Source organism: Pelophylax lessonae (assembly GCF_965119305.1).
Source record: "Pelophylax lessonae genome assembly, chromosome: 10".
NCBI lineage: Eukaryota > Metazoa > Chordata > Amphibia > Anura > Ranidae > Pelophylax > Pelophylax lessonae.
Window position 1 is genome coordinate 173,471,241 of NC_138777.1, and position 143,359 is coordinate 173,614,599.

Below are 143,359 nucleotides of genomic sequence, written 5' to 3' on the forward strand. Positions count from 1 at the left end.
ATCCCGGGACATATAGAAAACAGATGAAGAAATCTAGTGCTCTCCGCTTACTAATGAGGGTATGCTTTATTAGAGAAAGACAGATCAACTCACATTTGTCGGGCACTCAGCTGTGCCTGCTGTATAATCGATGTCAGCGATCTGTTACCAGAGAGAGACTCTGCGTCGGCCACGCACGCTCCGCCCCCCTATACGCGTTACGTCGAGCGTAATGCTCCTTTGACTTCCTCGGTAGGGGTCAGCGTAATGCTCCTTTGACTTCCTCGGTAGGGGTCGCGTAATGCTCCTTTGACTTCCTCGGTAGGGGTCGTAATGCTCCTTTGACTTCCTCGGTAGGGGTCAAAGGAGCATTACGCTCGACGTAACGCGTATAGGGGGGCGGAGCGTGCGTGGCCGACGCAGAGTCTCTCTCTGGTAACAGATCGCTGACATCGATTATACAGCAGGCACAGCTGAGTGCCCGACAAATGTGAGTTGATCTGTCTTTCTCTAATAAAGCATACCCTCATTAGTAAGCGGAGAGCACTAGATTTCTTCATCTGTTTTCTATATGTCCCGGGATCCCTCGAGGTGCAATATAGTGTGGCTCTTTCCTGGAAGTCTGATCAATGATACATGTGATTGCTGGCCCGTTTGGGTCCTTCAGAAAGGTGAGAGGCTGATTCACCTGGTGGAGGGATTCACTATATTGGTGATTACAAGTTGTTTTCATCACTGGATTTTCTTCATCTGAACACGGGACACTCTTTATATCATTTTATTGGAAGCACACACATTGCTATGTGCCTTATGAACTGGATATGATTTATTGTCATCACTTTTTGATTTTATATTTCTGGCGCATCACATTTTTGTATGATTTATAGTTTATTGTGATTTGTGAAACACGATTGGTGCATGCTGCCGGACACCACTATTGATTTATAAGTTCACACACCTGATTTATGCACAGTGAATTGGTGTTGAGTTATTTTATCACATATAATAGGTTTGCGCTGATAGTTTTTTTGTATTTGAGATGCTGTACATGTGCAGTGAGTGCTGTGTAGGTCAGGGTTTCTCAACTCCGGTCCTCAGGGCACACTAACAGGCCAGGTTTGGAAGAAAACTGAAATACATCACAGGAGATATCATTTGCTGCTCAGTGATTGCAGTATTCTACGTAGTCTGTATCTCCCCAAGGTAATACTTAAAATGTGGCCTGTTAGTGTGCCCTGAGGGCCGGAGTTGATAAACACTGGTCTAGGTAACACTGAAGCCAAGCAGGGCTTCTGCAGTTAAATAGGCTAACAAGGATCGAGAAGGAGCCAATCGGTGTCCAGAAAGGAACACCTTGTAACGGCATCCAATGGCGATGAAGCTGGGAGGAGGGCTAAGAAAAAAACCCCTGGGCCGAGGGAGCACACCCTGTGGCCACAACAAGAGGGGTGACGTTGCGTCATCCGCCTAACGGCGCATGACATAGCCTTGGGCGGCATTGGAGGGGGCGGTTACCTGAGGCAGCTGCAAATTGCAAGCAGAGAACAGCCGCAAATGGCAACGAGGCCCCGATCCGCACACACTAAAGATGACAGACAGCGTACGGTCCAAAAAAGCAAGCCGCTGCAGCATCCACACAACCAGAGGACATGATGGCGGCCCACATGCGTCGGGTGGCACCATGAAGAGGGGGGACAGAAGCAAAAGGCCAGCCCCAATGTCCGTTACAGTGACAAACCTATGTATGTAAACAGTCTTTTTATGCAAGAGGGCACACGAAAAAAGGGGGCTAAATCCTAAAGGTACATACAAACCGGCCAATCTGGCCAGTGACATAATAAATGCATGTCACAATCCCATGGTGGCAATTGGTCCACATTCATGTCTAAACATTTTTACAAAACTGTATAGACACCTGGCAAAATCAAAGTAAATATGGAAGAAAAAAAAAACACCAGAAGAACCACAAGATCCATAAATTATCTTTCCCAGCCTCCTGATTGGAAGCCGTCCAAAAAAGGTCTAAAAGATATGGCCTCGTTGAGAATCGAATACGGGGAAAATGTCCTTCATGAATCTTGGCAACATGACGACCAAGCGGCAATTCGTCATGCTCGAATAATGTCGATATGCTCTCCTCCATAGCTCCAACTTAGTTTTACCGGCGTAGAATCCAGAGCATGCACAGGTGAGGAGGTGTCTTGCAATTGGCGTAGTGTTTGGGGGATATATTTTTCCCCATTAGGTAACTAGCTGTTTTTGGCTGTATTGATGTAACAACAGTAGTTACACCCTCTGCGCCTGAAAGTGCCTGGATATTTACAAGGTTCTTTACGGGCATTTCCCCTGTATGAGCTCTGTACCAGGCTATCCCCTATCGACTTGGGTGTTCTAAAAGTAAATCCATGTATGGGGGAAGGGAATGGGGAATGCCGCTCAGGTGTGTGTCCAAAAAGGTGCTGGCTGGATCCGCCGTCCAGGAAGATACAAGTAGAAATGTGAAGCCGCACTCAGATGATTGAAATCAAATAAAGTGTCTTTATTCTTCAAAAGTATCCAGGACAAACAGACAGTGTGAGGAACAGAATGTGTACCTTGGACACATTCTGTTCCTCACACTGTCTGTTTGTCCTGGATACTTTTGAAGAATAAAGACACTTTATTTGATTTCAATCATCTGAGTGCGGCTTCACATTTCTACTTGTTCTAAAAGTAAGGCCTGGTACTTCTGAGACACATGGTCCTATGTTCGGGGCAATGGTTAACAGATGCCAATATTTTTTGACAATGTTGGTGACCTGTCTGTGTTGTTTGGAATACCTAGTAATGAAGAGAGTGGGTTACGGTAGGGTTGTCACATGTCTTGTTCGAATAGAACAAAAGTTCTTGTCGTGTTTTTTTGGGTGGCTTTTCTATAAGCCTTTTTCAGACAGGAGGATAAATATCCATGTGCAAGAAGCCTCTCTAAAGGCCCGCACACACGTACCGATCGTCGGCATACAAACGTCGGCGGACGAAAGATCTGCCGATTGTACGCTTGTTAGTATGGTGCCTCCGACAGCTGTCTGCGCACATTCTGCGGACAAGAGTCTTTCTTGCAAGCATTTAAATTTTTGTATGCCGACACCAGAACGGACGATTGTTCGCCAGTCAGTACAGAATTCTGCCGACAGACTGCAGATTTGCAAGACTGGGCATGCTCAGAAAAGAAAAAACACAGGGAAAGTTAACCATTACATGACATCACTTCTGCAGTCGGCTGTAGTCGGCGGACAAAATTCTTGGGCAGTCTTTGCACTTTTCAACAGACACCGACATCCCGGGGAGAAAAGACGAACGTTTGTATGCCGACGATCGGTACGTGTGTACGGGCCTTTAGTTTGTCTGCTTCCTGTTTGAAGGAGCTATCGAGGGAGCAGTTATGTCTAAGTCTGAGATACTGGCTGAATGGTATCGATTGTACTAATGGTCTAGGATGAAAGCTGCTGGCCTGAGGGATTGAGTTCCCAGCTGTAGGCTTACTATACAAAGTACTGGTTAAATAACCATTATCCTCTTTGTGAATCTCGACATCAAGAAATGATATAGAATTCAGGTTGTAGTTCATAATGAACTTAAGATTAAGATTGTTAATGTCAAGTGCCCTTAGAAAATCCTGTAAAAGAGCAGGTGTGTCATCCCAGACTAGAAAGACATCGTCGATCTATCTTTACCAAAGAATCACATGGCCCATAAAATCAGCAAGTATGTCAGAGTCCAACAGCATATGCTCCCACTCCACCGGGTACAAGTTTGCATAGGAAGGGGCACAGCAAGTACCCATAGCTACCCCCTGCATCTAGAGGAAGTGGGAGCTGTTGAATGAAAAATAGATGCGATGGACAATAAAATGTAGAGACTCCAGGATAAATTCTTAAAACATAAAATCTTATGTCCATCGTGGAGACTCCCCTGAGTGAGGATTCGTCTAATGCATGATAAACCTCTATCGTGGGGAATCAAACTATATAGTGCTTCAATGTCGATGGCTACCAAATAAGCATTCTGAGGTATGTGTAGGTCTTCCAAAATCTGAAGAAGATGAATAGCGTCACTTTTGAAGGGATTTAGAGTGGCTGGCACAACAACAAATTTAACAATGGCATTGTTGAATTAAAGCTGGAAATGCTGAACAGTTAACTGGGGAAAGTAAAAAATACACGTGGAGGGATCCAAGCATTTTTTTCTGACACCCCACCCCCAATTCAGTTATGATGACATCTTTCAAGTTGTCGAACTCAAGAAGACTTTAGAAATGTGACAGCCAACTAAAAAAAATCTTAGAGGTCTCTACTGATCACAGAGTTTCTGGAAGCTGCTAACCAGCCATAATGACCCATAAGAGAGACACCAAAGCTTTTAAAGCTGGAAGGGATGGAATATATAGCATGAGCACTCATTGGCTTGAATGCACTCTTATAGAGTGTGTGTGTGTGTATGGGGCCCAACAGCAAAAGCAAAAAAAAAATAATTTGAGCAGTTCATTTAGCACAGATGTGCTGTAGATGCCTTCTTTAAAAAAAAATCAACAGAGGTACTGTATTTGTAATTATGGCCAACCATACAAAAGGTAAATTTTATTTCCTGCAACCACTGGTTGCAGGAAAGAAATTTGCTTGATTCACCCATCAACACAGATAGTGTTGATGCGCGAATCCCTCCTACTGGGCCATTGTATTCTTCCGGCGGGGACGGCTGAAGACAGTGATTATTGCTAGCGGCTATAGCAGCCGCTTGCGATAATTGCAAACAAATCCGGCAGGCTGGTTGTACCCAAGTTGATTGATCGATCACTTTCGTACATTCAGCCTGCCCATTAATGGTTCAAATCTAGCCTGCTTCCTGCTGAGATTTGAACCATGTATGGCCGGCCTGAGATGTGCTTATAAATAATAAAGAATTGTGATTTTTTTTTTTGTTTGACCCTAGATACTTTGGGATGGCCTTCTTTCCTGTAGCTTTCCGAGGTCCCACCTACCTTTCATGATTAGCGGACGACAATACCATGCACACATTTGAAATGATTTTAAAATTAGTTTTCTGAATCACAGAGACATTACACAGATGTAAGCAATATACTGTATACCAGGAAGCTGGGAGACCAATATTGACTTTTTTTTAGATTTTAATGATTTATTATTTATGTGGTTATTTTAGTATAGATCGCTGCCGTTTCTTCAACCGAAGGTGTGAATTGTTCACAAATCCATTGATCCTTTTAAACGCCTCCCCATTTTTGTTAAACTGTTGAAACTTCTGGATGTTGCAAGTTGTATATGTGTATTAAATAAAAAATATAAGTGTTGAGTTAAGATTGAGAGGTCTTGAGACTAGGACAGGGGTGCTTTACCTGTGGCCTGCAACCTCAAACCAGGAATGCACTGGGATGGCAAGCCCAGATCGCGATCAACGGGTTGCCTTCCCGCCATCCCAGAGCATCAGAGTGCATCAAGTTGGAGCCGGCAGGGAAGGAAGTAGGCTGCCACAGAGGGAGCAGGATTTGCATAAGCCGATGCATCCTCTGTAGTGCTGGATCCTATCCCAGGTAGAGTGATACCAAGTGCACTTTACCTGGGACCTTTCTAGCAGCCTAGAGAGTGATGCCAGCAGAAGCTAGAAGAGATAAAGAAGGTCAGTGTATTAAACAACACATACACTGTGCTTTTGAAATGGGCATTTTAGCAAATGGTTAACAACTATTAGGCTGCTTCCACGCTTATCTGCAGGTGCAGCAAAGTGCATCTACAGCTTTCCTGTGGGTAAGCTGCACTGGGCCAAAGAGTTGTATTATATCCTGAGGGTTTGGTGCACTGTCAGAAAGTGCGCCACACCCGCAAGATAGAATAGAAATCGCGCAGCAAAAGCCGGCCATAGAGATGGTTTGAATCTCGGCTGGTTCAGCGGGGAGCGGCTAAGATTCAAAACACGTATGGGCAGGCTGATTATCCCCAAATTGATCGATCAACTTGGGTACAACCAGCCTGTTGGATTTTTTATTCAATTATTTCCAGCAGCTAGCAATAATTACTGGATGGCTCCCCCTGCCAGGAGAACACAATAGCTCTGTTGGAGGGATTCCCCCACCAACACTGACTGAGTTGATGGGGTAATTTAATAATTTTCTTTCTTGCAACCTGGTTGCAAGAAAGAGAAAAAAAAATTGCATAATATATGGCCGGCTTAACCACCCCTGGACTAGGATATGTCTGAAATATGTCCATAGAACAGCTTTAACCACTTCAATACTGGGCACTTTCACCTCCTTCCTGCCCCTGCCAATTTTCAGCACTGTCGTACTTTTGAATGACAATTTCACTGATATGCCACACTGTACACATATGAATTTTTTATAATTTTGTTTTCACAGAAATAGAGATTTCTTTTGGTGGTATTTATTTATTTACCACTGTTTTTTCTATTTTTTGCTAAATAATAGAAAAATTACCAAAAATTATGAAAAAAAAAATGTTTTTCTTTGTTTCGGTTATAAAAATTTGCAAATTAATACTCTTTCTTTATAAATTTAGGCCAGAATGTATATTGCTGCATTTCTGAAAATAAGCCAAATCAGTGTATATAGTCTGTAGGAAAGTAATAGAGTCCACAAACTATGGTATATACTGTATATATCTGAAAATGTATCAATCCTGATGTACTAATGATCTCGTTTTTTGAGGCCTAAAAAGGTTAGGACAGTACAAATATCCCTCAAATTACCTATTTTTGGAAAGTGGATAGTCCACAAGTATTTAGCAAGAGGCATAGCGAGTTTTTTGAAGTTGTAATGTTTTTGTCATAATTTTCGGGAAAATTGGAAAATTAAAAAAAAATGTTGGAGGTTTAATTTCTGTCCACAGGAAGCTACAAAGTAACTCCCCTGTTAATTCTAAAAAAATAAAAAAAGAATCTGAATAATGTCAAAGAAAATTCAGTAATCAGCTGAATTCAAGAACCCAATTTCTCCAATACTTCTAAAACCAATTTTTCACAAATATTACACAACTTTGAAGAATCTACATTGCCAGTAAAAACACAGAGGAATATTAAAGTTTATGTAAAGCCAAAACTTTTTGTTTAGTTTTGGATAGAATGTGAATGGGTTGGAACCCCTGTCTGGTTTCCATTTCTGTATCCCCAGGGCTGAACCTGCAGCTCTCCTGAAAGGTAAGATGATGTCACCCATGCCTTCCAGAATTTGACAGAAGCCAGGAATAAGGTATGTCATTTTAAAATTTTTTTTTGCAAAAACGTAATTTTTCAATGTTTTTTCAAGCCAATTTTATTAGAGGCAGTCAGTAAAGCAGACCTTCTTTTTTCATGGAAGGTCTGCTTTAAAGTAGTTCAATGGATGTTACATGGATTTCCACAAGAACACGTATAAAACACACCATGCACATATACTGCACTGCACCTAAAATGTGCAGATGTCAACGGGGAGGGACTGATAGTAGTAATATACCTCCTTTAACAGGGAGAGTTTGGTAATTGCTATGTCCTCGTCTGCTCTGTCGGAACTGCGTTTCGCCTGTACAAGCCATTGTGAATGGAAAAAAAAAACAACTCTAAAGCATACCAAATGAAGGCCTTTTTTCCAAAAGCATGCTTTTTTTAACCTGCTTCTGTACCTGATACTCATTTTCTAACCCTTAACCGATAAGCTATAATGCATTCAATGACGTTTATTTTGACAAGCTGAGCTTTAGCTGAATTTAAATTCTGGGAATGTACGGTATTTCAATGACTTGCATGCTGTCATTTTGACTGAGCCTGCATTCTAGCTGCACAAAATGAAGCCACTAGATATACAGAATTTCCTTTCTTTGACTAGGTAGAACCAGTAAGGACACTTCAGGCAATGTTTCCTGTGAAATGTGTGTACGTTAGAGGAGAAGATTTCTCAATAAATGCCATTTTTACATGGCAGGCAGGTAAATTAATAGGCCTCCCGCTGGGTTTCTAAAACATCACACAGCCTTTGCTGACTCAGAACACCTACCTGTGGACAGCACTGTTTTAGTGTGCCGCCAGCTCCATGCTGATGCCATCCATTAGGCCAAAATAAGACTGTCCGTGTGTAGGCGGGTTAAGTTTGCACAGGGCCATTTGATGCTTTAAAAACCCCGTGGGTGGGGCTTTAATTCACAGGCTTGCCATTTCAGAGTGACATTTACCTAGAAGTCCTTTTTCCTTTTAAAGACTCTTATTTACATGACATTTTCTTTGTATTTTGTTAGCGAGAAAGTTATAAAATGTAGAAAGATACTGTATATGGTACTGTACAATAAAATCAAAAAATGATTTTTTTATAGATTATGCAAGCAAAACATAAGAAAATATGATGCTCAGCAAATTTTAATGGCACTCTGTTTAAAGTTCGGCTTCATATTGCATCATATATCTACATTGTCCATAGCATTTAATCAAATTCGTCTACATTGTTCATAACATTCAATTTTTTGCTTCTAATGTTTCTACATAGGTGACAGGGAAAGGTATAATGAACAGAAATTAGGAAGCCCAAAGTAGGTAGGGTGGTTAAAAACATTATGGACCCACCCACAATTATTCATTTTCAGGATTTTATATTACTAGAGCGCTACCCCCAAAGGAGCCGCTGGCAACTGGACTTATTTCCCCCTACACAGCACACACAGCACTCACAGCCAGGCACATAGCATTCTCAGCTCTCCTCCACAGGTTCAATAATCAGTCTAGGGGTTTTGTTTTTTGGTGTTTTTATTGGGGAACAGTGAATTTGGATAGGGAGGGTTGTGAGCATTGGCTACCCCAAACTGTAGAACTTGAGGACTGCTAAATTTCTGGCTGCTGTGTACAGGTTGCAAGCTGCATCACATACAACTTAGGCTGCAATGTACTTTACCCTGGTTAATAGTAGTAGTAGTGGTAATCGTACAACTCCTGGCTGTCTTGCACTGCTCCCTGCTGTACTAAGCTCAGTCTCTGAAATATGTCATGCTCCTGGTTGTCTTGCACAAAACCAGGCTACACCTGGTCCTGTCTTGCAGCGTGAAACCCCCCACAGTGCAGCGTGAACCCCCCCCCACAGTCACTTCTCCTTTAACTAGCTCGATCAAGTCCTCACTTAGTCCCAGAAAATGAAGGTCCCTCCCTCCAGATCTCTTGGTCCTTTGGTTCATATGATGACCCAATCTGTCTCTCTTTCTGGTAGGGTCCACAGCTAGTCTTGGCTCAGACCGTAAAGGCTGTACCAAGCTCCTGAGACCACTCCCCTCCTCCTCTCTGCCCCAGGGGCAGAGTCCCTTGTACAGTGTAACGCTCCTGCGTTTTTAGTATAGGCTGGATTTGCAGCTGCAAAATCTCCACTCAGTAGTCATGTAGAGATGTGTTGAATACCAGATCCTACTCTCCAGGACTCATCACCGTGGGCCTGTCAGCTTCAACATACAGATATATACACACTCAATGAGATGTTCCTGGAGTGATAGGATGTATATGATAGTATGAAGGTGATGTGCTGAAGGGACAGGTGTGAACAGTGACAAGGATGGTAATCACTTGATAGGTTTGTATAGGAGAGTTCAAGATGGTATTTAGGAATGCAGATAGGTTAGTATCGAGTATGCTAACAGGTGGTGAGGACAGCAGATGACAAATACAGGATAGACTAACCCAGTGCAAGGATAGATAGTAGTAGACAGGAGAGCTAGCAATCTATGCAGCAGTGCAGATGATAGATGGTAGTAGGCTCAAGAGCTAGCAATCTATGTAACAGTGCAGATGATAGGATAGTATGGATAGGTAGTAACAGTCCTTAATGTGCATAGGTAGATAGTGCAATAAGGTTATGGAGGGTTCCCCTGCGGGGTACTTATCACTTGTAATGTTAGTAGTTTAGAGAGGTCCAGTAGATAAGGAATGATCCGGTAGCGAGATACAGGGATCAGTAGCGAGGTTCCGGTCTGCTCCAGGTAAAGGGAATAGCTGGAGGTTCCGATCGAGAGACAGGCTTGAAAGCATGTGGATAACAAGGCAGGAAAGCAGGGTGAGATAGCCATAAGTAGAAGCAGTATTCCAAGAGTGATCGGGTAGCGAGATACAAGATCAGTGAGTGAAACAAGTCCAGGTAGCGAGATACATGAGCGAGTAACATCAGGTATGGCTGCTTCAGGCATGGCTTGATCGAACCAACCATGCGGTTGAACGAACAATGTGAGTGAGACCGCCGGCGGTTGAAATAGCCGCTCTGCGGTGCTCAGCAGTGACATCATCGTTCTTAAAGGTATATGCGTACCACCTGAAGAGAAAGGTGGGACGCATTACAGAGAAAGTGGTGATTAAGGGTACCGGAGGTACCAGAATCTTACAGTACCCCCCCCCTTAAGGCCGGCTCCGGAAGGCCTATAGGACAGGTTTCTCTGGGTGTTTCGAGTGAAAGTTCCGTATAAGTCTAGGCGCATGAATATCAGAGGTATCTAGCCAGGTGTCGTCTTGGGGTCCATAGTTCTTCCATCTTATGAGATACTGGAATCTTCCTCTATGGATGCGAGAATCCAAAATTTCCTTGATCTCATACTCTTCTCCGCCTTCAACTTGTATTGGAGGTGGAGGCAAGATGGTAGGCCTTATTCCTTGGTTAGGAACATGGGGCTTCAATAGCGACACATGGAAGATGGGATGGATCTTGAGATCTGCTGGTAGGGTGAGCTGTACTGCAGCTTTTCCGATAAGTTTTTTAATTGGGAAGGGTCCCAAAAATAAAGGTCCAAGCTTCTTGCTAGGGATTTTTAATCTTAAGTTCTTTGTCGATAGCCAAACAAGGTCCCCAATAGCATACTGAGGAGAAGGTCTTCTACGAAGGTCGTAGTACTTTTTTTGTTGACTGTGAGCGTGTGATATAGTGGTATTGAGTAAACCCAAAGAGTCTTTTATTTGGGTAAGGTAATCCGAGGCTACTGGGTTACTCGATGGCAGGATGCGTGGTGGAAGAAGAGTGGGATGAAACCCATAGTTCAAGTAGAACGGACTTTGCTTCGTAGTACTGTGGGTTGCGTTGTTGTAAGCAAATTCTGCTAGAGGAAGGAGATCCACCCAATCATCCTGCAAGTATGATGTGTAGCAACGTAGATATTGTCTAATGCACTGGTTGACTCTTTCAGTCTGTCCGTTGGTCTGAGGATGGTAGGGAGAAGTGAGCTTTCGCTCAATGCGTAAAATTTGACAAAGTGCTTGCCAAAATTTAGAGATGAATTGTGAACCACGGTCGGACAAAAGAGTTTTTGGAATTCCATGCAACTTAAACACATGTTTCATCAGTAGTTCTGCTGTTTGTTTAGATGAAGGTAGTCTACGGATAGCAATGAAATGTGCCATCTTTGTCAAGTGGTCCACTGACACTAGGATGGTATTAAATCCTTTAGAGGGTGGTAGTTCTACTATGAAATCTAAGGACACAACTTCCCATGGAACCTGGGGTATTGGTAGACTACAAAGTAGTCCAGATGGTTTTGTAGTGTCAATTTTGGACCTTGCACAGATGTCACATGAAGAAACAAATTTTTGTACAGACGTCTTCATATCAGGCCACCAAAACTGCCTGGTGAGCAATTTAAAGGTTTTCGTTATACCCATATGTCCTGCCATGGGCACATCATGCGATAACTCCAAGATCTTGGTGCGCATAGTAGGGGGTATGTAGAGTTTGTCATTGTAATAGAGGAAGCCTTCTGCATCTGTATTTAGTTGTGGTGGAGGTGAATCCATTCTTATACTGTGCAAAATCTCTTCCTTCAAGGAACGGACAACACCAATAATGCGTTCATAGGGTATTATGGGAATGGAAGGGATTTCGGCGCAGTTATCTTCGGTTAATCGTGATAGCGCATCCGCTTTTTTATTTTTGTCTGCAGGCGTGTAGGTCACTAGGAAATTAAATCTTAAAAAGAATAATGACCATCGTACCTGCCGGTGGGAGAGAGTCTTGTTAGTCTGGAGGTATTGAAGGTTTTTATGATCTGTATATATGAGTATTGGTAACTGGGTACCTTCGAGCAGATGTCGCCAATTCTCCAGTGCCAGTTTTATGGCAAGCAACTCCTTTTCACCCACTGGGTAATTCACATCTGGGCTGCTTAGTGATTTTGAAAAGAAAGCAACTGGGTGGAGTGATGAAGTGTTTGTTGGTCGTTGGGAGAGAACTGCTCCTACTGCCATATTTGACGCATCTACCTCTAGAATATATTGGAGGGATGGGTCTGGATGGCGTAGTATGGGAGCAGAAGTAAAGCTTGATTTTAACAAGCAGGATGCTTGATTTGCTTCTTCTGACCATTTGAATGTTTTTTTTATACTTGTCAGTTGTGTGAGAGGTCTCACAATAGCGGAAAAGTTCTTGATGAACTTCCTATAGAAGTTCGAGAATCCAAGGAATCGCTGTAGGGCCTTACGAGTTGTTGGTATAGGCCAGTCTAGAATACAGGATATCTTACTCATATCCATCTTAATTCCAGTTTTGGATATGAAGTATCCTAGAAATAATATTTCTTCTTTATGAAATAGACATTTTTTTAATTTCACATATAGTCTGTGTGAGAGCAGTCTGGACAACACAAGTCTTACATGTTTTATGTGTTCAGGCATAGATCGAGAATAAATAAGTATATCGTCTAGGTATACTACAACACAGACATCAAGTAAGTCTCTAAAGATATCGTTTATGAATCTTTGGAAAGCTGCGGGAGCATTACATAGCCCGAATGGCATCACAAGGTATTCGAATAGTCCGTATCTGGTTCTGAATGCTGTTTTCCACTCATCCCCGTCACGGATTCGGATTAGGTTGTATGCCCCTTTCAGGTCTAATTTGGTGAAATAGGTAGCCCCACGCACCTGTTCAATAAGTTCAGGGATGAGCGGCAAAGGATAGCGATCCTTTATCGTAATCGTGTTTAATTGCCTATAATCGATAATAGGCCTGAGACTGGAATCTTTATTGTGGACAAAGAAAAGTCCTGCAGCAGTGGAAGAAGTAGAGGGTCTAATGAACCCTTTTGTCAAATTCTCATCCAAGTATTCCTTGAGATGAGAAAGTTCATCCTGTGAAAGGGGATAAACATGACCGAAAGGCAATTTGCTGTTAGGGAGTAGAGCGATAGTGCAATCGTAATCCCTATGGGGAGGCAACACTTGAGCATTTTTCTCAAGGAACACTTCGGACAGATCCTGATAACATAGTGGTGCAATTTCATCTGACACCACAGACAGAATCTTCCCATAAGATGGGAGGTTACACGTATTCTCACAATAGTGAGAAGGGAAAACCAAAGTTCGTTTTTTCCAATCTATGATTGGTTGGTGTGTGTGTAACCAGGGAAGTCCCAAAATAATAGGAAAATGGGGTGAGGATAGTATGTCAAAGGTGATGGTCTCCACATGTGATTCGTTGGTAGTGGCAAGGAGTGCCTGTGTCTGGTTGGTGATTGGACCAGAAGACAGTGGAATACCAATAATGAAACTAACAGAAACAGGCTTAGATTTTGAAATAATAGGTATTTTATTTAAGGTAACAAAGCGTGTATCAATATAGTTTCCACAAGATCCAGTGTCGACCATAGCCTTGGTGGTGATCCTAGTTTGGTCCCACTGTAATATTAAATGAACAAAAAGATAGGGGTTAGAAAAGGAAGTCGTTAATCCTCCCAGCAAGACATGTGAACACTCATCCTCTTTTTTGCGGACAAGGGGACAGGTGCTTATCAAATGATCCGAGGATGCGCAGTACATGCAGAGATTTCTGGATGTTCTTCTAGCTCGTTCAGTAGTCGTTAAAGGTGGGCGTATGGTTCCTACATCCATGGGAGTAGGGTCAACGGCCGAAATCTGAGAAGGACTAGACAATGGCATTCCCATCTTTTCAGCCCTTCTTTCTCGCAGTCGTCTGTCGATGTTGATACTAAGTTGTATCAAGGCCTCCAAGATGCCAGGTAAATCCGTTCGGGCGAGCTCGTCTTTAACAGCTTCCGATAACCCGAGTCTGAATTGAGTTCGCAAAGATGTGTCATTCCACCCTGAATCAAGGGTCCATCTTTTGAACTCAGATACAAAGTCTTCTACAGGTCTCCTTCCTTGTTTTAAGGCCCTCAACTGAATATCAGCAGTACTCTGCCTATTGGGGTCATCGTATAAACTAGCGAGTTCCGCTAGGAATAAGGAATAGGTGTTGAGAATCTGATCATTATTCTCAAAGAGAGAGTCTGCCCAGGCCCGGGGATCACCCGTCAACTATGAAATAACGGTACAGACTTTTATTTGATCAGTGGGGTATGTACGAGGTTTTAACAAAAAAAGCAATTGACATGCGTTTTTGAATTCACGAAATTTTTTCCGATCACCTGTAAACACTAGAGGAGGGTTTATTTTAGGTTCAGGAGGCTGAACAGCAGTAAGCCGTGAGAGCTGGGTTACCTGCTGTGTCAGAGTCTGATTCTTTTCTTGTACGTCAGTCAGAGCAAGTATTAACGCTTTTACTTGTTGTGTTAATTGTGTAATTCTGCTGAATCCATTTTTAAGGTTCGTTCAATCTGTAACGCTCCTGCGTTTTTAGTATAGGCTGGATTTGCAGCTGCAAAATCTCCACTCAGTAGTCATGTAGAGATGTGTTGAATACCAGATCCTACTCTCCAGGACTCATCACCGTGGGCCTGTCAGCTTCAACATACAGATATATACACACTCAATGAGATGTTCCTGGAGTGATAGGATGTATATGATAGTATGAAGGTGATGTGCTGAAGGGACAGGTGTGAACAGTGACAAGGATGGTAATCACTTGATAGGTTTGTATAGGAGAGTTCAAGATGGTATTTAGGAATGCAGATAGGTTAGTATCGAGTATGCTAACAGGTGGTGAGGACAGCAGATGACAAATACAGGATAGACTAACCCAGTGCAAGGATAGATAGTAGTAGACAGGAGAGCTAGCAATCTATGCAGCAGTGCAGATGATAGATGGTAGTAGGCTCAATAGCTAGCAATCTATGTAACAGTGCAGATGATAGGATAGTATGGATAGGTAGTAACAGTCCTTAATGTGCATAGGTAGATAGTGCAATAAGGTTATGGAGGGTTCCCCTGCGGGGTACTTATCACTTGTAATGTTAGTAGTTTAGAGAGGTCCAGTAGATAAGGAATGATCCGGTAGCGAGATACAGGGATCAGTAGCGAGGTTCCGGTCTGCTCCAGGTAAAGGGAATAGCTGGAGGTTCCGATCGAGAGACAGGCTTGAAAGCATGTGGATAACAAGGCAGGAAAGCAGGGTGAGATAGCCATAAGTAGAAGCAGTATTCCAAGAGTGATCGGGTAGCGAGATACAAGATCAGTGAGTGAAACAAGTCCAGGTAGCGAGATACATGAGCGAGTAACATCAGGTATGGCTGCTTCAGGCATGGCTTGATCGAACCAACCATGCGGTTGAACGAACAATGTGAGTGAGACCACCGGCGGTTGAAATAGCCGCTCTGCGGCGCTCAGCAGTGACATCATCGTTCTTAAAGGTATATGCGTACCACCTGAAGAGAAAGGTGGGAAGCATTACAGAGAAAGTGGTGATTAAGGGTATCGGAGGTACCAGAATCTTACATACAGGGGCCTCCTCCAGATGGCTGGACCCTGGACTCTGCTCTAGGGTTGCCACTTTTTCTTCAAGCCAGACCCGAATACTTTAGTGGCGCAAAGCAAAATCTTTTTTTTTTTTTTTTTAGCATACACTATAGGGTTGTAACAGACCTGGGACACCTTTGGGCACTCCAAAGAGAATTTTAATGCAGCATGCATAGTGCCCCCACACCCTCCTGTCAGGCCCTGTTCCGAGCCACATTCCTGTCTGAAAATTGTGTCCAGGTTCAGGGCGGACTGAAACCGGACACGTGATTTAAAACCCTGACTGTCCGGGTGAATCCTGGACAGGTGGCAACCCTACTCTGCTCCCCCACTACCAGGCCTCAGAATATTTATGAACTCCATGACCACCTACTGGACCACCCTTTCCAGGGATTGACTAGGAACAGGGCCGGATTAAGAGCATCATGGGCTTGGTGCAGAGGATTTTGAAGGGCCTTAAGGGCCGTGCCTCGGCATGCACCCAGAGGAGGAAGGGTGCAGCCATGCATGCCTAATTCAACATGGGATGCTGTCTCTGAAGCCCATAAACACATCCATGCATCGGCAACTGTCCCTCCTTGTCCAGCCTTCGTGCTGTGTGGGGAGGTTCTGAGGGAGCTGCCTGGGGAAGCGAGCATAGAAGCCAGACTTCTGTGTTTACAAGTGGCAGAAGAGCGGTAACAGTGAATATGGCCAACCCGGGGCCTATATTAAGGTAGGGGCCTGGAGCTGCAGCTCCAATAGCCCCTACGTTAATCTGGCCCTGACTAGGAATCCTATATTTCCTGGAAACTTCCAGATGACAGGGGGAAGGGACACAACACCAGCCTATGAGGCACTGAAATGCCCAGAACAATCTACCTCTCTGCTCTTCTACTTACAGAGGAGCCAAAAAAATTAACCTATCAGCCTACCAAACTGGGGAGGGTACTACATCACACCAACAAGCCTTACAAAAACAAATATGTATTTTAATGCATGTTTGTACATGTGCATAGGTTAGCCATTGTTTTCAATGGTACTAGTTCATAACTTTGGGATGGGTTAATGTACATTACGCTTTTCGATGCATCAGTAAGGCCTGTTGATGACCATGAAAGGGCAGTAAAATGCATGATTGTTGATAACGCATGTAAAATCACATTAAAACCTAAATGGCCAAATTTATGGCTAGTGCAATATTTCAGCATACTGTTAGATTTCAGCAAAATATGTGACTAATTACTGCTTAATGGCAAACTATATTACATGATTATCTCAAGGGATTCTTAGGTCTGGAGCACCACTTGGTGTATGGTCAGAATAAACGTGCCTTTCCTTGAGTCTCTGTTCCTCTGCTCGCACCCTATTTCAATAATGTCCCCCCCCCCCTCCCCTACAGCTCTGCTTCTGCAGAGAACAGTTTCAGGCTGCTGGCTGCATCCCCGTCACACCAGCTCACTCCGCATACTTCTTCCCTCCCCCCTTCAAGGATCCCTGGGGAATATATGGTGTTCCAATATTAAATAGGAGGGGGGGGGGGGTATAGTTATACACTATATGCATATAATTACAAATATATAAAAGGTTTATGTAGAATTTTTTTTTTACATTCTTGGGAGGGGAAATAGGGGGGGGGGGGGGTTGTAACAAAGGCTCAGATCCATTTGGAGCACCAAATCACCACATTTGAAATAAAGGAGTAAGAGAGCTGTTTTGAGAAAAGCTTAGGTATTACTATACTCCTGAACTGGAAGTGTTGTGTCGGTGTACCATAATGGCTGTGCCAGTTTTAGATATAGCTGTAATAGCCCATTATATACGCCTCTCAACACTAAAAAAAAATGGTAATTTAAAAAGAATGGTATTTTTAAGCTAAAAAATAGGCATTTATTAGATAATAAGAAAACATATGTGGAAATAGTCTTTGCTTCAAAGAAACTAAAGAATGCACTACTTAATGTCAAGGTCCCCTAGTAAAGCTTCACGTGTGTATTCTGTTATTTCAGAGACTTGGTATATTCTTGTCTTTCGTTGTCTTGAAGCAGTGCTTCATATCCTTTCTTACTGCAACGCCACACAAAGGTATCTATAAACCTTCCCCGACTAGTCAGTCCACCTACTTTAACTAGAATATCTTGCCTTTTGAATCAAATCGCCCTCTGGTTTTCAATGTCCTGCAGACAAGCTGTTTATGATTCAGAGTACTAATTATTCCCTATAGCTTCCCTTTCCCTTTATGTTTCTGTGAAAGTCCAATAGGCTACTGAAGTATAACTTGCATGCACAGCAATCTTTAATAATATCTAGATCTACATAGCAACATCTGAGCTTTCCAAATACTGGTTATTTCATGCAGCACTGTTATTGACAAGCTTTTCCTTCCACTAGTAATTTTAGCCACCAATCCTTGACTCCCCCAGCTCATTCCCAATTTATGGACTCCTTCCTTCTTTCGGCTCATTGTCAGTACAATGCATGTAACTCATGCAGATCCTCCCTGGTATTGCTGCATTGTTCATGTCCTCCTGTGGGAGCTTCTCAAACCTTTTTTAGACCTATTATATATGGGTTGATTTAATTAAACTGGAGAGTATAAAATCTGATGCAGCTCTGCATAGAAACCAATCAGCTTCCAGGTTTTTGTTGTCAGCGCTTAATTGAACAAGCTGAAGTTGGAAGTTGATTGGCTACCATGCGGAGCTGCACTGGATTTTGCTCTCTCCAGTTTTAGTAAATCAACCCCATAGTGTTTCTCCAATTGTTTTCATGTTTATTATTTTTAGCAGCAAGTTGCTCACTAGTGATAATGTATTCTTTTTTTTTTCACCATCTTTAGTCGCTTGTCCTGATTGCTGAACTCTTCCATATCTGGCTCTCTCCCAGTCTCTCTCTCCTTCTGTGTTTTGTTGTTTATTTTATTACAGGTAATTATCCCTGATCTCAAAGAACCTACAATCTATAGTCCCTATCTCACATGCACGCACAGCTCCCTTAGCTTAAAGCATATCTAAAGCCATACCCTTTGATATGAAATATAAGCTCTGTTAGAATTTCCGATGGTTCCTGCTGAAGAACAAAATTTTCTTAGTGAGTGGCTAAGTCAGTCCCTTCCCAACCAACGTCCTTGAAATATTGAAGTAGTTGGGTGGAAAACTGTCAGCTGAGAAGTGTCTGCATCCAATCAGATGCAGCTGCTGTTCCCGTAGTATGATAGATTGCAGCTGCTTTTAGAGAACAATCAGACAGCTGAGGGATTTGTCCAGCCGCACTGTATATTGTGGATGGAGAAATCTGTTTGATTTCTTTCGTTCAGCCTGCAGGCTAAATAAAGAGAAAATCTAAAGCTGGCCATAGACGTATTTTTTTTTAAGTTCAGCCAGGAGGCCAAGCAAAAAAAAACAACAGATTACTCCATCGACAGAAATGGCTGCTGGACCCGCCAAATTTTGGTCAGTGCATGTCCAGCTTAGGTTGGTATGGTCAACCATAAACTGGTTATACACATACTGAAATTTGGCTGGTTCGGCAGGAACAATCCTGCTGGAAAACCAGCATATGATCAGTCGCTGCAGGCAACGGCTGCAATTCTGATCAGTGTATTCTAACGGGTCGGGGGGGAGTCCTCACTGTCAGAATACAATAGCGCATCGGAGGGGGGGGGGGGATCCCTGCATCCACCTCCCTTCTGTGGATGCAGGAATCTGTGAGGTTTTTTTTGTTCAGCCCGTGTAACCCCTGCTTTAGACAGTTGTCATGGGAACAAGTGTCTTCATTGGAAGATTTTCTTTCTATTCCTGTTCTGTTGGCAACTCGCATTTTTGCTCTTATCCCACTTTCATTCCTAATGGGGATAAAGATAGCAAAAAAAAATCTGTCCGGTTCTAAATCCAAATCTAAAAAAAAAAAAAGTTTCTGTCTTCAGTAATAATTGAAAGCTGCTCTCTGGGCACCAACTCCTGGCATCCCACTTCATCGTTATGTTGGCTTTAAAATACCTAATCTATAAACCCCTTTTACTCACCTGCATCCACAATCAACCGATGTTCTGGGTCCCAGGTCTTCTTTTGGGTGCAGAGTGTGTGAAGGGGTCATTTTTTAGGAGCACTTGTCACAGCCTGGGTGATGTGCTCCCTTCCCATTGGCTGTCCTTCAGCTGCGCCCTCCTGGGTTTTGGAAAACTGCAGCAGCATGATGACCGCAAAGGGACAAGTGATAGCAGACTTGAGTATCAGAGGTTTTAAAGATTAATTTAAAATAAAATCATTGTGAATTGATGGGAGGAGGTTTTCTGTTCTAAAAGAAAATCTTATGGTAAATCTTGTGGTGTTTTGGGAACTTCTGTCTAAGAGGGAAAATCCACTCACTTTGGGAGATTTCCTTTGCCTTCCTGTTGCATCTCTGGAGCAGGAAGTAAAGGGGAATTTCCCCAATTGTATACAGCAAAAAAGTGATTCAACTATAGATACATTAATTTTGACTATAGATACACTTTAAAGTGGAGTTCCAGTCCCCCAGATATCTTTTTTTTTTTAAATACTCTGTACTTGTTTAAACATATCTAGCAACATTTAGAGCATGTCCTATGTGTAGTTCCTGTAGTTTGTGTTAAAATATTTGAAGACTAACCAGATCTCGGAAGCAGGCAAGTTCCATGTTATCTGTGGGCTTCTGAAGCCCTCTTCTCTTGATTTCCGGTGTTCCGTGAGAAAACCATACCCTCGTCACTTCCGGTGCACCTACGGAGTGTATGGATTTCTCACAGTAGTGTGTGTAATGTTATACTTGCCGCAAATACATTAAAACAGCTCCTCTGCAACATCAGTCATCTCCGCTCCTACCCCTGTCACTTCCCTCATCTCGGCTAATAAATATAAAAGCGGATCACGGAGCCGACATCTCCGTCATTTACATTTGATACACCCGCCGCCGCTTTTATATTGATTAGCCGAGATCAGGGAAGTGTCAGGGATAGGAGAGGAGATGACCCATGTTGCAGCCGAACTGTTTTAACCACTTAAGCCCCGGAGGATTTTCCTGCTAAAAGACCAGGGGGTATTTTGCGATTCGGCACTGCGTGACTTTAACGGACAATTGCGTGGTCATGCGACGCTGTACCTAAACGAATTTGATGTCCTCTTTTTCCCACAAACAGAGCTTTCTTTTGGTGGTATTTGATCACCTGTGAGATTTTTTGATCACGCGCTATAAACAAAAAAAGAGCGACAATTTTGCAAAAATAGCAATATTTTTCACTTTTTTTATATGAAATTCCCCCCAAAAAAAATGTAAAAATCAAAATTTTTTAAAAATTTTGGCCAATTTGTTTTATCCTACCTATGTTTGGTAAAAAAAAATCGCAAAAAGCGTATTTTGATTGGTTTGCGCAAAAGTTATCGCGTTTACTAACAAAGGGAAAGATTTTTGTCATTTTTGTTGTTTTTTTTTTAACGCGTAATGGCGGCGATCTGCGATTTTTTTTGCGGTACTGCGACATTGCGGCGGACAGATCGGACCCTTGACTGACATTTTTGACACTTTTGGGGTTACCAGTGACATTTCTACAGTAATCAGTGCTATACATATGCACTGTTACTGTAAAAATACACTGGCAGTGAAGGGGTTAACTTTATTTGGGAGGGAGGGGCTGTGTGTGTCCCTAGGGGCGTGGTTTCTACTGTGATTAGCTGTGGCTCTAGCTGTAAGGACACTGATCAACGGATCTACATACTAGATCCGAGTGATCAGTGTCTTTACAGCGAGGAGAATGACAGGCAGCTTGTTTACACAAGCTGCCTGACATTCTCCCTCTCCCCCGACGATCGCCGAGTGGCCGGCGGACATCGGATCCGCTGGTCACATGCGCGGGGGGGTCCGTGACCGCGCAGGAGCGGGAGCGCGCCTCCGCGGGCGCGCGCTCGCTCCCCAGACCCTCCCAGGCTAGTGACGTTAATTAACGTCACTCTGCCTGGCAGGGGCTGACCGCCGCAGTAAATTTACTTGCGGCGGTCGGCAAGCGGTTAATGTAACCGCCGCAAGTATAACATTACACACAGTGCCGTGATAATTTCATTCCCTCTGAGCATGCGTACTTGTGAACTTCTCTGCTGTGCAATGACGTATCCGGGGCTCTGAGCATGCGTACTGCTACGCTGCTCAGCTGTTTCAGACAGAAAGTGACGAGGGTATGGAATTCTAACGAGGTATGGTTTTCTAACGTTACACCGGAATTCGATGCAGCTGGCTACCCAACATGCACCTCCCGATCTCGTACCTGCGCACTGAGCGGCTCTCTGTCTTCCCCACAGGTTGCCATACCAATGGCAGCGTCAGCAGAAGTTCCCGCCCCATTGCTATAGCATCCTGTCAATCATGACATCCCGATCCTCCCATTCGCGTCATTTTCGGTCTGGAAATAACACAAGATTTAATCACTAGGCGATTCACAAGGACTCATGGAATACATGACGCCATTATCTCAGGAGCCCTTGCAAATCGCCTAGTCATGTAATTGCCTAGACGGCTGCAGCTGGGAGTGCTGCAGAATAAAAGTTGAAAAAAGTATGTACAAATAAAAAATAATTGCCATTTATTACAGCTTTCAGGATGGGCATGAGAGTATTTGGACCTTCAAAAATCGGTTGGAACTCCACTTTAATATTGTAGCAGAACCTGTGTACAACCCTGTCATCAGCAGAACTATGCTTGTAAGAGGATAGTGGTGCTGACAAAGTGAGAATAGGACACATTTTATGATTTGCAGTTATCACATATTAATAGTGATGCAACAAGTATGTGTACAAATAATCTAGTATGCCCAGTAAGGATCTTGAATGCAGTAATATTGTTACCAAATACTTTTTGGAATTTGTTACATAAAAAATGTTATATATACCTATTAGGCAGTTTTAATAAAGTGTAGCGCTAACAGAAAATATGAAATATTGCTGGCAAAAATAACTAAGTCAGTGCCAAAATAGTACAATCATGAATGAAAAAACACTGTGAAAATGATCAAATTATTGTGCCAAAAAACATATGTGAACCAAAATAATAATCCATGCACTATACAAAATGAAGGAAAAATAATCAATCAGTGTCCAAAAAATTCATTAAGCATTTGTATATATACAGCATTTGTATATATACAACTACCTCTCTTTATGAGTTATATATCTCTTGATCACTTTTTTTAGTTTTATATGAAGATGAAGGGATTGAATACTTGTATATTTTAATGATATATTGCTCTTTTGTTTATTTTGTACTTCATTTTTTTGGTGTATTGGCCGGGATATAATCAATATCATTCCTGTGTCTCAATATCATTCCTGTGTCTCAAGCTTCATTAAGTTTGCAGCCACTTCCGTCCTTATGTGATATAGACAACAGTCCAACATGGTGTAGTACTTCCGCCCTTCCTGCTTAATTATACGGAACTAGTGCGGATCCGCCTATCGTTCCATTATGGGGGGATATATAGAGGCGTGGAGTCACGTCTGGCAACCACGCCCCTGACGACGTCAAACATATGACGAAACCGGTTGGGTGGGGTCAGACGTGATGTGACCACGCCCCCACTAGCCGGCTTCTAGTTGTTTGGTGCTTATGGAGACGCCGCAATACCTGGATCCTTGTACCTACTACTTTACATGCAATATGATGTCTTCTCAAATGTGAGTTTTATACCTTATGGTTTTAATACATTTCCTGTTTTTACGGAGTCACACTATGTCCCTATTATCGTTTTTTATATGTTAATTGAATACCGGACCTGAGCTGCTTGTCACTAGTGGAGTGACCCCTGGTGGATCTTTCTCATATTACTACCAAGCCTACAGTGGTCTATCCATTAGTTTGGGTGACCAACTCGCTCTGGTAAGCTGCTATTTTGCTTCCTTGGTGATCCTTCACAGGTGGTTTTCCTTTTCCTTATCCCTGGACTTACCTGCTGGGACTTGTGGTTCCTTGAAACTCCTTCAACACTTCATATATTACGCTTAATGCATTTTTTGGACACTGATTATTTTTCCTTCATTTTCTATAGTGCATGGATTATTATTTTGGTTCACATATGTTTTTTGGCACAATAATTTGATAATTTTCAGTGTTTTTCACAGTGTACATTCATGATTGTATTATTTTGGCACTGATTTAGTTATTTTTGCCAGCAATATTTCATATTTTCTGTTAGCGCTACACATATTGTTTTATTATTGTCTTGTGGATTTTTTATTAAGTTTTAATAAAGTGCAATAGGCTACTGAAGTATCTACTAAAAATCTGCCACTAAAACAAGATGAAAGTTATAGTACCTTAACTTCGTTCAGATTGTAGGGTTCAATATTGAGTTGGCCCACCCTTTGCAGCTATAACAGCTTCAACTCTTCTGGGAAGGCTGTCCACAAGGGTTAGAAGTGTGTCTATGGGAATATTTTACCATTCTTCCAGAAGCGCATTTGTGAGGTCAGGCCCTGATGTTGGGCGAGAAGGTCTGGCTCGCAGTCTTGGCTCAAATTTATCCCAAAGGTGTTCTATCGAGTTGAGGTCAGGACTCTATGCAGGCCAATCAAGTTCCTCCACCCTGCTTTGTGTATAGGTGCACAGTCATGTGGGAAGAGGAAGGGGCCATCCCCAAACAGTTGGGAGCATGACATTGTCCAACATTTCTTGGTATGCTGATGCCCTAAGGGTTCCCTTCACTGGAACTAAGGGGCCAAGCCCAAACCCTGAAAAACAACCCCACACCATAATCCCCCCTCCATCAAATGATTTGGGCCAGTGCACAAAACAAGTTCCTTAAAGACATGTGTTTGGGCTGGAGGAACTTGACTGGCATGCACAGAGTCCTGACCTCAACCTGATAGAACACCTTTGGGATGAATTAGAGCGGAGACTGCGAGCCAGGTCTTCTCGTTCACATCAGTGCCTGACCTCACAAATGCATTTCTGGAAGGATGCTCAAACATTCCCATAGACACACTCCTAAACCTTGTGGACAGCCTTCCCAGAAGAGTGAAAGTTGTTCTAGCTGCAAAACGGTGGGCCAACTCAATATTGAACCCTACGGACTAAGACTGGGATGCCAACAAAGTTAATGTGTGTGGAAAAGCAGACGGCCCAATACCTTTGACAATATGGTGTATCTATACCCCCTATGGATGGTCACAGGCATCGGCCTGGTGAGCCAGAAGGAAGGAGCTGAACCCAGAGGTCCAGGAGAGCTGACTAGAGGGATTGAGACACTGGAGAACCTGGAAAAACAGTATCGTGAGTACAGGGGATCATGTCTAAGGGCCTGACCAGGAAGGGGGCCACCCCAGAATAGGATAGTCAGAGGACGGGTGTCCGCTGGTGGAGTGAAAGGGGGTGCTAGGTGAGTACCCTGAAGATAGTGTGAAACCATATCTTTTGTTCAGAGACTCAGTATCTACAATTCATCTGGTGGCAAGGTGAAATTCGCAGCCTGGCTGCATCTTCAGATAGAAGTCCTCAGAATTGTGAATAGTTCAAGTTTCCGGAGTATCCCACTTTATCCCTTCTCCCATCCCTATTTATAATAAAACAACCAAAACCCCTAGAAAGGAAACCCCCCAATGGGGGGAGGGTTGGGTATTTTTAAGGTGCCAGTTAACTCAAAATCAAAACATATATCTTAAAATATACACATTTGTATTCAAAAAAGTTAAAATAGACAAACAAACAACATGAATAAAAAGATTCCTGTATATATAATTCAGAAATTCATATAAATATATTTGCGATATTGTTGCAGAGTAGCAATCCCGACATGTTTCACCAAACGGTTTCTTCAGGGGATATGTTTTAATGCTACTTCTAAAATAGCATATACAGTATATAGATATTAGATATTAATATAGGCAATAAGGAAAAATTATATAAATACAGCATATACAGATACATACAATATATATATATATATATATATATATATATACAGTGTATATATATATATATAAATATATAAAAATGTATATTCTAGTACAATCAACCTAACTACTCCTCCAGCGGTTGACATTAAGACCATCTGGTGTACATCTTAAACTTTAACTAACCATTTATTCATATTTAAAGTGACATAGTACCAATATATATTTCAGTCTGCGACATTCTACTATAGGGTAAGTACTTCTTACTGCATATATTCGATAATTGGTCTTCTATGCCAAAAGGCCCTTTAAAAAAGGGCTGAGATATATCCCGGGTAACTATAGGCCGGTCAGCCTAACATCAGTAGTCTGCAAGATTTTGGAGGGGATGTAATAGACTTTAGTAATGAGAACAGTATTATTAGTAGTAATCAGCATGGATTCATGAAAAATCGTTCTTGCCAGACCAATCTATTAACCTTCTACGATGATGTGAGTTGCCATCTAGACAAAGAAAAGGCTGTGGATGTGGTGTATCTGGACTTTGCAAAGGCATTTGACACCGTTCCCCACAAACGCTTACTGTACAAACTAAGGTACATAGGTATGGACCATAGGGTGAGTACCTGGATAGAGAACTGGCTCCAGGGGAGAGTCCAGAGGGTGGTGATAAATGTGGAGTACTCAGATTGGGCGGGTGTGGAAAGTGGGGTCCCCCAAGGTTCTGTCCTGGGTTCAATCCTGTTTAATTTATTCATAAATGATCTAGAGGAGGGGATATCTAGCACAATATCGGTATTTGCAGATGATACTAAACTAGGCTTGCCAAAATCTTCGATGCAGGACGTGGAAACCTTACAAGCGGACCTGAACAAAATAATGGGGTGGGCAACTACATGGCAGATGAGGTTTAATGTTGAAAAATTTAAAGTAATGCACCTGGGTGCCAGAAACCAGAAAGCAAGCTACTCACTAGGGGGGAACCTCTGGGTGAATCCAAGATGGAAAAGGACCTGGAGGTACTAGTGGACAACAGGCTTGGCAGTGGCATGCAATGCCAAGCCGCTGCAAGCAAAGCCAACAGAATACTGGGATGTATAAAAAAGGGGATTCACTCCAGAAATAAAGAGATTATTCTCCCACTCTACAAGACTCTGGTCTGGCCACATCTGGAGTATTTCGTCCAGTTCTGGGCACCGGTCCTCAGGAAGGATGTGCTGGAACTGAAGAGAATCCAGAGAAGGGCAACAAAAATAATTAGGGGAATGGAGGACATCAGCTATGAGGAAAGACTACAAGCATTGAACTTATTCTCTCTGGAGAAGAGACGATTGAGGGGGGATATGATATCAATGTACAAATACTGTACTGGTGATGACCCTAGCATAAGGAACAAACTTTTCAGAGAAAGGGAATACAATAAGACACGTGGCCACTCACTAAAACTAGAGGAAAAAAACAGTTTAACCTTAAAATACGTAAGGGGTTCTTTACTGTCAGAGCAGTAAGGATGTGGAATTCTCTTCCACAAGCAGTAGTATCAGCAGGGAGCATCAATAGCTTCAAAAAACTAGTAGATGGGCACCTGAAAGACCACAACATACAGGGGTATACAATGTATGGTTAGCAGCAAACACACACACAAATCATAGGTTGAACTGGATGGACTGATGTCTTTTTTCAACCTCACAAACTATGCAACTATGTAATATGGTATAACCGTTTCAAAAAAACGAACAAATATATCTTGGAAGTATTTGTGTTTTATGATATATATTATGCCCATTATATACTAGAACCCATTCTTTATTTTTAAAAAGGTCATACACTAAATTAATGATATACAATGAAATTACATTTGTGTGTGTGGATATATATATATATATATATATCTGTATATGCTGTATTTATATAATTTTTCCTTATTGCCTATATTAATATCTTGTATATGCTTTCTATTTTTAGAAGTAGCATTAAAACATATCCCCTGAAGAAACCATTTGGTGAAACATGTTGGGATTGCAAATCTGCGACAATATTGCAAATACATTTATATGAATTTCTGAATTATATATACAGGAATCTTTTTAATCATGTTGTTTTCTTGTCTATTTTAACTTTTTTGAATAAAAATGTGTATATTTTAAGATAAATGTTTTGATTTATGAGTTAACTGGCACCTTAAAAATCCCCAACCCTCCCCCCATCGGGGGGTTTCCTTTCTTGCTTACTTCACTTGGGATGTGGTGCCCTTGAGCCATTCTCCGGGCATTACTTTTTTCTTGCATAACCAAAACCCCTAGACTGTTCATTGACTGAGCCAGAAAGTAAAGTGTTAATTTCTGCATGCAGTTGCTAACGGTAACCCAGAGGGATTCAAAAAGGTGAAGGATTCAGCAGTCCTTAAGGGGGCAGTGCTACATATCTTTGCCCATATCTTGTCTCTATTTGCCCACAGTTTTATCTTTGTCCCACATTCTGTCTTTATTCTGCTCACAGTTATATCAGAATGGCTGATCCAGTCCCCATTCACACACTGTTATATCAGTGTCCCCTTTATTTTCTCCATATACCCACTGTTATATCAGTGCGGTGATCCTGTCTACAGTTCTACCCATTGTTACATCTGTCTCTATTTGCCCACCATTATATATGCATCATTGATCTGGTTTCTGTTTACCCTTCGTTATACAGTATCTGTGTCCCTGATCATGTTTCTGTATACCCACCATTACATCTGTGTCCCGTATCTTGTCTCTATTCACTCACTGTTATATCTGTGTCCTGGATCCTGTCTCTATATCCACATATCTGTGTCCCTAAACCTGTCTCTATTCTACCCACTGTAATATATTTGTCCCTGGTCCAGTCTCCATTCACCCACTGATAATTCTGTGTTCCTGGTCTTTTCTCCATTTACCCAGTGTTATATCTGTGCGCTTGATCCTGTTATATCTGACTCTGTCTACCCATCATTATATCTGTGTCCTTAACTAGGTCTCTATTTACCCTCTTTTATACAGTGTCTGTGTCCCTGATCCCGTTTCCACTATTATATTTTTGTCCCATATCTTGCCTCTATTTACCCACAGTTTTATCTGTGTCCCTGATCCTGTCTTCATTCTACTCACAGTTATGTCTGTGCCCCGTTTAATTTCTCCATTTACCCACTGTTATATCAGTGTAGCTGATCCTGTCTCCATTTTACCCATTGTTACATCTGTCTATATATGCCCACTATTATATTTGCATCCTTCATCGGGTCTCTAAATACCCTCTGTTATACAGTATTTGTGTCCCTGATCCTGTTTCAGTATACCCACTATTATACACATATCTGTCTTTATTTGTCCACTCTTATCCGGTTGCCGACCGCCGCACGACTATATACTGCGGCGGTCAGCCCCGGCCAGGCAGAGTGACGTATCGGTACGTCACTCGCCTGTCACTGACTTGCGAGCCTATCGCGGGCGGGCGTGCGCCCGCCGCGGCTCGTTCACAGGCAAGTCAGTGCGTGTGACCGGCGGACTCGATGTCCGCCAGTCACACTGCGATCGCTCCTGTGAAGGGAGAAAGACAGAGCAGCTTGTGTAAACAAGCTGCCTGTCAGTTCTCCCTGTGTAAAAGTGAAGATCTGTCCGTTCTACTATGTAGAACGGTTGATCTTTGCTTTTACACCAATAGGAATGTCCCTACACAGTTAGAATCACGCCCCTAGGACACACTTAACCCCTCCCTGTCCAATAAAGTTAACCCCTTCCCTGCCAGTGTCATTTTTGCAGTAACAGTGCATATGTATAGCACTGATTACTGCAGTAATGTCACTGGTAACCCCAAAAGTGTCAAAAATGTCAGTCAAGGGTCCGATCTGTCCGCCGCAATGTCGCAGTACCGAAAAAAAAATCGCAGATCGCCGCCATTACGCGTTGAAAAAAAAAAAAACCAAAAATGACAAAAATCTTTCCCTTTGTTAGTAAACGCGATAACTTTTGCGCAAACCAATCAAAATACGCTTTTTGCGATTTTTTTTACCAAACATAGGTAGCATAAAACAAATTGGCCGAAAAATGTTAAAAAAATTTTGATTTTTACTTTTTTTTTTGGGGAATTTCATATAAAAAAATGTGAAAAATATTGTTATTTTTGCAAAATTTACGCTCTTTTTTTGTTTATAGCGCGTGATCAAAAAATTGCACAGGTGATCAAATACCACCAAAAGAAAGCTCTGTTTGTGGGAAAAAAAGGACGTCAAATTCGTTTAGGTACAGCGTCGCACGACCGCGCAATTGTCCGTTAAAGTCACGCAGTAAAAAAGCGCAAAAAAAACCCTGGTCCTTTAGCAGCCAAATCCTCCGGGGCTTAAGTGGTTAAATCTGTGTGCCTGATCCAGTCCCCATTTACAACACTGTTATACAGAATCTGTGTCCCTGGTCCTTTCGTTATGTTTGCTTGGTTCTGTCTCCATTCTATCCATTGTTTTATCTGTGCCCCTGATCCTGCCTCTAGCTACCCACCATTATAGCTGTGTCCCTGATGCTGTGTTTATTTTTCCATGGTTTTATCTGTGTGTCTGATCATGTCTCCATTCTTACCCACTTGTTATATCTGTGTTCCTGATCCTGCCTCCGTTTACCCATTATTACATCTATGTCCCTGATGCATGAAATGTAAAGCATCAAATTTGCATCACAGTATACTGCACTGAAAATAAACATGTACTGCAACCTATGTGTGCTATTGCTGTGGTACCCAAATTTTTGTACTGCTCTCCTGGGTGTAGTGAAGAATAAGACCAGTGCCAGCATTTGCGCAGAGGCATGATTTCACTTCTGCATGCAATAGCTTTCTCTACAGGTCCCCCCTGCTCATCTGTCTATATGTACATTATAAGTGAAACCCAAAAATAATTATTACCCTATATACAAAAATAGCTGTTACATCACCCAAAGGGGTTGTTACTTTTAAATACTGAAGCTGACCATACACTATACAAATCGAATCCTATCATCTCCTTTAGATCTCATGCACTCTCAGCTGTCAAATTAATGTTTTACAGGCTTTGACTTTTTTTCTGCCTCGTTCAGGATACAACTAAATACTGTGCTATTTAGCACTTGCACAATGGCAAGAATAAATTCATATTTTGGACTTGAAATGAATGAATGCCTGAACTCATCTAAACACACCAGATAATTGGAGAATAAAGTGATTGTAAAGCCATTCTATTATGATCACAAACTCCCCTCTAGTAAATAACAATGTGTGCCTCACTGTATGTGTTTTATAAAATCAATGCTGATTTCTACCTTATTTTAGAGCGCCTCCTAGTGCTCACGTGACTGCTTGTTGCTCTCCTATCCCAGTCTGACAGCTACATTAGGAGAGGTTGAGACCTCCCGCTGATGTCTGCCGGGGGGAGGGGAGGGGAGGGTAAGAGAGCAGCGAGTAGTCACGTGAGCGCCCAGAGGCACTCTGAAATAAAGTGGAAATCTGCATATTTTTTATAAAACACATACAGTGGGGCACATGTCGTTATTTAACACAGGGGAATGTATGATCATAACACAGTTATAATAGTAGCAGGAAGGGGTGGGGAGCAGAGCGGCGCTGACACAGCTGACAGGCAGGGAGTGAGGGAGAGAGGAGGACAGAGGAGAGCTGCAGATGAGGGAGGCACATAAATTGACCACGGTGTCAAACAGTGGTAAGTTTACGGGGGGGGGGGACAAAAGCAGGCAGGATCAACCAGAAATGTTTGATTATAAAGGGGGCCAAATTACACAGCACTGTACTGTTATTCACATAAGGCACATGTAAAGACACATAAGGCACATGTGTCAAACACAAGGCCCACGGGCCAAATCCAGCCCTCCAGGCCATTTCATGTGGCCTTCGCACTTCTGCAGCTGCGGCGATCCTCTTGTCCCTGCCTCCACCTTGTTTTAGCAGTCGGCAGCAGAGAGGAGGACAGAACTCTGCGCCTCTCTGTGCAGCTGCAGCACCCCTTCGCCTCCGCCTCCTGCCATAGATGGATCGAACCTCAGTTGGTCCAGCAGGGAATTGCTGAGATTCAATCCATCAATGGGCAGGCTGACTGCACCCAAGTCAATCCACCCCCCGGAGCGATAACACAATAGCTCCGTAGGAGGGATTCCCCCATCTGTGTTGATGGGGAATCAAGCGATTTTCTTTCCTGCAACCATGGGTTCTGCAGAAAATTGCAAAATCTATGGCTGGCTTAAAGGATCAAGGCTGGCCTGTCAATGTTAGAGTCCAGATCAAGTCAGTCATGTCAATTTAAGTGCATTTGGTTAAACACTTTTTATATGATTTTTTATTTTTTAACAACCGCAGTGTCGTGATAACCTGCCTCTATTCTTTCTCCATGCCTACTGATTTACAATTCATATGCCAGCCTTTAACTCAGCATCACCCACACTCAAAATGTGTTTTTGACACTGTTGTCGCCCACACTAGCCCGCCTGTCTTTTTCTTCTTGCATCTTCCTTTCTGTTTATTCTGAGCTCTGTGGATGGCGATCTTTTCCATATAGATATGAGTTCAAAAACGTAAAGAAGAAGTTTGCAGGCGTTGTCCATATCAAAAAGTCAGATTCATATCGTAATTTTATTTTTCTTGTGTTAATTTGAAAGCATCCGCCACTTTGCTGTAGACAAAATTTAGAAATGTCCTAATTTCTAGTGTTTGAAATTGAATATGAATGTCGTGAATGCATCAGCTTGTCACTTTTAGGCCCAATTTACACCTATGGACCGTTCGTCCGTTTTTCCTCCATCCGTTGATGGATGAAAAATGGACATCAATGCATTCCTATGGATAAACAGCTGTAAATGGACGGTCATCCATTTATTTCTGTTTTCATCGACTTCTGTTAACATATATTTTTTTGAACAGATGAAAGGCCTATTTTTCATCCTTAAAAAAACAAAATGGATAAAAATCGAATAGAAAATGGATGACAATGAATGAAAATGGATAACAATGGATGAGAAAGGGATAGCAAAGGATGACAACGGATGAATACCAGATGTGAAACTGATGTTGACTGAAAAAAAACTGATGACAAAAAATCGTGACTGAACTGATGAAATGAACGGTATGTGTGAATGGGGCCTTATCTGTGTAAGAAGATAAATTACATATTTTTGTTTCCAGTCTTTAAGAAAGAAAAAACTTATTTTTGTATTTGATAGGTCTAAAAGATTACTTCTATTTGTTTAAAATATTTACACCGATCACCATAATCATATGCAGCACCTAAAAGTAACACTAACCAATATCCTTATCCTCAGTTGTGGGAACACTGGCGGCCACCAGAGTCCTAGCAACCAATGAAAGGATTGAGGGGGCGGGGCAGGGAACATGATGCATAAGGAAGCCAAATCCATTACTTATGAAAATGAAGAAAACTCCTTGTGCTATTAAAAAGTGAAAGAAAACTCAAGAAAAAAGAAACTCAAAACACAAATATAATAATTTAAAGCTGCTCTCACCCAACTGTGCAATCACTACACTGTGCTAAAATACTAAAACTGTTAATCGCTTTCCCAATTACAATAAATTACAATATAGTCTTGAAGTGACAGCCCCTCAATATATTAATCTAAACATAAATAAATACATCACATATCATAATATAAAGTGTACCTTCAAAAAAAAAAAAAAATATCCAGTGAAAAAAATGTGCAATCAAAACAAATCTATAAAAAAAAATTTAATATTGGAGTCCCATACACCATCCAATCTTCATGCAATCCTCAATCTACTTTAAATTCTTTCCAAAATAGAATATTTTTCAATATGAACAATCATCCGAAGGCCCTTCACTACACTCTATGGTATTCTTCTTGCCTGGTCTGAAGAACCCTACTACAGTGCTCAGCATAGATGAAATCAAACCCAACTGATTTATCAGAAAACCTATACGTTCTTTTCAGAATCAACATTTTCTAAGGGACACTATACTACAAAGTGTTCCCACAATTGCGGGCCAAGATTTGTTAATTTGCAAGCCTAAAAAAGTATCTTTCCTAACAAATTATTTCACGATAATGTTGCAAAAATGAATACACCTCAATGAATATCTTAGGAGCAAAGCTAAACTTTAGACAACAAAATCCTAACTAACCAGTTCTGGACCGGAAGGATTTGCCCCCTTAATGACCACAAATAGAGCTTTCTTTTGGTGGTATTTGATCACCTCTGCGATTTTTATTTTTTGCGCTAAAAACAGAAAAAGAGCAACAATTCTGGAAAAAAAAACAGTTTTTCACATTCTTCTATATAACATTCCCCAAAAAAAAAAAATCAAAATTTTCATCCTTTTAGGCCAATTTGTATGCTGCTACATATTGTTGGTAAAAAAAAATCGCAATAAGCATATTTTGATTGGTTTGTGCAAAACTTATCGCGTCTACAAGCTAGGGGAAAGATTTGTAATTTTTTACTAGTAATGGCGGTGATCTGCGGTTTTTAACGGGACTGTGACATTGCGGTGGACAGATTGGACCCCTAACTGACATTTTTTTCACTTATGGGGGTACCAGTGACATTACTACAGTAATCAATTCTAAAAATATGCACTGTTACTGTAATAATGACAGTGGCGGGGAAGGGGTTAACCTAGGGCTGATCAAAGAGGTAATTGTGAGCCTAGGGGAGTGTTTACTAACTGTATGGGGAATGGGCTTGTGAAATGACCATAGAGACCTGTGATCGTATATATAGAAGGATCATTCCAGAGACAGCTGACCGTCCTTCTCTCTCAGCGGGGAGCAATCGCGGGTGCCCAGCGGCAATCACCTACTGAAGACAACCCTTTCCTGCAGCCAAGAATGGAAATCAGGTTGACTACCTATGTGAGTTCACTCTGCCCTCAACTAACAAAAGATGGAGTTCCTGTGGTAGTGGATAGGATTGCAGTCTTCACCTCTATAACTGAGGAATGCTGGACAGTCGGCCCAGATCCCCAACAGCCTGACAAAGTGAGCCCTGCCACCCTGTCTTCTTTCCAGCGGCTGAAAGGACTCCCAGGAGAAGGGCCAGTCCACGCTTATCCCCAGCGGCGGATTTGTCCTACGAGAGAGGCAGAGGTTGGTTGGGTGAGTAGCGCTGTTTTCTGGACAATTTGTTTGGGGTACTGGGTGGGTGCAAACATTGGCAGGGCCCGGGGAACACAGCCTACCTTAGAGAGGTTGTAAAATCCCTCTCTCAGCCCCCTAGGCCCCTCATGTCTAAATCACCCTGTGTCTATTAGGGACACAGGGTGACCAAGAAGCCCAGTCTGGCCTGCCCAAACAAGACTTTCACAGACTGACTGGCTATGAGAGCTCCATGCGCCCTGTCGGGACAAACATACAAACTATGTGAACTTTGTCAAGGAAGCTGCCATGATTGATTGACTCTCTGGGACTTGTTACCCGACTAACACAGGCACAGACCGATTGGATGTCTGGTACCTCGTTAGTCTACCTTTGGGGGGGAAGATATGGGACGGTACTCACCGTCACTGGGAGTGAAAGACCGATACTTAATGGTTTGGATTGCTTCAAATGGGTTCTGTATTTACAATTATGATAATGTGTATTGAACTTCAATGTCAGAGGCAAGGCTCTCCCTATTGTCTGTGTATTGAGATGTGATGTGGATTCTGTTAAGCATGTCTGTCCCATTGTTAATGAACTCACATATTGTTTCTGTCCAGATGGCGAGATAATTAGTTCAGGTTAATTCTATTTCTGTACACAATTTCATCTGCATATGATAATGTAATCAGGCAACCCCTGACCTCTGTGTGCTAATCTGATCAGGAGGGGGATGTGCTCATGTGTGTATAAATTGAGTGTGAAACTGTTCAATAAAGGAGAAGATTCCAGTACAAGCTAAGTTGTCAGCTAGCTTTGTATGGGGGCAGCTGGAAAATCTGAAATCTATGTTCACAACTGGGAGGAAGCCGTATACTGACGGAAGTCCACAAGTACAGTGTGGGTTGCGGTCCTGTTACAAGGTGATCAAATACTACCAAAAGAAAGCTCTATTTGTGGGGAAAAAAATTGACTTAAATTTTATTTCGGTACAGTGTCGCACGATCACGCAATTTTCCGTTACTTAACGCAATGCAGAATGGCAAAAAATGACCTGGTCATTAAGGGGGCAAAGTGGTTAGACACAGCGGAAGTCAAATCACGGGAAGAGTGGGCTCGATCGCCGCCAGCCTCCCGCAATCTTCAGAGACACTGACAGAAGAGCCGTCTCTCTGCCTGTCTGACAGAAGTGTCTATGTAAACAAATCAGGCGGCTCTTCTGTCAGACAGGCAAAGAGAGATCGTGTGTCTCAGCTTAGCTGGAACACCAATCTCGCTTTGCCTGTCAGAGCCCCCCACCCCACAGTTAGCAAGCACAAGTAGTCATACATTTAACCCCTTGATCACCCCCCAGTATTAACCCCTTCCCTGCCAATGTCATTTATACAGTAACAGTGCATATTATTTAGCACTGATTACAGTAGTAATGTCACTGGTCCCCAAAAAATGTCAGTCAGGGGTCCGATCTGTCCGCTGCAATGTCGCAGTCCTGCTAAAAATCACTGATTGCCGCCATTACTATTAAAAAAATAAATAAATAAAAAGCCCAAAAATATATCCCGTAGCTTGTAAACGCTATAACTTTTGCACAAACCAATTAAAGGCTTTTTGGGATTTTTTTTACCAAAAATATGTAGCAGAATACAAATTGGCCTAAACTGTTAAAAGAAATTTGATTTTTTAATTTTTTTTTATTAGGAATGTTTTATAGCAGAAAGTAAAAAATTGTGTTTTTTTTCAACATTGTTGCTCTTTTTTTGTTTATAACTCAAAATCTAAAAATCGCAGAGGTGATCAACTACCACCAAAAAAAATTACATTTTTTTTTCATTCACTTACCTTGTTTTTAAAGAAAATCTACTTACCTTACTTCCTCTTCCTCCCTCTGCGGCCACGGTCCGTGCCGTCACTTCCTGCTTGCGTTGACTCCTGGGAGCTGAACGTCATCGCTCCCAGGAGTCAATGCGCCTGCACCGGCCCCGCTCGTCAGTTCCGGTGCAGGCGCGTCATTCCCCGCTAAACAGCTTCTGGGCATGCCCAGAAGCTGTGCAGGGATGACGCGCTTGCCCCTGAACTGACGAGCGGGGTCGGTGCAGGGAATTCTGGGCCCGAAGAGCACACCTTGGCTTCAGCTGCCCACACCTGAGATGGCAGCGCTGGACAAGAAATTTTCAAGGTAAGTATTTCTTCTAAAAGGTAAGTGCAACCTGGGACAGTTCTTTTTTTTTCATAAATTTGGGCCAAAATGTATACTGCTACATATCTTTGGTAACAATAACCCAAATAAGTGTATATTATTTGGTCTTTGTGAAGGTTATAGTGTCTCCAAGCTATGGTGCCAATCATTGAAAATTGATCACACCTGATGTACTGACGGCCTATCTCATTTCTTGAGGCCCTAAAATGTCAGAACAGTACAATTACCCCCAAATGACCCCTTTTTGGAAAGTAGACATTCCAGGGTATTTAGTAAGAGGCCTGGTGAGTTTTTTGAAGTTGTAATTTTTTTCCCACAATTCTTGGGAAAATGAAGAAATATATTTTTTTTACAAGTTATTTCTCACACACAGTATATGCATACTTGCAATTACACCCCAAAATACATTCTGCTACTCCTCCTGAGTATGGCGATACCACATGTGTGAGACTTTTTACACAGCCTGGCCACATACAGAGGCCCAACATCCAAGGAGCACCGTCAGGTGTTCTAGGAGCATAAATTACACCTATAATTTTCTAAAGACCTATTACAATTTTGAAGGCTCTGGAGCACCAGGACAATGGAATTACCCACAAAATGACTCCATTTTGGAAAGCAAACACCCCAATGTATATTCTATGAGGCATAATGAGTCTTTTGAACAGGTCATTTTTTTCCACAAGTTTTTGGAAAATGTGAAAAGAAAATGAAATTGTCAATTTATAGGCTATTTCTAACACATAGCAAAAATTTAATGTGAGACTTTTACACAGCCTGCCCACTTACAGAGGCCCAACATGCAATTAGCACCTTCAGGCATTCTAGGAGCATAAATTACACCTCTAATTTCATTACAACCAATCACACTGGAGCACCAGGACAATGGAAACGCCCATAAAATGACCCAATTTTGGAAAGCAAACACCCCAACACATAATCTAGGAGGCATGGGCTGCGGATAGGTACTCAGGTACTCTGATGGGCTGCAGACAGGTACTTGGGTACACTAATCGGCTTCAGAAAGGTACTCGGGTACTCTGATGGGCTGCAGAGAGGTACTTGGGTACTCTGATGGGCTGCAGAGAGGTACTTGGGTACTCTGATGGGCTAGAGACAGGTACTCAGGTAATCTGATGGGCTTCAGATAGGTACTCGGGCACTCTGGGCTGGAGACAGGTACTGGGGTACTCTAATGGTCTGCAGATGGGTACTCGGGTACTATGATGGTCTGCAGAGAGGTACTCTGATACTATGACGGGCTGGAGAGAGGTATTCGGGTACTTTGATGGGCTGGAGACAGGTACTCTGGTACTCTATTGGACTGTGGAGATAGGTTCTCTGGTACTCTGAAGGGCTGGAGACAGGTACTCGGGTACTCTGATGATAGGTACTCGGGTACTCTAACAGGTACTTGGGTACTCTGATGGGCTGGTGACAGATACTTGGGTACTCTGATGACATGAACTTGGGTACTTTGATGGGCTGCAGAGAGGTACTTGGGTACTCTGATGGGCTAGAGACAGGTACTCGGGTGATCTGATGGGCTGCAGATAGATACTCGGGCACTCTGGGCTGGAGACAGGTACTCGGGTACTCCGATGGGCTGGTGGCAGGTACTCGGGTACTCCAATGACAGGTACTTGGGTACTCTGATGACAGGTACTCTAATGACAGGTACTCGGGTACTCCGATGGCAGGTACTCTGATACTCCGATGACAGGTACTTGGGTACTCCGATGGGCTGGTGACAGGTACTCAGGTATTCTGAGTACCTGTCATCTGAGTACCGAGTACCTGTCATCGGAGTACCTGATGGGCTAGTGACAAGTCCTCTTTATTGGGGGGGGGGCAATCAGTGTGTTTTGGGGTGCACTGTAATCGGCAAACTAGCTGTTATCGCAATCTCCTCCTCACACAGGATCGGTGCGAGGAGGAGAACCCGGTAACAGCTAGTTACTGGGTTTGTTGACATTCTGTGACCAGCTGTGATTGGACACAGCCGCTCATGTGGTAAAGAGCCAATTTCATTGGCTCTTTACCCAGATTGGTGATGGACTGTGTCAGAGTGACACTCTCCATCCCCATTCACCACTCTGCGCGCCCCTGGGGACACACATGAGCGGCTTGCACAGGGACAGTGCATGTGCCGGCTGTGATTGGACACACCGGGTCACATGGTGAAAAAACATTTTTTTTTTTATTGGCTCTTTACACTGATTGGGGATGGGCTGTGTCCCGAGAGACGCCCCCGGCGGCACGGGAGAGCGGCGAGAACGGTTGGACTTCATACGACATCCACCCGGAGGGAGGAGACATTCCTGCGTCATTTTACAATGCGCCTGTAGGGAAGAGGTTAGACGGACACTTATTAATGTTTTGCATATACCTGCAAAAAGGACCAGCCTGAGGTGATCTAGCAAGTCTCAGTGTAAATCCGCTGCTAAAACACTGATTATTATCACGGTAATTTACAGACAGACACATACATGAAGATTGCTAGGATTGGGGAGCCAGAGGTGGTCAGATGACAGGCAGACGTGCAGTGTTTCCTGCAATCCATACTAACAAGAACAGACAGCTCCACCCCCATGTCCAGGCTCTGCTGTGAGGGGAGACTTACAACCCTTGCTTTAGGCTGCACTGAGCTGTGATTGGGCAGCGGCGGTGTTATAGGATCCCCACAGTGGCATGCTTCTGCAACCCTGGAAGCCAATCAGAATGGAGCGCTGGTGGTTACAGAAGCTCCGATCACACAATGGAGACTCGGAGTTCTAGATCAGCAGAGCAGTCCGCAGGAAGATGATAAGTGAGAGGAGAAGCAATCCATGGGAGGGGACACAATGCACAGCAATAAACAAAGCCATGTGCTCATCCGACTATTACACTTTATCAGCACATCTTCATCCGCACAATGAGAAGCACACAGCTTTGTTTTATGTTACTTTGTAGCCGGATTGTTTCCTGACACTTGAGCGCTGTGTGAGATCAGTCTGTACACGTGTCTTCTGATCCATGGAGGGGACCAACTGTGTGCCTGGAGTATAACACCCACCCCATGTGTACATCCAGGGATATGACCCCCCCCCTCCCCCCCCCCCATGTGTGCCTCCAGGGATATGACACCCACCCCATGTGTACACCCTGAGATATGACACCCACCCCATGTGTACCTCCAGGGATATGACACCCACCCAATGTGTACCTCCTGGGATATGACACCCATCCCATGTGTACCTCCAGGGATATGACACCCACCCCATGTGTACCTCCAGGGATATGACACCCACCCCATGTGTACCTCCAGGGATATGACACCCACCCCATGTGTACCTCCAGGGATATGACACCCACCCCATGTGTGCCTCCTGGGATATAACACCCACCCCATGTGTACACCCTGAGATATGACACCCACCCCATGTGTACCTCCAGGGATATGACACCCACCCCATGTGTACACCCTGAGATATGACACCCACCCCATGTGTACAACCAGGGATATGACACCCACCCCATGTGTACCTCCTGGGATATGACACCCACCCCATGTGTACCTCCAGGGATATGACACCCACCCCATGTGTACCTCCAGGGATATGACACCCACCCCATGTGTACCTCCAGGGATATTACACCCACCCCATGTGTACCTCCTGGGATATAACACCCATCCCATGTGTACCTCCAGGGATATGACACCCACCCCATGTGTACCTCCTGGGATATAACACCCACCCCATGTGTACCTCCTGGGATATAACACCCACCCCATGTGTACCTCCAGGGATATGACACCCACCCCATGTGTACCTCCTGGGATATAGCACCCATCCCATGTGTACCTCCATTGATATGACACCCACCCCATGTGTACCTCCAGGGATATGACACCCACCCCATGTGTACCTCCTGGGATATAACACCCACCCCATGTGTACCTCCTGGGATATGACACCCACCCCATGTGTACCTCCTGGGATATAACACCCACCCCATGTGTACCTCCTGGGATATAACACCCACCCCATGTGTACCTCCAGGGATATGACACCCACCCCATGTGTACCTCCTGGGATATAGCACCCATCCCATGTGTACCTCCATTGATATGACACCCACCCCATGTGTACCTCCAGGGATATGACACCCACCCCATGTGTACCTCCTGGGATATAACACCCACCCCATGTGTACCTCCTGGGATATAACACCCACCCCATGTGTGCCTCCAGGGATATGACACCCACCCCATGTGTACCTCCTGGGATATGACACCCACCCCATGTGTACCTCCTGGGATATAACACCCACCCCATGTGTACCTCCAGGGATATGACACCCACCCCATGTGTACCTCCAGGGATATGACACCCACCCCATGTGTACCTCCTGGGATATAACACCCACCCCATGTGTACCTCCAGGGATATGACACCCACTCCATGTGTACCTCCAGGGATATGACACCCACCCCATGTGTACCTCCTGGGATATAACACCCACCCCATGTGTGCCTCCAGGGATATGACACCCACCCTATGTGTACCTCCTGAGATATAACACCCACCCCATGTGTGCCTCCAGGGATATAACACCCACCCCATGTGTGCCTCCAGGGATATAACACCCACCCCATGTGTGCCTCCAGGGATATGACACCCATCCCATGTGTACCTCCTGGGATATAACACCCATCCCATGTGTACCTCCAGGGATATAACACCCACCCCATGTGTACCTCCAGGGATATGACACCCACCCCATGTGTGCCTCCAGGGATATGACACCCACCCCATGTGTACCTCCTGGGATATAACACCCACCCCATGTGTACACCCTGAGATATGACACCCACCCCATGTGTACCTCCTGGGATATAACACCCACCCCATGTGTACACCCTGAGATATGACACCCACCCCATGTGTGCCTGAGGGATATAACACCCACCCCATGTATACCTCCAGGGATATGACACCCATCCCATGTGTACCTCCTGGGATATGACACTCCGTGTATGCCTCATGTACCCTGCAGTCAGATTCTCCCCTAACATATCACAGCTCTAGTAGCCTACAAACTACAACCCCCCCCCCCCCCCCCCCCATAAAAAAAGAAAGATTCTTCATATCTCACCCTGCAGGCTGTTTAGGTGTCTGAATTTAGTCTGCAGCCACCCCCACCCCCCCACCAGCAGCAGCTCCAGTTTGTATTCTGCGGCCAGGAACCCTCATCATCATCACATAGACCTTCATGTAGTCCCCCCCCCCCCCCCCCCAATCATGTCTCTCTGTATTTAGTCTGCAGTCAAATCCCTCCATAGGATGTTATGTATCTCAATTACTCTGCAAGCTGAATCTTTTTATATCACGTGTGTAATATTATTATTATTCCATGGGTCTGTATGTAGTCTGCAGCCAAGTGTCCCCAACCTAAGAGTCTGCATCCATCCAACCCCCCCCCCCCCCACTGTCCCCAACCTAAGAGTCTGCATCCATCCAACCCCCCCCCCCCCCGTGTCCCCAACCTAAGAGTCTGCATCCATCCACCCCCCCCCCCCCCCAGTGTCCCCAACCTAAGAGTCTGCATCCATCCAACCCCCCCCCCCCCAGTGTCCCCAACCTAAGAGTCTGCATCCATCCACCCCCCCCAGTGTCCCCAACCTAAGAGTCTGCATCCATCCAACCCCCCCCCCCCCAGTGTCCCCAACCTAAGAGTCTGCATCCATCCAACCCCCCCCCCCCCAGTGTCCCCAACCTAAGAGTCTGCATCCATCCACCCCCCCCCCCACTGTCCCCAACCTAAGAGTCTGCATCCATCCAACCCCCCCCCCCCCCAGTGTCCCCAACCTAAGAGTCTGCATCCATCCACCCCCCCCCCCCACTGTCCCCAACCTAAGAGTCTGCATCCATCCAACCCCCCCCCCCAGTGTCCCCAACCTAAGAGTCTGCATCCATCCATCCACCCACCCCCCCCCCCCCCACTGTCCCCAACCTAAGAGTCTGCATCCATCCAACCCCCCCCCCCCCCCCCAGTGTCCCCAACCTAAGAGTCTGCATCCATCCAACCCCCCCCCCCCCCAGTGTCCCCAACCTAAGAGTCTGCATCCATCCAACCCCCCCCCCCCCCCCCCAGTGTCCCCAACCTAAGAGTCTGCATCCACCAACCCCCCCCCCCCCCCCAATCATTCCGTATGCTTTATTGAACTCTAACCCCATCTCACTTGGCTGTATTAGAGGTACAGCTGAAAGTCCTTCTAATCACATATGAATGCATAGGTAGAGCCCCCCTCCATTTAATGTATCTGTATTCACTATAAGGAGAAATGCCACCCCTCCCCCACACATTTTCTGTGGTTGGGTCCCTTATTATCATATGACCTCTGCAGATCATCACACACACACCCCGATCTCCTGCAGATGATCGCATAGGATGCCTTCCCTTGCTCTGCAGATGGGGGATCTCTGGGGGGGGGGGGTGTATGGACCATGAGGTGTGATGAGTGGACAGATGAGGAGTGATCAGCCTGCTTCCATCATGGGACATCATCTCCAGTCTTATTATAGAGTGATGATTGGTGGAGGAGCCCCCCCCCCAATCCATGACTCTGTGGGGGGTGGAGTGCCGCCATCACATCTCAGGACATCTGGCCTGCAGTGGCGGGAGGACACTCATCCTCCTTCCCATCAAATAGTTCCTGTGGCCCCCAATCAGGAGGACTCCTCCTGGTCCTATGGGGGAGGGGGGAGTGCCTATACCCGGCCATATAGACTGACCACCGGCCGGGAGCACCAGGACAAAGGGGGGGAGGGGAACTGATCCTGATACATTGTCCCAGCACTGATAGACAGTCCCGGCACAGGACTGAGGTGGGGGGACACTTTAACAATGGCCAAGGGTCTATTGGGATGGGTTGATGAGTGTATGGAGGTGTTGGAGAGCAGATCGGGTATAGAGGGGGTAGGTAGGTGTCCCTGGGGAGGGAGGAGTGGGGGAGGGGGTAGTGGAGGGGTATGAGAGGTCACATGGGGTGATGCCGGCAGCTGTACACTCCGGAGTCTAGGCGGCGGAGGGATGTGTCCGGGAAGTGAGGCGGCTGTGCCGGATCTATATTCCGGAGCAGGCAGCCTGTGTGTGGCTGGATCTCATTGTGATTGAAGTGCGCCGGTAACCGCTGGACTCCACGCTGATACTTTGTGTCCCCTGTGTGTGTGAGTGCGCCACCTTCACCGGAGATACCGGCCACCACCTCCTCCAGGTACAGCCATCCCTTCATTCCCTACACCCCTTCATTCCTTACAGCTCTTCATTCCCTACACTCCAATCCCTTCATTCCTTACAGCTCTTCATTCCCTACACTCACATCCCTTCATTACCTACACTCCAATCCCTTCATTCCTTACACCTCTTCATTCCCTACACTCCTATCCCGTCATTCCTTACATCCCTTCATTCCCTACACCCCTTCATTCCTTACAGCTCTTCATTCCCTACACTCACATCCCTTCATTCCTTACAGCTCTTCATTCCCTACACTCCTATTCCTTACAGCCCTTCATTCCCTACACTCCAATCCCTTCATTCCTTACAGCTCTTCATTCCCTACACTCACATCCCTTCATTCCTTACAGCTCTTCATTCCCTACACTCACATCCCTTCATTCCTTACAGCTCTTCATTCCCTACACTCCTATTCCTTACAGCCCTTCATTCCCTACACTCCCATCCCTTCATTACCTACACTCCAATCCCTTCATTCCTTACAGCTCTTCATTCCCTACACTCCTATCCCGTCATTCCTTACATCCCTTCATTCCTTACATCCCTTCATTCCTTACATCCCTTCATTCCTTACAGCTCTTCATTCCCTACACTCCCATCCCTTCATTCCCTACACTCCAATCCCTTCATTCCTTACAGCCCTTCATTCCTATCCCTTCATTCCTTACAGCTCTTCATTCCCTACACTCCTATCCCATCATTCCTTACAGCCCTTCATTCCCTGCACTCGCATCCCTTCATTCCCTGCACTCGCATCCCTTCATTCCCTACACTCGCATCCCTTCATTCCCTACACTCGCATCCCTTCATTCCCTACACTCGCATCCCTTCATTCCCTACACTCGCATCCCTTCATTCCCTACACTCGCATCCCTTCATTCCCTACACTCGCATCCCTTCATTCCCTACACTCGCATCCCTTCATTCCTTACAGCTCTTCATTCCCTACACCCCTTCATTCCTTACAGCTCTTCATTCCCTACACTCCTATCCCGTCATTCCTTACAGCCCTTCATTCCCTGCACTCCCACCCCTTCATTCCTTACACTCCCACCCCTTCATTCCTTACACTCCCACCCCTTCATTCCTTACACTCCCACCCCTTCATTCCCTACACTCCCACCCCTTCATTCCCTACACTCACATCCCTTCATTCCTTACAGCCCTCATTCCCAACACTCCTTACACTCCCATCCCTTCATTCCTTACAGCCCTTCATTCCCTACACTCCCATCCCTTCATTCCCTACACTCCCAAACCTTCATTCCTTACACCTCTTCATTCCCTACACTCCTTCCATCCCATAATTATCTAAACTCCTCCTATCCCATCATTCCCTACACTCCCAAACCTTCATTCCTTACACCCTTCATTCGCTATATTCCGATCTCGTCATTCCTTACACTCCTCCCATCCCGTCATTCCTTACACTCACACCCCTTCATTCATTACACCTCTTCATGTCCTACACTCCCATCCCTTCATTCCCCACACTCCCATCCCTTCATTCCTTACACTCCCATCACTTCATTCCTTTCACCCCTACACTCGCATCCCTCCATTCCCTCCATCCCTTTATTCCCTACGCTCACATCCCTTCCATTTGGTATGCTTGCATCCTATCATCCTTTACACTCACTGCCTCTTATTGTGCTCATTCAATCACACACATGCTACATGCTTTCCTTTCCTACGCTTTTGTCCTGTTGGGTTTTATTTTTTAATATTTTTTTATTTATTGTAATTGGACTTTTATCCTCAAACTTTGTCCTATTATTCCATCAGATCTTTTTATCCAAGTTGTTACCAGGCAGTCCTGTGCTCCTCCTATCACTTTAAATGGACCGCAGTGCCGCTCATCCAATTTATATGAAAAAAGAGGCATTGTGGGGTTTTTTTTTCCTTATTTAATTATGAAATCGTTGCTTCTACTGTTTTTTTATAATTTTTTTTTACATTGGCCTTTTGTCTCCGTGTGTGTTAGATTTCTTCTAGGAACTGCTGAAGGAGTCAGGAATGCCTCCAGTTGTGGAAAAATCTCTGAGCTCCTCCGCCAGCAATCCCCGCAAGAGGACCAAATCCGACAGCCACTCGGAGGAGGAATTCAGCGAGGATGAAGCACCGAGGGGTGAGCATTTAGGCGTCGCATGTTCAGGTTTGTTTGCAGATCTCTGGCATGCGGAGGGTTAACTGGCAAGCCGTTTAGCATTTTGCAAAAGTAGGAAAGTCTGCCAAGGTCACCGGTGTTCACATCGTTCGATCGTCTTTTTCATGATCTCCTGGAACCAGATTCAGCAGGGCTTTCAGAAGGTGTCTTGGCAAGGCTGCAGCCTCTTGCTTTCAGAAAATAAAGTGGATCTTTACTGCATCTGAGCACCACAAACCAAAAACACGATTGGAAGGGATTGTTAGCGATCACTGCGTAAAACACATTCAGTTTAAAATAGAAATGAAAGGTTAAACACTTTTTTTTTTTTTTTTTGTATAGATTTTAAACAATAATATAAAAAAAATATATATATATTATATATATATAATTTTTTTTTTTTTTTTTTTTATCACATTCCTTTTTGTTCTCAGCTGCATAAGAGCTAGGGGGTGGAGAAGCAGCAGGACACTGATCTTCCCAGTTATAGGCTTTGCAAGGGGAGGGCGTCAGGGCAAGTCTGATTATTGGGGGAGAGCAGGCTAAGTTCCCAGCATAGCTAGAGAACTGTGTGGTCAGTTTTTAACCACTTAACGACCGCCCAGATTTACTGCTGCAGGCAGCCGCTCCTGGGCAAAGCGACATAGGTCTACGTCGTTCGCTCTCAGGAGGCTAGGGGGCGAGCGTGCAGCGGCATGCTCCCGTCCCTGCTTGTGAGTGGGGAAGCCGATGCATGTGTCAGGCTGCTCCGATTGCTGCCTGACACACTCGATTGTTCCCCGCTGAGGGAGGACAGCCGACCGTCCTTCCTGAAATGATCATAGAGATCATGTGATCCTTCTATATAGATCACATGTCTCTATGGTCATTTCAGAAGCTACCCCCCCCCCCCCCCCACAGTTAGAATCACTCCCCTAGGCTCACATTTAACCCCTTGATCACCCATAGTGTTAACTCCTTCCCTGCTAGTGTCATTATTACAGTAACAGTGCATATTTTTAGCACTGATTACTGTAGTAATGTCACTGGTACCCCCAAAAGTGTCAAAAATGTGTCATTATACTAAAGCGCTGAGTGCTTCTTGAGCTTTTCGCCATCAGGCGTCAGTGCTGCAAGTTTGCAAGGCAGCAACTTAGTCGTCTATGCATACGTTCACAAAATTCTACAAGGTAGATTTGTTGGCATCTTCGGATGCTTCCTTTGGCCGCAAGGTTTTGTAGGCTGCTGTTTGAAGAGAATCTTTTTTGTTTCTCTTTGAGGGTGTATGTTTTTTCAAGGTGAGCTCCAGTTGTTCCTGGTTGAGCTCTGTTACCTTGTTGGCTGAGTTTAGCCTTTGGGGAAGTATGGCTTCTTTGCATTGTCTTCCCACCCCTCAAGAATATACTGCTTTGGGACATCCCAATGGTCTTTGAAGAGATGAAGCTGAGTCTGTCGATGAACGATAGAGAAAACTGGATTTCTCTTACGTCCTCCGACAGTCGCCGCCACTTCATATTCATCACTAATGGGGTTATTGACCTTTGCTCCGCAGGAGTAGCTAGGCAACAAAATAGTTAATATCAAAGCTTTTTAGCATATCCCACCCCTAGGGGGTGGTCCCCTCAGTCAATACTTCCCTGCTTCCTGCATTCCCAACTCAGTTTCTAATGCCTAGCTTAGGAGTAGGCTGGCTGTTCCTGTGCTGGGGCTCTCAGTCTCAGCTTCTTTTTTATCTTTTTGATTTTATTTGGAGTTTTTTTCTCTTTCTTTTACTTGGCTGTTAATTTCCAGCGTTAGTTAGCTTCTTCTGATGAAGATGATCGTGCGGAGCTGGGTCTCGGACTGGCCACCCTGGATCCCAGGGCTCAGGGCCAGGGGCTTCCCAGCCTGCCATCGAGCGTTCAGCACAGGTTTCCCTGGCACATTGAACGACCCATCCCTGTTCGCTGCAGGGATGGTATCTGTGAGGTGGCTACCTCACTGGACGCCATTGTAGTTTCGCACCGCAGTTCCACTGCGTCACGGCTGCGACACTCCCTGTCCTCAGTACAGCGGTTTGGTCGCTGGAGCAGGCTCCCCACGCCATCCGGACTGGTAAGTGAAACTCTATGTGGGGACCTGTCTATTGGGTGTCAGTCTGGGACTGTGTGACCCTGCATGTCTGTGTGGCTGCTGAGCTCCCTGTCAGTTCCTGTGTGTAATTACTGCCTGTGTGTGGGCTGCGAGGGGGGGGGCTCTCCTGCTCTGCTGAGTGCATACATGAAGCAGTCTGAGTTTGGACATGCTGTGCGGCGATCGCTGCGGCGACCCGCCATTTTTTTTGCGGCAGAAATGTGGTGGCCGGTCCTGTGTGGTAAGGCGTGGCGTTTTGGCGCCAACCGCCGCCGTTTTGGCGCCAACCGCCGCCATTTTGGCGGCGATCGATCAGGCCACATGTCGGCGCCATTTTCTATTTGCCTATGAAGTCCTCAGCCGAGCGGCCATGTTTGTGTAGCCTTACATAGGCTTTACAGGGGCGGTCATTCATTGCATCACTTCCTTTTGCTCTGGGACAGCGATCGGTGGCAGCAGCCTGTGTGGTCTCTCCAGGTTTTTACCTTTCCATTTTCCTGTATTCCTTGCCCAGTGTTCTTATCCCTGTGGGGGTCGGTGGGGTCGGTGTATTCAGTGGGTGCGGTGGGCTATGCTCGCAGCGATCTTAAAGGGGCAGTACTCCTTTTTTCCTAATACTACTGGGGCATGGATTCTCAGGATTGCAAGTTTCCTCCCGCCTTGGTGGGGGGCCAAGGGGCTGCTGCTTCCCCCGAGGGGGCTGATCTGGCTACTATTGTGGCAAATTTGGCTGCTCAGGTGCAGATGCTGGTGGCTGATCGATCCACAAAACGGCCCAGAGTGTCTATTTCCTCTGATTCAGAGGGCGATGGGGCTGCTATGGCTGGAGTGCCCTTCTCAGGGTCTCACTCATCTCTAGACCTTGTGGGGTCTGAGGGGGAGGCTGAGGTGAAAGGGGTTGATAATTCTCCCCCTGGCTCGTCTGAAGAGCTTGCACTCATGGATGAGTTGGCTGCTTCTATCAAGCAAACGCTGCATTTGCAGGATGAACCATGTTCTCCTGTTTTGATGTCCTCTTATGGGACGCAAAGGAAACGCAACACATCGCAGGTTTTTCCTTGCTCTACGGAATTTCAGCGCGCGGTTGATGAGCAATGGCGCAATTTAAAAAAGCCTTTTGCTGTGCCGAGTAGGTTCAAGCTGCGTTATCCATTTACACCCGCCACTGATGAGCGCTGGTGTGTGCCGCCTCAGGTGGATCATGCAGTGGCGATTTTAAATAAATCCACTGCGATCCCTGCTGAGGATACCGCGGTGTTCCAGGACCCTACGGACAGGAGATTGGAGTCTCTGGCCCGTCATTCTTATATGGTTGCTGGCTCTATGCTGAAGCCTATTTTTGCTTCCATTATGGCAGCCCAGGCTATTGCGGATTGGACGCAGGTGCTCAGGCGCACCCTGGTGGCTGACTCTGCCCCGCCGACAACTTTGGCTATGGTGGATCAGATTCATCAGGGTGTCATGTATTTGCGTGATGCAGACTTGGATTTGGTCCCTTTGGCTGCGCGTCTTTCAAGTGTGGCGGTATTGAACCGTCGCCTGATATGGCTGAAATGTTGGTCTGTTGACCAATCTTCTCGCAAGACTTTGGCTAACTTGCCCTACGCGGGATCTCGCCTTTTTGGCGAATCTTTGGACACTCTGATAAAGGGTATTTCTGGGGGTAAGAGCACTCTCTTGCCCCAAACTCACAAGAATAAGTTTGTTTGTGGTAAGAAGAATGCCTGGTTTAGACCCTCTCAGGGGTCCTTTCGTGCCTTTCGGTCGCACTATAAGGGCAAGCCCTTCAAGGGCCAAGGCTCCCAGAAGAAGCCGTGGACGGGTAAGCAGAAGTCCGGCCAGTCCGGGTCCGCTGCCCATAACAATACGGCCTGAAGGGACGCCCTCACCCAGTTCTGGGGTGGGCGGACGTTTGCTCGGTTTTCTTCAACCCTGGCTGGACCGCATTCGGGACAGGTGGGTTCAGGAAATCGTTCGATCTGGTTACAAGATCGAGTTTCTCTCTCGGCCGGCGGGCAGATTTTTCCCCTCAAACCTTCAGCTGACTCCGGAGCGCTTGCGGGATCTGCACCTGGCGGTGCGGGACCTGCGGGCCCAGGGAGTGGTGGTTCCGGTGCCTCATCGGGACAGATTTCGGGGGTTCTATTCCAATCTGTTCACTGTGCCCAGAAAGGAGGGCAAGGTACGTCCGATTCTGGACTTGAAAGCTCTGAACCACTTTGTGCGGGTTCGCAAATTTCGCATGGAATCCCTGCGCTCGGTGGTGGCTGCCCTGGTTCCGGGGGAATTCATGGCCTCCATCGATTTGAAGGATGCGTATCTTCACATTTCAATTTTCGAGGGTCACCAGAGGTACCTTCGATTCGCCATTGCGGAGGATCACTACCAATTTGTGGCGTTACCCTTCGGTCTCGCTTCGGCTCCGCGGGTTTTCACCAAGGTGCTTGCGCCGGTCCTGGCTTTACTGAGAGCCCAGGGCATCTCTGTCTTGGGGTATCTGGACGATTACTTGATTCGGTCTGCGACCAGTCAGGGCCTGGTGAACGACCTGTCCATCACGATGCAGACTCTGCAGGAGTTCGGTTGGACGATAAATTTCCCAAAGTCAACGTTGTGTCCGTCCGTTCGTCTTCCCTACCTGGGGATGATACTGGACTCTGTTCAAGCGAAGGTCTTCCTGCCGGAAGACAAGCTCCGGACACTTCAGGACGAGGTCAGGTCCCTCAGGGACAATCAGTGCTCGTCCCTCCGGACGTGTATGAGGTGTCTGGGATTGATGGTCTCGGCTTTCGAGGCGATTCCCTTCGCCCAGTTTCACACACGGGATCTTCAGGCGGAGGTCCTGGCCAAGTGGGACGGGCGTCCGCAATCTCTGGATCTGCGGATTTCGTTGAGCCACCTCACCCGAAGGGGTCTTTTGTGGTGGCTCCAGTCCCCGGCGGTGTCGGGGGGCAAGTCTTTTCGTCCTTTGTCGTGGACGGTGATCACCACCGATGCCAGCCTGTCGGGCTGGGGTGGTGTCCTGGGCGTTCTGTCCGCCCAGGGAACTTGGTCGGGGGAGGAATCTTCCCTTCCGATCAACATTCTGGAATTGCGAGCAATACATCTCTGCCTTCTGCGTTGGACGGACAGGCTTCAAGGCTGTCCGGTTCGGGTGCAGACGGACAATGCCACAGCGGTGGCCTACATCAACCACCAAGGGGGCACCAAGAGTGCCCGAGCGGCTCGGGAAGTAGCCGACATTCTGTCTTGGGCCGAGACGCACGTCCCGGCGATAACGGCAGTTCACATTCCGGGAGTGGAGAACTGGCAGGCGGATTATCTGAGTCGCCAGACCCTGGACCAGGGAGAATGGTCCCTTCACCCGGATGTCTTTCAGATGCTGTGCGCGAAGTGGGGGTCCCAGATTTGGACCTGTTCGCGTCTCGTCTAAACAACAAGGTGGAAAGGTTCGTGGCAAGGACGTGCGATCCTCGGGCAGACGCCTCAGACGCGTTAGTGACGTCCTGGAGTCAGTATCGTCTGATGTATGCCTTCCCACCGATTCAGCTGCTGTCCAGGTTCCTTCGCAGGTTGGCCTCGGAACCGCGCACGGTGATTCTGGTGGCACCGGACTGGCCTCGCCGGTCTTGGTACGCAGACCTCGTGAATCTGGCGGTCGACGCTCCGTGGCGTCTGCCTCTTCGAGAAGATCTCCTGTCTCAAGGACCGATCTTCCATCCTGCTTTAACGGCCTGGCTGTTGAAAGCCAGGTCCTGAAGGATAGGGGTCTCTCCCCTGAGGTCATTCCCACTTTGATCAAGGCTAGAAAAGCCTCTTCGGGAAAAATTTACTACCGTACTTGGAAGGCGTATTTTGCCTGGTGTGAGTCCAGGGGGGTATTCCCCTCGCTCGTACTCGGTATCGAGAGTGTTGGCTTTCCTCCAAACTGGAGTGGACCAGCGTTTGGCGTTGGCCACGATTAAGGGTCAGATTTCTGCGCTGGCCGTTCTTTTTCAACGCCCTGTGGCGTCTAATTCTTTGGTTAGCACCTTTGTTCAAGGGGTGCGTCACTTGGCTCCTCCTCGGAGGAATCCTTTACCTCCATGGGACTTGAATCTTGTTCTGTCCGTATTGCAACATGCTCCCTTTGAGAAGATCAGGGAGATCTCGTTGTCGCCTTTTTGGTGGCAATCACTTCGGCTCGCAGGGTATCGGAGCTGGCGGCCTTGTCCTGCAGCTCTCCCTACTTGGTGATTCACCTGGATAAGGTGGTCTTACGACCTAACCCTTCTTTTCTTCCGAAGAGGATCTCGGAATTTCACCTCAATGAGGACATTGTCTTGACTTCGCTTTGCGCGAAGCCTAAGCATCCAAGGGAGGTGGCTTTGCATTCCTTGGATGTTGTTCGGGCGATCAGGGTTTACCTATCATCGACAAAATACTTTCGCAAGTCGGATTCTCTTTTTGTTCTTCCAGAGGGTCCTCGGAAGGGCATGGCAGCGTCGGCTGCGACCATCGCCAAATGGATCAGACAGACCATTGTGCAAGCCTATGCTTTGAAGGGGAAGGTTCCCCCTTTCCCTGTGAAGGCGCACTCTACCAGGTCTCTGAGTACGTCTTGGGCCTATCGTCATCAGGCTTCTGTGGCCCAGGTGTGTAAGGCGGCGACTTGGTCATCAGTTCACACCTTCTCCAAATTCTACAAGGTGGATGTTCGGGCATCGGCGGATGCTTCCTTTGGCCGCAAAGTTCTTAGTGCGGCAGTGCCTTAGGACCCCTTGTTTTTGGGTCCTTGGCTGTTGGGATGTCTTTATCCCTAGGTTACTTGTTTTCCTGGGTTGTTGCTCCTGTTGAGCACTTTTTTTTTTTTTTTTTTTTTTTTTTTTTTTTCCTGTTGCCCAGTTGGTTCTCTACCTTGATAAGGTTCCTTTCTCTGATGTGGGTACTGCGTTGCTTTAGGCGCGGCTGCTTTTTTTCCCACCCCTCATGTCTACACTGCTATGGGACGTCCCCATTAGTGATGAATATGAAGTGGCGGCGACTGTCGGAGGACGTAAGAGAAAACTGAATTTTTGTAAGATCTTACCTGTAAAATTCCTTTCTCTGAGTCCTCCGACAGTCGCCGCCCCCGCCCCTCTTTTGGGGTTTATGTACTCTACTGCTATGCTACTGAAACTGAGTTGGGAATGCAGGAAGCAGGGAGGTATTGACTGAGGGGACCACCCCCTAGGGGTGGGATATGCTAAAAGCTTTGATATTAACTATTTTGTTGCCTAGCTACTCCTGCGGAGCAAAGGTCAATAACCCCATTAGTGATGAATATGAAGTGGCGGCGACTGTCGGAGGACTCAGAGAAAGGAATTTTACAGGTAAGATCTTACAAAAATTCCGTTTTTTTTGTAAGAACTTACCGTAAAATTCTTTTCTCTGAAGTTCGACAGATGCAGCACCCTACTACTACTTCTGAGTGAATTGGGTTTTTTTTTTATTCTAAACACTGCTTGCAACTAAACTGATTGCTGATAGCAGAGTGTATGGGGTTATGCCTGCAGGGACTGCCCCATAGGCGTGGTGTAAGCTTTTTCCTGCCTAGTGTCCTATTCCTGATTGAAGGAGCATAACCCAATGGTCTCTGAAGAGATGGAGCTGCGTCTGTCGATGAACTTCAGAGAAAAGGATTTTATGGTAAGTTCTTACAAAAATCCAGTTTTAACCAAGAAGTTTTCCATTCTGGTCCTTCAAATTTCCCCATCACTGTGGTTGAAAACAAATGTCGATTTGACCCCACTGACGATTAAAAAAATCTTAAAATAAAATTTATTTTGAAGGAAGACATTGTTTGTTTTTATATGGCCAGCATAAGTGACAGCAGGCACAGGTAGCTTTTATCAAGCCACTGGCCTATAACAAGGGAGTCTGTCATGCATAATATATTACAGTTCTGTCTGAAAATCGGCAACAGTTTTTTTTTTTTTTTTTTTTTTTTTTTTTTTCTTTAAGTAAAAAATGCGATATCTGAGTCTGATATTTACCAGATTCCACTTCTAATAGTATATACTGTATATCCCTTCTGTCTGTTATTCTCTTGGATTAGAGATTTTGCTCCCCAACCATATAGTTGGTTATTTTATATTTACCAATACATATAGATATTAAAAGTGATTGTAAAGTAACCTGTTTATTTATATTGGAAAAAAAAAACATGTTAAACTTAACTGCTCTGTGTAGAGGGTTTGCATAAAGCCGCCTGGATCCTCCTCATCGGTGCTCCTGGCCCATCCCTCCCTTTGAGTGCCCCACAGCAAGCAGCTTGCAATGGGGGCACCCGAGCCGAGGCACAGCTTCATGTATCCATTCAGACACAGAGCTGTGGTTTGGCCCCCGCCCCCTCTATCTCCTCATTGGCTAGCTAACTTTGACAGCAGCGGGAGCCAATGGCGCGGCTGTTGTCTTAGCCAATGGGGAAGGGAGTCTCTGACAGCTGAGACAGTCATGGACATCGTTGGATCGAGATGGGACTGCTGCACACAGAAGGTTTTTTTATCCTAATGCATTAGGATAAAATAAAACCTTCTGACTTTACAACCACTTTAAGAATAAATTGCCTTTTTTTTTTTTTAAACTTTACATATTAACTAAATTATACACCACACTTTTAAGGTTATTATCTATTAATCAAAACAATATACGGCCAACTAATCGATTATGAAAATAATGCTAGCTGCAGCCCTAGAGAAAACCCCTCCTGAAGACTCCTGGTATGTATGACATCGGGGCCCCTTAGGTGAGACCTAAAAGTTGCACAAATTTCCCTGCAATTTGCCACGATTTTGACTGGACTTAAAGCAATTCCTGTGTAATTTTGAGGTCTATGGACCTCAAAATGCATCAAAGTTGGACCAAATTAGTGCAGGGACTACTTTTTAAGTCATTGAGACTTGAAATCGCACAGATATGAATGGTACTCATTGGAAATCATTGAGTATGACTTGTCATGCAACTTTGCAGTCCCAAGTCATACAAGTGTAAAAGGGGCCTAAGGGAGCAGTACAGCCAAAGGTCGTTTAGCTGTACTTTTCCCATGGATCACAGGAGTGCAATTTGTTTTGCACTCCTGTGACCCGTTTTCAGCAGAGAGCTGGCCGTAGTCTGCTTTCTGCTGATGTGACAGAGCTGGTCCAGGGTTGGGACGTCATCACAATCACGGAGTCTGGATCCACCCACATGCCTGGACTGGCACCCAGCTCACCCTCTCAGCGAGCTGCTGAGAGCCTGAGCCAGCCGCTCCTGCCCTCCAGTGATCGAGGAGAGGGCAGAGCAGAGAGACACTGACTGACGGTCACAAGCTCTCTGCTCACGAGGCTGTGAGAACCGAGCGATCAGTGGTGTTCGATTGCTCGATTCTCAGTGTTAGAGGCGCCGGGGGACAGATACAGCATTAGACCGATGCTGCATCCACCTAGGTAAGTCTGAATCTACAAAAAAAAAAAAAAACCTCTCTTTTAATGTAGTTCTAAAGGCAGGTAAAAAAATGTTTTGCATGCAGCTCCCTGTAAATACATACCAGAGCCCGCTCTCAAGGCTTTCTCTTGGCTCAGATACAGCAGTGGAAGCCATTTCACACCTCTCCGTGGTGGCTGTGGAGGGGATTGCACAGGGGTCCTGTGCATCTTTGGCTCAGTTTCAGGTCCGAATTCAGGCAAAATTTGGGCCTGATTTGTTCCTAACACTGAGAACAGAAACTCACCAGAACCCTGCTTTGAGCTACGTCCACACCAAGTGTGAACCCAGCCTTAACCAGCATTTAGCCCTTGCATTACAGGAGGCCCTACTGCAAATAAGGGGTTTCTCATATCTGGAGTTCAGATTTAAAGCCCGATTAAACCCAAATTATTTTATTATTTGTTAGGCAGTAATCGATCTGGTGCTTTATCTCACTAAGCTGTGGCCCGACTTTCCAGCAATCCAACATGCCCCCTCCACACTGCTACAATCAACAGTGATGCATATGGAGCAATATCAGTGTTGATTTTTAGAGCATCAGGCATAGGGTGGATGGGTGCATGTTGTCCTGCAGGAGAGTTGGGCCACTGCTTACAGTGAGAGAGCTGCTGTCTGACTCCCCTATGTGCTGTAAGCCCAGGGTAATTTAAACCTTGCTTCAGCAAAAAAAGTATAGCGAGTGGGGACTTAAGGGGCATATTTATAAAGCAGTGAATATAACTTCCACTAAACATTCCCTGATGAACCAGTCACTGTCCATTAAAAGACCTGTATCTGGAAGAGTTACAGTTTCTGCCTTTATAAATAAATATATCCCTAAGTAATAAAGAATTAGTTGGAGTTTGATTGAGTTACTGTTAGGCCTAGACCACACTGACCTATACTTGTGTTGAAACAGTATGTGTGCTTTTAACAAGCATTTGCAATATTTTCAGCCAGCTTTATGCAGATTTGTTTGAAACCTTTGAAACGTCCTTCAGCTGAAGTTTGAAGAGTAAATGTACAGTGGGTATAGAAAATAATTGCCTCCCTTTGAAATCACATTTTGTTGCTTTGCAGCCTGACGTGAAGACAGACCCAGTTTTTGTTTTATCCAGCTTTTATTTACTTAGTGCAACCTTTAACATCCAAGTGAAAGATATACCACCAACATGTCGTCAAAAAAAAAAAAAAATCAAGAACAGAATCACTGAGTTGGAAAAGATCACCCCCTTCCTAAAAATGGCTTGAAACTGAATCAGGTGTAGCTAATCGCCTTCTCTATGACTCACAAAGCCATTTGACTTTCAGCTGTGGTCATTTAGATTAGCTCAGCATGAAGAGAGCTTTCCTGGAGCATTTGAGCCCCTGATAGTGCAACTGAAGCAAACAATCAACTATGGGTGACAAGGCCCTGTCAAAAGATCTCTAGAATAAAATTGTGGACAGGCACAAGTCAGGAGATTGATACAAAAAACATTTCAAAGGCTTTATCAATGGATTATTAAGAAGTGGAAGGTATTTGGTACAACACAGACCCTCCCTGGATCAGTTGAGGAAAGTGGAAAGCTAGCACTCGACCCGTAGTCTTATTTTACTAGTATTGTTATCTTAAGGTATTCCTGTAGGTGTATATGATTTGGTTCCTGGGCAGGCGGTTTCTACCCCCTAGAGCAGGAGTCCTCCAAACTATGGCTTTCCAGTTCAGGAACTACAATTTCCATCATGCCTAGTCATGTTTGTGAATGTCAGAGTTTTACCATGCCTCATGGGACGTGTAGTTCCACAACAGCTGGAGGCCGTAGTTTGAAAATTCCTTCCCTAGAGGATCTCCACAGTGTCCTTGGCTTGTAGTGTGATGTAAAAAAGGGTTGAATTCATAGCGCCACACCACTGCTATGAGGTCCAGATACAACTTTATTACAATAAAGGTCAGAGATGCAATTCAAAAGATAGCCAATGTGTTTCAGGGGTCTAAGTGCTCCCTTCATCAGGGTTTGACTGGCAACAAGCAAAGACTTAAGGCCCGTACACACTATAAGAAAATCTGTAAGGAAAATTTGTCTGACGACCGATCTGCCGATTTTCGGATTGTTAGTATGGTGCTTTCGACAGCCAACTCCGACTTTTCGGCTGACGAAAATCCTGATGTGCAGGCTATAAAATTTTTGTTGTCTGTAATACAACGTCCGATTTTCGTCTCATTAGTACAGATTTCAACTGAAAAAAATCTTAAGAGCAAGACTAGGCATGCTCCGAGACGAAAGAACACATACAAAGCAATCCAACACATGACATCACTTCTGAAGTTGAATTCTGTCGTACGGGAAAATTCGTATGAAAAATAACCTTCACTTTCCACATCAGACTAGCATGCCACAAAAAACGGGCGACAGATCGTTCGATAATCTGATCATGTGTACGAGGCTTTAGTCAGCAGCTTGTTTGGCAGCCTAAGTTTGGCTGCCAAACAAGCTACCAACTAGGCCTGTGCTTTGAATTCACAATAGAAAAATTACCATTATAGGTCCAGTCTACTTCTGGTTTGTACACTTTGTTGCCAGTCAGGCCCTAAAGAAGGGGCACTTAGACCCCTGAAACGCGTTGGCTACCTTTTTTGAATTGTACCCTTTACCTTTGATGGAATAAAGTTGTATCTGGACCTATTAGCAGTGGTGTGGAGCTTCAATTTCAACCCTTTTAACTCCCTGGATCAGAACATTTCTCCAAACTGGATAAAAGAGCCAGTAGGAAATTGGTCAGAGAGGCTGCCAAAAGGCCTACAGCAACTCTGAAGCAGTTGCAGGAATTTGACAGTGGTCATTGTGTGCATGTGGCTACAATATCACAAATTCTCCACAAATGTGGCTTGTATGAGAGGGTTGCAAGAAAAAAAGCCACTCCTCAAGAAATGCCGAATGCAGTCATCACTGAGTTTTGCCAAAATGCACCTTGACGATTCTGAGGCCACATGGAAAAAGGTGTTCTGGTCAGATGAGAGTAAAATTTAAGTATTTGGCCTCAACCCCAAACAATATCTCTGGTGGAAATCCAATACAGCTCACTATCCAAATAACACCATTTCTACAGTAAAGCATGGAGGTGGTTATATCCTGTTATAGGTGTATTTCTCTGCAGCAGGGATTGGAGCAATTGTCAGGATACAAGAAAAAATAGATGGGGCAAAATACCATCACATTCTTGAGGAAAATCTGCTGCCCTCTGCCAGAAACTTGTCAATGTGAAGAAGATTTACCATCCAACATAACAATGATGCAAAGCACACAGCAAAAATGACCACACAGTGGTTTAAGGAGAAAAAGGTAAATGTTCTTGCATGGCCTAATCAGAGCCCAGACTTAAACCCTGTTCAAAATCTGTGGAATGACTTGAAGACTGCAGTCCACAAACGGTCACCGTTAAATGTAACTGAACTTGACCAGCTCTGCACAGAAGAATGGGCAAATATTGCAAAGTTAGTAGAGACATATCCCAACAGACCAAAGGCTGTAATTAAACCAAAAGTGGGTAATCCTTTTTCCAAATCAGTAGTTCATATATTTTTTTTTTTTTTCTGACGTGTTGGGATTCTCTTTCACTTGGGTGGTATAAGTTGCACTGAGTAAATACAGCTAAAAACTGTTTCTTCATTTCAGGCTGCAAAGTAATAAAATGTGATTATGTTAAAGGGGGTGATTCTTTTCTATACCCGCTGTATATCTTGATAGAAGCGTCAGTTTCCATTAGGATCTTTGTGTGACATCCACATACTGGAACTAAAGTTTGCTTTAAAAACTTCAACAAAACTGCTAAAAGATTTGCAAACATGTTATGTAGGCTTGCTGTACATATTACTCTTCATATACTGAAGCCCATGTGTATATGGTCTTGGATCTGTGTATTTTGCTTAACCTCCCTGGCGGTATGATTCTTTTGGATTTTAGGTGCTGAAAGCGGTACCATTATTTTGCGTGTAATTCTTGTGAATGAGCAGCCCAAACCAACTGTATACATTTTATATATATATATATATATATATATATATATATATATATATATATATATATATATATATATATATATATATATATATATATATATATAAAATGTATACAGTTGGTTTGGGCTGCTCATTCACAAGAATTACGTATGTATGTATATATGTGTGTGTGTGTGTATGTATATGTGTATATATATATATATATATATATATATATATATATATATATATATATACTGTGTGTGTGTGTGTGTGTGTGTATGTGTATATATATATATATATATATATATATATATATATATATATATATATATATATATATATATATATATATTGTGTGTGTCTGTGTGTGTGTATATATATGTGTGTGTGTGTGTGTGTGTGTGTATGTATATATATATATATAGTACAGTAAAACTGCAGGAAAGGGCACTGGGGGGCAATGTAATGTGAATTTTTTTTATTTTGAACGGTATCAGTGTGTTTGGTGCATTTTACATTTGAATTTGCCGCCGGTTCCACCCCCCGGCGGACGTCACGTCGCCGGAGACGGAAGCCGGGGCTCGCAGACGATCGGGAGGAAGCTCCGTCGCCGCATACCGCTCGCAGTCTTCGCTGGATCCCGGAGAAAAGGTAAGTAAAACCTCTTCCAGCATCCAGCGATCTTCTTAGCGCTACCCCGAGTGTGACTCGGGGTTACCGCTTTTGGCTCTAAAATCTTACCCCGAGTCACACTCGGGAATACTGCTAGGAAGGTTAAATTTATAAGGTTAAAGTTCAGGGGGTTATATTAAACCATACTGGAAAAGGGCTTATTTTAAAGTGTGTGTATTATTGGAATAGAGTGGAGAAGGGACTTTTTATCAAGTTATTGTTTATTTTTGTATAAAATCAATAAATTAATACCCGCGCTGTGATGTATGAATAGGTGAAAATAAAAAATTGTATGTTAAATCCTGAAGCTGCTGCTCACTAGGTAAAACACCAGAAAAGCTAAAATTCATATATGAATTTTAGCTTTATTGTTTATTTTTATCTGTGTCCCTGTTGGGGAGATTCACCCCTCTGTATTTTGGTGACCGTAGTTACCTAGAGAAAAAATGGGGGATGTCTATGATTTTTGAGTTGTCCACAGAGCAGGATGCGAGGGGGAAAAAATTCTCATCAATGGGGACAAATGTTTCTGACAATTCTCTAAGAGGAGAATTCCATTCATTTTGGAGTGATTCCCTGTCATTTCCTATTCCGTCTCCAGGAAATCTCCCCAGCGAGACTGGGACCGTTCATTTTTTTTTTTTTTTTTTTTTTTTTATTATAGTGGTTTTAACTCTTCCCTACACTAGTAAGGTTTTGGCTTTACATATACTTTACCAGGAAGGTTGAGTGTTAGGGTGCAGTAAAGGATACCTTTACACAGTGGGGGCCCATCCATAAGGACCACCGCCCCCCTAATCCATGCTCCCGGCCCCTAACCTTCATCCAGAAAAATTAGTGGTGCTCAGAACCTGGTCCTCAGGCTGCCTCTATCTCGGAACTTGTACTTATACTTGGCATCCACTAAGGCTAAGCTTTGCTGCCCTCTACGACCGGGGTGGTCGACCAGACACTGTAAATACAAAACAAAGAAAGGGCGCACCAGCCTAGCGCATTATCCTCAGCGAAGCTCTGAGGAAGAGGCACGGCCTCGAAACGCGGCAGCCCTCCGCTTTCACGAGATATTGGACCCCTGTAAAGATGCTGCTCTATAGAATTGAAATGCTTGACTTTTACGCATGTTTGTGAGCCCCTAATCTTTATGCAGGGCGCCGGATGCATGGATTCCAATGGGTTTTGTTTGGAAATGCATGATTAGAGCCTGAGGCTCTAATTTGCTTCAAAAAAGGGTGGGCCCGGGGTGCAGAGCACTGCGCCCTGAGCCCACCCAGTTGTCTTACAATAGCCAATTAATACTCACTATTGTCTTCCTGATATTCCTCCTGGCCAATCAGGAAGCCAGTACTGAGACCTAATTTGTCCAGGGAGGACTTCCGGGCCAATCAGGACCCACTTTCTGTCTGGCCGGGAAGAGGGGCCTGTCTGGCCGGGAAGAGGGGCCTGTCTGGCCGGGAGGAGAAGCCCTGGCTCTTCCCTCGGCTGGAGGGAGAAGCAGCAGCCCTACCCCTCCTCGTCCCCTAAGGTAAGGCCGCCTTCCCATTCCATCACCCGCGGGGGAGGGGGGGTGGCAGTGCTAGTGAGGGGGGAGGAAGAGGTATTGAGCACCAGCCGCCACTGCCTTTAACACCTTCCCGATCGCCCACCGCAGATTTACTGCGGCAGGCTGGCTCTCCTGCGCGAACCAGCGTAGCCCTACGTCCATTGTGCACGTGGTGCCGGGCACCCGCGATTACCCACCGCTGAGAGAGAAGGATGGGCAGCTGTTGTAAACACAGCAGACCATTCTTCTCTCTGAAATGATCACAGAGCACCTGTGATCCTTATATAGGATCACAGGTCTCTGTGGTCATTTCACAAGCCCATCCCCCCACATTTAGTAAACACTCCCCTAAGCTCACACTTAACCCTTTGATCACCCCTAGGTTAACCCCTTCCCTACCAGTGTCATTATTACAGTAACCGTGCATATTTTTAGCACTGATTACTGTAGTATTGTCACTGGTCTCCCCAAGTGTCAAAAATGTCAGGGGTCCGATCTGTCCACCGCAATGTCGCAGTCCTGCTATGAATTGCAGATCGCCGCCATTACTAGTAAAAAAAAAAAAAAAAAATTACATAAATCTTTCCCCTATTTTGTAGACGCGATACCTTTTGCGCAAACCAATCAAAATACGCTTGTTGCGATTTATTTTTGGTTTAAAAAAAATGTAGTAGAATACAAATTGGCCTAAAAGGATGAAAAATTGTGATTTTTTTAATTTTTTTTTGTTTTTATTATTATATATGTTTATATACAGAATGTGGGAAAAAAATATATATAATTTGTTTTGTTTATAGTGCAAAAAATTAAAATCGCATAGGTGATCAAATCCACTAAAAGAAAGCTCTATTTGTGGGGAAAAAAAGGACATCAATCGTTTAAAGTAACGCAGTGCCGAATCGCTAAATATGGCCTGGTCATTAAGGGGGCAAATCCTTCCCGTCCAGAAGTGGTTAAATATAAATCTATAGAATTATTAGGCAAATGAGTATTTTTGAGGATTAATTTTATTATTGAACAACAACCATGTTCTCAATGAACCCAAAAAACTCATTAATATCAAAGCTGACTATTTCTGGAAGTAGTTTTTAGTTTGTTTTTAGTTTTAGCTATTTTAGGGGGATATCTGTGTGTGCAGGTGACTATTACTGTGCATAATTATTAGGCAACTTAACAAAAATCAAAGATACAGTATACCCATTTCAATTATTTTTACCAGTGAAACCAATATAACATCTCAACATTCACAAATATACATTTCGGACATTCTAAAACAAAACAAATCAGTGACCAATATAGCCACCTTTCTTTGCAAGGACACTCAAAAGCCTGCCATCCATGGATTCTGTCAGTGTTTTGATCTGTTCACCATCAACATTGCGTGCAGCAGCAACCACAGCCTCCCAGACACTGTTCAGAGAGGTGTACTGTTTTCCCTCCTTGTAAATCTCACATTTGATGATGGCCCACAGGTTCTCAATGGGGTTCAGATCAGGTGAACAAGGAGGCCATGTCATTAGCTTTTCTTCTTTTATACCCTTTCTTGCCAGCCACGCTGTGGAGTACTTGGACGCGTGTGATGGAGCCATTGTCCTGCATGAAAATCATGTTTTTCTTGAAGGATGCAGACTTCTTCCTGTACCACTGCTTGAAGAAGGTGTCTTCCAGAAACTGGCAGTAGGACTGGGAGTTGAGCTTGACTCCATCCTCAACCCGAAAAGGCCCCACAAGCTCATCTTTGATGATACCAGCCCAAACCAGTACTCCACCTCCACCTTGCTGGCGTCTGAGTCGGACTGGAGCTCTCTGCCCTTTACCAATCCAGCCACGGGCCCATCCATCTGGCCCATCAAGACTCACTCTCATTTCATCAGTCCATAAAACCTTTGAAAAATCCATCTTGAGATATTTCTTGGCCCAGTCTTGACGTTTCAGCTTGTCTTGTTCAGTGGTGGTCGTCTTTCAGCCTTTCTTACCTTGGCCAAGTCTCTGAGTATTGCACACCTTGTGCTTTTGGGCACTCCAGTGATGTTGCAGCTCTGAAATATGGCCAAACTGGTGGCAAGTGGCATCTTGGCAGCTGCATGCTTGACTTTTCTCAGTTCATGGGCTGTTGTTTTGCGCCTTGGTTTTTCCACACGCTTCTTGCGACCCTGTTGACTATTTTGAATGAAATGCTTGATCGATGATCACGCTTCAATTTGCAATTTTAAGAGTGCTGCATCCCTCTGCAAGATATCTCACTATTTTTGACTATTCTGAGCCTGTCAAGTCCTTCTTTTGACCCATTTTGCCCAAGGAAAGGAAGTTGTCTAATAATTATGCACACCTGATATAGGGTGTTGATGTCATTAGACCACACCCCTTCTCATTACAGAGATGCACATCACCTAATATGCTTAATTGGTAGTAGGCTTTCGAGCCTATACAGCTTGGAGTGAGACAACATGCATAAAGAGGATGATGTGGTCAAAATACTAATTTGCCTAATAATTCTGCACTCCCTGTATGAACCCAAAATGCCAAGTCTAATTTGTAAAAGTTTTTAAAATGAATGCAAGCGCAAAAAATACTAATCTATATAAAAAAAAAAAAAAAAAAAAAATATTTTAATTGTTTTGCTATTATGTGGTGATCCTGCCAGAAATGGCGTTCTCCACAACCTCCTGTCATAGGGTGACCATGCTTACTGCCATGAATAGATAGATGATAGAATGGATCCTGTTTCTTTCTCTCGTCTTTAGTGTGGGAGGGTGCTTTGCCTAGTACACATGTCGCTTCCTTGTGAAGTGGATGCTGTCCATTGGCTAGTAAAGTGGACCTTTCTTTATAGGTTTGATATGAAATCCCCTTATATTAGTCAGACAAGTCAGCAGTTTCTAAAAAGGCCTTTGTTGTTATTTTTAAGATGAGAGTAAAGGTTCAAAGTTAAATTTCCATCAGAGTCCTCACAGGGTCTTCTAATTTTAAAGTGGCAGAGTCATAACTGGTTGGCTGCAGCTAGGGAACACCGATCAAAACCTGCACTGAGACATAAGCAGTAGAGCATGCAGCATGCATGTGTTCTGCGATTAGTAAATGGCAAATGGCTGTGAACTCTGACCGGAGTGTTCTAGCGGGGCGGGGGCCATTTCCCTGTCAGAACACAATAGCACAGTGGGGGAGATCGCTGTACTAACATCATATAGTTAGTACAGCCGCTCCTCCTGAGCTGTCAGTTTTCTTTTTTGCTCAGCCCTGCTGGGTTTTTGCATTTATGGGGTAAAAACAGGTGGTGAGAAGACAAAATATAGCCGCCTCACCACCTTTCAAAAACCTCTGAAAAGAAATCTGACCGCAGAACACTTTTCATAGGCGCAGCAGTGACAGCCACATATATAATTATAGTTTTACAGAGCGTTGGCAAGTGAACTGAGTGGGGAGTGTGGATGGCCACACAGAAAACAAGTACGTGTAGGATACGTTTACTTATGCCTCGTACACACGCAACGATTATCTGCCGACCGATCGGCCGTCTTTTGTCCAGTGTTGTGTTGGTTGAAATGTGCTCTAGACTGCACACAAATTTTCTCGGTCAACAAAAACCAACTTCAGAAGTGATGTCGTGCTGGTTTACTTTCCGTGTGTTTTTTCTTCTCTGAGCATGCCCAGTCTTGCTCATCAGATTTTTGTCTGCCGAAATCTGTACTGACTGACGGAAAATCGGCCGTTCTGTTGACGGCCAACAAAAATTTTATAGCCTGCACACCAGAATTTTTTTGGCCAAAAAGTCGTAGTCGGTTGTCGGAAGCATCATACTAACAAGCCGAAAATCGGCCCATCGGATGTTGGCTGAAAATTCACGGCCAACAATCGTGTGTGTGTGTACGAGGCATTAGCTTAAGCAAAAGCAAGGTTGGACTTATGGTAATTGCAGTTCCTGGCATAAAGGGCATTCAGAGTTTTTATTTTTTTATTTTTTTACTGCTGAATGACAGGGAAATGAGGGCTGTTGTTCACCTCTCTGCTGTATAAAATTTGCTCTCTTGATCTCTGGCTGGATAAAATTTTTGCCAACCGTAAATTCATGGACAGTTTGTAAAAGCCTGTGATTTTTTTTTTTTTTTTTTTTTTTTTTTAACACCTGTCCGTGAATGTCCATTACGGACAAAAAATGTCCATAAAAACACTGTGCCAGTAGATGGGTCAAATGGACTCATCAACCTTACACAAGCAGCCCAGATGATATATATATATACACAGTGGGGATCGAAAGTTTGGGCACCCCAGGTAAAAATTTGTATTGATGTGCATAAAGAAGCCAAGGAAAGATCTACAAAAGGCATCAAATTACAGATTAGACATTCTTATAATATGTCAACAAAAGTTAGATTTAATTTCCATCATTGACACTTTCAAAATTACAGAAAACAAAAAAATGGGTCTGCAAAAGTTTGGGTACCCTGCAGAATTTATAACACGCACTGCCCCCTTTGCAAGGCTGAGACCTCCAGTGTCATGGATTGTTCTCGATCATCGTCTGGGAAGACCAGGTGATGTCCATCTCAAAGGTTTTAAAGCGGTTGTAAACCCTGTAAAAAATAAAAATAAAAAAAACCTGCAAGACAAAGGCATAATGAGCTAGTATGCATCGCATACTAGCCCATTATGTTTAACTTACCTTAAAACGAAGCCCCGACACGGACCCCCGGACATCGATGCGGGCGCTGCCATGATCCTCGTCGTCTCTTCCGGGTTCGGCGGCTCCGGCGCGCTGATTGGCCGGAAGAGACGGCTCCAGCGCGCTGATTGGCCGGAGCCGCGATGACGTCACTCCCGCGCATGCGCGCGGGAGTGAATTTTCCGGCAAGCTCCCGGCAAGTTAATTGAAGGTCCCCCCGGACCTTCAGAGCGCATGCGCCGCTCGCTCGAGCGGCTGCATGCACTGTAAATATCTCCTAAACCGTGCCGGTTTAGGAGATATTATTTGTACCTACAGGTAAGCCTTATTATAGGCTTACCTGTAGGTAAAAGTGTAAAAAAGCGGGATACAACCGCTTTAAATGCCCAGACTCATCTGACCTTGCCCCAACAATCAGCACCATGGGATCTTCTAAGCAGTTGTCTAGAACAGTGGTTCTCAAATCCGGTCCTCGGGACCCACCAACAGGCCAGGTTTGCAAGATAACTAAATTACATCACAGGTGATCTCATTTGCTTCTCAGTGATTGCAGTATTCTAGTCTGCATCCCCCAAGGTAATACTTAAAATCTGGCCTGTTAGTGGGTCCCGAGGACCGGATTTGAGAACCACTGGTCTAGAAAACTGAAATTGAAAATAGTTGACGCTCACAAAGCTGAAGAAGGCTAAAAGAAGATTGCAAAGCGTTTTCAGATGTCAATATCCTCTGTTCTGAATGTAATTAAGAAATGGCAGTCATCAGGAACAGTGGAAGTTAAAGCAAGATCTGGAAGATGAAGAAAATATCAGACAGAACAGCTCACAGGATTGTGAGAAAAACAATTCAAAACCTACGTTTGACTGCACGATCCCTCCAGAAAGATCTGGCAGACACTGGAGTTGTGGTACACTATTCCACTATAAAGAGATACTTGTACAAATATGGTCTTCATGGAAGAGTCATCAGAAGAAAACCTCTTCTACGTCCTCACCACAAAAATCAGCGTTTGAACTTTGCAAATAGAACATATAGACAAGCCTGATGCATTTTGGAAACAAGTTCTGTGGACCGATGAGGTTAAAATTGAACTTTTTGGCTGGAATGAGCAAAGGTACGTTTGGAGAAGGGGCACAGAATTTAATGAAAAGAACCTCTGTCAAGCATGGGGGTGGATCAATCATGCTTTGGGGTTGTATTGCAGCCAGTGGCACAGGGAACATCTCATAAGTAGAAGGAAAAATGGATTCAATAAAATTTCAGCAAATTTTGGATGGTAACTTGATGCCATCTGTGAAAAAGCTGAAGTTAAAGAGAGGATGGCTTCTACAAATGGATAATGATCCTAAACACACCTCGAAATCTACGGGGGATTACATCAAGAGGCGTAAACTGAAGGTTTTGCCATGGCCTTCACAATCTCCTGATCTCAACATAATTGAAAATCTATGGATAGACCTTAAAAGAGAAGTGCGTGACAGACAGCCCAGAAATCTCAAAGAACTGGAAGACTTTTGTAAGGAAGAATGGGCAAAGATACCTCAAACAAGAATTGAAAGGCTCTTGGCTGGCTACAAAAAGCATTTACAAGCTGTGATACTTGCCAAAGGGGGCAGTACAAGATATTAACTCTGCAGGGTGCCCAAACTTTTGCAGACGCCATTTTTTGTTTTCTGTAATTTTGAAAGTGTAAATGATGGAAATAAAATCTAACTTTTGTTGACATATTAGAAGAATGTCTAATCTGTAATTTGATGCCTTTTGGAGATTTTTCCATCTTTCCTTGGCTTCTTTATGCACATTAATACAAATTTTTACCTGGGGTGCCCAAACTTTCGATCCCCACTGTGTGTATATGTATGTGTGTGTGTGTATATATATATATATATATATATATATATATATATATATATATATATATATATATATATATATATATATATATATATATATATATATATATATATATATATATATATATTATAATATAATATAATATAATATCATTTTTTTTCTGCCAGTTCCAGTGGTTTATTGCTAGAACCACCCAGCAGCTTAGCAACCAACCACATGCTTGCTCCACCCCAGTCAAGAGGAGGAAGAGGAAACCGAGTCTGGACCTGCTGCCAGTGCTCTGCCATCTTCTTCTTCTTTTTTTTTTTTTTTTTACATGTAGCGGATTACTGCACTACTGCCTGAGCATGTCCTCTGAACTTGCCTGGCCTGCCCTCTAAAGCATGACCTCAGAACTCTAAAGCCCACCTGAGCCATCCCACAGTGCCCTACAGCCTGCATAGAGATGTAAAAGGGGACTGGAGTGCAACTGGGGACCCTAAGGAAAGGGTGGAGTGAGGAGGACACTGATATAAGAGGAAACTCTACAGACTCTGATGTAAAGGGGGGGGAGTCTGATATAAGGGGGCCTAGGGTCATCAGTGCCACCCCCCCCCCCTCCTCACATCATAGTTCCTAGCCTTACACCTTAAATCAGGGTTCCCAGAGCCTCCCTTACATCATAGTTCGCAGAGTTCCTCCTTACAGTATAAGGGGATATTCTGCAGACTCTGATATAAAGGTTCGTTCAGAAAAGTTCTGAGTTCTGTCCTCTGTGCAGAGCTGCTGTCTGCTGCGTGTCCATCCACCTTGGAGCTATGTGCAGGCAGCCCATAGAAATGGATGCAGATGCAATGGCTGCATTTGGATCTGTACAACCATTCCTGCCTACATGTCAAATTTTGACATGCAGTTATGTACATGCAACCTTCTATAGGCTGTCTGCACGCAACTCCAAGGTCGATGGACAAGCAGTGGATCAACATGGAGGATGGGTCTAAATGAGCCATAAAGGGGGAACTCTGTGGACACAGGTGTATGGAGGGAATCTGGGCATCCTGATGTATAGCGTAATGATGGGAAGTTTGATGTAAGGGGGACTCTGATGTAAGCAAAGGGTTCATCCTGGCCCCTGCACTCTATATCATGCTGGACATTTCATAGTCCTTGTCGAGGTGTTTTGTCTCAACAGTTGTTGGTTTTAAGGTAGGCTCATTCAGACAAAATATCCTTTTTGTGTACATAAAAGCATATGTAAAAGAAACTTTTATTTAAAAAAAAAAAACTATTTGTGTCTATGAGGCTGTCAGTTGTGGTACAGTAATTAAGAAGTATTTTGTGGGTACAAGGACTGTGGTATACGTGTGCAGTGTATACAGCGACTAGGCATAAATTTTGTCTAAAGATCCTCCTTTAGGCCCCTTTACTTTTAGCTAAAATGTGACCTTGCAATGCTGTTTGCCGCACAACTTAATTTTCTTTATCCCAGCCTGCCCCAGATCCTTCAAAATCTTAGTCATGCTCACATTTTGTCACTCTAGTTTGAGTTTTCTTTCGATTCTTTTGATTTTTCTTAGTTTTATAATAGGAATCTTAGTCATATTTCAGGATGTCAGTGTTCTGTCAGTAAATTTTCTATGTTTTGTCAGTAAAAAAAGTCATTGGGGGGGGGGGGGGGGGGGGGTTGGCAACACTGCTTGTGGTTCTATGAGAATTTGGGCCAGTGATTGCCAGTGCATCTCTCTACCAGGAACTGGGCCAAGAGCTGCAATTGAAGATTTCTATTCAGAGGAGTCGAATCTAAAGCTAGTTCATGCCTATAATGATACTTAGCAGTTTTTAACAATGCAATTAGGAGTTATGCTGGTCTTTGTGTCAGTAATTTATTCCTCATCTATCCATATTAGACAGCTGGCCATCCGGCTATATTTTATTGCAGTCTGCTTCTTAGTAGTTAATTATCATTTTATGAGAGTTTTCCTTTTTTCCCCTCTGTGTGGAGCCACCATCACATACAGATAGGAAAGGGAACAAAATAGACGACTTTGTTTCCTACGTCCAGTGCTAGTGCTGTTTTTTTCTTTGTTCCTATCTGGTATGTGTGCTCTTTGTCTTTTACGTGCCCCCCGTAGACATGCATTGCTGGATGAGTATGAAACTGGTTTAGAAGATATTCAATCTGGCTGTGAGCACTTCCATCAGGACCAAACGCCTCCCTGCATGTTGGAAAATTTTAGCCAACAGATAATAATACCACTTTTTTGACCTCATGGGTTTTGCTCTTCTACAGTATGCATTGTCGGCCATGAGGCCTAGAAGGCCCTGCTCTCCACTTTTAACCTTAGGTGGCCAAATCAATTTTTTTTTTGTCTTGGTTTATTTATTTTTTGTTTACTGCTGTGCATTGTGTTTGAATGTTTATGTAAAAAAAAAAAAAAACTGCAGCACACATGCTGACCAGAACGCAGGCATTATATACACACCATAACGTATGCCTGCTGGTATGAGTGACCTGTTGGTATGCAGTGTACCAACAAATGTAATGTGCATTGTCACAATGTGCATATGTGTATGGTATTTATGTGTAAGGGGAGGGGGTGTGAAGAGACAGTACACATGACATGTTAAAGTGGTTGTTTTATCTTAAAGCATTCTATGCATTAAAGGAGTTGTAAAGTCTCATGGTTTTTCACCTTGATGCATTAAGGTGAAAAACCTTTTTCTGCTTCAGTTGCCCCCCAGACCCCCCCCCCCTTTTTTTTTTTTTCCTTATGTGAACCCAATCATTCCAGTGGCTCCAGCCGCTGTCTCAGGTCCTTAATGAAATAGATTGATAGCAGCAGGAGCAATTTGCTCCCACTGTTGATCAAATTGGGGGGGGGGGGTATGCAGAGTACTTCTGTCTGTGTCAATGAAGGCAGCAGCGGGATTTGTGAGCACACCCACGCGAGTGCCCCATGGAAAGCCGGCTCTCCGAGGCAGCACATGATGAAGAGGAGGAGCCAGGAGCGATGTCGGGACACCCAGAAGAGGACAGGGGCTGCTCTGTGCAAATTCCTTGCACAGAGCAAGTAAGTATAATAGGTTTATTTAAAAAAACGAAACTTTACAATAACTTATCACAAGATAAACCTTCTGTGTGCCCCCATCAGCCCCACCTAATACTTAACTGAACCCATCTTGATCCAGCGATGTCCATGAGTGCCTCGGCCGTCCCTACTGATTGGCTGAGACACAGCAGCGGTGCCATTGTCTCACACTGCTGTCAATCAGTCAGCCAATGAGGGGAGAGGTGGCAGGGCCGAACCACGGCTCCATGTCTGAATGAACTCGGGGAGCTGTGACTCTACTCTGGTGCCCCCAAAGCAAGCTGCTTGCTGTGGGGGCACTCAAAAAGAGGGAGGGGCCAGGAGCACCAAAGAGGGACCCGAGAAGAGGAGGATATGGGCTGTTCTGTGCAAAACCACTGCACAGAGCAGGTAAGTATAACATGTTTGTTAATTTTATAGAAAAAAAAACAAGACTTTACCATCACTTTAACTATCCCCTCATTGTTGAATGAACAGCATTGTGTTCAGCACTGAGCACTCCGGTGTTCATTCATGAAAACGAAAGGGTTTGTAAACATGAGAAATTTTTTATCGATTTTCTCCCTGGTCGCCATCCTGAACAGATCCATTCCTCTATTATATATGCCCCCCACGGTATGATCCCCTCCACAACCCGTTGGCTCTACAGGGAGTGTTTCATTGTTTGCGGACATATTTCCTGTATAGTAGACCATAGACATCAGATGATGTACTCCTCTCATCTGACTGCAATTTACAGTATAAAGGGCAAGGCCTAATAGACACTGATCCTTCAGTAGGGAAGGAGTTCTGCCAGCATCCCGGAGAAGACTCGATTCGAGAACAATGATACCCCAAATAGGACTTTGAGGGCAGACTAGAAGAGTAATAAAACGGTGTAACAGAGGTGTATAGTAAAACATTACAAAAACTTTGTTTAACAATCATAAAACATGACCTCTGTTACACTGCTTTACTACTTTTCTAGTCTGCCCTCAAAGTCCCATTTGGGGTATCATTGTTCTCTATTCAACTGCAATTTACAGTGGGTTGCTATCATAAGATTGTTTGGGATCTAGGGCACAAAGTCAAGTATTTATGAACAAACATTTAAGTTCCAATTCCTGGGATTCTTTAGATAAATGAGTTATTGTGAACCTTTATCAATGTGGGTGATTTGCTGCAAGTATATTTGAAATACTGTAATGAAGATGGATAGGTCTGGTTGACAGGAGCCCCTATAAACAGGTAATGGATTGGTTGATACCAACTGGACTTGGTTATTTATCACATTGCTTTGCAGCAGAATTTTCAGAACCACATTGATTACAAGAAAATTCTAGTATTCCTGCATTATCATTTAATGGATTTATCTGCATCCTTTGGCGCTGTCTGTACTTGTTCTGCCCCATTATGATATATGCTCCTTTTTGTCTTATGCTGATTTTGGTACTGGTTAATTATTTCCTTCCTAAAGCTCTGCAGCTAGCTCCTCATCCATTTTTATCAGCAGGTAGTAGGTGCTACATGCCGCTGTACCATTGTCTATCATTTTCATATATTTTCTGTTCCCCATCCCTTCTTTTGATGTATAAACTAGCTATGTGACTTCTGGCTGATTTGAATGGATAGAGAACCTCAACCCTATAAAAGCTATGCTAAGTATAATCGGTTGTTAAACACTTAAACATTTTAGGACTCTTGCATATGGCTGTACTTCAGGTGTGCAGCCATACATACCTAAATACGCTGCTTGTTGTTGTGCCTTGGGGTCACAGTTGCAGCAAATCTTTGTTCTAGTTTGAAAAACAAAAAAAGCCTGTGTGCGCATGCAGGTGGTCACACACACACAGCTGCACACAGCTTTTTCTCTGATGCATCTTAATGGGTGACAATACACTGCAGCTATGGCTCCTGGGCACCACAACACCTAGTGTATATTACTCTGTTGTATGCCTAATGTTTGATCATGTGCAAGAGCCCTAAAAAAAATATTTGAAATACTGGATATTAATTTTTTGATTTACCTTGTTAAAAAAAAACAATATATATAGTAAAAAAAATTAGATCATATTATATTTCTGTCTTCTACGTGTATTACCTTGTCCCATGTTGCTATGTGCTTTCTAACCCTTGCTATGAGGTCTAAACTGCACCCCCACCCCTCTTGTCACAGCTGATGTGACAACAGCTAGGAAGGAGATGGCTGCTTCATAAGGGCAGCTCATCTCATCCTGAGCACTTTTTTGAGACAAGCAGTGGCAGCAGGAATGCCCCAGTATGTCCCCTCTCATTCTGCATTCCTCCAATCGCTGCTTGCCTCAGGAAATTGCTCAGAGCCAAGACAGGTTGCAGTTATGATGCAGCCATCTCCTTTCCAACTGTTGTCTGATTGAAAGTGGCAGGAGGGGAGGGGAGGGGTGCTATGATGTGTATAAAGCTTTTAGGAACTCAGTCTTCTAAACCTGTTCTCGTTTTATCTTTTTTAGATAGTATGATCAGAGTGGGCTCCGATTACCAAGCACAACTTCCAGAGTATAACCCAGGTATGTCCAGGTTTGGGCTATGTGTGTTTTCTTTTTTTCCCTTATAAGAGGTGCACCAAAACTGTACCAAAATGTTTGCCGTTTACTGGGCCAGTGTATCACTATATTTTAACATTTTACATAAAAGTGGTACAATTTTTCAACCAGCATGAAGTGCCCTGTAACCTGAAATACAATTTTGATTGTCTTACATTGTAATGTCATTTTATATTGGCACCTATTATTCCATTTGTACAAAATCTGTGGGTGCCCCCCTGACAGCTTGTTACACAAGCAATAATGGCTTTCTGATAGGAAACCCTAGCATTACCTGGCCACTTACTACTTAAGTCTAGTTGCCTAGCTCAAAGGTTTTCAGCCAGTGGGGCGCTTTTATCTCAGGGGGTATTTTTAACTAGCAAAATGAATTCAAATTCTACATTAAAGTGTATTTAAAGGCTTTTTTTTACATTTTGTTTAGATCTGGGAGAAGGATTAGACCCTTTGGGGGAAGATTTACTAAAACTGGAACACTCGGGATCTGGTGCCACTGTGCATGGTAGCCAATCAGCTTCTAACTTCAGCTTATTCAATTAAGCTTTGACAATAAAACTTGGAAAGTGATTGGTTTCTATGCAGATCTGCTCCAGTTTTAACAAACCCCTGCTCCTCACCCCCTTTGTCAAGTAATAATTGACGTATCCTTATTTGAGCGGGTCATTCCTGTATTTGTCTTGGTCACCACTGACACACACTTGGGGCAATTTTTTTTTTTTTTTTTAGTTGTCAGAGCAATAAATGAAGGAAAATCCTCCAAAGGGGACACCTGTTCTATGTCATCTCCCTTTTAGGAAATCCATTTACTCACTTGAGATTTCCTCTCATCTCTTGTTTCTAGACCGTAGGAGAATGGAAATCTTTCCAGCTGGACACTGACAGCAAAAAAAAAAACTTGATAGAGGTTTTAACTCTTCCCTAATCTTAAAAAAAAAAAAAAAAAAAGTTTTGGCTTTATGTACACATTAAGTATTTTTAGCTATTTTAGAGCCCAAGAGGTGGTTTGGAAAATATTTTGTACACAGTTAAGTGGTACTTCTGACCGAATGTTACCTGTCGAGAGGAATTTTAGACGCTGGCCCACAATAAGGGTACTTGGCAAACTGGCTCTTTTAAAGGGTATGCATTTTAATAAAGTTTGGGAAATACTGAGTTAGCAGACAGATGGTGTTTCTTCATCTAATTATTGCCAGAGACAAATTTACACAGATTATTTAGCTATTCTCCGCAAAGAACTCTGCTTGGGAATGCAAAAATTGAGGGTAGCCTTAATCCTTTTACCCACTGTCTACAGGCGGTAAATATAAAATATTGATAGGCAATAAATACAATTATTTTTTTAATTTCAAATATTAAAGAAAAAACAATCGATCCCTTTGTTAAATAAGGAGTGAAAAGGATGCACTAACTCAGCAAAATGGCAGCACCTAGAACTCCCTAAACTATGGGAGAAATAATAAAGTGAAAAAGTGTATACTACTGCGCACAAAAAATGTGTAAATATACAATTTAAATAATCATAAAAGATATAAACAATGAAACAAGATGCTCGTGATAAAAATCATGACAATATATCCATGTACCATCACAAGTGCATAGTTGCCAATATTTGAAAAAAATTTCCAGGGACACTTTGCAGCACAGCTATCAATTACTTACCACATTCACTTCCCTGGAGCTCTGCCCACTCTGCATAATTAATATTTGCCTACTTTATATAGAGAGAATTTCAGGTAATTAAAAAGGGAATTTCAAACTTAAGACCAAAGTAGCAGAGTTGGAATAATTCTCCCATTCAGCTGCACTACTTCTGCGTAACATTTACTTGCAGCCCGATTAACAGGCGCTTCCAGGGACAATGTAAATTACCCGGGACAGGCTCCTATTTGCTGTGACTGTCCCTGCAAAAACAGGACAGTTGGCAAGTGTAGAAAATAAAGTGCATAGTGCCTTAAAGTGCACAAATGTAAAGTCTCTGTGACATTTTTATTTAAAATATTAAAGAAAACCCTATCTATCCCTTTGTTATATTTTTATGTGTTTACTACTGATGTTCCGTGTTATAGATTGTGAATTATTGGTTCATTTAGTAAACCTGTTTAAACATATTGGAGACCCTGGGTATCTGTAACTGAACCATGCACTGACCTTAACCATAGAATGCAAAGTTGGTCTACTACGCTCATGTTGGTTCTCTCTTAAATTTTAACAGGCAAGGCGCCACCACCTGATGAAGATGAGGAAATGCAGAATATGTTAGTTTGGTCGCCAAGCCATATAATACCAGATACAAAATGTAAGTTTGTGCCTGTTCTAAAGTAGAAAAAAAAAATAAGGAATACACTGTTTTCCCTACATATTTGCTCAAAAGTATAACAGATGCACACTAGTACTATGCCTTTCAACCATTATTAAAGAATGTCTTTGTCTTCAAAGTGACTTAACAATAGCACTAACATCACTGCAAAATTCTTAATGACCCATTGGTAGCTCAGAGCATGGTTACATACTATGCCATTACAGTCCTGCCTCTGGCCATGTCATGCAGCATGATGCTGCCAAGTCTGACAAAATTTTGTTGAACTCAAATAAGAGGGAATAACTCCAGCAATCATCATCTAGTATAACAAGATGAGGATATTGTGAGTACAATATTCTTGTCTTTGCATGTTCATTTCACCAGATTACTATTATGTTTTATGTTTTTAGGTTTGATTTACTAAAGGCACAAAGACTATTCACTTTACAAGGGAATTTTCACTTTTCGTAAGAATTTCTCTAGAGCTTAGTAATAAAGGTGAAGCTTTGCTAACTTCCATCATCCAATCGTAAGGCAAAAAATTCTTTTTTTTTTTCTTTTCCTTGCAAAGTGAAATTTCCCCACATTTACTAAGCTCTGAGAGGGGCGCCCCCAGGCAGGGCCAGGACAAAGGGGGCTTTCCGTGGTTGTAGGAAAGAAATTTGCAGTGTGTATGGCCTGCCAAAGCAAACTTTCAGCTACACTTCCAGAGTATGGATGGGTTAAAGGTTCCTAGGCTGTTTAGGAATTCATTTGTCCATAGTTACAGATCTATGCAGAGACCTAAACTCTGTTGATAACTATTCTAGTAAGAATCAATGACAGGTTTACTTTAAAATCATTGTTGGAGGAGCTAGCATTGAAGTGTCCTTAAAATCGAAGAGAGAAGGATTTACCAAACCATACATATCACAAATATCCCGTTGCATAGTGGAAATAAATGAAAGCTCCCTTTTTGAATGATTGCTTGTTTAACCACAAGCCCCGAATTTTACCCCCTTCCTGACCAGGGCTTTTTTTGCGATTCCGCACTGCGTGAATTTAACGGACAATTGCGCGGTCGTGCGACGCTGTACCTAACTCAATTTGACGTCCTTTTTTTCCCACAAACAGAGCTTTCTTTTGGTGGTATTTGATCACCTGTGTGATTTTTAATTTTTGCGCTATAAACAAAAAAAGAGCGTCAATTTTGCAAAAATAACAATATTTTTCACATTTTTTTTTATATGAAATTCCCCAAAAAAATGTAAAAATCAAAATGTTTTTTTTAAATTTTTGGCCAATTTTTTCTGCTACATATGTTTGGTAAAAAAATCGCAAAAAGCGTATTTTGATTGGTTTGCGCAAAAGTTATTGCGTTTACTAACTAAGGGAAAGATTTCTGTCATTTTTGGTGTTTTTTTTTTTAACGCGTAATGGCGGCGGTCTGCAATTTTTTTTTTTTTTTTTTTTGCGGTACTGCGACATTGCGGCGGACAGATCGGACCCTTGACTGACATTTTTGACACTTTTGGGGTTACCAGTGACATTACTGCAGTAATCAGTGCTATACATATGCACTGTTACTGCAAAATGACCCTGGCAGGAAAGGGGTTAACTTTATTGGGGAAGGAGGGGTTAAGTGTGTCCCTAGGAGCGTGCTTCTTACTGTGATTGGACATGGCTACTGGTGTAGGAACAGTGATCAACGGTCCTACATAGTAGAACCGTATGATCACCATTCCTACACAGGGGAGAATGACAGGCGGCTTGTTTACATCAGCCGCCTGCCTTTCTCCCTTCACGGCGGACAATCGCGAGTGACCGGCGGACATCGGGTCCGCCGGTCACACGCACGGACTTCCCAGGGAACGAGCCGGGGCGAGCGCGCCTCCGCGGGCACTCGCCCGCTATTGGCTCACAAGCAAGTGACAGGCTAGTGACGTACCGGTACGTCACTTTGCCTGGCTGGGGCTGACCGCCGCAGTATATGTACTTGCGGCGGTCGGCAACCGGTTAAGCTCTTCTGCACATATTTAAATCCTAAAAGTGAGCACAGCTACATTTCACTTTTTCACACTTTACTATATATGAAAACTAAGGAGTCCCATGATATTATTTCCATGTATTAGGAAACCGTAAATTTCAAGTAAATCAAATGAATGGCACACAGAAACAAAATCAAGATCTTTATCTCTATATACAGTAAATGTTAAAATTACAGTTTAAAGATATCATGCATTGGTTAACACCCTAAAGAGGCTACATGAAGACCCAATAAGTACAAATAAACAAAACGATATAATATAAGGTCAAACCTAAACCCTTTCAAATTGTATGCAATCAGGCAGGCCCTTTGCACTGCATAGTTGAAGGTAAATCTAAAGGAAATTCAACAAGAAAATTGTATAATGTGTAGCCATCTTTTGTCTTTAGCTTTTATGACTGTTGGCATCAATCTCAGCTTCTCTCTTGTAGCATGTCTCTAGTCTGTTGCTATGTCAGCCGTGTGAAAGCTTTCTGTTACATTGCATTCACCTGATATGATCTGCAACCTTTAGGCCTCCCATATCAAGAAAGTTAACCAGCCCTGATATAGAGACTTACTGACTTGTAGTAGTAACAGTCCATATTATACAATAGATGATATGCTACTCCTATAACAGCAGCATTAGGCCGTGTTCTGTATACACACTTACATTTTCTTCTTCTGCATTGTAGTGGATGAGTATATCTCAATGGCAAAAGAAAAGCATGGATACAATGAAGAGCAGGTAAGACATGAATAGCTGAAGAGGCTCTTCATAACCCCAATTCACACCTGAGCATTTTGTATCTTAATGCTCCAAGTTCACTAATCACAATCCTATGGTTTTAAATTGTGCCCTTTCACATATGAGGTATCTATAGCTCAATGCCTGAAGCATAAAAAGGAGTTACTTTTGAAGCAGAATGGGTACTTTTTGGCCTCATTGACTCCAATGGGAATGCCAGAAAAACATCTTAAGAAAATATTTTTCAAACCTAAGCATACAGTTCCTCATATTAACTAGATTACCATGGACTAAAACAAAATGCTCATGCCTGAAAAAATGTGCAAAAACACACAAAGAAAAAAGTTCCGAAATCGCATGTAAGCACTGATGCTCAGGTGTGAATGCAGCCGCAGGCTCTATTCACATTTGGGGATTTGAGTTTTGGGCAGAATCGCTGCTGATTTCAAAACGCATGTTTAGGGGCCATTCGTTTTCAATGCCACCTATAGCATGGTGCAGTTTTGCAGTGTTTATCACTGCAATGCGCAAAGCTTGCCGTCCAAAAGAAGCTTCTTCCCATTGTTGGGTGACAAGCTTTGTGCGTTGCGGTTTGCCACGCGATGATCGCAGCAAAACTGCACGCTGGTTTAGGTGCCATTGAAAATGAATGGCACCTGAACGTGCAGTTTGTGATTGCAGTGCAATTTGAGATCTCAAAACACCAAATGTTAATGGATCCCTACGCATTATGACATTCCTGGTAGTCTGTGTTTGTTCATATACTGTAGTTGTGGCCTACACCACCACTGGTACTGGCATTGTATTTCATGACACATTTAGCCTTTCAAACTAAGTAAACCCTTCCATTTAATTTTAAGCAGATCATGAAATACATTCTAAATAGTTGCTTTGGATTTCTATACTTTTTCCACTTTTTAAATAAGCTTTGTTGCGTGTATATATTATCAGTATTTACTGATAAAATGCCAAGTTTTTAAATGTTATACTGTAGTTCACAGTAAAGTTGGCAGGTTGTAGCATAAGTATAATAGATTTTACCCATTCACTCCTCCTGTTATTTTGAACAAAGCTCTTTTGGGTTTGTTAGATCTTGCTTTTTTCTCCTTTCTTTCTACTCGCCAGAGTTATTTATTGTTTCTTCTGGTCCTTGACAGGCTTTAGGTATGCTCTTGTGGCACAAACATGATGTGGAACGGTCCCTAGCTGACCTGGCAAATTTTACTCCTTTCCCTGATGAGTGGGGCATCGAGGACAAAGTCCTTTTTGAACAAGCATTCAGTTTCCATGGAAAATGTTTCCAGCGCATACAGCAAATGGTAATATTGTCTTTTGCTTACATATTTCTCCACAGCTGATACTAATGTTAGGCTGGCTATACACTTATAAAATTTCGGCCGAAACTGGTAGTTTTCGGAAAGATAGTTCGACATTTGTCCCGTCAATGGACTCAACTTTATCATCCATGTTCACAGTAGGCTCGACTAATGTCGATGGACCTGAAGCGAAAACTTTTACCATTTCAGCCAAAGTATATATGTGTATGTTATACTCGAAACAAAAAAAATCCTATGTCTTGTATTGCACATGTCTTTGGAATATATGTGAACAGAAATTCTATATGTTGTTGTTATTGACTAATCATATTCAATCATGGAAGCAGTTTTATTCTATCAGTTAGTGGTTGCTTTTGAGCGACGAATAGTTGTTCGCACTGTAAACAGACGAAATTCTATATGTGTATGACCAGTTTGTTTTTCACTTCTTTACTTTGAAAATTTATCACCTTCCCCCTCCATATGATAATGGGGCAGTCAAGTGTTTTGTGAGCCCTGCTACAAGCATCAAACTTCAGTGTTAAAGGGAATTTTTGGTGGGCATCACTGAAGTTTGTCTTGGGCTTAAAGGCTTCATACAGCTGGACATTTGGTAAAGCATTTGTTTATTGCAGTACCACTTGTGAATTTACATTAAGTCCCCATTCACACTAGCGCGACTTGTCAGGCGACTTGGTCGCCTGACAAGTCGCGGTGGGTCGCCTGCCATTGATTAGCACAGGACCCGTTCTAATAGGAGCGACACAAGTCGCTCCGACTTAGAAAAAGGGTCCTGAACTACTTTGGGGCGACCTGGAGGCGACTTGCATTGACTTCAATTATATGAAGTCCGTGCATGTCGCGCCGAGGTTGCGGTGCACGCTGTGCACCGCGACTTCACAGGTCGCCCCAGCAAGTCGCGTCGCCCCTGTCTGAACGGGGTCTTAGTGGCAACACAGGGAAGCACTGAATCTAAGTAGTGCTTAGACCCTGCATTACTGCATATTTGGCCTCCTATTGTGACAAAGCTGATCTGCAGGTAGGATATAGTGCAATTATGTATTTGTTTGTGAACTGAAGTAAAAAAGTATTTCAAAAGCATGCAATAAAAATCTAAGACATTACTTAATTTTGCCAGTTTTCTCCACTCCTGCGTCACCGAGGCTTTGCAGCATAAACTCTCTTTCTGATGAACATCGTCTCACAATCTTTTAGTGCCCTCAGAAAAAATCATGGCTATGAACAGTAGGCTCTACTTATTTATTCAGTGTCTGCAGCACATGTCGTAGCTCTGGGAAGGTTCATGGAGGAAAAACAGAAGGTGATTCTATGTGCTGTAGTTAGAAGTCTTTATTCATAAAAAGCAGTTTAAAACACAATGTAGTAGATCAAATGAGCATATCAGTCAGCATAATGGGCATCCTGTGGAGTCTTTCGCCTCTAAGGGGAGGTAGAGCTGGCCCGCAGCTATTACACGAGAGGGAGAAGCGAGGAAGCAAGATGGCCGATAGACTTCTGGAACCATGCTGTAGCGCATAGACCAGAGCTGATGTCAAGGGGGTGGTAACTCGTTTCGGATCATGCGCAATTCACTCCTTCGTCAGACCTACGCCCCTGGAGTGAAGAAGTGAATTGTGCATGCACCGGAACACGTTACCGCCCCCTTGGCATCAGCTCCATTCCAGCGTGGTTCCTGAAGTCATTCAGCTTTCTTGCTTCCTCATTTCTCCCTCTCCTGTCATAGCTGCAGGCCAGCTCTCCCTCCCCTTAGAGGCGAAAGACTCCAAAGAATGCACATTTTGCTGACTGACATGCTCATTTGACCTACTACATTGTAAGTGTTTTTAACCACTTTTCTTTAATAAATACTCCTAACTACTGCACTTAGAAGCGCCTTCTGTTTTTCCTCTAGTTTCTACCAGGATTGCTTCCTCTACCTGAAGTGCTGCTGCAAGTCTTTCCTCCTTCCCTTAGCTCTGTTGTTGAAGCTGAGGTGAATATCATCTAGTACAGTTCACTGGAGGACATTTCCTGACTGAAGCACCCTATTCCTCTTTCATAGAGAATGATTGACAGCAGCTCCTGCACAGAGCCTCTGTCATCCAATCCAGTGGTGAGAATAGACGTGTTGTGCATTATATGTAGGCCAATAGCAGTGTCCACAACACATGACCTGGCATAATACTGCCAAGCGTCCGGAGAACTGCTGACATAGAGCTGGATAGTGGTCACCCTGGAACAAGTGATCAGACAAGAAGGAATGGTTAATGACCGTGTATTGCTGCTCCTTCTAATGGATGTGAGAAATACACTACAACATTTTAAACCACACAGCATTGTGCTGAGGAACCTTCTAGCAAATTTGACTAGCTCAGAAAAGAGAACTCCCTAGCACAGCTCCATCCCTCCTTGCATGTCATAGACATCTCCGTTTTGGAGGGTCTACCCTGAGCTGGCTTAACCCCTCTCCCCCTACCTTCACTTTTTTTATGTAGACGCCAGGGGAAGAGTGAAGGGGAATATTATTATAGTGTCACTTGAATGGCCGTTCTGGGGCTGCAGACATCACATCCAAGATGGCCAATCCAGCAGCATTTAATTTTTCTCTATCGTTCATTGACGGATGAAGTCTCTGATCTTCATATCAGTAGGGTTATACTGCCCCCCTACAGGAGTAGGACACTAGGCAGAAAAAAGTTCTGGCTATGCCTATCGACAGTCCCAGGGGGTATACCCTCTCTCCCTGCTATAGGGCGTCAGTTTTAATCTGCCTAGTCAGGAGTAAGGACCTAGTTCCCTGCTGGGATTTCTAGTTTGCTTTTTCTCTGTATTTGTTTCCTGTGAGATCTACAAGCAACTAAGCCGGATCTGGGCGACGGGCTGGATATATAGATCTATTGGTCACCCCAGCCAGCGAGCGCGTGCAGACGCCAGCTCCACGCTAGGTCAACCGCGACATAGTCCCACTGGACAGGGACTGGCCCCGCAAGTTAAACGTCTCGTCAGGTCGCATACGACTGGGTCTAGGCCCGAGTTGCAGCGTTCCTATTGGCCGACAGCCCCCCCACTTCGGAGGAGAGGGTTTCTGTCAGGAGATGGCGCCCACCTGTTCCTGGTATGGTGAGTAAATGTCCCCCCCGCTCTTCCCCTAGGACGGTCGGACCCTCACGATCAGCAATCTGTGAATGAATAATAGAAGTCACATCTTTTACCGTGGCAAGTGTCTTGTAGTTCTTATGAACTAAAAGCACTTATGAGCACCCTCGTAGTTCATTTTCACTTCCTTGAGCTTTGTAACTGTCTGCCTGTTTGGAGGTATGGGCAGGCAAGCTGGAGGAAAGGTCTGCTGGAGCCTTATATTGCACCCACTATGTACTCGTCATAAGTGAAATACTCTGCAGTCTCATTAGAAAAAAAATGCAAATTTTTTTCCTGCAAAAATATGTGCAAATAGTCTAACGTTCTAATAGCCCCCACTTTGTGGTACAATGAGTGATGGGAGTCAAAAAGCAGATACTGGTCTGGGAGGGTAGCTTTCCTAAACTTCAGTGTCCAAGTCGCTTTTTTCCTCGACATGTAACACCATCCAAAAAGGGTCATTTGTTGTTCTTTCCCATGTCAACTTTTGTGCTTACTTGTGGCACCATGTTGTCTAGATTATGGAAATAGAATTTGGTGGTTCCACAGACGTTTAAATCTTTGAACATGTTTCTTAACTAGCATCTACCTTGATACATTTTATGGTCACTGAGTTACCTGTGGGGGATATCTTTCTGATGCTCCATTAAAAATGACAAAGCTGCGTAGACGAGCAACAAAACGTCTTTAACATTACAGAACAAGTCCAGCTCAGGGGGACTGATACTAGGTTTTGCTGTATTCAGTGTATTTACTAATCATAGCAGTAAAGTTTAATTGTAATTGGGGGATGTGTGTGTGTGTGTGTGTGTGTGTGTGTGTGTATATATATATATATATATATATATATATATATATATATATATATATATATATATATATAAATATACAGTGGGTACGGAAAGTATTCAGACCCCCTTAAATTTTTCACTCTGTTATATTGCAGCCATTTGCTAAAATCATTTAAGTTCATTCTTCCTCATGAATGTACACATAGCACCCCATACTGACAGAAAAACACAGAATTGTTGACATTGTTGCAGATTTATTAAAAAAGAAAAACTGAAATATCACATGGTCCTAAGTATTCAGACCCTTTGCTGTGACACTCATATATTTAACTCAGGTGCTTTCCATTTCTTCTGATCATCCTTGAGATGGTTCTACACCTTCATTTGAGTCCAGCTGTGTTTGATTATACTGATTGGACTTGATTAGGAAAGCCACACACCTGTCTATATAAGACCTTCCAGATCACAATGCATGTCAGAGCAAATGAGAATCATGAGGTCAAAGGAACTGCCTGAAGAGCTCAGAGACAGAATTGTGGCAAGGCACAGATCTGGCCAAGGTTACAAAAAGATTTCTGCTGCACTTAAGGTTCCTAAGAGCACAGTGGCCTCCATAATCCTCAAATGGAAGACGTTTGGGACGACCAGAACCCTTCCTAGAGCTGGCCGTCCGGCCAAACTGAGCTATCGGGGGAGAAGAGCCTTGGTGAGAGAGGTAAAGAAGAACCCAAAGATCACTGTGGGTGAGCTCCAGAGATGCAGTCAGGAGATGGGAGAAAGTTGTAGAAAGTCAACCATCACTGCAGCCCTCCACCAGTCGGGGCTTTATGGCAGAGTGGCCCGACGGAAGCCTCTCCTCAGTGTAAGACACATGAAAGCCCGCATGGAGTTTGCTAAAAAACACCTGAAGGACTCCAAGATGGTGATAAATAAGATTCTCTGGTCTGATGAGACCAAAATATAACTTTTTGGCCTTAATTCTAAGCGGTATGTGTGGAGAAAGCCAGGCACTGCTCATCACCTGTCCAATACAGTCCCAACAGTTAAGCATGGTGGTGGCAGCATCATGCTGTGGGGGTGTTTTTCAGCTGCAGGGACAGGACGACTGGTTGCAATCGAGGGAAAGATGAATGCGGCCAAGTACAGGGATATCCTGGACAAAAACCTTCTCCAGAGTGCTCTGGACCTCAGACTGGGCCGAAGGTTTACCTTCCAACAAGACAATGACCCTAAGCACACAGCTAAAATAACGAAGGAGTGGCTTCACAACAACTCCGTGACTGTTCTTGAATGGCCCAGCCAGAGCCCTGACTTAAACCCAATTGAGCATCTCTGGAGAGACCTAAAAATGGCTGTCCACCAACGTTTACCATCCAACCTGACAGAACTGGAGAGGATCTGCAAGGAGGAATGGCAGAGGATCCCCAAATCCAGGTGTGAAAGACTTGTTGCATCTTTCCCAAAAAGACTCCTGGCTGTATTAGATCAAAAGGGGGCTTCTACTAAATACTGAGCAAAGGGTCTGAATACTTAGGACCATGTGATATTTCAGTTTTTCTTTTTTAATAAATCTGCAACAATGTCAACAATTCTGTGTTTTTCTGTCAGTATGGGGTGCTGTGTGTACATTCATGAGGAAGAAGAATGAACTTAAATGATTTTAGCAAATGGCTGCAATATAACAAAGAGTGAAAAATTTAAGGGGGTCTGAATACTTTCCGTACCCACTGTGTGTGTGTATATGTATGTATATATATATTATGCATGGCAAAATAGAGACCCTCTCACGCCGACAAAGTTACCATCTACCAATTTGCTCCCCAGCTTCCAGAGAAACCAATTACTAGCCTGGTGAAACATTATTATTCCTGGAAGAAGTCACGAAGCAAAACAAGTGTGATGGACAGGCAAGCTCGGCGACTGCAAAGCAAAAAGGAAAATGGGTGAGAAGAATGACTTGTGGGGAGAATAGACATTAGAAAAGGAAATAGATGGGAAACTGCCTGATGTAATAAAGTAGGAAATCATCTGGCAGAATATTTAGAAGAATAACCTGCATGGTTTGGGGTTGTCAATGCATGTGAATATTTTAATGAGTCCAACTCTTTTATGCTTGTAGTCTTGAAGATGTAGATGAACAGCCCAAGATAAGTGAGGCAGAGCCAGATTCTAATGACCCCAAGAAAGAGGTGAGATTGCATTTAGCAGGTGCAGTATTTCTAATTCATTTTTTTTTTACCTTTACCCAGTTTTGTGTATATTTAAAGTGATATTAAATTTTTTTTTTTTTTTTAATAAACCTATCATTCCTCTTATTCTTGGGTCCCTTACCGTCGCTCTTGGCTCCTCCCTCCTGTCGAGTGCACCCAGAGCAAACAGCTTGCTATGGAGACACAAAAGCAGGCTCGTTAACGAGCCGCAGCTCTGCGTGTCCATTCACACACACAGGACTGCGGCTCAGCCCCACCCCCTCTGTTCCCTTATTGGCTCAATGGCTGTGGCTCCCGTTGCTATCTCAGCCAATGTGGAGAGAGAGTCCCTGGAGAGCTGAGACTCTTATACACATATATCTGGAGGAAGATCGGGCTCAGGTAAATATTAAGGGGGCTGGGGAGGCTGCTGCACAGAGGAGGTTTTTACTTTCATGTATAGAATGCATGAAAGTTAAAAAAAAAAAAAAAAAAAAAAAAAAAAAAAAACCTTAAGCCTTTACAACCACTTTAATGTAAAAAAAAAAAACCACTGTGGCTGTTTTTTAGCACTTGAGGAGCAATTGTGTTTTTATAAATTTCTTGGCGTACTGAAATTAAGCATTTATCCCTGTACTTTGTATACACCACACTGGGGATCACTGACAGCTGATATCCTGGTCTGCAAGCGTGAGCCAATCAGAGTGGCTCCTTTTGGAGTATTTCTTTAAGCATAGGTTCCATATTCACAAACAAAAAGGTAAACTAACACCATACGCCTCCTCAGCCTGGTCCTCCCTGCACTTACCTCCATGAATGATTTTGATTTGTTTTCACTGTACATGCAGCCGGTGCAGAGGCCCAGGGATGTGAAAGTCGCGGTTGTCTTTACCTTCTTTCTTTAGGGGCACCAGGAGGGATCAGTGATTTCTGATTGGTCAAAGCAGTCATATGAATCATTCTGTTCTGTCCCAGAAGAAGATTGAGGTTTTCAAATACCTGCATTGGCTGCATGGGCAGTGAAAGCTAAAGATCCACTGAATAAGTGAAGTGTGGACCGTGGTGAGGGGGTAGGAGGGTTTACAGTGTTTATTTCCATTTTTTGTGAAAAGGTTAACTTGCACTTTAACGTACCTCCAAAAAGATAATTGGATCTACAAACAAAAATGTAATTTCTTTATAGTTTATTAAGGGACATGGTAGTAGTTATTCTGGTATGGTTTGGGTTACACTGCCTCCTTCAGGATGAGTTGGACACTGGGAAACAAAAAAGCCATTGGCCAGTCAGTTTGAACCCTTCCCATTACGAGCATGCCTCCATTTTTGCTAGTGTCCTAGGGGGATAGGTTGTCTTTTCTAAGAAAAATTTCCCCCTTTTTATGTTTTCTAGTAGCCTTTTTTTCCTTTCATTCAAGGCTTCATCTTGCGTGCTGCTGAGCTCAGCTCTTTATTTGGCATTCCTGATTGGCAAATCCTCAGCACTGCCTTGGAGGCCGTGCCTAGACCCCATTGGACCAGAGATTGGGGGCTACCCTGGAGTGGGCACTGGGCTCTACCAGTGGCCCTGCACAGTCTTTGGGAGCTGTTAGAGCACCTTTAAAGCACCGAGCTATTGCGCTACCATTGGTGTGCCCAGTCTCACTTGGCCTGTTATTAGTATGCCCCTAGGAGCGGAACAATGAGAGCTTATTGCTGCTTTGATGATCCTGTTTGTCAGTCTCTATGGAAGTGGTTATTGCGCTGAAAATGTATTGCTGGGTAAACAGCTGGAGAATGGCCACAGCTGATCACATGGCACAGATGGGCTGTGATTGGCCCAGTCTGTACCATGTGATCACTGTGAACAATCACAGCTAGCAACACAATTTTACACAATGGATGACTTGAAAGGAAGCCATGCATTGTTTACAACTGTCACGTGACCTGCTGTGATTGGTTACAGTGGTCACATGTTACCGAGAGCGGGCCGGTAAAATGATCAGTTATCGACTGTGTCCGGTAGATGCAACCAGTGACCGATCGCTTGGGCATGATCCGAGAGGATGTCATATGACCTCCACCTGGATCGGCGAGAGGCCCGCCCAGCCATCAATTGACTATAGGCTGGGTGGGAAGTGGTTAACCGCTTGCCGACCGCCCACAGTATATTTACTGCGGCTGTCAGCCCCTCCTGGGCAAAGCGACGTAGTACTACGTCTCTCGCCCAGGAGCCTGCAAGGGGCGAGCATGTGCCACCGGAGGTGCGTTCCCGCCCCCACTCGGTCAGCAACATCCCCGCGCCAGTGATCGGCAGCTCCGATGTCCGCCGCTCACTCGGGATCTCCCGCTGGAGAGGGAAAATCAGGCGGCTGATGTAAACAAAGCCACCTGCCATTTTCCCTGGTGTAACTGCAGAGATCATACGATCCTGCTATGTAGGATCGTATGTCTCTGTGGTTACATCACAAGCCACGCCCCTAGGGACACACTTAACCCCTTGATCACTAATAAAGTTAACCCCTTCCCTGCCAGTGTTTTTTTTACAGTAACAGTGCATATGTATAGCACTGATTACTGTAGTAATGTCGCTGTTACCCCCAAAAGTGTCAAAAATGTTAGGGGTCCGATCTGTCCACCACAATGTCGCAGTCCCGCAAAAAAAATCGCAGATCGCCACCCTTACTAGTTTAAAAAAAACAATAAAAATGACAAATCTTTGACTTAGTTAGTAAACTCTAACTTTTGCACAAACCAATCAAAATACGCTTATTGCGATTTTTTTTTTTTTTTTTTGGGAAATTTCATATAAAAAATGTGAAAAATGTTTTTTCAAAATTGACGCTTTTTTTTGTTTATAGCGCAAAAAATAAAAATCGCACAGGTGATCAAATACCACCAAAAGAAAGCTCTGTGGGGAAAAAAGGACGTCCATTTCATTTGGGTACAGCGTCGCACGACTGCGCAATTGTCCGTTAAAGGACAGTCACGCAGTGCCGAAATGCAAAATAGGCCCTGGTCTTTGAGCAGGAAAATCCTCTGGGGCTTAAGTGGTTAAGGTGTAAAATTTTATGTGTGTGTATGTAAAAAAATATACACACACACATATGTAAGGGTTTCCTTCACTCCCCCACCACTTTGTTTGAACTGTGAGGAGCAGTTGTAAACTACAGTCGTAACTTGTAAAAGAAAGGGGAAGTGCTTGGCGCTGCCAATATATGCGTGATATGAAAAAGGTGCTTCACTCAATAAAGGGAGATATTTAGGTGTACACCTTTTTCATATCACGCATATATTGGCAGCGCCAAGCACTTCCCCTTTCTTTTACATATTTAGTATTATCTCTTGTAGGTTATATTCCGAAGTGGGCTGCAGCCAATTAGATCTCATTTTTCCCTACCACCTCCTTCTTCTCTTATCCTAAGCGTGGATTTCCCTTTGCACTTTATTTACAGTCGTAACTTACACTGTGCCATGCTACAGTACTGGTGCTTGGTACTATAGGAGAAATCTCTGATTTGAAGGTGAATATTGCAGCAAAACCTAGTTTTTGTTCAACTTTTACCCACTTCAGCTTCGGAAGGATTTTACCCCCTTAATAACCAGGCCATTTTTAGCGATACGGCACTGCATTGCTTTAACTGACAATTGTTCGTGCGACGCTGTACCCAAATAAAATTCCTGTCATTTTTTCCCCCACAAATAGAGCTTTCTTTTGGGGGTATTTAAACACCTCTGCGGTTTTTATTTTTTGCGCTACAAAAAAAAAAAAAAAATTTTTTTTCATCAATTTAGGCCGATTATGTATTACGCTACATATTTTTGGTAAAAAAAAAAAATCCTAAGTGACACTTTTTGGGGACCAGTGATACCAATACAGTGATCAGTTAAAAAAAAAATGCACTGTTACTATATAAATTACATCTCCTCCAGGGATGTGGTTAACACTAGGGGTGATCAAGGGGTTCCTAGGGAATGCTTTCTAACTGTGTAAGCACTGGATGTACTAGAGGAAAAGAGATCTGTGTTTCAGCTTGGCTGAAACACAAGATCTCTCTCTTCCTCTGTGATGGAACAGAGATCTGCTTTGTTTACAAAGGTAGACCGCCGTTCTGTCATTCTCCTGCACGATCGCGGGTGGACTGCGGCCATCGCGGCCTCCCAACCCACTGATTTGGCTTCCGCTGTCTCTATTCACAGCGAAGTGGCGCGCACGTGCCCCTAAGAACCCGTGCACAAAAGCACGTACCAGTACGTGATTTTGCACAGCTAGGCCTCCCTGCTGCCGTATATATGTGGTGGGCGGTTTGGAAGTTGGTAACAAACACTTCATTTTTATCTTGCTATTTTTCTGCTTCAATATTTTTATTGAGAATTTTTTTCAAAAATACGGTCCATAACACAGGTGGAACATATCAAAACCTTAAGAGCAGGTATAAGAAGGGGAATCAATATTATACCATCAATTATTTCCGACACAAAGGCATATGCTGTATAAAATAGAAAATCAACATAAAGAAAAGGGGTTCTCATAGAGCAAACAGCAGACCCACTCAGAAAACCCCCTGTCAGGGGAAACATTAGAACCCATATTTGGCTGCCAGCCACCGGCACGCCGGCTTGGGCTGCGAATATACATAATGTGTAACTACAAGTGGAAGCAACACAACTAAATGAAGAAGGGAAAGTGTGAATCCAAAAGAGAAAAGGGGAGGGGGCAAGGGAGAAGGGGAAATTTTTAAAGGCAGAAAAGATAGAGGAAAAACAAAGGGGGGGGGGGGCAAAGGAAGAGAAGGAGGGGTAGAAGAAAGAAACAAAGCAAAATAATTGGTAAGGACTGTCTGAACTCCCACCTCCACATCCCACACTCCTCAGTCCGCTAAAAGTTGGAGATACTTAATCCACGGTTCCCAGACATGGTCAAACTTAGTAGCCGCCTTATCCTGCAAGATACTGACCACATTTTCGTTAAGCATGATCCAAGTCAGTTTATTTTTTAGAATAGCTAGATCTACCACTGGTTTCTTCCATGCGGTCACTATAGCGATTTTTGCCACGAGAAACCTAAAGTGGAATAAAGTTTGAACATGCTTGGGAGCATCGACAACAGCTTAGTTAAGAAGAGTGCCACCCTAGAGTTTTTAACCATATTCACCATTGTCACAGAGTAGATTAAGGAGTGAACTCTAATCCAAAACCGGTGAACTTTGGCACAGGTTCACCATATGTGGAACACCGTACCAGGTTGACCACATCCCTGAAAACACAGAGGAAGCACCCCTGTACATTTTTGAGAGGCGGTCTGGCACCAGAGACCATCTAGAAAGCACCTTATATCCTCCCTCCGCCAGGGCTTTATTCAGGATACCCTTATAAGTACGAGGAGACCACTTCCACCAGTCGTTTAAATCAATCTCCTCTCCTAAGTCCTGTGCCCACACGCCAGCATATAAGGTAATACAAACAGTTTTTTACAGCATCGAGATTCCCCCCCCTCCCCCCCCCCGAAGCATCTGGATTCAAAAGCAGTGCTCGTAGTAATATCAGCTGTTGTAGTTGTAGCTGCAACGAGCGCAAAAAGTGTAGGATCTGCTGCAAACGGAAATGCTCAAATGGAGGCATCTTCAACTGCTACACAGAGTAGGAGACCGGTCAAACTCCTTTATGGTCAAGGAAATTACCTATTCTGTACAGGCCCTTGTCAATTCACCACTGGAATTCCTGTCGACCTAGACCAGGCAGAAACGCCAGATTGTGGAATAGAGGGGCCACTGGACTGTGTGGGCACCAAAGAGGCGCAGCCCTACAGGACAAATGAGCTGCTTAGAAAGAGAGAGAGAAAGGGACACAGGATCGGCGAACACTGTCTAAATGGAATCCACATCAAAAGGTCAATGGGAAGAAGCCTGCATGCCTGCCCCTACTGGGCCACCTGCGCTGCTCTATAGTATGGTTTAAGGTCTGGGCCCCCCAAGCTCATGCAAAGTTTACAGCGTGCATCTGGCCAATTTACGTCCCTCAGGGCCCCAAATAAACCTCAATAACCGGGTTTGAAATTTCTGTAACTCCTGGGATGGGACACGAAAATAATAAAGAATCCCTTGGATCACTACCATTTTGATCAAGGCTATTCTACCTATCCAGGACAGACCATCAGAAGACCATTGTTCTTACTCCTGCAGCAGCGGAGTAAAAAATCGGGGATAATTGGATCAATAGTGTTGCTAGAAGAAGGGGCCAATTTAAAGCCAAGATAGGGAATGGAATTTGATTGCCATGTGAAATTATAATTCCCACCGGAGACTATGTAAGACATCCCCATCTAGGTTCACATTTAGGGCTTCTGACGTCTCCCAATCAACGGCTAAGCCGGAAATATTTCCAAAGCGCCGAAGCAGATCCAGGACCGACGTCAGGGAAGTATGTGGGGAGGACAAAAAGAGGAGGAGATTATCTGCAAACATTGCACATTTTTGTTGTCCCTGTTAATACCTAATATATCTGGATGGGCACGAATTGTGACAGCCAGGGTCTTGATGGCAATCATAAAATGAATAGGGGAGAGAGCACACCCCTGCCTAGTGCCTGACTGGATAGAGATTGGATCAGAAAGGTAACCTTGTAGACGTAAAGTGCCTGCAAAAATGACAGGAACTGAGGGCCAAAGTTCCACTTCAGTACAGGCAGTCCCCGGGTTACAAACATCCAACTTACAAATGACAACAGGAAGAGGGAGGAAATCTACCCCTAGGAAGGGAAATTCACTCCTGTAGTTCTTATGCGGAAAAGGTGTCTCCACTGATTACCAATCCTTGTTTCCACAACAACCCAAAATTTTCAATATCCAAATGTCATAGGGACAGAAAGTAATGTGAAATCTTCTAAAGAGGGGCACAGACAGCAAAACAAATATTACAGGGGTGGTAACCTGTCCCTATGCTATCCAAAAAATGTAAAAATATTTTTTTGGGCTGGAGCTACACTTAAAAAATGTACCTGTTTCGACTTACAAATTCAACTTAAGAACAAACCTATAGACCCTATCTTGTTTGTAACCAGGGGACCGCCTGTATTCTAAAGACATAGATAGGACTATCAAATGCTTTTCGTATATCAAGGGAAAGCAGCATTCCCTTTCTCACGCCTCTCCCATTCCAGGAGGTTTTGAAGTGCCGAGATCAAGTCTATGGCTCACTGTATTTGATCTGAAGCCTGATGACCTGGTATAAAACCAGCATGGTCTACATGAATATAATTCGCTATAAACTGATTCAATCATGTTGCGTACATTTTTGCCAGTAGTTTGAGGTCACAATTAATTAGTGAACTAGGACTATAATTGGCCACCTCACTTAGATCTTTGAGGCTTTGGGATCAAACAAATGAAAGCTCTAGAAGAATCTGCATCAATAGAACCACCCTCTCACAAGGCATTATAGCAAGCAACTAAATGGGGAGCTAAAAATGTGCACATTAGAGGGCAGAAAACTCATCTGGACCCAGAGCCTTAGATTTTGCTTTTTTTGTCTGAAGTTCTGCTTTAAAATGGTATTCCTAAATGAATAGGCAAAAATAGGTGAAATCTGAAACTTGAAGGCTACAAAGGTGTAAGCAATCGCTAGTAATGAAGTGGTCAAACAGATCCGACAGTGCCAAAATAATTTTAACATTGCCTTCAGCATGGTCGGTTGGACTTAATTCAAAGACCCAAGCACTGTCTTTAGAAAGGATCCACCTAGCCTGACAGATTTACCCTTGAAACGGGGAAAAAATGCATTCAAACAGCCAACTACCTGTTTAGTGTTTGATATGTGCAGTAAAACTATGTATTCATATATTTTTATGTCTCTAGAGTAGGGTTTCTCAGCTAGGGTTCCTCCAGAGGTTGCAAGCGGTACCTTGAGCAATTTCTGCCTCAGATAAGTTCCCATGGACACTATTGATCTTTTTAGCTATCTGTAAGGGGGTAATTCTTGTCAATGACCACAAGTGTAAGGAGCATTCTTCCCACTGATCATCACACTAATGTATCGTGAGTTTTAGATATAGTGATATTAAGCAGGGATTCCCTGAAACCAGAACGTTTATTTCAAAGGTTCTTTGTTTTGAAAAGGTTGAGAAAAGTTGCTCTAGAGTGCAGAATATCGTATACGTTGAATGTACTGACATATTCTCTTTTCTGTTTAATTCTGATTAGTCTGCCTTTTTTCTATGAAAGAAAGGAAAGGAGGCGCAACCACCTAGTGCATTACCCGTGGTACTGTATAAAATTTTTAATAAAAAATGCCAAATGCAGAAATAAATTTGTGTTACAAATTCCCGTCACACATGTGCTGGAACATGTCCCTTTAAGATGCGACCGCTAACGCGTTTCGGGAGTCAAGCCCCCTTCTTCAGAGCTGGTCATGACCATAGCAGGTACAAGTATATATAGAGAGTGGTCATAAAAGTTTTGAGAATTAAGGCACAGGCACAGCAGGACAGTTTGTTGATACTGGATGGTCCCGCCCCCTCTCTCTGGGGGGAGGGAGGGAGGGGGAGTAGGTGGAGGAACATGAGGCTACTCTCTATATATACTTGTACCTGCTATGGTCATGACCAGCTCTGAAGAAGGGGGCTTGACTCCCGAAACGCAGCGGTCGCATCTTAAGGGACATGTTCCAGCACACGTGTGATGGGAATTTGTAACAATTTTATTTCTGCATGTTTGTGAGTATGCATTTGGCATTTTTTATTAAAAATTTTATACAGTACCACGGGTAATGCACTAGATGGTTGTGCCTCCTTTCCTTTCTTTCATGTACCCGATTTGGAGTTCCCTGCCTGAGGAGAGCAGCACGCCAGTCTTCCCCTTTTGAAGTGAGCGCTTGGTTGAAATATTTGTTTGCCTTTTTTCTATATATGGTGATAGAGAGAATAATGGAATCTTAATATATATCTTATCAAGAAATAAATATAGATGGTCTGGAAAGGTCACCCCTCTGATCTCGGATTTTCTCTGTAAAAGTTTGATTGCATAGGGGGCAAATGCTGCACTCCTAACTATGGGACCTCTCACTGTGTGATTCTGTATTTCTTTAAATAAAGTCTTATGAAATAATTCCACAAACTGGATGTTGACTAAAGAAACGAAGGCGTGCTTCCACTTGGGGAGGCATGTCAGAGATTTGGCATCCCTGCAGACAATCTAATATTCACTTTTAAAGTGATCCCCAACCTATGTAAACAGGGATACACCATTTTCTGTTAAGTGATCATTTTAATTTTTAATTTTTTTTTAAAATAACAAACATGATATACTTACCTAAATTGCGCAAAGCGACCATAAACCTCCTCTTCTCGGTTCCCCCGCCGGGGCTCCTGGCTCTTCTTGGTGTGTCACCATAGGAAGCCACTTCCTACCGTGGCACACCTGTGTGCTCAATCTCCATTTACAGTGTGAGGCCTTGTGCCCCCCCCCCCCCTCACGACAGCCAAGCCTTTGAGAGTGGGGACAAGGGAGAGAGCCGGTACAGACAGCCACTGCGCTGGATCAATTGAGGACTCGGGTAAGTATAAGGGGGCGATACTTTAACCTAAACATTTTTTACCTTCATGCAATTAATGCATGAAGGTAAAAAATTTTTAGGTTTTACAACCACTTTAATATGACTTTTTATAAATATTTTTTTCTTAGTTGTGCTTTTTCTTCATCCTATTCTTCCTATTTATTTTTTATTCATTTTATTTTTTTTTTCTACGATATGCATTTTAGGAAATCCCCAAGCTCATTTCAGGAGAGTCTGGAAAACCTATCCCAGTCAAAAAAGATCCAATGGTTTCTCCGTACCGCCATCACCCTGGGAGATCCCGCAGAAGGCCTCCTAAAGGCATGCACCTTAGCAAGGGTGATATTGCTTCAGTATGTGCCACTCCTGAAATGCCAGCACTTACACTGTGCCAGCAGGATACCCAGCTTGTATCACTGAAGCGTCAGGTAGGGGAAGATGAGAGCACTGTTGAAAATCTAAAACACAAGCTGCCTCTTTGTATTGGCAGTGAGAATTGTACAAGTCCTTGTACCTCCTGCCACCAGAATAGAATGTTTTCTCACCAAGTCAATGTTTCTTCCAAATAATACAGGTGCTAACAGCATATTGGATCTATTTTGGTCACACACTGTTTGGTATTGTTATTGCTTTGAAGTTTTTGTTTAGGTATGATACATAGTACAACAATTTCCTTCATACTGGGCACAGTTAAAGTGTTACTAAACCCAGGACTGTACTTTCACTATATCTGGTCTCCCACAGTACACAGAGCAGGAAATGCAATAGTTTTAGTAAATATAAACTGCTAAATACCTTTTCTCAGCAGTATATAGCAGTCTTGTTACTTCTATCAGTGTTTTGCCACACACTGGTTAAAGCTTGTAGGAGGAGTTTTCATTCATATGAGGCTGCATGACCCCTGCCTTTGTCTGGACAGTAGTGGTGATTGGCCCTGTGCTGATCACATGCACCTCGCCGCCCCCCCCCCCCCCCAAAAAAAAAAAAAAACTGAGACTGCAGAGTGCCTCCTAGGGCTCTGTTCTATTAGCAGATGGATTGGGGACTGTAAAAGGAGGGGAGGATCAGAGAAGATGGGATCTAACAACCTTTTTTTACACAATGCAGAGGAGTACCCCATAGGTTCTACAGCGAATATAACAAGCATGCTTTACTGCATATACAGACTGATTTTACTGTTGTGGGTTTAGTAACACTTAAAACATTTTACAAGATTTCCTTATAGTTCATTTATTTCCTGTATTTACATAGCACCACCATATGTGGCATTTCAAAGAGTTCAAAGGATCATATCTGAAGTTTACAAAAAAAAACCTTGTCCATCACAGTGATGAAACACTCGTCATTGCAGAAAACATGCACATGTCATGCAGATTGTGTCCCCTGTGGGTTTCAAATCGAGGACCCAGAGCTGCTAGACATGATTGCAAAACATTTAAAGACCACATAGTGATTTTTGTTTTATATTTTCTGTCCCTGACCTAACCCAACTTCTCCCAACATACAGGCATATTTACCTTGATCTAAAAGACCAGGGCTCTGCTGCTTGTTGCATCTAGCTCTGCAAATCGTCACTGTCCTTGCTGCATCAGCACGTTGGTGTTATATGGACTTCTACAGGGCCATGTCCTAAGGCAAAAGGCATTCATAGACAGTCCCATAGAAGTCTATAGGGCTGTAAACGAAGAGTGGAGCCACAGCCACCAATCACATATCACCAAATAAAGGAACACTTTTTATTCAGTACAGCATCAAGTCAATTTAAACTCCTGGCTGGTATATTGATCTGGTCAGTTAAGTAGTGTTAATTAAATAACCAGGTGCACTAGATGGGCAACAATGAGACCCCCCAAATTAGGAATGGTTTTACAGGTGGAGGCCACTGAAATTTTTTTCCCTACTCATTTTTTCCTGTCTGTTTTTCACTAGTTTTGCATTTGGTTAGGTCAGTGTCATTACTGATAGCATGAGGCGATACCTGGACCCTATAGATGTTGCACAGTTCAACTCCTCCAGGATGGCACCTCAATATGTGCCATTGCCAGAAGCTTTGCTGTGTCTCCCAACATGGAGGAGAATCCAAGAGACAGGCAGTTACTCTAGGAGAGTTGAACAAGGCTGAAAAATGTCCCTAACACATCAGAACCAGTATCTGTTCCTATGTGCAAGGAGGAACAAGATGAGCACTGCCAGACTCCTACAAAATGACCTCCAGCAGGCCACTGGTGTGAATGTCTCTGACCAAACAATCAGAAATAGACTTCATGAGGGTGGTCTGAGGGCCTGACATCCTCTAGTGGGCCCTGTGCTCACCGCCTGGCACGGTGGAGCTTTATTGGCATTTGCCATTGAACAATGGCGCCCTGTGCTTTTCCCAAATGTGAACAGGTTCACCATGAGCATATGTGACAGAAGTGAAAGGGTGGAGAACGTTATGCTGCCTGTAACATCGTTCAGCACGACCAGTTTGGTTTCTGGGTCAGTGATGGTCTGAGTAGGCATATCCATTAAGTGACGCACAGACCTCTACAGGCTAGACAATGGCACTGTGACTGCCATTAGGTATCTGGATGAAATCCTTGGACTCATTGTCAAACCCTACGCTGGTGCAGTGGGTCCCAGGCTCCTCCTGGTACATGACCATGCCCAGCCTTATGTGGTGAGAGTATGCAGCCAGTTCCTAGGTAATGAAGGAATTGATACCATTGAATGGCCCCACATGCTCGCCTAACCTAAATCGAATAGAATACTTCTGTCCATCTGACACCGCCAGGTTGCACCTCAGTCTGTTCAGGAGCTCAGTGATGCCCCGGTACAGATCTGGAAGAAAATACCCCAGGACACCATCTGTGGTCTTATTAGGAGCATGCCCCGATGTTGTCAGGCATGCATACAAGCACAGGGGGGCCATACAAAGTTACCATTTTGAGTTGCTGCAATGAATTTTCAGCAAATTGGACTAGTCTGCTGCATAATTTTTTCACTTTTATTTTTGGGGGTTTCTTTGAGTTCAGAGCTCTATAGATTGATAATTTTCATTTTCATCAAACAATGTGGCATCCTTTTGTTCCTAACATGTTACCCAGTCCATATATCCAGCATGATATTTTTCCCCTTTGAGATCTAATGTGTTTTCAAAGTGTTCCTTTTAATTTTTTTGAGCAGTGTATATATAGATTTTTTTTTTTCACCTTTTTCAGGTACAAAACATTAAGCAGATAAACAGCAGCTTGAGGGGAATACTCAGTGGAGGGATTATTGATGTGAGGCCTCAGGAGGTAAGATTTAATTTACTGTACTCATTCAGAGTAAATTGTAATGGTGTACAACAATTCATAACTACTAATTAGAGCTGTTAAGTCTACCTGGAGTTTTAATGACTTTCTGGGTTACTATATACCAGGGGTCTCCAAACTTTCTAAACAAAGGTCCTGTTTACTTCTTGAGACTTTAGGGGGTTGGAGTGGCCAGTGGAAGTAGAAAATGCCCCAGTGTCAGTGGGAGTAAAAAGCAAATGACATAGGGCCTGTAGTCTGTACTGACATCAGGGGGTATCCCTAATAAGCAAAATTTCAGGGCCAATGTCAAAGGGGAACCCATGGTGTCATGGAGAAACCTGACCACCTGTCCCCAGAAGCCCTGGACCTCCGGGCAGTTCCAGAGAAGATGGTAAAAGGTGCCTCGTTCCTGCTGACACATGGGACACTGCCCGGAGGCCTCGCTACGATACTTTGCCATCATTATTGGTGTCAGAGGTAGGCCCGGTGAAGGGGGCCTGTAGTCAGTAGGAGGAATATTGCCCCACCATTGGTATTGGTGGAAGGAATAGTGCCTAATTGTTATATTAGTGGGAGGAATTATGCCCATTGCTGGTGTCAGTGGGAGGAAAAGCGTCCCATCGTTGGTGTCACTGGGAGGAATAATGCCCCACTTTTAGCGTCAGTGAGAAATGGTTCAATTGGAGGAATAGTGTCCCGAGGGCTGGATAAAGGCAAGCAAGGGGCTGCAGTTTAGAGATCACTGCTATAAAACATTGCCATTGGACTTACCTAAAGGAAAAGTGTCTTTGTTACCCAAAGCAACAACTCAGATTCTACCTGCTGCTCAGGTAGCATGCATTATTCTGGTTTGTCGCTATGACTAATAAGGCCTGTTGTCTTTTTATGCCTGTGTCCTGTAAAATATTTTTATCCTTAAACAGACATTCTGTTGCTTTTTCTTTAGCTGAATATTAAGCTTAATTCGCGGTGGACTACAGATGAGCAATTGCTGGCTGTGCAAGGTGAGATGGCATTTACTGCCTGCACTTGTGACATTTGCAAGTCACAGTCTTGAGTGGGAGGTGGGAATACAACACATGGATATACTGTACGAGGCTAAAACATTTTTTGCTTTTTCCCCTTCAGCTTTCAGGAAATATGGGAAAGATTTTCAGGCCATCTCAGAAGTTCTTGCAAATAAGACACCTGCACAAGTGAAGACCTTTTTCATTGGTTACCGTAGACGTTTTAACTTGGATGAAGTAGTTCAGGAGTGGGAAGCAGAACAGGGAGTGGATTCCTCTGCAGCTTGCAGTGATTCCACCAGCAAGAGCACTGCTTCTTCCCAGATGAGCAGTGAAGAAGATGATGAGGTGAGAGATTACATTGTTAGCTAGTAGTTCATTTTTTTGTAAATTAAATTAGAAGTAATTTTAAAAATTAAAGTATGGCTGGGCAAAAAAAAACCCCAGTACATCTGTCCAACACATGAAGATTTCTCTATGTCTTTGTCTGGTCAGATACAGAAAAATATCAGATGATCTTGGCAAAAATCAGTGAGAGCCTAACTTCCTCTCTTCCTCTGTTACACTCAAATCCCAGCATTGTTTCCAGCCTTGCTGCGTTTTGTTTTGGCCACTACAGAACACCCCCCCCTTCTTTATGTGGATGAGAAAATGTGGTTTACTAATACACTTCTTTCCTAGGGTGACAATGCTGCTCCTCCATTGATGTAGTATAGTGAATGAGTAAGTGGTAAGCATTGTCATCCTAGGGCAAAAGGTGTGTTACTGGCAGAATCACAAGATTAAATATGTAGAGCGAAAAAAGAAAACTAATGCAGCCACAGCATTTGTTTTAAAGGGGTCACCTCCAGTTTGTAAGCATCTAATACCAAAGTAAAAGCACAAATGTTGCACAAAACGGTAAACTGATTTCTTGCCATTCTAAAGATGGAAACTTGAGTTTTCTTTGCACCTTTTTTACATTGCTGATGCAGTTCTGATGCAGGTTGTACAGTTGGGGGGGGGGGGGGAGCTAAATATGTCTCCTTATCCTATTTGCTGATCACCATCCTGAGACCCTCTTTGGGGACCCAGGCCTCCCACTTCCAGAAACGTTATCCAAGTTTTGTGAGTTGTGGGAAATAAGCAAATAGGATCTCTCTTGTGATGGATTACACAGAAGCACTCAGTCCTAAGCCCTACCGGGCCGGGTTCAGAGCTGACAAACCCTGGCTATTGTGGCCAGGTAAACAACATAGTAGGGGACTCTCTGTCCTCCATATGCTTGGGTAGAGTACAGGGGAGACATCAGGGGACTAAAAAAAAATGTAAAAGCCATTTGCCCCCATGTACATGCTTGTACAAGCGCAAATATATATATGATAATTGGCAATACATAAATGGGGTCATGCCATGCACACCAGAATGAGAGGAATAATTCTGGGGCCATTTTTTTTTTTTTTAGGTTAATTCTGAATTGAAATGAAACTGAAATGAGCTGCATTAAGGGCCTCATGCACACAGGGCGTTTTAAAAAATGAGCTGCAAAGCCAGTACTGACCCCATGTGCTTTTAAAAGCATTTTGCATTGGCGTTAGCATGAGTGTTTAGCTGTGTTGGCGTTAAAACGACTTTCTCTACCCTCTTCTATTCTCCACTTCCAAATCGAATTACTATAACTTAAAAATGCAGCGTTGGCACGCTTTTAGCAACATCAAGTGTTTTTACAGCTGTAACGCTGCTGCTCCAGAACGCACTGGCCCTGTGTTTGTTTTTTTTTTTTTTTTTTGCAGTTTGAAAACGCCAATGCCACTTACAGCTCCTAAAAGCCTATTTGTGTATGGACACCTAGAATAACGAGAGGCATTTTTAAGCTTTAGGTCCGGTTCACACTTATGCGATGCGGGAAGGCTGCGAATCCGCAGCCTGTTCCCGCATCGCACACGCACCCCTGGCAGTTCACACTGCCATATGCGATACGCTGGGGGTGTCAATGTAATCTTAACGACACCCCCAGTTTGATCGCATATCGCAGTGCGATCGTTAAGTTCGCACAGGATCGGATCGCACAAGTGTTAACCGATGTGCGATGCGATCCTGATGCGGCTTCCAAAAAGGGTCCTGTGCGTGTTTGCTGCGGTGCGAATTTAGCCATACAAAGTTTATGGCTAAACTCGCACCGCACAGCCGATCGCATGTAATGAAGGAGCAGTGCGCTCCGACATTACATGCGAACCCCGCACTCGCATAAGTGTGAACCGGGGCTTAAGAAAAAAAAAAAAAAAGCCTGACGTCCCTAGGTGCAGCTGTAAAAACGTCCAGTGTGCATGAGGCCTAAATTGAAAAAACATTGAATGAATGGTGCTGCACTGCTGAATAAAGTAAAATGTTCAACTTAAATAAAACTATATAGTATATGTGCAAACTTTGCAGTATTGTATATGTGCAAAGAAAGCCGTAAAATATATGTGCAAAATAAAGCAATGTTCTATATTGGAAGTCCCCTGAAGTCATGTGACGGAACACGTAGGGCGTAAGCAGAGGCAGACAGGGAAACTGGAAGTGATGCAAGTGGAAGCGCAGTCCGGTACTCGTGGTTATTATATGCAGAATTACACGTTTTTATATTGGAAGTGCAGTGTTTTAGTTAAATAACTGATTTACTTTTTATCTACTTCACTATGGGAAGTTTTCCCTATATTCTCCTATCTTATGGGCAAGATTAACTTGAGAGCAGACATACAGGAGTACTGTAAAGGAGAACCTACCCACCACTCAGACCAGAACACTAGGAGCTGTTTCTGGAGGGTCCCTAGTGGGGAGTGGACACAGGAGGACCTAAATATATCGGAGGATAATTTATATATTTTTTGATACAAGTGTGAAGGAGGTGAGAGTCCTGTGATCTATATTTACAGGTGGCATAATTTACACAAAGGTGACGGGAAAGAAGCAATACAAGAGACTTTTATAACCCTCTTGGCCTAATTGTATCTAAACAATGGATTCAGCTCACTCCTTGTTTCTTTAAAAGGAGTTTCCTATTACCACCTCGCCTATTCCTGAGTATAGCATCTATTACCATATATTTAAAGCAGAGTTCCACCCTAAAAAAAAAACTTTTCACCGTCCACTAGCTTACACAAACCTGAAAAAGAATTGGATAATTAAAGATTTTTTTTTTTTGTTTCACTTACCTTGTTTTAAATGAAAATATACTTACCTTCCTTCCTTTTCCTCCCCCTGCGGCCTGCGCCGTCACTTCCTCCTTGCATTGACTCCTGGGCGTTGAGCGTCATCGATCCCAGGAGTCAATGCGCCTGCGCCGGCCCTGCTTGTCACTTCTGGTGCAGGCGCGTCATTCCCTGCTGAACAGCTTCTGGGCATGCCCAGAAGCTGTGCAGGGATGGCCTAGACCAGTGATGGCGAACCTTGGCACCCCAGATGTTTTGGAACTACATTTCCCATGATACTCTACATTTCCCATGATGCTCATGCACTCTGCAGTGTTGTTGAGTATCATGGGAAATGTAGTTTCAAAACATCTCGGGTGCCAAGGTTCGCCATCACTGGCCTAGACCATATATGTAAGATTCATCTTTTCACACTTGGCTGTATGCATTATCTGGTCAGTAACGAACTAGGTAATAATGCCAGGACCATAGTGCAGGCATATATTTTACACCACATTTGCAAAAGCAACTTGGGTAGTCTTTAACCCTTGTGTTACATGGCCGCCTACCCGCCTTTCTGGCAAACCCGAAATCTATAGGCTAGCCCAGGATAAACCTCTACTACTACTACCAGCTTGAATCAGTTTTCAGATAATGCCATAGGAGTATGGATGCCTTTTACTGTTTTTGTCTCACTTAATTGGAGCAAAGGTTTATGTTGTCCCATTTTTTATTTTCCTTTGCACTTTTAACAAGACATTGGACAAATTGCCTAATTTCAGGTCTCCTTTTTTTTTTTTGCACTTTTATTTTGACATAAAAAATGCCTAATGTAACAATGGAAGTATACTAAATTTTCATCATCTTCTCCTCTCACAGGTGCAAATCACATCTGTTTCTGCCTCCTCCCAGACAGTAACAACTACTACTTCAACAGCTTCTACAACTGCTACGGCTGCCACCATCTCCCTCCCACCCCCACTGCTAAGACCAACAATTCCTTCTGCTCCTATTCTTCATCGTCAGCCACCTCCACTCCAGCCGGGACGTCTTCTTCAAGCTCGTCCTCCACCTCTTGTCCGGCCAGCTCCCCGCCAGAGCCCACGTGCACCACCTGCTTTATTGGGCAATCATGCAGAGCCAGCTTTCTCCTGAGGAATCCTATAAAAGTTCTGTTCATTTTCAGTGTGTTAATTGGGTGGGTTTATTTATGGGAGTATTGGCTTGGTAATAAAAGACCTGTGTACAGAATTGCCTGTATCTAACAGAACAGTATTGAACAATAAATGGGCCTTGCGTGGAACTGGTGCTATAATATAGTTGTTCTAATGGCATGTGGAGTGATAAATATCAGCACAACGCCAATGTTTTTTTTTTTTTTTTTTTTTTTTTGTACAATTAGGGTTTCAGGGTTTTTTGTCTACATAATTTGACCATCAGTGGAAGTCTCTTCTATCGTGGATTTAAAACCTCTTTATAAATGTCAGTTCGGTGGCCCATGTGGTGGAGATTTTCAACTTGCACATTGACTCTGCCTACTTTTGGCTTATGAGGATGTTGGATTAGAATTGTATCCTATACTTTCTGGTTTTTGTCAGTAGACTGTTGGTGTGACCAAGCTGTGTGATCATACTAGCGTACGCATTCTGGATACGTAGTAGTGTTTTTTATCGTTGTGAATAGGTAATAAAATTTACTTGTGTTTTTCTAATATCTGATCTCCATCTGAAGTTGTATTTAAACTAGAATCTCACTACTTGTGTTTTTTTTTATTTTTTTATTAATAATGAATTTATCTTTTTTTTTGTCACTACTTGTGCCTTTTTTTGTAGAAACAAGACCACATCTCTAACCTTTGCAAATATAAAATTACTAATAGACTCCGCATAGCAGAAAGATTGTTTAAATTGTCTCCATTTTCTAGCCACAACATGATTTTCCCAGGGTTCTCTTAGTGACTTTCCCTGAACACTGTAGCTGGGCATAGACATATTTTTTTTTTTTTATTCATTCAGCGAGAGTGCTGAATAAAAGAAAACAAACCAATACCTCCATTCACACAAATGGGGGGGAGGATTAAGGAATCTCCCCCTGCCGGGACATTGTATTCTGACAGTGGCTCCCGCTGGTGTCAGAACACACTGATCAGTTTTCCAGTGTCCGTTTGACAGAAGTTGATTTAATGATCCAATTAGATCGACTGATCGACTTCTGTCAGTTAGGGCCATGTACACAGATCAAGATTTGTCTAGTCATATGATTATAGACATATCTCAGCAACCCTACTCCACTCTTTCACCTCCGTGTTTTGCTAGTGTCCTGCAGGTGATGGACCTCTTCACCTTTTTAGAGAGTTTCAATGCTTAACCAGTTCTTATTTATTTTAAATTCTTCAATCAACACATTGCCTTCTATAACAATAAAAGCAGTACAACCTCAATTAAACCATGGGAAACGTACCTGAACCCCATGCTGTGGGGACAACCTGTGATGGTCCGGTACTAGATCTTGCTTGGGCACCCACCTTGGCACTTAGTTCAATGTGTGTAGTTAGCTGCAGGATGTAATATAGGTCCAGGGCCATGATCTATTCATATGGTTTCCAGACCCTGAAGAAACCTCTTCTGCACCCATACAGGGACCAGCAATATGGACAAGTAAGACAGGTAAATCCTGTTAAACTGTTATTGTAGCCTTATGGCAAGTATAAGACCTAATATCTCCACTACTTGCAGTGCATTTAAGAGTTTTTTTCGTTATCGGACACTATTTAGCAAACAATCAGGAAAACGGAGTATTCTTGGCTTAATTCACTCATTGATTGTTCCACTATTCAGAGCTCAGAGAGTCTCGGGTGGATGATTAGATGTTACAACACACCACATTTCACACTTTTACCGTCACTTCTGCCCAGAGCCCTTTTACAGTACTCAGGTACTCACTGCCCTTTTGCCATTAGGATTTTTCTGCAGCACAGTCGACACCTGGGTTGCTAAATATCCTTCTCTGCACCTGCTTGCACCATTGTCACACGTTACTCGGTGAGTACCCCACAGGCAAATACCTTCACTGATGGAAATGGGGGAAACCAAGCACAAAGGAATTATAGCAAAAGCTTAATTTGCCAATGGGTTGCAAAGCACTCAAACCACTCGGAATGATGTTGCTTCCCTTGCACTGGAGCAGAACCCTATTTTTAACATTGGTTTTTACATCCAATTTTTGCTCTGTCTCAAGCATGCAACAAGCAGCTGAGCTGACAATGGCTGTTTTCTCTATAACTTTATCAGCAATTCTCTTGGACAATTATTGGGCTTAATTCAGCCATCCCTGTTCAAAATACAAAAGCACCAGACTTCTCTACCACTACCTTCTTTGGAAGCAGGAGCCATGGAAAAACTTTGTAGAATAGCCTGAGGTGGTGTTGGAGGAGACTACAGAAGATTTCTATCCCCCAGCTTCCCATACGCCTTATGCTTTGGCCTAACATAGTATACTTGCCAATGAAGATAGGTTTACTTCTGCTGTTCACAAAAGCCTTGACATAGCCGCTTGCTGATCACCTAACGTACTAGTACAGCGGCCTCCCTGGGCCGGATCACGTACCTAGTACATGATTTTCCAGCCCAGCTATGCTGTGATTGATCACAACAAAAGCTGATCTGCGAGTCCTGGCCAGTGATTTGCTACCAGCACCCGCTGATCGGCTCTGTGATAGTAAACAATACAGAGCCCTGTTCACTGACGTGAACCTGCTGTTTTTTTCCCCCTGCTAAGCAAGAGATGCTTAGTAAAAGCAGTACATATTACACACAGGCACACATTTAACCATTTGATCATCCTAGATGTTACCTCCTTCCTACCCAGTGTCAATAGTACAGTGACAGTGCATATTATTTGACACGGACATCACCAGTGACAATAATACAGTGATCAGTGCTGTTAGTTCCCCCAGTGTCAGTGATAAACTTCCCACCGCCCTATCGCCGTACTGTTATAAGTTGCTGATCACCACCATTAGTAGTATAAAAAAATTTCAGTATATATCCCATAGTTTGTAGATGCTATTAATGTCAGACAAACTAACCAATATACACTAATTGGTATTATTTTTTTTCCAAAGACATGTAGCAGAAATGGAAAATTTAATATCAAATACTTACCAAAATTTTCCTTTCCAGACGAGCTCCATGTCAGCCTACCACTTGGAAATAACTAGCTAGCCAGGGTGGGATAATGCAGAAACAAAATGGGGTTAATTATGGCCTCTGGCTGAAGAGCAACCATTTTGCCAAAATTAACAGTTGTCAAAAATGAAGAATCTATGCAATAACGAGTAACAAAGGTGTGTATAGATGACCGCGTTGCCTCCTTGCATATTGACTCCAGTAAGGCTCTACAGGCGGCTGCCCAGGAGGTTGAGACGATTCTTATGGAGTGTGCCATTATTCCTGTCCTTATATGCCAGGGAGATCACTTTCACAAGCCAAGAAGCAATCCCTCTACTCAAAGCTCTGGCCCCCACGTCTGAACCTCTGGGAAACTCAAACAGGCAATCCGATTACCTGAACCTTGGGGTAGCATTGATATGTCTTCAGTATCTCCCCGACATCCAAAGGACTAACTTTTTTCATCTTCTAGACGAAAAGTAGGCAACACGATTTCTTGACTTAAATCAGGCATGTCCAACCTGCGGCCCGGAACTGTAGCCAATGCGGCCCACTGCCCCCTGACAATTTTTATTTTTTTTCTGGGGAGGAAGGAAGTCGAGTCGGGGGCAAGGCCACAGCGGCTTCCAACCAGCTGTAGGCAGAGGCTGCAACTGCATTGGATGGGCATGCACTGGTGGGGCTGCATTGGATGGGCACGCACTGGTGAAGCTGCATTGGATGGGCACTGTTTAGGCTGCATTGGATGGGCATGCACTAGGCTGAAAGTGCCATGCGATCTCCCAGCTGCTGTGGGAGACTAAAGCTGGATACACACTATCCAACTTTTGTGGTTAGATTTCCTTCAGATTTACCTTTTCTATGTAGTGCAAGGGCCTGCCAGATTGCATACAAATTGAAAGTGTTTAGGTTTGACCTCATATTATATGGTTTTGGTAAGTCTAAAGGAAAAAGTCTTCAGAAAATCTTATAGTGTGTATGGCCCATTAAGATGTCTGCAGTCAGTTACAGAGCCGCTGCTTCCTGTATAGTTCTGGCTCTGTCGCAGGCGGAGTGATATGTCATGTCCTTGTTCATACATGTATGAATAAGGACATGACATTTTCTGGCTGCCTAAGTCATATGTGCTAGGGGTGCAACTAGCCCCCTGTACATAACTGTAAATATCTCAGCATGTGCAGTGTTTCTGACTCCTACCACCATTACCACTTCAAATCACTGAAGTGGTTAGAGTGTTCCTTTAATATCTCTCAGAAGAAGTAAACCTCTGTATACTAATTCCATTTCAATGGTCATCCTCTAGTTTTGTGTTAAATTAGTGCGGAGGTGGGGAGGCGAGGCGGCGCGGGAAGAGTGCGGCGGCGTTTTATTACTTATATACCTTAACTATAGTATCTATTTTATATGCGGCCCGATAAAATTTCTCTACACTCAGTGTGGCCCAGAGAAGCCAAAAGGTTGGACACCCATGACTTAAATGGAATCTTGAGGCTACTTTTGCAATAGAATCCAGCATCTGGAGCAGAACATCTCTGTCCACCCAAAAGGACGTATAGGGTTCCTTGTACCCTAGAGCCACCAACTCAGAAACCCTCCTGGCTGAGGCTACTGCTACCAGGAAAGCCAAATTTTAATGACAAATCCCATAGCAACAACTTCATCATAGAATTTTGCAGCAGACTTTAGTATTTAGTACTAGTTTAATATATAGTATTTCGTTTAGTAGCAGAATCTAGTACTATTGTGAGGTCCCATGTTGAAGCATGGGGGATTTGGGAGGCCTTTACTACAGCTTTAAAGAATTGAAGAATCAATCTATCAGAGGCCTGGTGAAGGCTGAGATGGCAGAAATGTGCCCTTTTAGCGTGCTTGCACTCAGGCTCATGTTGAGACCTCTTGAATAAAACGGAGGACGTGACAAACTCGGGGTTCCCTGGAGAAAACTTCTCTGACTTGGCATATTCTAGGAATTTTAGCAAGACTTTGTTGTGTTCATGCTGTTCTTCCGTGCACTCATGAGGGTATTTTTAACTCTTGAACCGCAACCTAAATCCACAAACCTTCGGTTCCTAAAATCCAGGCCACTAATTTGTGCTTCCCTGGAGCCGTATGGAGAACTGGACCTTGTGCCATTATCTGGAGACTGAGAAGATTTTGTACTGTGTGCAATATGAATAGTTTGGTGCATGTCTACTATTGAAAAAAAATATGAAAAGGGTGCCTTCTGCACTGAGCCACTCAATACAAGGAGAGACCATGGTCCTGATAATCATCAGGCATGCAGGCACTGACAGGTGAAGAGGGGAACCCTAGAACAATTTGGCATCTTACAACCGGTATATTCTCTAGAACAGAGAAAGGCATACTTTGAACCATGATTAGTTGGGCTTCTAATTACAGAAGGACTGTGTAGGGGGTCAGATGACATTGTTCTTCACCAACCAGCCGAACCCAATCCTAAAACCTCATCTGCTGGGATTGGAGTTATCTCCCTTTCACTGGAGCATGGAAATTTTGTAGCACGGCCTAAAATGAGGATGGATGATTTTTCGAATATGGGCTTAAGTGCTCGCCCTGAAGTCCCAAGCAACAAAGACCAAGGCTGTACCCATTTCAAAAGAGGAGCAACCAAGCGCCCTAAAACATGTTTGGATGATACAATCCCCAAAATACCAGGAGGCATCCTTGCATGGAGCTCTCTGCTGACTTCTGGATGTGTTGGCTTTCCAGATTGCAGCCAGGACTGCAGAGGCTAACCTCCAATGGAAACGTACTTTTGCACCATAGTCTCCTCTGACTCGGACATTTACAGTAAGGCAGGGAGCCAGACTATCCACAATCACAGAACCTTGTCAATTGAAGTTTCATCTTCTATAAGCAATGCAGTGAATGAGTACTTCCCTGAAGGACACATCATCTTCCAATGATTAAATCATGTATCTGACCAACCCCATAAGGGTCACACCGACCAAAAGGGATGACTCCAAACGCTGAACATCTTCCTCTTTACAAGGGCATAACTGAAATCCTGCTGTGAAAGCATGCTTTTTGCCTTATTCTTTTAGAATGAGCTTTAATTTAGTCACCATAGCAAAATTGCAAAGCTGTCTTTTGGAGGTACTACTTAAAATATTTCCACCGCTTTCCTTCTATATTAAGGCATCTCACCAGCCTCACAAGAGAGTAATCAAAAACTGGACAAAGGTCGTACTCGATCACATCTTCTGCTTTGGAAGAGTCTGAAGAAGGTTGGTTGGTTGGTCGGTCTGACAAAGCTCTGAGACCAGTTACTGGTTGATGTCAGTTGAAACAAAGGAGAGGATTATAAAACTTCTTCAAGAAGGTAAATCATCACAGGATGTTGCAAAAGATGTTGGTTGTTCCCAGTAAGCTGTGTCTAAAATCTGGACCAAGTACAAATTAAATGGGAAGGTTGTTAAAGGGAAGCGTACTGGTAGACAAAGGAAAATACCAAATCGTCAAGATAGAAAAGCAATATGCCTTGAAAACAGAAAATGCACAACAAAACAAATGAGAAACAAATGGTCAGAAACTGAAGTCAATGTCTGTGACTGAACTGTAAAACATTGCCTAAAGGAAATGGGATTTACATACAGAAAAACCAAACAAAACCCATCATTACCACCTAAACAGAAAAAAACAAGGTTGAAATTGTATGAAAGTGATATTCAGTGATGAATCACGAATCTGCATTGGGCAAGGTGATGATACTGGAACTTTTGTTTGGTGCAGTTCCAATGAAATGTATGAAGACGACTGCCTGAAGAAAACATGCAAATTTCCACAATCATTGATGATATGGGGTTGCATGTCAGGTAAAGGTACAGGGGAGATGACAGTCATTCAATTTTCAATAAATAAACAAGTTTATATTGAGATTTTGGACACATTTCTTATTCCATCAATTGAAAGGATGTTTGGTGATGATGACATTTTTCAGGATGATAATGCATATTGCCATAGGGCAAAAGCCGTATAAACTTTCCTTCAAGAAAGACATATAATGTCAATGGCATGGCCTGCAAATAGTCCAGACCTCAATCCAATTGAAAATCTATGGAGCAAATGAAAGAAAATGGTCCATGACAAGGCTCCAACCTGCAAAGCTGATCTGGCAACTGAATAAGAGAAAGTTGGAGCCGGATTGATGAAGAATACAGTTTGTCGATAGGTAAATCCATACCTCAGAGAATTCAAGCCAGTGGCGTAGCGTGGGTTGTCAGCACCCGGGGCAAGGCAAGTAATTTGCGCCCCCTACACAAACCTACTAGACCACTACACAGACCTACCCCCCCCCCATACACTGACACCTACACTGACCCCCCCTTCACTTACCCCCACTACACTGACACATACACTGACCTCTACACTGACCCCCCATACACTAACACCCCCTACACTGACACCTATACAGACCCCCCTACACTGACCCCCCCATACACTGACCCCTACACTAACACCTATACTGACCCCCTATACACTGACCCCTACACTGACTCCCCCTTACATTTCTATACACTGACCCCCCCCCATACACTAACACCCCCTACACTGACACCTATACAGACCCCCCTACACTGACCCCCCCATACACTGACCCCTACACTAACACCTATACTGACACCCCCTACACTGACCCCCCCCCCATACACTGACAGCTACACTGACACCTATACTGACCCCCTTACATTCCCACATACACTGACCCCTACATTTTCACATACACTGACCCCCTACACTGACCCCTACACTAATAGCTATACTGACCCCCCTACACTGACCTCCCCCATACACTGACACCTATACTGACCCCCCTACACTCACCGCCACATACACTGACACCTATACTGACCCCCCTACACTGACCTCCCCCATACACTGACACCTATACTGACCCCCCTACACTCACCGCCACATACACTGACACCTATACTGACCCCCCTACATTTCTACATACACTGACCCCCCCTACACTGATCCCCCCCCCCCCATACACTGACACCTATGTTGACCCCCCTACACTGACACACCCTCCTCTACACTGACCCCCCCCCCATACACTGACAACTACACTGACCCCCCCCCGTACACTGACAGCTACACTGACACCTATACTGACCCCCTTACATTCCCACATGCACTGACCCCCCCATACACTGACCCCTACACTGACTCCCCCCTACATTTCCACATACACTGACCCCCCCATACACTGACCCCTACACTGACTCCCCCCTACATTTCCACATACACTGACCCCCACGCTAATAGCTATACTGACCCCCCCATACACTGACACCTATACTGACCTCCCCCATACACTGACACCTATACTGACCTTCCCCATACACTGACACCTATACTGACCTCCCCCATACACTGACACCTATACTGACCTCCCCCATACACTGACACCTATACTGACCCCCCTACACTGACACCTATGCTGACCCCCCTACACTGACCCCCCCCCATACACTGACACCTACACTGACCCCCCCGTACACTGACAGCTACACTGACACCTATACTGACCCCCTTACATTCCCACATACACTGACCCCCCCCATACACTGACCCCAACACTGACTCCCCCCTACATTTCCACATACACTGACTCCCACTACACTGACCCCTACACTAATAGTGTATGGGGGGGGGGGGTCAGTATAGCTTTTAGTGTAGGGGTCAGTGTAGTGGGGGTCAGTGTATGTGGAAATGTAGGGGGGAGTCAGTGTAGGGGTCAGTGTATGGGGGGGGGGTCAGTGTATGTGGAAATGTAGGGGGGTCAGTATAGGTGTCAGTGTATGTGGCGGTCAGTGTAGGGGGTCAGTATAGGTGTCAGTGTATGGGGGGGGGGTCCGTATAGCTGACACCTATACTGACCCACCTATACTGACCCCCTACACTGACCGCCACATACACTGACACCTATACTGACCCCCCTACATTTCCACATACACTGACCCCCCTACACTGATCCCCCCATACACTGACACCTACACTGACACCTATGCTGACCCCCCTACACTGACACACCCTCCTCTACACTGAGCCCCCCCCCCCCCATATGCATACAGTTATTCAGTGTTCTTCTTCAGTTTTCACAGACAGTCAATCAGACTCAGTCTAGTCACTACTAGCACTGTACACAGCCAGCCCACTGAGCCCAGTACTACTCCAGTCACAGTCCAGTCAGTCCTGACTCCTGTGTCACTCGTGACTCCTACCTTTTTTTTTGCAGGTGCACCCGATCACAGCAGGCTATGTCTTCTCCTCCAGGTCCTCCAGCTCCTAGGTTTTCCTCCTGCGCCTGTCACCACTGGCTCTCTCCTCTCTGGCCTGTGTCACCTGCCGCCGCTGCCAGCTTCTTCTTGCTGCTGCATGCCTGGGCTGGTCTGGTGTGGCTCCCGCACTCAGCGCTGCGCTGGGCGGCCGCTGCAGTGCATTGTCCCTCCCCCAGATGGTCCCTCGCTCTCCGCACGCCTGGCACCACCCCCCCCCCCCTTCCACAGTGGGCGCCGCCGCCACAGCCAGCACTGCAGTGAGATAATGAGTGAGCCAGGCAGGGCAGAGTGCGCCCCCCCAGATGTTGCGCCCGGTGCGGCCGGCGCCCCCTGCACCCCCCACGCTACGCCACTAATTCAAGCTGTCATAAAAGTCAGACGTGGTGCAACAAAGTACTAGTGGTGTACTTTACTGTTTTTTTTTTTCATGATTCTATAATATTTGTCTCAAAATTTAGTGATTGCATATTTTTTCCTTGATCTGCAAAAACATTTGCATATTTTTTCCTCTGCTTGATCTGCAAAACATTTGCAATTTATTAGTTTTCTTTCTTTTTTTATTTCTTTAAATGTTTCCTAAACCCAGAAGGTTGGAATGTTAAATGAAAATAGTTTTGAGGCATGTCTGTGATTAGTTTTTTTCTACACAATTAAACAATTGAATGAACTTTTTTCAAGTGGTGATTTCATATTTTTCTCCAGGGGTTGTAATAAGGAAAGTGTCCACTCCCGCCATGATATTGCACTGCTTTCCTATTGAGAGTGATTTACACCTCATATGTTGCCCCAGAGACCAGCAGAGGGGCTCACTAATAGATGATACATTTAGCATGTGAACACAGGGACCACATCCCAACCGTGCAGGATGGACAGCCCGAAGTCTATTCAGGACAGGTAGGAAACGTGCCAATTTCCCAGATCCTGTTTCTTCATAGAGTGAGTGGAAACAATTCCTTAACCCTAGGTTCACACTTCCACATCTTGTGCGGGCCACGTTTGCATGGGAATGGGGTGCTGTGCCTGTGTTTATGCAAAAAAAGGTACATGCACCTTTTCAAAAATGCGGCAGCGGCAGGGAAAACGCACTGCATGTTTACATATGCGGGGGTGCCATTCAGAATGAGTTGCAGCCCTGTGCGTCTCTTAAAAGCAGCACGATTTGGCTGCAGGTGCAGGAACAGATGCGATTCCTGTACCCACAGCCATTCACATAGGTGTGAACCAAGCCTTGAATTGATCACGTGATTAATAAATGTGACAGCCTATTAGGTGTATTCATCTTCATCTTTGTGTCCCTGGATGACGTCGCATATGATGAAACACATAGGGAGGAGCTTTGTGCTGATGTCATCGCGTCCTTCACAATCCTGGAAGTGAGGGTGTCTTTTGGTTAATCCCGGCAAGGAACGTTTTTTTATGTTGAGCGCTACGGTTTTAACTTCAATGTAAGTGCAAACTTATACATTTAATAAAAGTTATTTAAAGATTTTTATGCAATTGGAGTTTTTTCTCTTAGATCATAAGATCCTGTGTCCCTTGGAAGGAGGTTTGGTGATATATCTGGATGACCTATGATTGGATAGGATCAGAGTCTGAACAAGGACTGACTATCAAACTGACCTGGAGCATATGTTCATGGTACCAAAATATCACAGGGGTATTTGTCCTTTCCTGGATCTAAAATCCATAAACAAGTAGCTTTGTATTCACAAGTTTCGCATGGAATCTGAAATTTCAGGAGGCCTACGCCCATATTTCCAAAATACCCACTTCATCAACACTTTCTGCACCACCATTTGGCCTATCCTCTGCACAAAGGTACTTGCATTCTCTTAAGAACTCAAGGCACCCAGTTTACTGGGTACCTGGACAACTTTCTTCTGAATGATTAATTACCCTTACAGCTGTCTGCAATTGCCTTAAGATTCCTCAGGCTTTTAAATCGATTATCAATTTCCAAAAGAATGTCGTTCAGCTTTCCTTTTCTCTGGAATATCTAGTTCTCATCCTAAACATGGCCCAGGCAAAGGTTTTCCTTTAAAGAAACAAGCTTATTTCTCTAAAGTCTCATGCTCAGACCCTGAGATCCAAAGGCATCCCTTGGAGAGATTCTCAATGCACATCTTAGGCCTCATTCTAAGTTGCTCCCTTTGCTCAGCTCTATTCAAGGCCCCTCCAGTACAACATTCTGTTGGCCTGGAACAAACACTTTCATCTCTCGACTTCTCTATGCTTTTCTCCAGCCAAGCAAGAAAATGGGAAATTCCTTTTACCACCCTCATGGAAAGTGAACCTTTGTACAAAAATACTCAGCTCATTCGATGACTTGACAAATGTCGATCAAAGGTACTTTACTACAACATTTAGTTTGCTTTTAACATTCGATTTTGAATTTAATAGACTTCCATGAACAAAATCCACATACACTGATAGAAATCCTGCACAGAATTTTTTATTATTGTGTTCAGAAACGAACTTAGATTTAACCCCAGTAATAATTAGAATATAAAAATGAAAGATTTAAAACAACATTTGAGTATTGTATGGCTAGCTTAAGTCTGATCATCTCTTGGGTGGGAAAGCACTATCATCTCTTGGGTGGGAAAGCACTATCCAGCAATCTCTGGTGATCACATTATGGAAGTGGATAATTGGAAAGCGGATTTTCTAAGTTTTCACCGCTTGGATCAAAGGGAATGGTCCTTCCATCCTGACATCTTCAATCTCCTATGTCAGAAACGGGTGACCCCAGATGTGGGCATCCTGGACTTCGGGTTCAACAAGAGATCCCTGTTTTGGGCCAGGACCAAGGATCCTCTAGCACGAGGGTCAGCAAGCCGCTGGGGTGAATCATGAGCATGGCTCTGCCTCCGCTCAGCCTCCACTGTTCTCCTGTTAGCTGCAGAGCGGGAGGCGGGAGCTGGTTGGAGGGCGAGAGCTGCTCAGTGATTGGTTGCTAGGCGATCCTAGCAACTCATCACAAGCTTGCAGTTATGAACTTCAGCAGTTTCTGCTTCTGTCTTCCACCCAGCACTATGCTATCTCCTGATCTCCGCCCTGATGAACACATGCTGTCTACACAGCATTGCGTATATGAGGGGGTGGGGTACATTGTTGGAGGGGAGACAGAGGACACGACGGGGGGGGGGGGCTTGATGTTAAGAGGATCAGATGACACTAATTTGGGGGGGGGTACAGGACACTACAGTGGGGTGGGGGTGATGTGAAGGGGAGGACACAGCATTGGGGGGTACAGGACACTATGGGGGGTGGGGAGGTGTTGAATGTGAAAGGTGCAGAGGATACTGCCTTGGGGGGGGGTTACAGAGAACTAGTGTGGAGGGGAGGTGGGCAGAGGAAACTACAATGGGGGGGGTTGATGTGAAGGGGCAGAGGACGTTGGGGGGGTACAGAACACTACTGTAGGGGGAGGAGGGCAGAGGTCACTACAGGACTCAATGTTGTCCAGGTAGATCTCAGCCTCTGAAAGTTTGCCAACCCCTGCAAGTATCCAGTGCTCTGGTAATCCCATGGACTTCGTTCAGGTTGATATTTTCCCTCCTTTTAGTGCAGATTCCTCCTTCAATGTCTCTCAAAAAAGAGGAAAAGAACAAATCAGTGATTCTGATTGCACCAAACTGTTCCTGAAGAAATTAATACACAGACATACTCAAACTTCTGGGAGATGACCCCTGGCCTCTCCCAATCAGACCAGACCTACTGTTTCCTGAATCCCTGCTCTATCCTGCTTCTCAGTCACTGGATTTAACTGCATAGCTCTTAAAGCCCAAGTCTTAAAGGACAGGAGTCTGTCTAATTGTTATTCTACTACTGTACCTGAAATTATTTTTTTTCTGATGGCATTTCAACTGCAGAAACTACTTGGTACCTTATATTCTGGCTTTTGTGCAGTCAGGACTTGATTAAAGCTTAGTTCTAAGACCCCTTAAGGGTTGGTTTTCAGCCTTGTCTATCCTATTCCAAAAACCTTTGACTTCACTTTTAAAACCCTTTCTTTAAGGTGTTTCAGGGATCAGACCGCTATAACAGCACCCTGTGCTTCCTTGGGATCTCAATCTGGTTCTCTCTGCCCTGCAAAAACCACCCCTTGAACCCATTTCGGAACTCCCTTTAGGTGATCTCCCCTTGAAAGTGGCCTTCTTGTTGGCTATCATGCCTGTTTTATATTTTTCAGTGTTAGCAGCCCATATTGTAAACAGCCCTTCCCAATCCTTCACAAGGATAAAGTGGTCCTCCTTTTTTCCTACAGTGGTATCAGTCTTCCACCATGAAGACATTGTCCTATCTTTTTCATTCCTTGTTCCCAAGCATCCCCAAAAAATGCTCTCCCTTGTTTGGACACAGTCTGTGTTGTCAATCTAAAAGCCACAACTGCTATACGAAAAACAGACTCACTTTTTGTCCGAGCACCAGTGTGAAGTAGGATTATAGGGGTACTTCCAAGGGGTGGCAACTCCAAGAACTTTGTCAGTGTTCAATCACCTGAAAGTAGCAGCCTATAACCCAGGGTCCAAGAATATCTAGGTTATGTAATTTACTGCCTTCCAAGGTATGGAATTTACTGGTATATGAAAATTCCTTTTTTTAAAACTCGGAGTAAGCAATTTTAACTAGTCTGGATTCCTTGTACATAACACCTAAACTACTCTGGGAATCCAAAATCAGTAGCCCGACTATAACAAATGTTTAATTTGACATATGTGGAGACTGACAACAAAAGCTTATTCTCAAATTACTAAGCATTTAAAACTCTCCTGTGTAGTTAGGTCCAATAATTTTTGTGATAGCCACATCCATCACTTGGCATTAAAAGTGTGCCAAAGCCAAAACTTTTTTTTTGTGAGTGATGAGGTGTTAAAGACCACTTACAGCTTTTATTGGGGAGATTCACTCTATATGTCCTGGTGGTCATTGTCCCCAGACTGAAAAAGAGGAAAAAGCCAAAATTTGAAATACATACCAGAAGAGGAATAGATGGGAAATGTTTAGACGGGGACACTTTTTCTTGTAGCAACTGTTCAAAGGGGATTTATTTCACTTTTGAGAAATTTTTTCTCACTTCCTGCTGTATCTATAGGACAGAAAGTAAAGGGAATTCTAATGAATGGTACTGCAACATATTGCACATTGATCATGTGTGTTGCTGTGCACTGTGGTAACTTGTGTTTTAAACCCTACAGGTTTTCTGAAGTATTTTATTTTGTACTGCAAATCAATGGGAACCTCTTCACAAGTGACAATTGTCACTTTGGGGTTCAACCACCTTCAGGAAATTAACTTATTTGCAGCACGCTAGCTTCAATGTTAAATAAAATTTTCATCTGTGTTTTTTTTTTTTTTAATTTTTTTTTTTTAATTTTTCTTTTACATATTTTTCCTAGGTTGCCGTTTTTGTTTCTTTTTTTTCTAAAATTAAAAGCGTAGGCCCAAAAACAAGGATGCAAATGAGATGACAGATTTTGCCAGTTACCCTATAAAAAGCTCCTGTGGATCAGACTCAAGAAATCAAGAATCTACAATTTGTGAATTTCTATTACACAATAATCTGTACACATATATGCCACAAGGGGGCACCCAGTACACATATTGCTTTCAGTACACATTATTGCAGATTGCATTCCAGAAACAGATGAACAACTTGCCTACTAGACTTTTTTACCCCCTTCCTGCCCAGGCCAATTTTTTAGCTTTCAGGACTGTTGCACTTTCAATGACAATTGCGCTGTCATGCAGCACTGTACCCAAATTAAATGTCTTAGCATTTTTTTTTCACACAAATAGAGCTTTTTTTGTCATATTTAATTACCACCAGGCTTTTTATTTTTTTGCTAAATAAACAAATCAAGACTTTTCTTTAGTTAATTTTGAAAAAAAAAAAAAAACTTTTTCTCAGTTTGTTATAAAATTTTGCAAACAGGTAATTTCTCTCCTTCACTGATATGCGCTGATGAGGCTGCACTGAAGGGCGGCACTGATTGGCCCTTACAGGCTGCACTGATAGGCAGCATTGATGAGGCTGCACTGATAAAGCTGCACTGATAGGTGACACTTATGAGGAGGCACTGATTGGCAGCACTGATGGACACTAATTGGCAGCACTGGTGGGCACTGTTGGGCTTGCACTGCACTGATAATCAGTGTACTTGTCTGTTTTAAAAAAGCCAGTTATCAGCTCTCCTCTCCCCTCCTCGCGCTGTCAGCGTGAGAAAAGGAGCGCCGATGCCTGGCTTATGTTTACATCACATCAGTGATTAGCTGTGATTAGGCACAGCTGGTCACATGGTAAAGAGCCGCTGATTGGCCCTGTAGCTCAGTCAGTGATCAGCAGTGTCTTCTGGACACTGCAATCACAGAGCATGCCGCCTGAGCCCCGTGGCGGGTGCAATCACGACACGCTATCATATGACGGCATTCCAGAACTAGCTGGCCGCACTGTAGCCGCCATTCCGCTATAGTTCAGTCGGCAGGTGGTTAAGACTTACTGTCTTAAACCCCTTTCACATGAGCAGACCAATCAGGTCCGCCTGTCAGTTTTTTAGGTGGACTCGATCACACCCTCTATTATCCTTTATGGAGTAGCAGATGTAAACGGGCATATGTCCATTTACAACCGCCAACATCCAATCTGCTAAAAACAGACAGATTGGAGCTCGTTATCCATCTAGCGGATAAGATTGGATAGCAGTCAGGTGTAAACAGACAGGCTGTCCATTTACATCCAACCGCCCATAGAGGAGAGCAGGATGTGTTTGTGTCCGCTTTGCATAAGCAGAGCGGACACGGACTAGCCATCCACCTCCTCAGCAGGGATAATCGGACAGATTCCAGAGTCTGCCCTGTGTGAAAGGAGCCTTAATCTACATGGGAACTAAGTGGAGTAAGTTAGGTAACTATCTACAGTGCTTAGTACCACATTGCACATATCATTATGACTCACTGTGGGTCCAATGTTATTTATACATCAGTACCTGTTACCACAATGTGCATTAAAGCGGAACTTTATAATACAAAAGCAAGGAATATACATTCCACATTAATAATTATGCTACCAAAATGAATGTGTGCTGTAAATTGCCTCCAGCATTGTTCTTGTGTCTTTTTCTGTCGAAGGCTGTCCAGAGCCCCTAAGCAGCAGTAAATCTTAAGGCTGTCAGCAGATTTCTAGCACAACCTCTAGATTTTTGGCACAATGCGAAAAATAGAGAGTAATGCCTCGTACACACGTACCGATCGTCGGCCGACCGATCGGCCGTCTTTTGTACAGGGCTGTCCTGTCCGCTGAAAAGTGCAAAAGACTGCACAAGAATTTTGTCTGCCGACTGCAGAAGTGATGTCATGTGATGGTTAACTTTCCCTGTGTTTTTTCTTCTCTGAGCATGCCCAGTCTTGCAAATCTGCTGTCTGTCGGCCGAATTCTGTACTGACTGGCGAACAATCGGCCGTTCTGGTGTTGGCCAACAAAAATTTTAATGCCTGCACGACAGATTCTTTTCGGGCCGAAAGTGCGCTGTCGGCTGTCGGAAGCATCATACTAACAAGCCTACAATCGGCCGATCGGTCGTCGGCCGAATATTTACGGCCGACAATCGGTACGTGTGTACGAGGCTTTACTGAGCATGTGCAGAGAAGGGTGAGACAGTGTATTACTGGATTTTAAACATTAGGTACTTATTTTTAATGTTTTACATAGCTACCTGCACAAGGGGGCTAGCATTAGGTGATCTAACAGGACCTAATTTTCTAACTAACGTCGCACTCAAATAGAAAAAATATAAACGACATGCAGTGCATTTTATACATGAATCGTCTTGGATCACATCAGCTCAAATGGCTCAGGTCTGGACTTTTGTACTCTGGATACTTATGAAAATCTGCTTAAAGCACTTCTTGTGTCCGTTGCAGGCTCCTGAGCAATGTATTTGTATCCTTACTTCACTGGTGAAGGAATGCCAATCAGCCACCACTCTATGTCATGCACTCCATACCATGTTCTTATAAACTCCTTCTCCTAGAAGCTTCTAAACACCCACCCAGATTGCTTGAGAAACAGGTAACAGATTTGAAAATTACGTTTACCCTGGAAAAATGAACCAAAATTATCTCCGTTATATAAATCTTCTATTTGTAACAGGCAGGTACCAAGAATCTGGGTACCAAATCGTTTCCTGCTGGTACCACACCCCAACAGTACTCCACGCCATGTGTCCTTCCATCGTTGATATCTGTCAGTGCTGTGAACAAGGCTTGGGAAATCTTATCCATATATTTTGGAATTCCCTGACCTATATTTATTTTGGTCTTAAGTACAAAGTATTACCCAATCTTTCACAGACAGACCATTTTCTAAATCACCCGAGTTTCTTGTTGTACATCTAAATTCCTTCCTGACAAAGTCAAGTCGAGCCTCAGTCCTTCGGCATCTGATAAATGCTGCACATTCCTGTATTCCAGCACTATGGAAATCCCCTTCTTTATCATCTATCCAACAGTACATTAGACACAGGGCCGGCCCTACCATGGGTCCCGCTGGGTCAATTGGACCCAGGCAGCTCTTTCAGAGGGGGGCAGCAAACTGACGCCCAAGACTTTTTTCCCCAGCAGTTTTGTGTGTGACAACTGCCCCCCAGGCCACTCCGCTGCCCTTTAAAAAGGCCGCCCTGCTGCCCTCAACACACATACTCATAGTTCCCGGGCGCGAGGGTGCTCACACACAGTCTTACACCGGCTGCTAAACACCCGAGCACACATGAAGAGCTCAGGTGTGTGTACTGTCGGGAGACAGAGAGCAAAGATCCCTTTTCCACCGGCTCCGCCGGTAGGGATGATCAAACTTTTCAAAAGTTCGGTTCGACCAGAACACCAGAACTTCCAAAAAGTTCGGCCTGGATTTCAGACCCCTATTAAAATCAATGGGACCCGAACTTCGGTAATCAAAAAACCCCATTTTGATGCCCTAAAACCCAATAAATGCCCCTAAAAGTGCCTAGGGTTCTGGGTCATGCCGAAGAGACTATTAATCACACAAAAAAAAGTTCTTAAAAATTGTCATTTTTGATAGAGAGCCAATTATTGAAAAAATTATTGAAAAAAAAATGAGATTTTTTGATTTTGATCAAAAAAACGCCTGCACCAAAAAAAAAAAAACGCCCAGGTGTGTTATTGCAGGCGTTTTTTTGGGCATTTTTTTGGGGTCTTTGGAGTCAGGCATGACATCTGAACTTGTGTATAGGGGTATATATACACACTCTCTTCCATGTCCCTGTATTAAAATGCTAGGAATTTGGCGGGGCTATCTTATATACTGGGGGGCGTATTCACTAATGATTGGCCTCTGGACCCCCTAGTCACTCCAATCACATTCCTAGCATTCTCCTGCCCCCTCAATTGGCTTTTACTAATTGTTCTGGTCCAATCATGGGCTTTTAAAGCCCATTTCCTGTCCCATTGCATTTTGGTCGGTTCTGGTTGCCGAATTTCGAACTTTTTCAGCAAAAAGTTCTAAATTCGGCCGAACCTCGAACAGTCAATGTTCGGGTCGAACCGATGGTCGACCCGAACCGTTCGATCATCCCTATCCGCCAGCAGCCGATGTTCAGGCGCAGCTTGCATTTCTGTTGTGCTGAACTGGAGGAGTAGATGAGGCTGGCCTCGTGCCTGGCCCGCCTTCTTCTGCTATTCTGGACACACCCTTTGATGGCCATGCTTTCATTTTTCTTGGACCCAGGCAGCACAATGTCTGGGGCCAGCCCTGATTAGACAAGTAGATTAGACAGCCTAAATTTAATTCCACCTGCTTCTACTGGCTAGACTTTCCTTGTGAGGATGACTTAAAACAATTGATGTCTGTATGACCTAGAGACTCTGTGGTCACACTGTAGGCTCTATCAGCTATCCCATTGTTGTCTTTTTTACATTGCAAAGGTTCTGGTTCTCCCACCAGCTGCACCCTGGTCTCCCTTCCCCTACCCTTTCTTTCTTTCTTTCTTTCTTTCTTTCTTTCTTTCTTTCTTTCTTTCTTTCTTTCTTTCTTTCTTTCTTTCTTTCTTTCTTTCTTTCTTTCTTTCTTTCTTTCTTTCTTTCTTTCTTTCTTTCTTTCTTTCTTTCTTTCTTTCTTTCTTTCTTTCTTTCTTTCTTTCTTTCTTTCTTTCTTTCTTTCTTTCTTTCTCTCATAGATGGAAAATGCTATTCTCAAATCTGGATCTTGGCCTACAGAGTTGGCTTTTTACTCCCTATGTTTCCTCTATGTAGCAAACTCTGGCTTTCTGCTCATCCTGTACAGGAAATTTTATGGGAAGGACTGTTGTGCCGATCTACTGTACGTACGGCTGTCTTCTAGTCACAGTCAAGTTGAGGACTTGATATTATTTATCCTAATTTTCTATAGTATCTGTATCCCTTGGTTGTTGGCTGTTTCTCACTAAACAGCTGTCGTCCTTCTGTTCTGTATGCTGTCTAGTGTTTTATTGTACCTTGTACTTCTGGGTAATTATACCACTGCTCTTGTATTTTTTTGTTAAAGCGGAGTTCCACCTAAAACAAAAAAAAATACATAAAAATACCCCCGGGACAGTCAGGGCTAGTGCATTCCACAATGGATAACCTCTGAACTGTCCCAGGTTGCACTTACCTTTTAGAAGAAATACTTACCTTGAAAATGTATTGTCTAGCGCTGCCATTTCAGGTGTGGGCAGCTGAAGCCAGCGCGATCCTCTTCTGCGTCCTCTTCAGTCCCACGATGCACTGCACCGGCCCCGCCGTCACTTCCGGGGCTGCAGCGTCATCCCTGCACAGCTTCTGGGCATGCCCAGAAGCTGTTTAGCAAGGTATGACACGCCTGCACTGGAACTGACGTCGGGGCCAGTGCAGGCGCATTGATTCCTGGGAGCGATGACGTTCAGCTCCCAGGAATCATTGCAAGCCAGGAAGTGACGAATTGGCGTGGCCGCAGGGGAAGGAAGAGGAAGTAAGGTAAGTATATTTTCTTCTAAAACAAGGTAAGTAAAAAAAAAATAAAAAAAAATTGCGATTATCCATTTGTTTTTCAGGTGACCCGGAGCAAGAAGATGGACCAAAGTTAAATTTTAGGGTGGAACTCCACTTTAATTTAAAAATCAGTAACTACAAAATAAAAAGAAAAAATATTCAGAGGAATTTTTGGGTGACAGCCTTTAGAACTCTTTCAAGAGTACAGCACTGAAAATAAGGTGGTTTTACCCATTTCATGTACAGTACCTGTGAGAAAGATGCATGAATCTGTCACTACCTGGCATGGAGTGTCATTCCTTGGTCAGTGTGTGCCTTCACTCTGAGTGGTGAAATGCGTCAATAAAGTGTGGTTTTGCATGGAAATACTATGTATGCAGTCATATTGCTGATGGTTTGACCAAATACAGAAAGAAGAGTTTGTATGAGTGCAGCTTTCATCTTTTCACTTCTGAGGTTGAGCGGAGACGGGCTGCAGAAGCCGGCACCTGGATTGTCTGTGGATGAAAGAAGGAGTGAGTTTTGTGCGGTCCTGTGGATTTGGGTACGTTTTACAAGGTGGTCTTGCATTTGTGGTGTCCAAGACATAAAATAAAAACTTCAGGAGCTGATTCCGCACATCATGCTAAACCTATAACTAAAATGTAAAAAGTGTATATAAACCCAAAACGAAATAAATATATATTGCAGCTTACCAATTCTTAGAAGGGGTGGCTGCACTAGTTTTCTTTTTTTTACATTTTTTTCCTTTATTTTCACCTGGTGATCAGGACAGTAATTCGCTTTCTGTCTTAGGGTGTCTACACTCACTCTTTCACTGTTTCCCTGGAGGTGCAGCATAGCTACCCTTGGACAGCAACATTTTCAACCTGTAGAGAGGGTAGTGTTAGATGGACCTACATAAGTGTCTAACAAATTAAATCCTAACTTTAGCTAAGAATTGTTTGGCAGTTACAGAAACATTTTTCCCTTTTGAGATAAAGGTTTTAACTCAATGAACGCTGATCATTGTAAGCACCCCTGGTAAATGGTTTGTCCCTTTTTAAAGGATAAATCTGAGTTTTAGAATATGTTACATGTTCTACCCATGTTTAGGGTGCCGCCTCTCCCCCTTTATGTAAAATGTGGGGGATCTTCTTCTTGCACCTACTGTCACAAACCAAAAACAGCGCAGCCAGCTTGTAGTTCTAAATTAACTGCAAGGGCCCTGATGAGCACCCTTGTAGTTCATTCACAAGCCCTGAAGCTTTCAAACTAACAGCTCTTATGGAGATACAGACTGAAAGCTGCAAGGCTTGGCTGCAGAAGTCTGACATTGCACCACTAATCCACTGATCATGGGTGCAATGCTTTCCATGCTCCTGCAGGAAAAAATAATAAACGCACCTTTTTTTCTGCAAAAATATGAGCATTTAATATTTTTTTTCTAAAAGGGTGAATTTATCCTTTAACTACAATTTTTGCTGGACAGCTAGTAAATAAAGTTGAAAAATAACAGACCTACTGGCGGATCCACAGATAATGAAACTATGTTACTTTGGGGACTCAGATGGCTTGTGGGCCATCCCTTGCTGTCCTTGCATACAATGCAGGATTTGACCCAGCACAGCCCAAAGCACCTTATATTAGAGGCTACAGGAGACTGGTTGTACAGATGAGAGGAGCCTGCCAGAGCGAGGAGTAGTGTAAAGCTGGCCATAGATGGATTTAATCTCGTCCGGTTCAGCAGGGACCAACCAAGATTAGATTAGTCTATGGGCATGCTGGTTGTACTGAAGCTGATCCATCGATGACTTCAGTACAACCAGCCTATCAGATTTTTTGCATGTGATTATTGCCAGCGGCTTTTTAAGTCTACAATTGCTTTAATGCTAGTGGCAGATCCCACCATATATGGCATTTGTGATTGTGCCCATAATTCCACTTGACCCTTCAAAAGTAACACATTTAACATTTTTTTTCTTAGGTTGTGTTCTGTAGCAAAGAGTTTAACCACTTAAGCCCCGGAGGATTTGGCTGCTAAATGACCAGGGGGTATTTTGCGATTCGGCACTGCGTGACTTTAACGGACAATTGCGCGGTCGTGCGACGCTGTACCTAAACGAATTTGGCGTCCTTTTTTTCCCACAAACAGAGCTTTCTTTTGGTGGTATTTGATCACCTGTGCGATTTTTTGATCATGCGCTATAAACAAAAAAAGAGCGTCAATTTTGCAAAAATAGCAATATTTTTCACATTTTTTTATATGAAATTCCCCCCCCCCAAAAAATGTAAAAATCAAAATTTTTTTTTTTTTTTTTTAAAGGTTTTTATTAAACAAACAAAACACAGTACACCAAAAGAAAAATGGCAGTGCAACATAAAAGAGAGGATACAGAACATACAAAGCATCCTCTCCAATCATCTAACAAAATAAAACCACAGTACAGAGAATACCCAGTAATCGTGGTAAAAAGGGGGGGTAACACATTATTATAAGCAATATATAACGACACATGCTGAGCAAAAGAAGGCACTGTAGACATCGCCTAGGAGGCGTCAGACACCGAGGAGGCAGTAAGATCAGAGTCTACCCAGAAGGACCAGATTTTATTGAATTTCTTCGGACATCCTCTGGCCTCATACGTCAGTTTATACAGAGGCAGAGCCTGATTAACAATAGAGATCCAAAATGGAACGCCAGGGGGTGTGGAAGATTTCCAACGGAGAGCAATAGCTTTCCTAGCATAGAAAAAGAGCAAACGCAGAAATAGTTTCGTGCGAGCCGGAGCATCCTCATCATCCACATATCCTAGGAGACAACGAAGGGGGTTACAGACATTGGACAATTGAGAGATATCAGTTATAAAGGCCGTCACCCCTGACCAAAAGGCACGGACAGGGGGACATTCCCAAAACATGTGAAAGAAGGATCCCACACCATCAGAGCACTTAGAGCAAAGAGGGGAGGATAATGTACCAATTTTATGAAGGAACAGGGGAGTGTAGTAAGCCCTATACAGGAATTTTAATTGTATGACTCTATCCCTGGAGGAAATTACAACCGGAATTTGTTCAGGAAGGACGTCATGCCAAACCTCCTCCGTCAAGTCCGGGACGTTCTCACGCCACTGGGACTCAACCACCGCCAAGCGCTTAGACTTAGAATGCAAAAGCCTACGATAATATGTGGAGACCAGCTTCTCATGTGAAGAGTCAGAGAGGAGATATTCCAAGGGGGATGGCTCCAGCGAGACATCCCGGAGGCCAAACTGCGCAGCCGCCGCATGTCTCAGCTGGAGGTAGCGAAAATGAGCCGTAGATGGTACAGCAAAAGTGGACTGCATGTCCGCAAAGGACCGGAAGGTTCCCCGGACATACAGGTGATCAACAGACTTCACCCCAAGACGGGCCCAAAAAATACCGTCGTCCCGACCGAAAAACTCCCGAAACCGAGGATTGTGCCAAAGGGGGGCATTAGGGGAGTACGACCCCGGAGGGTCGGCCTCACCCAATGCGGTAGCCGCAAAAACCCGTAGAGTGACCGAGATAAGTGCAGTGTTCGGCCTGCCCATAGTAGACCTACGGTGCAGCAAATTTTGCAGAGATTCATAGGACGTGAAAATAGCCGCCTCCAAGGCCGCCGCAGCATGATTGTCCTCGGGATGGAACCACCAATGTGCGTGTGCCAACTGGGAGGCAAAATAATAAAGGCGTAGGTTGGGCGCTGCCAGTCCCCCCGCTAATACAGGTAACTGTAACGCATCTCTGGCCACACGTGCCGGCCGACCCCCCCAGATAAATGAAGTGAAGAGCGAATCGATGACCTGGAAACGACGTTTGGTAACATATATCGGGGAGTGACTCAACACATACAGAAATCGGGGAAGGAACATCATTTTAAAAATGTTGATCCTACCCAAAACCGTGAGAGGAAGCTGGGACCAGAGCTGCAAAGAAGATTTAAGTCGGGCAACCAAGGGATCTAAATTATTGGGGAGGAAACGAGACAAGGGGAGTTGAATGTCAACCCCCAAGTATCGAAACCGATCTACCACCTGGAGAGGGCATGAAGCGAGAGAAGGGGGCAGAACCTGGGGATCCAGGGGGAACAGAGTAGATTTACTCCAGTTCACCCGGAAACCCGAGAAGTGACCGAAGCGATCAATAATGGACAATAGAGTGGGGAGGGATTGATGTGGATCCGCTAGATATATCAACATATCATCCGCATACAAGGAAACCTTTTCCTCCAAGCCATTGATCACAAAGCCCGCAACAGCCGCACACTGGCGGATCTGCGCAGCCAAAGGCTCAATGGCCAGGGCGAAAAGTAACGGGGACAACGGGCACCCCTGCCTAGTACCCCGAAAAATGGGAAAGGAGTCAGACACGGAATTATTGACCCTGATCCGGGCACGAGGGAGATAATATAGAAGTTGTACCCATTTTATGAACCCCGATCCGAATCCAAATTTCGCCAATACCTCCAAGAGATAAGGCCACTCCACTGAATCAAAAGCCTTGTGAGTGTCCAGGGCCACCACAACCCTGGCCCCCACAGAATCATGAGTCGTCTGAAGGTTGGTAAAAAGTCTACGCAAGTTGATCGAGGTAGACCGGCCAGGAATAAACCCCGACTGGTCCGCCCCGACCAAGTCCGTGACAACCGTATTCAGCCTCCTCGCCAGGACCTTGGCCAAAATCTTCACATCTGTATTAATAAGTGAGATCGGACGGTACGATTCACAGAGAAGAGGGTCCTTGCGCGGCTTCGGGATGAGTACTATAAGGGCTTCCGTCATGGAGGGTGGCAGACGTCCCACCTTCAGAGCACAAGTAAACACTTTCAACAAATGGGGGACCAGCAATTCCCTATAGTGAAGATACCATTCAATGGGGAAACCATCCAAGCCAGGTGTCTTATTATGTGCAAACGTAGCTATGGCCTTGTCAATCTCCTCTGTGGTCAAAGGGGAGTCTAAGAAGCGAGATTGGTCGACCGACAATGCGGGCAGTTCAATATCATATAAAAAATCATCAAGTTCGATAATAGTGTTGTTATACCTGAAGGGTTTCACATGTACTGTCACTTTAAGGCTGGCTCCACCCAGGAGTGATGACAAGGGTCAAGGGGCAGAGTGGCCATCTTTAGACACATGTAGAGATGTATTGATATGCAGAGCTGTCCTGTAATGCTGTACAGTGAGTCCTGAATAAACAACCGTTGTTCCAGACCAGAGTCCTGTGTCTCTCACAACACGGAGAATATAACAGTGGCGACGAGGATGGGATTTACAAGGTTACTATCCGTGTGAGAAAGGAAAGGAAGAAAAAAAAACTCTGGATTGTCAGGAATACAAACACCCACAGAGCCCAGCAGGAAAATGTCATTGATCGGGACATTAAGTGAATTTGATGGCGAACAGACAACGTGGATTTCTTGGATTGAAAGATTAGAACAATATTTCTGTGCAAATGCCATCCCAGGCGACAGGCAAGTAGCAGTGTTTCTGACAGTGGTTGGTGCTAGGACATATGACACTCTTAGGGATCTCCTTTTCCCTGAAAAACCAGCAACTAAGACTTTGGCAGAGCTCCTGACACTGTTAGGGAATCACTTCCAGCCTAAACCACTAGAGATTGCAGAAAGATTCAGGTTCTATCAGCGGCAGCAGCAGCCAGGTGAAGATATTAAGGCTTATGTGCTCGCCCTTCGCAGACTAGCCTCAACCTGTTCTTTTGGGGAGTACTTACCAACTGCACTGAGGGATAAGTTTGTCATGGGACTGAATAGTGAGTCTAGCCAAAAGAGACTGTTAACAGAGAAAGACCTTACCCTTACAAAGGCAATTGAGATAGCTTCAGTGATGGAAATGGCTGTGAAAGATACAGAAGCTTTGAACCCCCAGAGCAGAAGGGGAGAGGTTAAAGAGGAAGTTTTCAGAACAGCAGTCAAGCAAACTGCAGCTAACTGTAAATATAGACCCTCACCAACCAGGACGTCAGCTTGCTACCGTTGTGGGAATACAGACCATGATCACAAAGTCTGCCGGTTTAAGGATCAGCTCTGTCATAATTGTGGAAAGGCAGGCCATCTGAAACGAGTCTGCCGTAGTAAGAAGGTGCGAAATAAACAACCTCTGAACCCCAGGACAAAGGCATATATGGTGGGAAGATATACATCGTCATCTGAATCAGAGGATGAGGAAGTGCTCCACAGATTGGACATACATCATATGCATTCAGCACCCTCAGCAATGACTGTAGAGGTAACCGTGGAAGGAAAGAAACTCAAGATGGATGTAGACACAGGAGCAGCAGTTTCAGTTATCACCCAGAAACAATGGAGAAAACTTCTGATCCGAACAACTGTCCGTCCAACACCAATCAAACTGCAGACATATTCAAAGCAGATACTCCACCCACTGGGGTACGTGAAAGTACAGGTATCCTACAAGGGTCAGACAAAGAGAATGCCATTATATATCCTAGAACATGGGGGACCCCCTCTTTTTGGGAGAGACTGGATTGCTCACTTTGGCATGCCAGACATCGCCATTAACCCCTGCAACACCGTGACCATCCCATCAGGGGATGAAGAGGGATGGGTGAAGTCCCTGAAACAGCGATTCCCGCAAGTCTTTGATAACCATTTGGGAAAAATAAAGCATGACTGTGTGAGACTCAGGCTGAAACCCAATGCCCAGCCTAGGTTCTTCAAAGCTCGGACGGTACCTTTCGCACTCCGAGCAGGTGTGGAAGCTGAACTAAGCCGGCTGGAGGAACAAGGTGTCATCTCAAAGGTAGAGCACAGCGAGTGGGCATCACCAGTTGTACCAGTAAAGAAAGCGAATGGGGACTTACGCATTTGTGGCGATTTCCGCATGGCACTAAATTCTCAACTGGAGATAGACCAGTATCCCCTACCCAGAGTAGATGACATTTTTGCCTCTCTTGCAGGAGGTCAAAAGTTCACCAAGCTTGATCTCAGGCAAGCTTATTTACAGTTTGAGGTCCACCCTTCGTCCCGCAAGTTTCTAACAATCAACACTCACAAGGGACTGTATGAATACAATCGGATGGTGTTTGGGGTAGCCTCCGCCCCAGCCATTTGGCAACGCAAAATGGATGAGATTTTGGCGGACATTCCTTTCACACAGTGCCTGTTAGATGACATGCTCATCACGGGCCTGACGGACCAGGAACACAAGCGTAACGTGGAGCTTGTGTTGGCCAGACTCCAAGAGCAGGGTCTAAAAGTGAACTTAGCGAAATGCCAATTCATGGTACCTAAATTGGAGTTTTGTGGCCACCTTGTGGATGCAGAGGGTATACACACCACGGAAGCCAAAGTTGATGCTTTAGTAAAAGCTCCAGCCCCGACCAACGTCCAGCAGCTGCGATCATACCTGGGCTTGCTGAACTATTACCACAAATTCCTGCCGGATCTAGCACACACTTTGTTTCCATTAAACAAGCTTTTGGAGAAACACTCCAGATGGAACTGGTCGGCTGCATGCCAACGTGCTTTTGAAGTTTCTAAGCGAAAGCTGTTGGCGTCACGCATGCTCGTGCACTATGACCTCCAAAGGCCTCTCACCTTGGCTTGTGATGCCTCACCCTATGGTCTAGGGGCTGTACTATCTCACGTTTTACCAGATGGGTCAGAGAAACCTGTGGCATTCGCCTCCAGGTCCTTGACAAAAGCAGAAAGCAATTACTCTCACATTGACAAAGAGGCTCTGGCGCTCATATGGGCAATTAAGAAGTTTCATCTTTACCTGTATGGTAGGGAATTCACCATACTGACTGATCATAAACCACTCCTTCAGATCTTTAGCCCTGACAAAGGCATCTCCCAGACGACTGCAGCCCGTCTTCAACGCTATGCCCTATTCTTGGGAGCATATAGCTACAAAATCCAGTATCGCAGCCATGATGCCAACGCTAATGCAGACGCCATGTCCCGTCTGACAAGGACATTAACAGACTCTTCTCCACCTGTCAAGAGTTGTCGTTACACTAGCCTGTCCTTTCTGTCTTCCGGGGAAGTAGCAGCCCATACAGCCAAAGATACCTTCCTTAAGACAATACTCTCCTGGGTACGGTACGGTTGGCCTGCAACTGTCACACAGGATTATGAGCCTTACTTCCGTAGGCGTCTGGAATTAACTGTGTCTGGCAACTGTGTTTTATGGGGAGACCGAGTGATCGTTCCACAGACCCTCCGGAGACACATTCTGGAATTGCTACATACTGGTCATCCCGGGGGCACACGTATGAAACAAAAGGCCCGAGGCTATGTGTGGTGGCCAAACCTCGACTCCGATATCACGACATATGTGAATGCGTGTGCTGGATGTGCACAAACTGCGAGAGACCCTCCTCGAGGGTGCGTCCAGCCCTGGACTTGGCCCACGGTTCCCTGGTTTCGCCTACACTTGGACTTTGCAGGCCCGATCAGAGGACACACCTTTTTGATCATTATTGATGCCCATTCAAAGTGGCCTGAGGTCGTTCCTGTTACTCAGCCAACGACTAAGGCGACGATTTCCATACTGTTACATCTCGCTGCTACGTTTGGATACCCCAGAGAAATTGTCACAGACAACGGTGCACAATTCACAAGCCAGGAGTTTCAGGGTTTCCTGACTGCCCACAACATCAAACACAAGTTGACCGCACCTTACCACCCGGCTACAAATGGTCAAGCAGAAAGGTTTGTACAGACCTTCAAACGCTATTTCAAAGCTACTGTGGCTACAAGTAAACAACAGTCCCTGTCACCCCAGCAGCTGGACTCCTTCCTTTCTGCTTACAGAACCACACCACATGCAACCACTGGGAAAACTCCAGCTGAACTTCTTTTGGGTCGGCAGCCATGGACTGTTTTGGATATGCTCCGCCCTCAAACGGTCCAGGAACATGTACGGCAGTCCCAAGACAAGAGGGTCGAACACGACGAGATTCCCCGGTTTACAGCCCAGCAAAAGGTATGGGCCCGATCTTATGGCGCTTCCAACACTCGTTGGCTTCCTGCTATCGTCGCAGAGACTTTGGGACCCAAAATGTATCGGGTCTGCCTGGAAGATGGTTCCATTTGCAGAAGGCATGTGGACCAATTGCGTTCTCGTTCTCAGCTGCCCGAATCCCTGACATCGGCTGCACCTCCAGTGTCTCAAGGATCTGCTCCTACCGGATCAGGAGGCATTGAGACTGATGCTTGGGGAGACTCTGAACTTTTGAACTCAGCTCCAACAGAGCCCTCCAGCCCTGGTCCAGAGGTCTGCTCACCCTCTGAGCTAGGGAATCCCCTCTTGGCCCCGCCGGTGTCCATTCCGGCCAGCCCTGCTTCCTCCAGCCCCGAGTCGCTGGGTGCCCGTCCTCAACGACACTGTCGCCCTCCTGACCGGTTTCAAATGCAAGACCGGTTACGAGACTTTCGACGGGCCCGCCGAAAGTGATCCGCTGCCATTTTCCCCCCGGAGCTTCCCTGGAAGTTGTTCTCACATCCGGACGTGGAAGAAACCATGTAAATCTCCTGAGTTGGAGGACTGTATTGGACAATTATGAGTTACTGTTTTATGCCTGTTCTCGTTTTGTTGTTTTTTTTTTTTGTTTTTTGTTTTTTTTTTTAGGTATGGATGGAAGGTGTTATACCTGAAGGGTTTCACATGTACTGTCACTTTAAGGCTGGCTCCACCCAGGAGTGATGACAAGGGTCAAGGGGCAGAGTGGCCATCTTTAGACACATGTAGAGATGTATTGATATGCAGAGCTGTCCTGTAATGCTGTACAGTGAGTCCTGAATAAACAACCGTTGTTCCAGACCAGAGTCCTGTGTCTCTCACAACACGGAGAATATAACAAGTGTAATGGGCCTGAGTGCGGTATAAAGAGGAATAAAATTCAACAAAACTATGAAGAATAGCAGGAGTTTGTTCTACAATGACACCGGCCTGGCTGGTGACCCGGGGAATGATACAAGGTTGAAAATCCGGCCTAGCTAAGTAGGCCAACAAGCGACTGTTCTTGTCCCCCAGTTCAAAAATTCTTTGATTCTGATATAACAGTTTTTTCTGGGTGCGCTCAATAAGGACGAGATCCAAATCACGGGCTCTGGCCCGCCAAGCGGCGTGATTCTGAGGGGAGGGGTCGTCAGAGTATTGCCGTTCAGCCGTATGCAATGCCCGTTCGGCGTCAACCAACTTGGTCTGACGCGCCTTCCGAGCATGGCCTACGGCAGACGAGAAGGTGCCCCGCATAGTGGCCTTGAAGGCGTCCCAGGTCAGCAGTGCCGACCCCTCCCGTCCATTGAGCGCCCAGAAAGAATTCAATTCCGTGAGCCCCTGATCAGTCACCGCAGGGTCCGCCAGCCACAGAGGGCTTAAAAATCAAAATTTTTTAACATTTTCGGCCAATTTGTTTCATGCTACATATGTTTGGTAAAAAAAAAAAATCGCAAAAAGCGTATTTTGATTGGTTTGCGCAAAAGTTATCGCGTTTACTAACAAAGGGAAAGATTTTTGTCATTTTTGTTGTTTTTTTTTTTAACGCGTAATGGCGGCGATCTGCGATTTTTTTTTGCGGTACTGCGACATTGGGGCGGACAGATCGGACCCTTGACTGACATTTTTGACACTTTTGGGGTTACCAGTGACATTTCTACAGTAATCAGTGCTATACATATGCACTGTTACTGTAAAAATACACTGGTAGTGAAGGGGTTAACTTTATTTGGGAGGGAGGGGCTGTGTGTGTCCCTAGGGGCGTGCTTTCTACTGTGATTGGCTGTGGCTTGAGCTGTAAGGACACTGATCAACGGATCTACATAGTAAGCAAGCGGTTAATGACAACAATGGCTACTTTAATTAAAGACCATTTTATACAGTAAACAGAGTTATACATTTCAGCTACAGTAGCTGCTCTTTTAGCCCCTCTCCTAACTTTTTTTTCTTTGTGGAAGCCTCACTGCCCTCTAAGCAACCTCACACGGTTGATGTACCAAAGTATATTAACGTAGTATTGTAAGGCTAGAACAACAAATTCTGCAGATGCGGCCACACGGGACCGGAACACTTACAAGGTACCAAACAAGAAGTGACAGTGCACCATGTAGACACCCGACAGCATCCGGCAGGGGAGGTAGCTGGAAGGCAGACTGGCGACTGGGCCCTTTTACAGGAAGGCAACGGCTCCATACACAGCGACAGTCCCGACTCTGTTCCTCCCCCACAGGAACCTGACCCTATGCTAAGCTGACTGTCCCTAGCCCAATGAAGGATCTGTCCCTATCCTACCCACTACATGGAATGCGTGCCATCCCGAAGGGGACAGTGCTTTTTATAAGCACCGCCCACATCAAAGGTGGCTGCCAGGTCAATCAGGGCAGCAGAATCCAATCAGACAGCTGCTTCTCTGATGAGACCTACAAAGGCCTCGAAGGAACCTTGTTCCCTCCCTGCATTGCGGCCTCGAAACAGCACCACCCTTCCTGGGAGGCTAAGCTGCAATCTGCCTACACATGTACTTCCTTGAATTCTGAGATGCATATTCACTATGTCCTTTGACTATGCACTGCTATGTAACATTTCACAGGGCCTGCCTTCTGAACTACAGAGCTGCTGAGAGGAGGATCTTCAGGAGGCAAAGTTAGAACACAAAACTGGCACAGGCACCATGGGATAAACAGTTCTTTTGTGCATTTATTTATTTATTTGTGAGCTGCACAATAGGGATGGGCTGAATAGCCCCCTGTTTGGTTCGCAGCAGAACACCCAAACAGGGGAAATGTTCTAACCCGAATGGCGAACCCTACTGAAGTCTATGGGAGCCGAACAGGAAAAATCAAAAGTGCCCATTTTGAAGGCTTACGTATATGCAAGTAATTTTTTCAGGAGCAGTGATTTTTATTATGCCTAAAGTGCAACAATAAAAATGAAAAATTACTTTAAATATAGTGCCTGAGGGGGTCCACTTAATATGCCTGTTAAATGGCGCATCCGTAGCATGTATGGATAATGCTGCAGCAAAAATTAAATTTCGAGAGAAAAAAAAACGAGTCAAATGACACTTGCAGTTACAATTGCCGGCACCCAGCTATTAAAAAAAATAAATAAAGAAATAAATGCCCCCAAGTCTATACCAGACCTTTAGGGTCTGGTATGGATTTGGAGGGTAACCCCACATCAAAATGAAAAACAAAAACTGTGTTGGGTCCCCCCCAAAAATCCATAGCAGACCCTTATCCGGGCATGCACCCTGGCAGGTCAGGAAAGGGGGTGGGATGAGCACGAGTGCCCCCCCTCCTCCTGAACCATATCAGACCACATGCCCTCAACATGGGTGGGTGGAAAGGTGCTTTGAGGCGGGGGGTACCACCTCCAAGCACCTTGTCCCCATATTGATGGGGACAAGGGCCTCTTCCTGACAACCCTGGGCTGTGGTTGTCGGGGTCTGTGGGCGGGGACCCCCAGATACCAGCCCCCCTTATGGGAAAGGGTATCAGGTACATAGTACCCCCACCCATTCACTAAAAAAGTGTCAAGAAGTAATAAACACAAGAGACAGTTTTTGACAAATCCTTTATTAAAAAAATTAAAACAGTGTCCCTTTTTTTACCGGCACTTTTTTTTTTTTAATGTTCAGCTGTCAGCGGGGAAACCGATTGACAGCTAATAAGTCATCGGTTGTTAAGGACACCACAGCCTGACTTCCTGGCCCCTCTCCTTAACAACCAGCCAGCTTACAATGCACCCTGATTGGGCAAAGCTTTGCCCAATCAGGGTGCAGAATGCATTGTGCAGCATTCAATGCATAGCAGGGTGTTCATTGGGGGCGAAAACCCGGAAAACACCCTGCAAATTCGGGAGTTCGGCAAACGGCCAAACAGGCAAATATTCATCCCTTTTGCACAACTTCCTATAATATACTCAGCATTCATTTTACTGTGCTTGTCACAAGCCACACTCCCTAAATAAGTTAGCTTATATTTTTCCCCACTGCCCACCTCTTTTGTATAACTTTATATTGTAACAGTTTAGTAATCAGAATCAATTACTAAAATGTGAAATGAGAAACAGCAGGCTGGGTACTTCCAACACATTTTATATTTTGTCATAGAAAGAGAAAAGAAAAAGCATAGCACATAATGACACCTAAATATTAATGAGATCTAAATTTGATTGTACCAAGATTGTATGGTCAGAATGTACGGTATATGGTGACCCTAATACTAAGCTGATTGAACTAAACTTTGGGTGCAGCAGAGTTTTAGTATTTTCTGTAAAGCTTTAGCAATTTAAAGTATATGTAGCAAGGTTTCCAGGCCTGTGGTCCCCAGGTGTGACAACTGAAACAGTGACAACTCCGGCATCTTTGTTTGTGGTTTTTATTATAAATAAAGGGGATGGGAGAAGGGAATGAGTGGGATACTCCTCTCGGCTTGAACTAATTACAATTGGGACTTTGATCCTGGAAAAATGCCCGTTGGCGCTTCCTTGACGCTAGCCAGCGCCAGCCAACACTCACTGACTCTAAAAACACTCTGTAAAACAGAGGAAGTGTTGAATCCCCGAGCTATAGTCCAGTAGATCCAAGACTGAGAACTGTAGAACTCCTGACACTGCTTCACTGTGTAAGCCTTTGAATAATTCTCCCCCGCCTGGCACAGCTTGAGGTAGTATTTTGTAGAACTCCAAATAACTGTCACTGTAACTGGCACACGCAATACAATTCAGGGCCCAGTCTGCAGATGCCCCCTTTGCTCCTTGAACTCTTCAGGGTCCACTGACTATGTACCCCCTTTAAAATTCAGGGTCCTCAACCTAGGTACCCCCTTTACAGCTGGCTGACCTTGGATCCCCAAACCTCTTCTGGAGTGGTCCCCTCTGACTCTAGGCAGACCCCCAAGGGCAATCCTCAGTACTCACGACCTGTGTAGGCTTTCCTGGGACTGGACCCCTCTCTCTCTCTGCAGGCTCTAGGCACACCGGATCCCCCTCAGCTCAACTCAGCACTCTCTGGACTCTCAGGCGACACCCCGAGACATCCACCTTCCTCAGACAGGAGGAGAGACAGCCGCACACTCCTTCCTGGGACTCTGCTCCTGCCAAAGACAGCATGCCACGCACTTCGCCCCAAACTTATACCCACTCCCAGAATCCCTTGCAGCATAATCTGCCTTCTGGGGTAGTTACAAGCTGGTATGTGTCCCCTGATTGGGCTTCCCACACTGCCCTATGAGAAGCCTCTCACAGGAGCCAGTGGGGATACTTCCCCTTCAGCAGGCACATCTGGAAGCCCTGACACCCTGGCTAGATAAATCACAGCCCTGCTGTTAAGCAGACAAGGCCCACTATGGTTTTACCTAACACCTATCTGTAGGGTGCTACATGTATAGGAGCCTTCACCTTGTAAATGAACCCATTAAGATTTAAAATAGAAATGAAAGGCAAAGTGATCACATACCCTCTGTTCTCAGCTGCATAAGGAGCTCAAAGAGCCAAGGGAGGAGAAACAGTGAATGACTGTGCAGGGTGGCATATCAGTACAAGTCTGTTGAATTGGAGGAGAGCAGGTTCAGTTCCCAGCATAGCTATAAAACTGACTGCGCTGTGCTCTCATGCCTAGCATGATCAGTTTTGAATATGGAAGCATAGGGACTGGCAGGATCACTAGGTATTTCACACAAAGGAAGCAATACAAAGAGAACAGGACACTTTTTCCTACAAGTATATGGTACAGCAGGCACTTATCAGAAATATGAAATGTTGGGGTAACAATAACATATTCTTTCAATAATTATTTCTCTTTTCCTTTAGAGCGTTTGTTACCACAACATGTAAAATTCCTGATAAGTGCCTTCTGTACCATGTACTTGTATGAGAAAGTCTCCTGTTCTTTTTGTATTGCTACTTTTGTGTGAAATCCCTGGTGTTCCTGTCAGTCTCTCTGCTTTCCAATGTAAAAATCACCACACCAAGCAGGAGTACACAGTGTGGTCAGTTCTCTAGCTGTGCTGGGAACACAGCCTGCTCTCTTCCAATGATCAGATTTGTCCTGACACGCCTCCCCTGTACAGCCTTTCACTGGGAAGCTTAGTGTGCTGCTGTTACTCCTCCTCTTAGCTCTTATGCAGCTGAGAACAGAGGGTATGCAAGCATTTATAAAAAGAAGGTTGGAAATAGGGTGATAATGTTTTTTTATATCTATATGAAAATCTTTTGCCTTTTATTTATATTTTAAACTGAATAGATTGTTTTACATAGTGATCGTATACAATCACTTTAAGCACTATGTGACTAATATCGTCTAGCAGTTATTGTATCATGGTTATAGAGAACCTTCTGGTTGGTTTTGAGTGTGTGAATTAGGGCTTGTTCACACTTCTCCGGTTTAGCATGCGGACAGCTGTTTGTTTTCGGCTTCAGTGAATGGACAGCACTATGCAGGATTCAGTACATCACATTTTGTTTGTTTTTTTTTATTAATTTTTTTAATTTTTTTTTACTTTATTTGAAATTTACGAAGTGACTCTTCATTCATGTCTCCGCAGTCTGTGTGGTGACATTCGGTTCCTTCCAGTGCTCTGCAGTAAAATGCTATGTCTGCTTTTTTCGGCAGCTCACTGCACTGCCCCTCCAGGTTGTGTTGCAGTGCGAATGGGGTACAAGGAAAACAATTTATTTTTTATGTGGGATAGCTGTTACTGGTATTTATCTTGTCCACTGCGGACAAACACCAGTCACCTCAATATGTGTGAAAAAGCCCTTAAAGCGTAACTGCACTTTTGTTGCAAAAAAACATTCCCCTTTCGGTGATTTTTATACATTACACGGATTGTAACAAACTTTGTTGCAGATTCCTACCTTTGTTATTCTGAAGAAAAAATAATTGTTTGTTCCTCTGTGCTGAGTGGGTCAAATGGGAATGGTTTCATAATTATGTGGCAGCTGCAGAACACTATTGAGGCAAGCTGCTGGGTCTGCATCCCTTTAGATGTGTTTCTTTTCGGAGTATCTCACCAAAAAAAAAAAAATGGATTTTTGTAAGAACTTACCGTAAAATCCTTTTCTCTGAAGTTTGACAGATGCAGCTCCATCCAGTCAGAGACTATAGGTTATGCTCCTCCTATCAGGAATAGGCACTAGGCAGGAAAAAAGCTTAACCACACCGATGGGGGCTGTCCCTGCAGGCATAACCCCACATACCCTGCTATCATCAAACAGTTTCATTGCAAGCAGTGTTTTGAATCGAAAAAACCCTATTCACTCAGAAGTAGAGGCGGGTGCTATGTCTGTCGACGAACTTCAGAGAAAAGGATTTAAACGGTAAGTTCTTACAAAAATCCAGTTTTATCTATCATTCATCAACAGACGCAGCTCCATCCAATCAGACTATAGGGATGTCCCAAAGCAGTATAATCACGAGGGGTGGGAAGACAATGCAAAACGAAAACGTAACTCCCCAAAGGCTAAACCCAGCCAACCAGGTAACATGGAGCTCAACCGGGAACAACTGAAGCTCACCCTGAAAACACAATACACCCTCAAAGAGAGAAAAAAAAAAAAAAACAGTTTTCTTTAAAACAGCAGCCTGCAAAACCTTGTGGCCAAATGAAGCATCCAAAGATGCCAACACATCTACTTTGTAGAATTTTGTAAACGTATGCACAGACGACCAAGTTGCCGCCTTGCAAACTTGCAGAACTGACGCCTGATGGCGAAAAGCCCAAGAGGCACTCAGCGCCCTAGTAGAATGTGCCTTCACCAGGAAAGGAGGAACCTGACCCTTCAGTGAATAAGCCTGAACTACCGTCTGCCTGATCCATCTGGATATGGTCGCCGCAGACGCAGCCAATCCTTTACGAGATCCTTCGGTAGGGATAAAAAGAGCGTCTGATTTTCTAAAAGACTCAGTGGTCTCCAGATAGACCCTGATCACCCGAACCACATCCAAAGAGTGCAAAGCAAATTCCTTAGAATGTTTGGGAACAACCTCAGGAAGAAACGACTGATTAGGTCGAAGTACCACTTTATCCCTGTGTATCACCAGATAAGGTCAGCGCCGCCAGTTCAGAAACTCTGCGAGCGGAAGCAATAGCCACCAAGAAGGCAACCTTTTGGGACAACGAAAGCAGAGAAATCTCCCGAATGTTCTCAAAAGGAGGCTTTTGAAGAACAGATAATACCAGATTGAGGTTCCCACGGAGGTAGCGGGGACCTTCTCGGAGGAGCCATATGGCGCACTACCTGTATAGAAAAGGTATGAACAAAAGCATGCGTAGCTAACGGGCGTTGGACATATAACCAAAAGCCGATATTTGGCCTTTGATAGTGCCCAAAGCCAACCGCTGTTCAACTCCTTTCTGCAGAAAGGCCAAGACCCTAGCTATAGAAAACAAGCAAGTGTGAACCTTTAGTGATTCACACCATGAAATATACGATTTCCACATACGATGATATATCTTCCTAGAAGTTGACTTCCTAGCCTTCAATAGCATAGGAATCACAGAAAGTCAGAAAGACCTCCATCTCTCAACACCTGGCTTTCAACAGCCATGCCGTTAAAGTCAGTGACTGTGAAGCAGGATGGAAGATCGGACCTTGAGACAGCAGATCTTCCCTGCGAGAAGTCTCCATGGTACATCGCGACGAACCTTACTATGTCTGCGTACCAAGACTGGCAAGGCCAGTCCGGAGCCACCAGAATGACCGGGATCCCTTCCACCTCTATCCTGTGAAGAAGCCTCGGCAGGAGTTTCAAGGAAGGAAAGGCAAAATTAGACGATAATGACTCCAAGGAGCCACCAGAGCGTCTGCGGCGTCGGCCAGAGGATCTCGAGACCTGGCTACGAATCTCTGTACATTCTTGTTGAGGCGAGAAGCAAACAGATTGACCTCGGAAGTCCCCCACCAAACACACAGGAGATGAAACAACTCTGGGTGCAGGGACCACTCCCCTTGATCCAACACCTGACGACTCAGGTAATCCGCCTGCCAGTTGTCCACACCTGGAATGTGTATAGCAGAGAGGGCTAGAATATGTTTTTCCCCTCCAGACCAGAATCTCAGCCACCTCTTTGGCTGCCAAGACACTCTTGGTGCCCCCCTGGTGATTGATGTAAGCCACAGCTGCGGCATTGTCTGATTGAATCCACACCGGACAATCTTGCAGAAGAGTCGTCCAATGGCTCAGGCAAAGCTTTATTGCTCTGAGCTCCAAAACTGTTTGATGATAGCAGGGTGTGTGGGCTTTTGCCTGCAGGGACAGTCCTCACAGGTGTGGTTAAGCTTTTTTCCTGCC

General features: G+C 44.1%; 1 protein-coding gene across 1 annotated transcript; it reads left to right on the forward strand.

The window, feature by feature from the left end:
* Positions 1 to 7,157: 7,157 nt before the first annotated feature.
* RCOR2 (REST corepressor 2) lies at positions 7,158 to 105,267 on the forward strand. The gene is made up of 13 exons (XM_082270892.1): positions 7,158 to 7,182; positions 46,093 to 46,236; positions 74,051 to 74,107; positions 76,356 to 76,439; positions 79,143 to 79,195; positions 80,353 to 80,514; positions 86,265 to 86,383; positions 86,560 to 86,629; positions 96,360 to 96,581; positions 99,354 to 99,431; positions 100,378 to 100,435; positions 100,560 to 100,786; positions 104,470 to 105,267. The coding sequence occupies exons 2-13, from the start codon at positions 46,125 to 46,127 to the stop codon at positions 104,743 to 104,745; spliced, it is 1,518 nt and encodes a 505-aa protein (XP_082127018.1). The 5' UTR covers positions 7,158 to 7,182; positions 46,093 to 46,124; the 3' UTR covers positions 104,746 to 105,267.
* The last annotated feature ends 38,092 nt before the right edge of the window (positions 105,268 to 143,359 follow it).

Bases quoted from the DNA above. Each gene is read 5' to 3' on its own strand.
- RCOR2 (XM_082270892.1), top strand. From the start codon at position 46,125: ATGCCTCCAGTTGTGGAAAAATCTCTGAGCTCCTCCGCCAGCAATCCC. The intron at 46,237-74,050 runs GTGAGCATTTAG...TATCTTTTTTAG, and splicing joins CGAGGATGAAGCACCGAGGG to ATAGTATGATCAGAGTGGGC. The intron at 79,196-80,352 runs GTAAGACATGAA...GGTCCTTGACAG, and splicing joins ATGGATACAATGAAGAGCAG to GCTTTAGGTATGCTCTTGTG.